Source organism: Elgaria multicarinata, chromosome 10, assembly GCF_023053635.1.
Source record: "Elgaria multicarinata webbii isolate HBS135686 ecotype San Diego chromosome 10, rElgMul1.1.pri, whole genome shotgun sequence".
Classification (NCBI taxonomy): Eukaryota; Metazoa; Chordata; class Lepidosauria; order Squamata; family Anguidae; genus Elgaria; species Elgaria multicarinata.
The window spans coordinates 34,584,449-34,706,344 of record NC_086180.1 but is presented as its reverse complement, the minus strand read 5'-3'; the positions used below and the strand labels follow the sequence as shown (position 1 = coordinate 34,706,344).

General features: G+C 40.1%; 1 protein-coding gene across 1 annotated transcript; it reads right to left on the bottom strand.

Annotated features, from left to right (window-relative positions):
- Positions 1-430: 430 nt before the first annotated feature.
- Positions 431-76,609, bottom strand: LOC134404740 (bifunctional heparan sulfate N-deacetylase/N-sulfotransferase 3). The gene is made up of 14 exons (XM_063135610.1): positions 76,546-76,609; positions 68,788-69,921; positions 45,542-45,629; positions 38,939-39,093; positions 35,293-35,478; positions 33,497-33,625; positions 13,780-13,962; positions 12,377-12,473; positions 11,653-11,776; positions 9,017-9,191; positions 7,363-7,533; positions 6,257-6,366; positions 1,584-1,686; positions 431-948 (listed from the first exon to the last, which is right to left on the bottom strand). The coding sequence occupies exons 2-14, from the start codon at positions 69,781-69,783 to the stop codon at positions 829-831; spliced, it is 2,637 nt and encodes an 878-aa protein (XP_062991680.1). The 5' UTR covers positions 69,784-69,921; positions 76,546-76,609; the 3' UTR covers positions 431-828.
- Between the last annotated feature and the right edge of the window lie 45,287 nt (positions 76,610-121,896).

Sequence of the window (121,896 nt, the reverse complement as noted above, 5' to 3'; positions counted from 1 at the left end):
TCTTTCCCCACAGTCATCTGTTCAGGAAGGGATAGATTATACCATGCAGTTCTGTGCATTGGAGTGAAAGGATTTAGGCAGCTACATCAAGTCCATAATACAGTTTCTTCTAGTAATTCCTTACCTGCTGATTTAGCTCATGTTTCTCACCAGTTGTGCAGTCCTAAACAACATATACTTTTACTCCAGACAGAATTCTTTAAAAATCTAGTTTCACGTTTATAAATCAGATTGTACTGTTGGATTTTGTGCTACATATTTTCTCATTTTTAAAAAATATAAGACACATCATTGTCATCAAACAATTCGAAAACTGAGCAGGCAGACAGTGGGTTACAAAAACAACATGAGACACAATATTGTTAAACTGATATGAATATAATATATAAAATTGTAAATATTTACTATGGTTTTGGATGGTTGCGTAAATTTGCTTTAGAAATCTAAACCGGGTGCTGTTTACTTTCACACGTGAGCGCAGAAGTTTACAGGCACATACCAAAGTTTTCCGGTGGCAGCCCCATTGAAATGAATGGGAGCTACATGAGCAGTCATGTGCAGTTGTGCAGCACTCCTTGTCATGCAGCTGGCACAGATGAATGTCCTGATATATTGTGCTCCATAAGCCCTCAAATTGTTGTGAAATGCCATGTGCCCCCAGGGCTATGTGCACCCATAGTCTGCTTGCCAGCATGTGGCACAACCTTTGTTCTTTATTCTCTTTTGAAGAGATGCATTTCCCAACAGCTTCTTGGTAGCTCCTGAAGACTTTAGGTCTGATGATGTTTGAAATGAAGACAAACTCTTGTAAGAAGCTTTCTTTCAGTGCTATCTCACTTTTTGAAGCTCCTGTCTCAGCCATGATGGCAGGGGTTGTCCCAATTTGTGTAGAAGCTTTGACAGTTCCACATTGTGATCTCTGTAGTAGCTTGACAGGAAAACCCTGCACTGGTGGATAAAAAAGCTGGCATTTTACTTGTTGAAATATTACAGTGACTTTCTATAGTATTTTTGTCTTTGCATTTGGATCAGAATGAATCAAATGGGTGATTATTTCTTCATGTCTGGCAGACCCCAATCTTGGTCCTACCTCATGCATGTGCATATTCCTAACTTTGTAAAATATTGGAAGAGCATGCGAGGGGAGAGAAGGAAGAGAGTGAGTTCCAAACCTGAGGCCCCTTCCTCTCTCATCCTTGATAGAGCAGATACCTAAAGAATCAAGCTTAGGACACTTTCATGTGGAAAATTCTCTGCCTTTTCAAGGAATTAAAAAGTTTGCATAATCTTCATATTGCCTATTATAAGATCTTCTTTGTGTTTTTGCAGAGTGGCTCAGTGCTAAATTAAAAAGCTATTCATTTTTACTACAATACATACAGATGCGGAATCATGAATTAAATGACACAGTGGGTACAATGCAATTAAAGTTAAACATTCTAAGTCCTATTAATTTCAAGGGGAAAGTTAAGTATGAGCTTCATTCTGCCCCCCACCCTCCAGAATTGAAATTAGTTGGACTTTGAAGTATTTTATCTTTGGCTGAATTTTATCCATCGTGTTTCTGGCAAATAATGCCTTACCTCAGAATCCATTGGAGGGTATTTTCTGCCTTTGCTCTTTCCAAGACATTTTGTTTTTCCTTCTTCTAGGAGTTGACACCAGAAGCCTTTGTGTGAATCAAACCTGAAACACATAATACCTTTAGACAGAACGAACATCATGTCATTTGGAGAATTTGTGCATTTACTAATTAAGTAAAGAATGTGAAATAGGCCTTAGCTAGACCAAAGGATTATCCCAGGCAAATGGAGGGGTCATCCCTGCCTGCTCCCGGGATCCTCTGTGTGTCATTTGGATGCACAGAGATGATCCTGGGACAATCCTGGGATATAGGCCTGGTCTAGCCATGGCCATAAAGTCTTATCCTGTTGCCTGTTAACTGCCTAAACTGAAAGCTGGTTCATGTGTTGACGTCCAAATGAAGCATCGTGAATGAAGGCCACAGACTCAACCAGGCACTGCTGCTGTGTTCTGCTGGAGCACCTCCTTCCAACTCTGTGTTATTGCATGCTCCCACATGCTGCTCCCCTCACCATAGCAGACAAGCTTTCACTTGGCAGAAGAAGGGAAAAAAGGCACTGCCTGGCTGTTTGCTTTCTTTGTTCTCTTGATATCAGCTGCTCTTGCTTGCAGCTGGGAAGAAAAAAGCAGCCCACAGCAGAGAAAACAACGGAGTAAAAAAAACAGGCAATAAATGTTCTCTTTACCAGCTAATAGCAAGGGTGACAACAGTGAGTGGACAACAACGGCTTTCTCCTTGTGAAGTACATGGGGCCAGGGAGGGCTCGAAGGAGGCAATCCAGCAACATGTGGCTGTCTGAGCCTTTGGATGAGTAACGATTTCATGCAAAACCATTGGGTAATTCCAGCTGTTCATAGATTATTTTGCAGGTAAATTGACCTTATTGAGTGAACTTCCTCCTAAGCGCATTAGATGTACAGGGTCATCATACAATAGCCTTTTCAAAATTCTGTATTATGAAGTTCAGCACATAGAAGAGTGACTATGGTGTCAATTCCTACATTTTTGAGATCAAGGAAATGAATGGCCAAACTATCATGACTGTCAAATAGATTGCAGTGAATCAGCAGACATAGATATGGGCTTCTACCTGTCTTTCATACACGATTTGAATCCAGATCCGGATATATTTAAAATATATGAAACACCCCTATCTCGCTCTGCTGATTAATTGCAATTTGTCTGACAGGCATGATAACATGATCACTAGTTTCCTTGATCTCAAAAACATGGGAAATGTGTGTGCCACATTTCATGAGAAGTGGAATTTCAAAGTGATGCTGTGTAATCCCCCTGCAATGTATTGTGGGAAATTCGGGGGAAGCCTATTCAAAGAGGACGACTTACCTGTCAGTAATTGTCCATCAACAGGAATTTTCACACAAAGTGACCTTATTGATTGTTTGCCTGGCCAGCTATGTGGTCTCTGCAGAGGCGTGGAGCCTTCTATAAGTACCTCATTAAGGCTAATGTAGAACCAGTTTTCACTAAAAAAAGTATCATTTGTTCCATTCCATTGTTCCTGTCCACCCTTTTATAGAAGAACGACCCTCTTCTTGTGTTACTTTTCTGTGTGAAAGCCACTTCTTTCATAAACCATGAGAATAACCCCAGGTCACGTATAAGGAACTTTTTTTGGTGGCGCCTCTCTATGATAACCCTGCTGCAGGTTTTGGGATAGCTAATGCTTAAGGTTCTCCTTGTGTTCTAAGGGTTCTCATTTTACCTTTATAGTGCAGAATGGTATAATCTGAAAATATTTATGTAGGATTATTGAATTCTGTGTCTTAACAGAAATAAGAACTGACCTATCTTTTAAGGTGTGTGAAAAGTTAATACAAATATAAATATTAGATTTAAGATGTTGTTTTGTGGGTTTAAAGCTTTCACACTTTAAGCAATGGGTAGCATGGAAGCCACAAGAACCAGGAGATTGAGGCACCTACCCCTGGCTTCTCCCTTGCTATAATTCTGGTTTCCAGACTCAGCAGATGAGAGGCAAACACTCCCCCCACCTGCCTATGGTACACAGATGGGGTGCTTGGGTGCTACAGTGGACACTAGAATGGCACTATCTCATAATTTGGACTTTGTTTCTCATACACTTGCCCCAATGGTTGGTTGCTACTGGTTTAAGCAAAAATGGATATTTACCAGATTATATATAACTGAAAAGAAGAAGGAAAATAGACATCAAGGGCTAAATTAAGTCAGAGTGTAATTTTGCTGGAGCTGTATCAGGGCATTTGAGAAAATGAGTTACTTTAAATGGAAATCTTTTAACAAATTGTTGTTCACAGTCAAGGGTAGACAGAACAGAAAAGCATGCACTAGAATTAAATGTAGATGGTAATAATTCACAGCATCCAGGTCAAGGGCTATGGTGTAGAAGAGACTGAAAGCTCAATAGAATTACTCTAGGGGTGAATTTACTCCATTATGTCTTTACAATGCACTTGACTTTATCTCACGGAAGATAAAGTCAGTTTTGCCACATAGTCTACAAAAAAGAACAGCACAATTGACTAAAAGGCATTAAATAGAAAACTGTCTGGGAATAGTCCCCATTCTCTCTCTCTCTTTTTTAGAGTTTCTTATGAACACAGACAATGGGATCTTACAAAAGAGCAGACTAAGGTTATCAATCTCATTTTAAGGGCAAGTGAATAAATGTTTAAATCCAAATGGTTTGTGTACATGACTATTTATTATATACACAGTGGATTCTCTGTCCCTGACACTAGTATTGTTGTCTTTCAAGCAAGTAAAAAGGAAATCGCCTTCTTTCCTTCCTGCATAGGGATGGTGAATCTTTTGCTGTTGAGCAAAGAAGTGGAAAGGCATTCTCCTCTTAGCCATTCAAATGGCAGAACCAATTTACTGAAGACAGTCCTAGCTTTGTCTGGTGTCTGTCCATTCCTGTGTAGCTCATCATATGCATGTTGAAAGTATAATTTATGGAAATAAATTTCTTCCCAGTGATTGCGTACAGCTAACATTGTGAATTAGTTGAGTTGTAGCTTGTTACCACCTCAACAAGAAAACCCTGATATTACCAGTTCATATGTAAGTTCAGATTTCCAATGGAAATTAAACAGAAAAAGCTTTAAACAAGCAAACATGTATTTTTCCCATTAGAAACAGTGAACAGGTTCAAACAACCATATCTTAGCTTAATGAGACAATGTGTGAATTAGCCCCATTGCTCCTTCCTTTGTGTGAACAGCAATTAAACAAGTAAGTCTTTGACTGCATTCAGACAACACGATAGTCAGTGGTGGGGTAATAATCAATTCAACAGTTGTTTATCTAGGGGGTACATCCCACACAGCATGATAATAATCAACTGTGATGTACATTAGGATCAGCCTTGATTTGACTATTAATCTACATTGAGTTGACTCACTCATCCCCCGCTCTCTTTCCCTTCTCAGTCTCCCGCTAGTATCCCATCAGCCATTGCTGCCAAAAATCTATCCTGCCAGCTGGACTAGAGTGGCAGCCACTTTGAATGGTTTTGTCTTGGGACTCTGTGGCTGACAAAATAACCAACAGTGGCCAAGGAAATAACCAACGGTACTTTCCACACAACACAATAACCAATAGTGGTTCAAATAGCCAACTTTGCACAGTGTTGGTTATTTGTGTTGGTTATTTCAGCCAAATAACCAACCATTGGTTAAATGGTTTTGTGAACCGCCCAGAGAGCTCCGGCTATTGGGCGGTATAGAAATGTAATAAATAAATAATAAATAATAAAAAACTCCTTCCATACGATACCATAACCCATGGTGGGTTAAATAACCAACCGTTGAGTATTTAAACCACCATTGGTTGTCATGTTGTCTGAACTGAGTCCCTGATTAACTGTAGTTTCCCATTTTTGGGAACCGGGAAACTATGGTTGTCAGTTTTAAAACAAGCCAGGACCTTAACTAGGGTTTGAATTTGGTTTAAGACCATGGGGTATTCCAAAGCGGATAACCATTGTTTCCCAGTTCAAACAAAATGGGAAAATATACCTCATCAGAGACTTTTTTTTGGAGTTTTTTTCTTAACTGACCCCAAAATAGTTTTTAAATGAATATTGTCTGTTTTTATGGTTTTAAATTTTGTATATTTGTTTTTATTGTTCACTATTTTTAACCTTTGTAAACCGCCCAGAGAGCTTCAGCTATGGGGCTGTATATAAATGTAATAATTAATTAATTAATTTCTGGTTTAATCAATTTATTTATTTATTTATTTATTTATTACATTTTTATACCGCCCAATAGCCGAAGCTCTCTGGGCAGTTCACAAAAATTAAAACCACAAAAAACATCCAACAGGTTAAAAACACAATTACGAAATACAGTATAAAAAGCGCAACCAGGATAAAACCACATGGTTCCTGCTAAGAAACTGGGTTAAGAACCTTGTGATAAAACCACAAGGTTTTGTGATAAAACCACAAGGTTGTTGCTAAGAACCTTGTGATAAAACCACAAGGTTCCTGCTAAGAAACTGGGTGCACAGACAAAATGCTCAGTCATATCTCATTTCAGAATTTTTCATATCAGATTTGTTAAGCCGAAAGTTGATAATTTGAACTGCCTCATTCTCACAATAATTTCTTTTATACTGCTTTATTATGCATACCGTATTAAATAAATCACTGAATTAACTCACGTTAGGGCTTCTGAGTAATTATAATGAGGAGTAACTCCCAGAAACTTCTGTACTTCATCCATCACGATAGCTGGGTCATTTCTTAGCTGCTGTCCATCAATAATTAGCAACTGCAGAAAAAAAGAAATCAGCTATGAATACTGCATTTAAAATTTATTATATGTCAAACTTCAAGCTCATTTTTCCCCCACATATGTGAAGCTTGGTCTTTAAAAGGGAGAGGGTTGCCCCAGGGATCAGTAATAAGTCCATTCATATTTATCACCACATTTAATGATGTGGGAGAGCGGTAAATGGCTCACTAATTAAATCTGAAATGATATTAAATTGGACGTTGCTTGGGACACCAGTTATGCCAGAGAAATAAAGCTGAAGGACCCAGAGAAATTAAATCTCTTCAGTACAAAATTGTGTGAGATTTGCCCTGAAAAATGCAATCAAATGCAGTTTTTTTGGGGGGGAAAGCAAACCATAAAACATACATGTGCATATCTTGCTTTTTCAGAATATCAATCAGTTTTGTGACAGTTAATGTCAGAAGGAAAGCAGGAAACTCAGTTCTTTGGGCATGTGCCATATTTTAATTGCTTGTTATCCTCTAGGACCACCATGGTTGAACAAGAATCTCTAGGATGTAAAACAGCTGATAGCTGAGAGACTGAGCCTCATTTTCAGACTGACAGCAAGTCATTTACCCTGTGTATTGGACATCATCTTAGCTGGAAACTGCAGAACCACAGTAACGAAGAGGCTGCTAGTGACCTATCCCATGAAACCTCATTGAGCAGGCCCTGCCTCTTCTTCCTAGGACCTCGGTGGTATTTATACAGGGCAGAAAGTGAAAGAATTTTAAAATGACAGAAGAAAAACTCCTACAGTGTGCCATGCCCCAAAAATGTATAGGTTGTGGTAGATTATTTCTCAATCTTTTGGCTATTTGCGATAGCCAAAAAGAGCCAGGCAATTGTTCAGATGATGGTTTTGGATAAACGGAATACAGTATATCCAAACACAAATTATAAGGACAATACATTCTGCAAAGAAGTAACTGAAACAAAGGGAATATTCAAAAGGATGTGGAGTGGTTTTCAAGGTATATTGTTTACCTGATAAGGTGGAAAGTAAGTTAACCATCTCTCTATATGGGTGGCATACCAACCAGGTACCAGACATTTCTTCTGCAGAGATTTCAGCTCTGATGAAGCGTGATGCCCAGCAGTGATCACTTGATAGAAGGTAAACTTTAGAGCAGCAGGGTCTTTGTGTGATCGCTGATGCTGGGGAAAAGATGTTGAAGAAAGATCACTATAAAACAGAGTGGTCAGCTTGTAGTCTTAAAAAGGATACTCTTTTGCCTTTAATAGATGGCTGGCAAGGAGAAGTTCAGTACATACAACTTGTCCTTCATTTCTAAACTACCTCCTTCCACACAGCTATTGCCCCGCTTTGGCTCAGAGTTTGGCAATCCTAGATTCCAAATTCATGGGAACTATATTAACTATATGATAAATAAACCTTCCCCATCTTGGCCAGGCTGGCTGGTACGGTGAGAATTGTAGTCCAACGTATCTGGAGAGCATCAGGTTGAGGAAGACTGAGTTAAATCAGTTTCTGTAAGGATACCTTGTTGCTTGGTTTGACTGAATTGCTGACATGTATAGAATAACCAGCATAAGATAAAATATGCAAAACTATACAATATTTAATGCTAAAACCTTTGATGGCTTTTAGTCTGTCCAATCTGATAAGTTACTTTGTCAAGACATTACTTCATTTGATTTGATATTAAAATCTAAGCAAGAGGGCACAATTAGCCCCCCAACCCACGGATTGGAACGTAACAAATGTTTTACACAGTTTATTTATTATTTACGGTATTTATATACTGCTCTATATCTAAAATATCTAAAATTCCAGAGCAGTAAACATAAGAAATGAAACAGTAAAAAATATAAACAATTAAAACAGCATATTAAAATAGTTCATTTTAAAACGGAATACCAATAAAAACGGTGGCTGATCAGCAATGAGAAACGGCTTGTAGCCCAACACATTTGGAGGGCATCAGGTGGCTACACCAATGACTACCCACAGCCCGTGCCAATGGAAATGACATCCTACAGAAGCTTTGGAGTTGTCAAACTTGTGCACTTGCGTTATGCAGTAGTAACAGGGGGATGGAGGTTTGATGGGAAAGCATGCCAGAGAGAGCCACTGACTGTTTTGCTTTCTAGGCACACGTTCCACCTTTAGGTGTAGCAGCCTAGGTGGCTGGTAATGCAGCAAATGCAGATCTATAGTCTCAGGCTGTCACTCTGCCAGATTTTTCCCCACTATGGACAAGGGCTGTAGGTAGCTCAGTAGTGGAGCACATGCTTTGCATACAGAAAGTTCCACGTTCAATCCCGGACATCTTCAGCTAGGGTTGGGAAAGACTCCTGACTGAAACCTGGAGTGCTGACGCCAGTCAGTATAGACATTACTGAGCTGGATGCACTAATGGTCTCATCATACTGGAGTACCTATTATAATCAATGTCTGGGTTAATGGAAAGGTTCACCAGGTCTTCACTGGCAGCTAGACCCTTCTAAACCTATAGATTAGTAAGGGACTTGCCAACGAAGGCTAAAATTCAAACAGTGAGTGCTCTATATTTCAGAACTTAATTGAGATGCATAATAGAGCTATGCTGAAGAAAGCAAAGCAAAACAATTTGTTATATATTCATCTAAGACCTGTATTAATTCTTAATCTTTCTACCTGATACCAGGAGTATGCACGATCTGATGGGTCAATGAGAATGGTGATGATTTTTGCCTTGGGAATCAGAGAAGCTGCTCTTTTAGGGGCTTCTTCAGAATGGAAATAGTTGGCACTCTTCTCAAAGAGAAAATCCGTGGTAACATTGGATGGTGCAGGAAAGAATTCCATATACCTATAAAAACAATATGCTTCTTAGAACATCCTTAGACATCTTAAGCGCTGTACAGAAATACATTTTTTCTAGTAAACTGAAGTACGTCTCGCTTATATTTTGTGTATGTGAAACTAATCATAGATGTCATTGTCAAATCAAACCTTTGCACTTGTCCAATATATTGCATTTGCTAAATAGATGATGAGAAGCTTACAAAACACCCTACAACACATTGGGAATCATATTTTAAGGAGATTTCAGAGCAGGACATTTTGTTGATATGATCTGGTTTGTGTTAGATTTAAACTTGCCAGATCCTGCAACCATTCTGACAAGTTTCTGTCAAAGAAATAACAGGGTTTTTTGGTTCAGGCTTCTGTGGCAGAACTCCCCCCACCCAAATCTGCTATGCACTCTGACATCTGTCTCACCAACCTAGTTAGAGTGAGCAACATATACAACTGCCTCTGAATCAATAGAACTACAGTTCATCTGCTTTCAGCACTGTGGACATATTGATTCACAGACAGTGTGATACGTTGTCCCTGTAACTATCCTTGTTAAATGTTAAGAGTCCATGGTAGACAGTTTTTTCTGAAGAGAAACACTTGAGAAATTTCAACATTTCTTTTCAAAAATGCATTTCATTTTTTCTTAATTACAGTGTAAAATATTATAAAATGGAGACTCCTTAGTTGTGCAGTTCATATAGAATTATTAGATTTTCAAAAATGGAAGAATCTGAACAATAATGGGCAGACACTGGCCTGGTTTGCACATTATTCTAACTGTACTTTATTTAACTCACAGTTTGTTGTCCTACCCAGGGCAACAAACAATTGAACAAACTATGGTTTGTTTTCTTAATCTATGGGTTGTTTGTTTTCCACCTCCTTCACCTGTTGCCTCCCTGTATCTCAAATGCCTTTGTGGCAGTGCAGCACCGGCATGTAGAGTAGTAGTCGTTTTTTACCACTCTTGCCGGCCGCCACTGTAGATGACAAAACAACCCATGAACAACCCACAGTTTTAGGTTCACACATAACAATAGCCCAGGATTTAAACAAGCCAGAGTTCCCAACACAACAACAAACCTTGGGTTCTCTTTCTGGGTTTTTCGTGCTTAACAAAGCATGCTTTGATATGTGTTAGTGTTATGTACAAACCAAGCCACTGAGTCAGCAGCATGTGACAGTAGTGAACGCTTTTGTTCACTATCCAAATGGTAATTTCAAATTTTATCATCATCATCATCTTCTACCAGATGGCAAATAAAATAAAGACAATCCATCACAAAAATTAAAACTATATGACCTCACTTATCCTAGGAATTTAGAATGCTCTTCCTTTTTCAGGTTCTATCTGGGAGGATGGAAATCCAAGTGAGTTCTTTCTTGCTAGATTGGATCGCTCCTGGGAATGACCCTTCAACTAGGAAATACTCCCTTTACTTGCTGGATATCTCTCAAAGGAGGTAAGAGGAACCTTCTGGAACAGGACATGGGCCCTCTCCCTCACAAGGATTCTTTTCTCATTATTCCCTACTTCAAATCCACATATTTTTCTTATCACTAATTACTAAGTTGATTACTAAGTAGGAGAAACTGGACACAATCCAGTGGGAAGTTCTCTTGATCCAGACGACAGGAGGACTTTAGCAGAGAACATATTGATTTCAGTGAGTTTGTTCAGGTAAACTTCCTAATGGATTGGATTGCATTGAGCAGGGGGTTTGACTCAATGGCCTTATAAGCCCCTTCCAACTCTACTATTCTATGATTCTTGCATTGGTGAGGAGTAAAACATAAATCCATAGAAAACACTATTAAACATGTTACTCCCCACTTGGTTTTGGCCTAGAGCTGAAGTGGGAGACAAAGAGACATAGGATGGTTACAAAGTGGAAGCAAAAGGAATCCAGGTAGATAGGCTAGACTCAATTATGCCACCTGAAAAGATGGTTATAGAGTTCCCATCCCACTTCAAGCATTTTTACACTGTATAATTCAACACATGTAGAAATTTCTAGAAACCTCAATACAGCAGTGATTTGTCATTAATTTCTACTTACTACTTTAGTAAACAAATAACGTGTTGCTTACTTATATTATCTTTTAGGTAGATTCATACTTTTAGCTGCCTAGACAATATCTCATTTCCACTTAAGGCATAACTCAATATCTTGGGACTGAAATGTTTACTTAAAATTCACTTTCTTTGTACAGTCAGGAGTATCTCATTGTTTGAGTTATACAGGTATTTTCCAATAGCAAAAGAAAAATAAGAGAAGAAATTACAGATTGGTATTCACTATACTTATAGTTGAGGACACATTATTTGCACACACATTATTTTTTTAGAAAAATAACAAAAGTCCATTTCAGTCTTCATATACACACTCACATTAGATACGGTAATGCCATTTTTGTATTGTGCACAGTATAGAAATTTTTAGATTTATACTAGTAACCCATCTTACCAATCAATCCCCCTGTGGTAGTTATTTCTATTAAAGAACTGTACCTCCTCAAAGGTTTTGGGGCTGGGGGAGTTACTAATGATGGAAGGATGCATAATCAGGAACAAATACAAAGCTGTGGTGCCTGCAAAGAGAATAAAAATCCAAGAGTTGAGACAAGACTTGCACATTCTGTTTAATCCTGATTTCATGTAAATGCCATTATTCATTTCCTTGCAGTTTTGTGTGTGAACATAATCCCTGTTTATACCAGCAAACCAGTTTTTAAAAACACAAATGTATGCAAGGTTTTATTCAATGAACAAAAAAGAAGTGCTTGTCTTGAATCAGTTTTCTTGGTTCAAGGCTGAGTTGAAATTTATTTCAGCAGTAGCTGACCTGCAGTTTCTATACCAAAAACATCTGATTTTTCAGGCATTTGCATTGTACAAGATGCATTGCTTTAAAGGAAGCCCAACATTCCTGCTAAAAATTTACAGAGTAAAATTGGTGGAGGAAGACATCTGGGTCAAGGAAAGGAAGAACACAGTACTGACAAAGCCTGGGAGAGCCTTTTTGATTTGGTATGTTCGCTTCGAACTTAACAACAATTTTGAAGTATACAGATGTAAGATCTATGAAACAAACTATACTGGCTTTTGTTTTATTGCTACGCTCTCAGCCATTGTTATTGCCCGCTTCATATAATTCATATAAAACTAATTCATATAAAATAAGCTCTCACCAGTTTTCTGGGGTCCAATAACCAGGAATTTTGGTAAACGATCGCAGGTTTTTTCTTTAGACCAGATATCTCTGTGCCGCTTGTCATCACATGGGTTCTAAGTTGAGGACAAAAACAACCCAACATAATTATTTTTTTGTTCACCATTGGTCTAAACTGGTTACATTGTCTAATTATATATGTATGTTGGAAGCAAGATAAAAACAAATAGTTACATTGGGGGGAAAAACACAAATCTCTACTTCATAATTTCTGGATGATAAATACAAAATAAGTATTGCTATTGGGAATAATGTTGCCTTATCTAAATAAATGGTTATCTGAATCCAATATAAAAATAGTATATTATTGTCCTATATTGAGTGATTAGAGTAATTTGCAACATAATCCTATGAATGTTTACTCAAAGGCAAATCCCACTGAGTTACATTGGGCTTATTCCCCAAGTGTTTATGAGACTGCTGCCTTATATGATGTTGTTTTAAAGAAAATACAATAAAATAAATTTACCCAGTCTATTTTGAATGTAGAAGGATCCATTCAGGAGAGCATGTATTTCAATGTGCAGTCTGTGCCTAAGCTGATAGTGTATACGTTGGTTTGGCACTCACAACTCATTTTATTTCTTTTAAAGAAATTTATTATCATTGTAACAGAAACACACTAGGCACAGAAAGCAGCTTACAGTGTAAAAGAAACCAGTTGAAGAAACTATTTTCTTCTACTCCATCTCTTGTCCTTAACACTTTGAATGATGTACAGTTTTTGTAGGCTAATTCCATTTGTGTCCTTCCATTTGCGGTATGGATGCTTCTGCTAACAGAAGTGGAGGGGAGGCAATTCTTGTTAATCCTTCTTTCTTCCTGCAACTTCATGAAATCTGCTCCAGAAGGTTTGGGGACCTTCCAGAATAGTGTTAAAAGGTGGTGTGGGAGGCTGCAGGGGAAATCAGTGAAAATTGCCCCCCATTCTTCTGTTAGTTGAGGCTTCCACTAATCTTGCAGCTTTTGATCGGGAGATAAACTGATTAATCATATTTCACAACATCCTTAAAAATCTTAGAAAAATAACAGAATGCACAAAAATAAACAAAAACATTTCTTAATCATTGCATTAAGGCTTAGCAAGGATAACTTTATTGTTACTCAGTTATTAAGAAGCAAAGTAAGTGATTGGTGTGGTAAAAATGCTATTTTATTTATAACATTCCACCAGTGATCAAAAGTTGTTTAGCTGCATTTTAATAATCGGCCATTAACCGTAGAAAACATGTTCATCTTTAACTAAGATTACTTCATATTATTTTATACAGCAGAATCGGACTGCACAGAAGATTAAGCAAATTGTTCACCAGCAGATAAGGTAGCAATCCTCTTCGCAGAGTGCTTCTTCTGCAATATTACCTGCCAAAGAGGTTCCTTTTGCTCAGGGAAGAGCTCAAAGTACTTGTGAGCCAGCTGAACCGGAGGTAGTGTCTGCAGCTTCAGGTTGGTCCAACTCTGAACAAAGTTGGCCAGATTGACAAAGGTGTACAAACCCAACCGGTCATTCCCATAGTTAGACAAGTGAGTCATGAAGATACTGATCTTAAAAACAAAAAGACATTTTTTCCTTATTGTATCACTAGAGGGCAGTGAAGTTACAGGGAAGATATTATTCTATGGTATTTGCCCTTAAAAATGACAAAGATATGGCGTAAAGTGTACACATTCTTAATTATTTTCAAATGTAGCTCCAGTATTACATGTTTGACCATGTTCATCACCTCTCTATGTACTGGCTGTAATTATCGAACATCTGTGCATGCTTCCTACTCTGGAGAAGTCTGACATTCTATGGCTGATCACACGGCTCAAATGTTATGCTGGTCCGATTGCATTATGTAATATACACATACACTGGCATCAAGGGGAACTGTCAAAGGGCACCAGGATGTGGTAGGGGATATATACAGATCAAGAAATTTCCTAATATGGAACAGTGATGGCCATTACAAACAGTAGGGTGACCATATGAAAAGGAGGACAGGGCTCCTGTATCTTTAACAGTTGCATAGAAAAGGGAATTTCAGCAGGTGTCAATTGAAGAGGGTGAAATTCCCTCTTCATCACTACAGTTAAAGCTACACTAGCTATAGTAGAATGACTAGACACAAAAGAGGGCAGGGCTTCTGCAGCTTTAACTGTTGTGATGAAGACGGAATTTCACCCTCTTCAATTGACACCTGCTGAAATTCCCTTTTCTACATTACTGTTAAAGATACAGGAGCCCTGTCCTCCTTTTCATATGGTCACCCTAAAACAGTGATGTCTGATGGAACTTTTCCCCCAGTGCTTTATTTTTCAACAGAAAATTTTCCATTTTGTACGTTTACTAATAAAAATGAATGCATGCCAATTGTAAATACAATATTAGGTAAGCTTGGCAGATTCAAAGTTATAAATAATGTTTTTCATTTGATTATCCCTAGCAAGTATGTGAGAGAATACATATATAAGTCATTGAAATACATATATGTTGCAGTATGAAATGGAACTAGAAAGTAGTGACAGTGAAATGGTCAGCGTATCATACATAGTTCTTTGGGTTGATAAAATTAATTAGTGTCAACAGTTTTCAGTTGCCTTTGGTTTGTTCTTGAATTGAAACAATGTAAGGCAAGTATGTGCTATTGTCTTTAAATTTTCCAATATGACTATTCCAATAAAAATAATTAAATCACTTTAAGTGTGCATTAACTTTTCCCTCAAATATTTCAGGCCAATTACTTGTGGTATATTGGGACAAAAAGAAATTGACATGGGGTACTTTTTAATATTTTTGTCTTACAAAGTAAAATAAACATGTTTAATTAGATCCCTCTACCATAGAGCACAAGAAGATTTTCCTGCACAAAATGAACCTGCACATTAACTGTAGAAGGGAAATGGAAGCATATTGTGTCTCTTCACTAGCTGTGTGATCGGAGCACCAGGCAAGCAAGAACTAAGATGACAATACTCCATCTCTGCAAGCCAGAAAGGGGAGGCAGAAACAAATCCCAGGCTTCTCCTGAGCTGTGTGTCTGGGAGAATGTGGGTGCAGTATTGAGCTAGCTGGGCCAGTGATCTTAGGGCACAAATCCTATGATTGTTTAGACAGAAATGTCCTACAACTACAATCATTGCTAGGATGTTGTAGGACCCTCCCCCCGCCCCCACTGTCTAAACATGCATAGTATTGTGTCCTTACCTAGTATAAAGCAGCTTCCTGTGTTTCTATGGCTGAGACAACCTCCACATGTCTAGGGTTTAAGTGAATGATTGGGCTCAGACACCCCCCCCTCGCCAAAGGTTGGCAGAGCTCTGATAATCAGCACAATCAGGGAAAGAAATTTAAGAGAATCCTGTATTTTTAACTGTTCTGAATTTACAGCACCAAAAAGGCAGTATTTTTTCTACAAAAACATCTTGACTTGCACACACAAAGCTGAATCGCCTATGGCTCTCTAGTTCAGCAGAAAATTAATTGTATAAATTATGTTGGGCTAGAAATTGAAACAAACTAATTTTTTATAAGAGGTCTTCTGTAAATAACTCTGAGACAATGTATTTCTTTGCATGTGAGAAAGGAGATCTTATAATCTGTAACTCTTGCCCCTCCCCTTAAAACAGGAACTAGGCTGAAAAAGTTGAATTTGATGCTCACAGGTTACAATGCATTTCAAAACGTTGTACCTTCTATGTACTATGTTTTCCCCACAAGGCTCTGCAATTCTATTTTTGTGCTGTTTCTTTAGCAGAATTTGCAACAAGCATAGTTTCACAGAGAATTTGTTTAATGAGTGTCACCTTGTGACACAGCTTGGCTTGTGACTAACGCCTGGGGCTTCATTTTTTGTTATTCTCAAAGGATGAAGAGATACAAGGAGATATAATTCATAGGACACAATCACCCCCCCCCCCCCCTTTAAAGCTAGAACTGTAAAAATGTATTCTCAAAAGATGGCTGTGTTCCCTTCAGGCAAGGAATAATGCACTTTTTTTTGCCACATTTATAACCTTTTCAAAATCCCTTTATTATTTTAAGTCCTGAAACCATAAGTAGACCAGAAACTGGACTGTTGTTTTCAACAGAGATATAATTGGAAAGTTTCCCCTCAAAATATAAGCTTGATTTCTCAGCAGCTTCTTTTTCCTCCTACACCTATGCTGACCTCTGACATTTATAATGTCAGTTCACCTCCCGGCAATTCTTTTACCTGCCAACAACTTTAGCACTGCACTGAAAGAAAAAAAGGGAGAGAATTTGAAAAGGTTAGTAGTTCAGGGAAAATATGTATTATTCTTTCCCTGAAGGGAATCTCACTATAATCCTAAAAATGTTATAGAGTGAAGGATTTTTTGTTTTTGTTTTTTTTAAAGTGGACTGAATAGATCATAATAAATCATCTTCAGTATAAGATGTCCTGTCAGGAAGGGAAAACACAAACCTCAGATTCAGTTTTACTACCATGCCTCTCTTTATACTAAGAATAGTTATTTGTAACAAAAGAGACATAATCAAATGTTTGTTTCAAACTGTAATGTTAGTCAGTTTTCTTTACTGTTTCATAATACATTTATTACAGGTTTACACAACAGAGAATACGGAATCAAGTGTTGGAGGGGATCCAAAATTCTTCTAGACTAATTTGTGGTGTCTTTTGTGTCACATAAAGGGTAGGTTATCACTGACAAGCTCCAAATGATTGCTACTCCTTCTCAATTGGGACAAATTAATCTTTTAGTCTTGCTAATATTGTGAGGTCTAGCCCCTGAGAAGGCAAAAACACTTTAGCCTAGTGATATAAAAATGGAAATTCTACCAACTGCCACTTCTCCTTTCATTGCAGTACTCAATAATGGGAGAAGCCATATCTAGAAAAAACTGTCCCTTCACATAACACTTAAAATGTATAGCAGCCAGTTAGGGTCTGCCAACATCAAGTCTCTGCAGAAAAGAATTTTTACGTACATGAAATGTTCAATGTATCCAAATCAAATTCCAGAAGAGTAGCTGTGTTAGTCTGTGTAAGAAAAAATAACACTGAGCCTTGTAACACTTTAAAGAATTACATGCACTGGGCGGTTGCACCCATCCAGAGACCATAAGATTTTCTGGATCTCCTTCCCTGTGGGCAGAGAGGAAAGTCTGGCCTTAGAGGGGGAAGTCTGCCTTCAGAAGCCTCCTCCCAGCAGGTACGGAAAGTTCCACTGCCGTTGCACCTCTACCAATGGTGCTCCGATGGTGGAACTGGAGCACATTCTATCAAGTGCATGCCAAAATGCAAAACCAAACTATGATATTTTTATATCATAGAGCTTTCGGCTTTTGGGCAGTATAAAAATGTAATAAATAAATATTTTTTATCACAGGTTTTTAAGAGCAAAATGCTCCGTCCATAATACATTTCATTAAAGCTGTAATGAAATTTCCCTACATATGAATAAGTGGACTTCCTCATCTGTTTCCTACTGAACAGGCACGGATCCATTCATCTCAGACAAATGAGTCTTTCAGCAATGAAGATGGCCTTCATTGCTCCTTTTCCCTTTTATAAAAGGCAAGGCAGGACGTAATGAATTCTCCTAACCTTGCCGCAGTTTAACTTGTGTGTTCCAGTGGAAATGGCATATATTACAAGATTACATCACACTATCTTTTAAAAGCCTTCTTATTAGAGCATTCTAATTGCTTCACTGCAAATATACCCATCCTCCTTCACTCCAAAATAAACCTGAATGTTAGCTGTGTATCATTGCGCTCTCTTTGAAAATTAACATGTTTTAAAGAGGTAAAGGGAATGCAGAAAATAGCTTAAATGGTGGTTTAGAACTACATCTGCCCCCTGGCTGGTAACTGATAATAGGTTTCCAACTGTCATCTTTTTCCAAGTAACAATGGCAAAGGTTCTTAATTCTTTTTCCTTTTGCACAGAACCCTCTGGGTAAGCTGTATAATCATCTCCTTTTGACTGCTTGCCTGCTTCCTTACACCACAAAATAAAAGTGGCAAAAAGGTCTCCCTTTGGGGCTGTGTTCATTCCAAACCCTTGAAGTACCCAGCTTTTAGTTGATGATGAAAATATGAGGTAAAATGGAAGAAGCATTCAGATCACACAACTAGTTTTACATTGTTGTTTTGACAACATGCTTTGCTCCATCAGTTTGTGCCCACTGATGCCAAGAGCATAGAAGCCAGTGCTTCCTGCAAACTACCAAGGACACAGCCTCCACTCATTTGAAAAGGGCTTGTGTGTATGCAAGCCTGATTGAAACAAATAGAATTTACAGTGGCAGTGCTTTGTGGATTGTATTTCTGTCGTGTAAGGTTCTCTTTCTGATTCAAAACACACCGTTCGTTGCTTGCCTGCTGCTGAGCTTCTTCAGATTGGGGGGGGGGGGCGAGGTAAGGAAATTGCATTTCCCTCCTGTCGCCTTGAATCGTGCTTCTGTCCTACAATAAAGATGAGCAGCTTCCTCTTTCTTCAGAAGCTGAAGAAAGAGGAAGTAAACAAAGACCACGTGGCCCATTCAGTGGGTGGTTTTTTTCGTGCTGCTTTCCTGCACAATTTTCTGGGTCTTCTTTTTTCACAGAAAAGGGACCAGAAAAAGGACCCCCCCCTCAATTGCTCTCCATATCTATTGATAGCATCAACCCCCCTAATAACCCAGAACAAATCTTCTGACTTATTTTTATTATTCTTTCATGTCTTTTGTTCCCATATTCAATCTGTTCCCATATTCAAATAGTGATGCTTCTGTCTATACAATAAAACACCTGTTTTCTCAGCTAAAACTCTGACTTATGTTCTGGTCAACTCCCATTCTGACTAACCAAAAAATAATAATGGTAACTCTATTTATAAAAGCATTTTATTCCACGTTTTATCCATAACATGGGCCCCCAAAGCAGTTTGTAGAACAAAACCAAAACTATCAAATAACAAAGATTAAAGATTAAGCCTTAAAATCAAAAGAATCAGAGTTAAAACCTTCAGTTGTATATGACAAGTTATTTAAAGCCAAGTAGAATAAGCATGTTTTCATTAACATCAGGGATGGGGCTACTCTCAGCTCCCTTGGGAAAGAATTCCAGAATTGGGGGTGCTATCACAGAAAAGGCCCTGATGTGTTCCTTTTTTGGTGGTGGGACATATAACAAAGCCTCCAAAGATGATCTCAATCTACAAGCAGTTTCATATCGGAGGAGGCAGTCTTTCAGATGCTTTGGCCATTTAAAGCTTTGTAGCAGGGCTAGGCACATTTTGGTCTACGCAGGGCCGGCGCTGCCATAGAGGCAGCGGCCTAGAGTGCCAAGCAAAGGGGGTGCCGAATGGCACGCCCGGAAGCCGCTCTCCCATGGCGGCTCTGAGAGGGCAGCTTCCGGGCGTGCCATTCCGAAGCCGCCTGCCTGCCCCCCAACCCCAATGTCTTGGCTTCGAAGCCAGGAGTGGCTCCCGGCTGGGTGCTGGCTTTGAAGCCAGGACTCTGGGGTTGTGGGTTGGGGGGCAGCTTCGGAATGGCGTGCCTGGAAGCCAGGAGAGCGGCTTCTGGGTGCGCCGTTCTGAAGCCGCCCCCCACCCCCAGTGTCCTGGCTTCAAAGCCAGGAGCAGCTTCCGGCTGGGCGCTAGCTTCGAAGCCAGGACGCTGGGGTTGGGGGGTGGCTTCGGAACGGTGCGCCCGGAAGCCGGGAGAGCGGCTTCCGGGTGTGCTGTTCCGAAGCCGCCCCCCCCCGCCTCCAGTGTCCTGGCTTCAAAGCCAGGAGTGGCTTCCGGCCGGGCGCTGGCTTCGAAGCCAGGACTCTGGGGCGGCTCCGGAACAGTGCGCCCAGCTGCCTAGGGCGCAAAATAGTCTGGCACCGGCCCTGGGTCTACAAATCTCTCAACATTGGTTATGCTAGCTATGGGTGGTAGGCAAAAACATCCAGAAAGCCACAAGTTGCCCACCTGCACTTTATAGGTAAGCACTGGCACCTGAAATGGGCCCCTGAAATGCATCAGAAGCCATGCAGTTGACATAATACCGGTGTAATTGGTTTAGAAAGAATGTACCAGAGAGCAATCTGGCTGTTGCATTTTGCATCAGCTGCAGTTTCCAAACACTTTTCAAGGGCAGCACCATTGCAGTTATCTAATCTGCGGACAAACAACACATTCTTGTTTCAGGCAATGCCATCCATATGCAGAAATGTGTTCTAACACGGGAATTTATGTAAACTATGAAAAATGCATGCCTTAATTTTGCAGCTCAGATTTGGAGTCTAGATTAGCAAGCAAGGGGAAGAACAGGTGGAAGGGATTTCTTCAACATAATATTCAAGGTTCTGAAGTACTGGTGATGGTAACTTCCTTTACAAAAGCTGTGCTAGTACTAATAAACTGAAGAGAGACTGCTTTAGCAGACTGCTGCTGTAGGAGCTAAGCCAGATTGGCTTCCGGCAATTCCACCTACATATTTTCCAGCTGTTAAATCCTTTCCTTGCGAATTTTCATTATGGGCCTCATTTTGGCAATAGATTCTCCTCACATGTTGCTTATTAATAAGAGCAGGAGTAATGGCATATAATCCAGTGCAATAAATTTAGTTCTCAGAAAATGAAATAATTGTTGATTAATGAATGTCTTTCACTGAGTTGCTAGAAGCAAATATCCTTTCAGTTTAATATAGTGCTGTTATTTTAGTTGCAGAACAAATGTTTACAGGCCACAAGAGTATGTTTAACTTTCAGACCATCTATTTTCCAATTAATTTTGCATTGTGTACACTGTGTATGCAGGTCCCTGATATTGTCTCCATATTACTCAGAAGAGTTCAATCTCAGGTATTCAGAGACCCAGCAGCAGCTGTTCTTGCTCCATTAGACTCACAAAGTGACAGAATAATGAATTAGGTTTTGGTCTGTGCTTGAATATATTTCCTTAAATTGGTAAAGTGAAATTATTATTTTTACGATGAATGGCGTTAACCTCCCCCCTTCCCTGTATCCAGTCTTTGAAATAAAAAGACTGGATACACTTGTAATGGCACACTTGTATTTTCACATAAGCTGTGTAGGAATGGCCTCACTGCTACTATACACATCCATTGTTAAATATATATATAGAATATATCCCCACCCCCCACTACATCAGAATACCTAATGGAGTACAGAAAGCTGTTGTCAGCGTTCCTTCCATATCCTGGATCCCTGAACAACTCCTTAAGGATCTCTTGCTGCCTTCCTTGTTTTCCTTCCCCTTCTCAGTAATGTGGGGTTTAGGCTGTAGATGTGGGGTGATTCACACAACAGACGCTTTAGGTTTAACACAAGAGTTTACTAGTATATTAAAACAACCACATTACAAATAAGGGTATTTAGTCAATGTAGTGATACAAAGGCATTAAAAGAAAATAAGAGTTGTGAAAACACAAGTTCCTTTACCCTAGCTGCATTTAGTTTTTTCCTCATGCTCTTGCCTTCTCCTTGTGGGAATCTACACTGGTGTTATTCTAACGCTTTGAATGGGTTACTGTGACGCATAGCGTCACGTGACCCTGGGTCTCCAACGTTGTAAATGAGTCATACTTACAGGTTCTGTTTCTTAGTTCCAGCGTGGCTGCAGATTCATGTGCCTTGTCCTACCGGTAATTCTCCTCTCGCAACCCAGAGCTGCTGAGTTTGCTCCGACCACTTCCTGTTCTCCTTCCTTCGCCCCGTTTGCTATCTTATCTGCTACAGCAGATAAATCACACCAGCCTTATACTGTGCAATCACTGACAATTGTATGCAAAGGACTCAGAGGTTTTCCACCTTAGAACCTGCTTTTATTGTGAATTACTCCCATGCATCCTGCCTTAAAATTTGAATCAAATTGGGTCATCGGTTGATTTTTTATGATTTTTTAAAAAACATTTCCCCCCTCTTTGCAAAGGAGCTGTAGCTCCCTGCAGGAAAATTAACAAGGGTCCAAAGCCCAAAACTCATGACCAGCGGGGCTTAAATGCGGCTGCTGCTAAAACTTTTCAATTTGGTCTCCCATCCAAATTCTGACCAGACTCAACCCTGCTTAGCTTCAGCAAAGTGGCTGGCTCCTGTACGTTCAGGCAATTCCCTGGGACTTGTGTTAAAATGTTTTGGGAGGGAGGGATTTGTGTGTGCTTATGACTATTGCCCTGCATCTTATCTGCTACAGCAGATAAATCACACCAGCCTTATATTGTGCAGTCACTGACAATTGTATGCAAAGGACTCAGAAGTTTTCCACCTTAGAATCTGCTTTTATTGTGAATTACTCCCATGCATCCTGCCTTAAAATTTGAATCAAATTGGGTCATCGGTTGATTTTTTATGATTTTTTAAAAAACATTTCCCCCCTCTTTGCAAAGGAGCTGTAGCTCCCTGCAGGAAAATTAACAAGGGTCCAAAGCCCAAAACTCATGACCAGCGGGGCTTAAATGCGGCTGCTGCTAAAACTTTTCAATTCCGTCTCCCATCCAAATTCTGACCAGACCCGACGCTGCTTAGCTTCAGCAAAGTGGCTGGCTCTTGTGCATTCAGGCAATTCCCTGGGACTTGTGTTAAGATGTTTTGGGAGGGAGGGATTTGTGTGTGCTTATGACTTGCCCTGCGCTGCTAGCTAGGAATGAGGCAGGCAGTGGGCGGAGCAAACCCAGCAACGAAAGGATGTGCCCTGCAGTAACGTTACAGCTACAGAGAACCGATACAGAGAACCACGTTAGAAAGGGCCACTAGCAATGTTATAAGACTAGTGTAGATCCGGCCCTTCTCTCTCCCTGTCTGTCTTTTTGTACTCTTTTCCCCAAAACAGAAAGTAGTCTTTTAACCTTGAAGAAATGAAACATATCCAGGGAAATGAATCTTAACCAGAGAAATGAAACTACACTCACAGAAGAACACCAGGCCTCTCAGCCTGACTTTATTATCTTGCCTTTATATAGGGTGACCATATTTGGGAAACCAAAAAAGAGGACACCTAGTGTGTGAGGGGGGGAAGCAGCTTTCTGAGTCCTGCAGAAAGTACGTTATTCCCCCGCCACCTTAAAGAACCTGATTGGAGTGGAGGAGGGGATAGGATTTCATTCTGCACCACCACCATCCACTCCAATTGGGGCCTTTTCTATAATGTCCACGAATGACCCACTTTCCCCTTTAAGACCTCAATTGGAGCTCGGGGTGGGGGAATGACGTGCCTCAAGAAAGCATGTCATTCCCTCCTGCCATGCTAATGGCAGCCTTAAAGGGGAAGGTGTGTCATTCCAGGACATCATTGAAAATTATAGAAAATCCCCCCTGACACCATGGAAAGAACAAAAACCAGGACAAATCCGGGGAAATCCTGACAGTCACCCTACCTTTATAGGACTCAAACCTTCACAGCTATTTTCACCATTCTTATAGAAAGGCAGGATATAAGTGTCAGAAATAGTGTATTCAAACAAATCTGACACTATGGCTTGGATTTAAACAAGAATGGGTTTATTTCCACTTCTGCAGAGCCCTTAGAGCTGCTCCATATGTAATGCGAGGGCTCTTGGTAGATGGCAAGGGGCTCCACATGCATGCACCTGAGTATTTCTGGATCCAAACCGCTGGGTGTTTCCAGGTGAGGTCTACATAGGGCTACCTTTGTGCCTAATCTGGAAACTTCAACTAGTTCAAAATATGGCAGCCAGGCTGGTCACTGGTACACCTAGGGATGACCACATTACACCAGTTTTAAAATCTCTTCACTGGCTGCCAATTAGTTTCCAAGCGAAGTTGGTTATTACCTATAAAGCCCTACATGGTTTGAGTCCAGGCTACCTGCGAGATCACCTTCTCCCGTACAATCCGCCCCACACACTCAGGTCCTCCGGGAAGAATTTACTCCAGCCAACAAAAACAAGGCTGACAACTATTACCCAAAGGACCTTTTCTTCTGCCGCTCCCAGTTTGTGGAATGGCCTGACGGGAGAAATTTGTCAACTTAACAGTCTTCTGGAATTTAAGAAAGCCATAAAGCTCTTCTGGCAGGCCTACCAAGTTGAATTTTAAATTTGCCCTTTAATAATGATCTGCTTTTAATAATGTATTAATTTTAAATGTTTTAATTAGTTACCCTATTTCTTTGATTCTAAGACACACTTTTTTCCCCATATAAACATCTCTAAAAATGGGGTGCGTCTTAGAATCGCAGGTGTGTCTTAGGTTTTTTTTTTCTATTGGTGGTACTGAAATTAGTGTGCGTCTTACAATCGATGGTGTCTTACAATCGAAGAAATACGGTATATGATGTGCGCATTCGTGTTGTACCCCGCCTCGATCCAGAGGGAAAGGCGGGTAACATAAAAAAAATATTATTGTTGTTGTTGTTATTTTGTCCTGCAGTGGGTGTCTTGTTGCCTGTATGGTGCTCTGTGTTTTATGAATGACTTGTTGTAGGGTGTGTTTTTATTACTAGTTGGGTTTTTATGGTAGAATATTTAGTACATGAGATATTTTGATGTACTTAAATCTGTCCATTGCCCTGATTTTAATTCCAAACAAAAATGGGACAGAGATTTTAAAATAAAGTTGATAGCAAGAAATTCACAGCTACCTTCGACATCAATAACGTTTATTTTTTTTACTGATGCATCCCAGTGGCTGAGTGGTTTTTCAGTGCTTTTGGGGGCTGGCTGGCACCACTGGCCTCTTACCAAAATAGCAGGCAGGCTAATTAAAAACATGGTTACCGGTTCATTTCCTCCAGCTGTGGCTATTTCTGAACAACAGACTGGCTCTGAAAAGCAGTTTACATGTCTTCACAGCATTACTGATTTATCAGAACACCATAGCCCATGACAAAATAGAAATAATAATAATAATAATAATAATAATAATAATGACAAAAATGTTGTAGAAAAGGAAGAAGAAAGGAGAGAAAAATACACAACTTCCATGGAAATTAAAGAACCATGGCAAAAGGAAAAGGTTACAATTATTCTGTTAGTCACATCAGTCACTGGCATCACATCATTATTATTATTTTTTTACAGAAAACCTTCAGAATACATCCATACCAGCAGCAGTCATACTTAAAACATGCTCAATTGTCAGGAAATTCCTGAATCGGTAAAAGAAAGCATGACCTGACAAAACCCGTCATGTCTGTCTAGAAAAACTGCCACAATCGAGAAAAGAGATAATAATAATACAATATTAAACTGTTGACTTGCCTCCAGAAGGTTAATACTGAATGATACTGCCAGTTTTCTCTTGGTAGTGTATGCATGCCAAAGGACTAGAACCATTATACAGATAGTTCTTCTCTTGTTTCTGCTTATGTTACCTATTTTGGTAGGATGGTCATATGAAAAGGACCAACCTTTCTGAAAAGCTCCTAAATAGAGTTCACAGAGCACTGGTGGCCCATAGACCACAGTTTGAGAACCTCTGATCTAGAAGGTTGTGAGGTTTCACATGGGGAAAGCCTCTACTTAGGAAACAGTGGACCGAAGGCATTTTAAAATTTATCTTCATTCACATAATGTAATGTAATAACATAAATGGGTACAGCACTTGATTGCAGAGTGGATGTGTATCTGTAGTAGCTAAGGTATAATGCCTGTGTACAAGACAGGAAACACAGACAAAAAGAGATACACAAGTATTTCCCTAGATTTATAGACAGGTGTATTTGTATGTTGAACTCAACTTAGCCCTTGGGCGTAATTGCTCCTCTACGGGCTCAGAGAGACTGATAATGTCTTCCTGTCATGTTTTATTAGCAAGTCTTACGAAACAAATATACTACTGAATGGCAGTATTCTGTATCTGCTTATATCTGGTTGAAAACCTAAATGTTTAGTTTCTTCATCATTTACAAAATGCCCTTAGGAGACTGGTAGCATCTCATCTTTTGAAACACAGGATGGAAATATAATTCTGCTAGCCCAGGATATTTATTTTAAAATGGCAAGAAAGGCAGATGGATGGATGCTGAGTGTCCTTCTTGTGCACTGAGTCCTTATTTTGTATAGAAGGATTCCTTCTATTCAGGAAGGGAGAGTGCAATTTTCATCAATTTGTTCATTCCCACTGCAACTCCCTGTGGCACCCCACCCTTTTCTGGGATCCAGATTTTTGTGGGCTGCTGGATGCTATAGGGGAAGGGTGACTCAATGACCTGGTTCACACATAATTCTAACCAATGTTTTATATAATCAATGGGTTGTTGAATTCTGAGTTGCTGTGATATGCAAACCAAGCTGTGCTAACAAACCATGGTTTGTTAACCACAAACAACTCAGAAAGAGTACTCATGCTTAGTTGTTGGGCTGTGAACTCTGGGTTATTTAAACCATGGGTTGTGATGTGAGAACTCAGAATCATGAGTAGTTTTGCCAGGTTATAAAGGCAGTGGGCAAGAGTGGTAAAAAAAGGCAGCTACTCTATATGCTAGTACTGCACTGCCAGAAAGACATTTGGGATACAGCAAGGGAGTGGGTGAAGTAAGAGGAAAACAAACAACCCAAGGATTGAAAAAATGAACAACCCAGGGATTAAACCAAACAAACCACGGTTTGTTTGATTGTTGGGCAACAAACCATGGGTTATCACTATATGCAAACCAGGTAAGTGAAAATTGCCACCTAAAAAAAGAGCAACACCTTCCATAAGCAGAACTCCATTTATGGATGTCTGGATCCACCCTAGATTTTGTTGAAGACCTTAATGTTTGTAATCAGGTTGAAATACTGGCTTGAAAAGCAATGTTCGCTGTAACTGACCTTCACACTGGGAAAACAGAACTAATTCTTGCATTTCCCTTTTAAGAAGTTATTTTTGGAGTAGTGTCATATATTCACACATATGGGAATTATCCTGTAAGCACTGTACATTACTTTGAGGAAATCCTGATAGGAATGTTAAACATTCTTCACCTGAAAAACCCTTAAGAAGTATGGATTTTCGTATGAGATTTCGTACTTTCACCTCAATTCTAAAAGCAGCCTGTGCTGAACAACTGTGTTTGAGACCACAAAAAGACTTGAAATGGTGTAGAGTGAGGAAGTGTCATGTGACTACTTTCCATAAACAGCAGTAATGGTAAATAACTCTTACCTTCACGTAGTCACACACCTTTACATATAGGTAGATTAGCAAGTTTATAACACAGAGGAGAGTCCTTTTATTTTGGAAATGATATGTGATAAGATAATATTTTCTCTGAAGTATGCAGAAACATAAGCACCTCTTGTTTAACCACTGAGCAAAGAATATCTCTGCTATACATTCTTCCCTGTGTAACCATGCACAAGCAGGCAAATTCTGCTGGCAGATATGGCCTCAGCTCAGAGAGAAAAAGGATGCCATATAAAAGGAAGGAGACATCAGTGGTAAAAGGCCTTCTACATAGATATGTGGACAATAAAGGTTGGGAAGAGTAACAGTAAAGCCAATATCTCATAGCTAGAACAAAAACAGTGGGTGTACTTAAATCTTCCAATGCACACAGGAAGGTTTTCAATAATTTCCATGGTACACCACACAATCAGGAAAATTCTGTAAATTGCTTTTGATTTGTTGGAAATATTGGTTCAATCTAGTGAGTATCTACCAACCCACAGAAATGTTACAATCTTGAAATGAACTTTTCTGATTTACACAAGTGATGTAATCATAGGGATGTATCATGGACTGTGATCTACAATACAACAACGTTTAAAAATCATGTATCTACTTCTACTTAAAAGTCTGGGATCCTAAGGGTCAGTGAAGTATCCCAAGAAAAGGGGGGAAAGACTGCTGCTAATTTGCTATTTGGAAAACGCTGGTTGCATTTTCCAGTATTTTTTTCCTTACTGTGTCCTGTATACTTTGCTCAAGCTAAGTGCACATCTAGAGGAAATCTCTCATTTTGTTTGCTCCTGGCAATTCCAAAGCCTTTCAGCCCACCAACACATTTGAACAGGCTGTGTTTAAGAAACATGTGGCAAGCCAAATAGACTCATTCAGTGAGTTGCATTCCATTCTAAGGAACTTCATTTATATAAACACTCTGCTGCTCTGTGTTTTGAATCTTTATTTTAATCTTTAATTTTTAACTGACTTTCATTGATTTTTTAAAACCTGCTCTTAGTTGACTGTTATATTGTCTGTACTCTTTTATTTCTTATTATGATTATTGTTATATTGATTATATTTTATTGGATATTTTACTATTGTTAGCTGCATTTGGCATAGTTCTTTGGATACTGCAACCACTGGAGTGGTTTGTTATGCCTTATTTATCTGCTGCTTTGGCATGACAATGGCCTTAGAAGGAGCAGTGAGAATGCAATCAGGATAGAGAAAATTCTTGGTTGCTGTTCAAAGAAGTGATGTATAGAAGAGCATAGAGATTCATAAGAGAATGATGGTCTCCATCCAATCAGAGGTTATAGTGTAGAGGCTTGCAACCACCAACAGAAAGATTCCGGACTTGTCCACATGATGTAACTTTCCACAAGCGAGGCGCTGCCCTCAATGCTTTCAGTACAACGACCACCTTGAGGTCTTTTTTTTCATGTCACTAGGAATCTGCACAATGGCCTCTATCACATGGCTCTAGCAGCCTCCTAGCATCTGCAGAGCAACAAAATATGCCATAGCCTATGCCATTTCTAATTCACAGAAGAGAGGCTACTACGGCAACAATCAGCTGCTTCACTGAGGATTTACATCCCTATCTTCTTTTTGTTTTAGTAGTGGAGTAGCCCAAGGAAGCAAGCAATAAAAATGGAGGAAAATATTGCCAAAGGCAAAAGAATTCTTACTATGGATCAGCAAGCAAACCTTGTCATAGAAAAACCACCACTGTACTGTCAAAATGGAACACCATCAATGGCAATAACAGTGTCACTGACTTGAAAAAAGATCAGCATGGCAGTCAGCCATGTCTGGAAGTAATGAAATGTGAAGTCAATTGTCACCTGAGGTGCCAAACCTTAGAGTCGTCTCAAAAAATGAAACGAAAGAATTGTATGCCTAGCAAAATAGGTAGCATTAATTACTCAGCCAGGCAAATTTAAGAATGTAAGATGTATATACATCAGATAATCTCTGCTTTAGGATAGACAAGAGAGACATTTGATGACAGGAAGAAATGCAAGGTACTCTGAAGAAAAGCTGTCACAATTGTGCCTCTCCTTCCTTCCTAAACACGAGTTCACATAACACTTCAACGTATTAAGGGCAAATGAAGCTAGGAAAGTTAAAAGGAATAAAAACAATATTGCACCTACTGTCTGGAGAAATGTGAAATGGAAGATTCTTCAACTGGCAAAGAGAGTGGTTGTAAAACAATTGAGAAGATGTCTGCTTAACCTGATACATTGGACAAAGGCTTTATGATAAATATGTGCAGCATCTGGGGACTGGGGCTGCATGGGCTGTCTACAACCCATGGGGCCCAGAACTTTTTGCAGCTGAAATTGCCCTTGCTGTTGAATCTGCTGCTGCTGCAGCAGCAAAAACCAAGTAATTTTAGAGGGAAACAAAGGTGTATGCAGAGTGTGCATCTTGGTTACAACTAGAGTTGCATTCCCGGGAGGGTTCTGGGAGCACAATTATGCTTCCAAACAAGATGTTGAAAACACCTTGTTTTCTTCCAAAATCACTGTTGGTGTTTTTTGCTGCCACCCTAGTGGCAAATTAGCGGTGGTGGCGGTGGGGGAAAATGGCCTGGGATGTGGGCCATGTGTTGGCCACATGAGCTGAAAGATAGTCTGTTCCCTTAACCTAACCAAAATGATTTTAAGAACCAATAACAGGAGGACGTAACCCATCTGGATGAATACACTGGTCATCTCTTTTAAGTTGCAAGGCAGCAATTCTGGTTTTCACCCCTAATTCAATTAAGGTGATCCCAGCCTTTCATCACACACCCCTGCCTTGCTATCTCCTAATATATAGTCTAACTAACTGGATATTAGGCTTCAATCCTATATATACTTCCCTAGGCAGAAGTTACATTGACTTCAATAGGACTTACTTCTAAGTAGGCAGGCATAGGATTGCACTATAAAACTGTTCACTGCTATGGGTCTGTCCTTCAGCAGCAATCTACAAATGTGCAATTGCTCTTAAAAGAGCAATATGTTATAAACTTCCAGTGTTGCTTATACAGTCTGATGGAATTTAGGCACTCTGCATGCTTAATGAATACAATGGGCTTTGCTGTACGGGTAATTTTAGAGCTGCTATCAGATTACAGTTCAGCCAGCAATATGGGAATGTAAACCAATTCCATACAAATGTATACATATTAGGAGATCACTAAATGAGCTACTTTAGCACACAAGTTCTTATATTTCAGATATAACTAGCAGAGAATTTTTTTTGTATACAGCTTAGGTTTCTTAATCTGAAAGATATGGAAGCTTAGAATGCCTGAGAAAAAGTGAGCTAATATAAATTCTCATATCATGTTAGGCATTCACCTATGGTACCATGCATTTTTCATTTTTGTGGCTGTTTTCCAGCATAGTAAGGATATAAAATAAACTTTATACACTTCTTTAAATTATATAATCAGAATCTGAAGGACATTTTTGTCCTGACTGGCATAGACTTTAACTTCGCTTTCAGCTGTTATATAATGTTGTGTGTCTGAAGCTAGGTGTGTGTGTTTAGAGATGACTCTAGCATGTTTATACCTAAAAGTGTAATATATGAATTTTACAAATTCTTGATTCATGTAGATACACAATCATCAAAGAGCTGTGATTATTTATAACTCCATTTTGAGAATGTCCTCAGAGGCAAACTGAGATTTTCCTCTTCAATAGAGATAGTTCAGACTGAAAAATAAGCTCTACAGAAGTCACTAGTCCTTCTCCTAATGTTTATCCTTCTTCCACATCCTTTTGTTAGTCATTTGTGAAATGTAGATAGCTATGCCCCCAACATTAATTCTGTGAACCCCCCAACATTAAATTTGTGAACTTCGGCTATTGGGCGGTATGGAAATGCAATAAATAAATAAACATCCATGTATTCAGCAGAATGTTTGCAAAGGGATGTTGCATGGATGTTGGGGGCATGGCCAGAGAGCATGTCAACATGAAAGGTGTAGTTAGACTGCACAGAGGGGCTTTCTGGCAATCAGGAACCTGTTCCCATAGGGCTCCCCACTGTGGTGAAGTCCCTACGGTTGGCAGAAGTGGTCCTTAATGCATTCTAGGGAATGGGCCGGTAGTGGGGGCACAGAGAAAGAGAGAGGCATGCTGATGATGAGGGTATGAGTAGCTGGCACAGCCCCACTCACTTGTTGACTGGATGCAATAGTAGTACAAGTGGGGAGAATTGAATTTGTTCTGCATTACTAGGCAAACCAGCATAATCCCAGACTAATATGTGAATCACAACAGTTATCTTTTGGACACACTTCTCTTAATTTTGCAGTGCAAAATAACTGTTGCTGACTCAAAACATCCATCTAAAGATGCAAATATTAGGAAAGTTTCATATAAAAAATCATGTAAGAGGAAAAACTGCCTACAAAAATAAATGCATATTTTCATGTTTTAATTTGCAGACTGATGTGGAAATTGGATGGAGGGAGTAAATATGTGAAACTGGCAGGGACTGGAAACAGTCTGACTTATCCAACCCTTGTGAGTAGTAAGTACTTCTGAAGAGAGCTATAGTCTATAAAGCATCAAGATAACACAACTAAGATTGTAATCCTTTCCATATTATATTAACGTTAAGACTCTTACTTTAAGAAAAAGAAACAACTGGAACAACATTTAACAGTTTCCCCAGCTTAAAGTTATGAAAAAAATTCTGATAAATATTAGGTACTGAAATTTCAAATTCTGTACAATAACATATTTTAATTCTTGACCACAGCAACAGAAGTTCAAAATAGAATATGAAATCAGACTATTTCTATGGTGGAGTCCAATCAAAATTTCTATTCAGCTGTATTTGAAATAAAAATTGCCCTGTTGATACAGACTTTTGGAACGTAGTTCCAGTCATCTTACAACTTCTAAGCTTTATTTTGCAATAAAACACCTCTCCATAATTTTCTTTTGTGGCTTGACTTCAGTAACGTGACCTCAATACAACTGAATAAAGGCATTTTGATTCAGCATCCAAATGGAAGGTTTTCTGAAAATAAGTCTCAAACTGGCATTAAGTAGCTTGTGGCCTATGTGAAATTATGTGCCTCTTGATAACCACAAAGTAAATGGAAGACCATGTTTTGGTGATAGCTCTTGATCAGAGTACTTGTCAATATCATATACTGCTCTGTCCTCTTTTGGTTTTTTTGTGATATATTTTTGTATACTTGAAGATCCCAAGTAATTTGTGTAGTATTTGTTAAAATATTGCTTACAGAGACCTTATTTGTTCTGCTTTATAAGATCTTTTTGTGTTTAGTTGTTGATACAAGTATGTGTACATATTTTTCCTGAAGTGATTCTCTGAGTATCTATTTGGAGTACCCACTTTTAAAGTCTTCTACTGTAATGCCTTAGAACTCTTATGTTGACGGTACTGTCAAAAACTGGGTATAAATCTAGAAATAAACAAATCCTGACTGGTGGTGACAGAATAACCACTCTTTATTTTAATTTGCATTTTTATCTGTTACTGATACTTCTAGGCTGCTTTACTTACATTTTTCCTAAAATCATTAATTCATAACCAGGAGTATCTCAGGAGTATGAGTGTTTTACAATAGAGCAAACTAATATTTTTTTAGGAATATTTTGTGTCATTTCGATGATGAGCATTTACTTTCAAAAAATAAAACATCTGCCACCACAATATTAAATAAAAAGCATGAAATATGGAGCCTACAACTAGATTTTTTCCAAATACACATAGTAAAATATACACAAATATAACATAGGGGCTAAAGGAAAATGCCATGACAATGTTGTAAATCAAACATTTCTTAGGGCACAATCCTATGCATGTTTAGACAGAACAAAGGTCCTACATGCTGGCTTAGTAGAATGCTTGGCGTTGTACGACTTTTGTTTGCCTACACATGCACAGGGTCATGCCTTTAAAGAGATGTCTCCCTGTAAAATAAGCTCATTGATTATTTCTGTTGAAATAATTTGAGTTACTTACTGGGTTGAGAACAACTGTGAAAAACAATTCTCCTCCCTGGATACTTTTGTTTAGTTCTTTTGGACCACCAGGATACTCCTTGTAGAAAATTGTATGAGTAAAAAGACCGCAGGTTTGTCGAGGAAGAACCTGTATAAATATAGAATAGTGATAAGGGGAGGGAAGTGGAAAATGATAGGGCACGGTCTACCCTTGCCAATGCTAAGCATGTCTAAGTCCCAATGATTTTAAGGTAGGAGATAACAGCACGTGCTGAACTCTCCCATTGTGTGAGTTAAATATGGTTAACATTGTTAGGTCATGTTTTAGTTTTCTTTGTGTACAGGAAAACTGCTCTGATTAAAGCTACACACTCGTGGGACTGAGTTGGCCACTTACACGTCACCAAAAAAGAGGAAAAGTACCACCAAAAAACAAGGGCACAGGTTTTGGATAAAACACGCATATGCTAATTATAAATGTAGTTGCAAATTGAGAAACAATACTTTAAATAGAAATAGAGTACATCTCACCATAGTGGTGAAAACTGACCAGGTGACCTGTGTGCCTTCTCAGCCAGTTTTCTCTGCTGACCTCTGCTGATAAGCAACTTCAAGGAGCTTGTGCTCCCTTCTTATGGTTCTTTATCTTTAAACTGGCTTCAAATAAAGGACACCTTCAAACAGAGGACTACCCTCTGTAAAGTCACCCTACCTGGCACAGCTTTCCACAGTAAGCAGGTTCAGTAGCAATGTCCCTGCTTTGTGCCAGTAAACCTATGTGCAAAGGAGCATCAGGTGAGTATAGCCTTGCTGGATTAAAATTTACCTTTATTTATCAGATTTCTTTACACCACTTTTCAAAGTAGCTTACAGTCATCATTCTGAGTGGCAATAAAATCATAATATCAGAGAGACATGCTACAACATAAAACTAACAAAAAAACATAGTAACATCTGAAATCAGATCAGCAGGGAGGACTAGGTAAAACAACTCAAAGTAGCAATTAATAAAGTTCAAATAGCTGTCTCTTATATTCACCCGCCATACATAAACCTTGCAGCAATGAGACATGGAGACTCCGAAGCTGATCACAGGGAATAAGGAGGTTCATCAGGCAGTTCTGAAGAAATCCACCTGTCCCATCCCTTAAGGCTTTAAAGATTAACATAGGGTGACCATATGGAATGGAGGACAGGGCTCCTGTACCTTTAACAGTTGTATAGAAAAGGGAATTTCAGCAGGTGTCATTTGTATGCATGCAGCACCGGGTGAAATTCCCTCTTCATCATAACAGTTAAAGCGGCAGGAGCCCTGTCCTTTTTTGTAACTGGTCAAGAGAGTGGGTCTCCTGCAGCTTTAACTGTTGTGATGAAGAAGGAATTTCACCAGGTGCTGCACACAAACAAATGACACCTGCTGAAATTCCCTTTTCTATACAACTGTTAAAGATACAGGAGCCCTGTACTCCTTTCCAGATGATCACGCTAGTTAACACCAACACCTTGAACTAACAGGTAGCCAAAAATGTGGTAGAGCATTAGAGTTGTATGTTCCAGCCAATGAGCCTCGTCAAAATCCCAGAAGCTGTATTTTAAGCTAGTTTAAGTTTCCAGACCATCTTCAAAGGCAGACCAATGTCGACAGCATTACAATGATGAATGCTGGAGGAAAGTAAGGCATGAACTACTGAGGCCAGACAATGTGAACTTTTGGTATGTAGAGCTTTTATAACATACTGTCTTGCCTTTTGAGATTAGTCACAAGTAACTGGGAAAGTAATCAGAACATTCAAGATCAGAAATAAAAGAGCTCACCATGATGTTTTTGTGAATGAAGCCCCTTCTGTACCGTGCTGGTTTCAGATGTGGGTACTCTTCTGTGCTAGTGATTCTGATATTCCAGACTTTCTTCCAGGCATCATAAAGTTGAACATGAACAGGATAGACACCAGAATGGTGTGGAGCCACAGCATATCCCATATCAGTTGGAATGCCATGTTCCTGAAAAAAAGCAAAATAAAATCAGGAAGTTAAGCAATCAGAGCTAATATGCGGGAACCTTTACCATGCATATATTTGAACAAGCGTGATAATGATACTGTATCTTTCAGCTACAGTGCCAGTGAAAAAAATGACAAAACTGTAGGCAGTCATGTCAGTCCATTAGAAAACAGTCCAAAAGCAACTGTAGCACATCTTTATGACCACCAATTAAAATTGATAAAGTACTGAGCGATCTCTCTCTCTCCCTCTCCCTCCCTACCCCAATCCCAGCTTTTCAGTGGCGATGCTATAGAGCCTAACACATTTTTTTCCTATTTGTGAACTGCGATAGATGTATTTCATTATGCATGGAGCCATGAAGGGTATGGAGAGGCCCATGCATATATGTATAAAGGACCTGAAATAAGGGTGTGGGTGTGGAGGGGAGAACTCTACTGAAAAATCCATGTAAAGTTGCTCAACATCAATAATTTTTAAAACTCTATTTGCTTTTCATGTATATCTATGGATGCAGATAGTTTGTGAACCCTATGCATTGAACCCTTAGAATAATATTCTTACAGTAGATGTTGATATATGCTTGTCCTTTCACATGTATGCAGAAAGGGACAAATAAGAGCTTCCAAACAGCAAAGATAGAGTCTTTCCTTTCTGATTCATTTTTCACAGGGGCTTCCTTGCTCACTGATTAGTTCAATGCAATTACTGTTTTAGCTAAGGTCCTCCTGATGCAAATTGTAGTACAGTATTCTATGGGTCTTTCTGTAGATTAAAGTTCTATACTTGACTCCAATTCTGCAACAGTGTCACCCAGGTTTTCCTGCAGCTGTGATGACCTTTTATTTCTAACCTAGAAATTTTGAGAGAAAATTGCTATCTGCCAACATGCAAATGACCCTCCCTGAGTAATTTATTAATTTAGAGAGACGTGCATGGCTTATTTTAAAATCCTGGATGAATGAACATCCATATGACTTGTTAATGGCATATCTTTTTTCCTCCAGATTTTAAATCCTTTCTCTCCCTAAGCTTTAGACGTTAAAGCTTAAAATGAAGGCTCCTCTGTGGTTTTAAGTCTCTACTTTTTTAAACACTAAATTCAGTTCGGGTCTACTTTGGTGATTCCTATCTGCAAATGTAATGCAATTTCTAAATTCTGTTTTAAGGGCAAATTCCTAAAGTGTTCCTTGTGAGCCTACTGATTTGCAATGAACACTTCTACTCAATACTCCTGTTGCTGAATGCAGTTTAAAGAAGCAGTATTGAATCTAATCAACACAACATGGATCTCCGTTGACCCATTATTATTATTTTAAAAAAAACCCCTTGGTTTAAAATGAGATTATAATCCAAGGTGTGCGTAGTTGATCACTGCATGTAAACGAAATAATTACAGTTCAATTTAAAGTGGGGTTAATAACATAAGAAGAGCCATGCTGGATCAGTCCAAGGGTCCATTTGTCCAGCACTCTGTTCACACAGTGGCCAACCAGCTGCCCATGGGAAATCCAAAAGCAGGACCTGAGTGCTATAGCATTTTCCTACCCATGTTCCCCAACAAAAGGGTATACGCAGTCTTACTGCCTCTGATACTGGAGCCATTGATAGCCTTCTCCAGAAATTTATCCAACCCCTTTTAAAGCCATCCAAATTGGTGGCTATCACCACATCTTGTGGTAGTGAATTCCAGAGTTTAACTATGTGCTGTGTGAAGAACTACTTACTTTTATCTGTCCTGAATCTGTCCTGAATCTCCCACCAATCAGCTTCATGGGATGACCCTGGGTTCTAATATTATGGGAAAGGGAGAAAAATGTCTCCCTAGCCACATTCTCCACACCATGCATACACCAATTTCATTAACTATAAAAGTTGACCACTCTATACTGTATACACTAGTTGTTGGTGAACATGGGTGGGAAGGTGCTATAGCACTCAGGTCCTGCTTGTGGATTTCCCATGGGCAGCTGGTTGGCCACTGTGTGCTGGACTAAATGGACCCTTGGTCTGACCCAGAATGGCTCTTCTTATGTTCTTATTTATAACATCTTCTGTATTTAAGAATATTCAGTGTCTCTTGTGCAGTTATTGTCATAGAGTAGCTGACTGGGAGAAAATGAAGAGATTATGGTAACAATACAAATTAAGGATTAAATCCTCAATTACCTGGGTATTATTATTATTATTATTATTATTATTATTATTATTATTATTATTATTATTGCATTTTTATACCACCCAATAGCCGAAGCTCCCTGGGCGGTTCACAAAAACTAAAACCATTCAAAATATAAAACAAACAGTATAAAAACATGATATAAAATACATATTAAAAACTGATTAAAAACATACCATACATGATTAAAACATCTTTAAAACATCCTTAAAACATCCTAAAAACATTCTAAAATTTCACTGGATAGGCCTGCCGGATTAGATCAGTCTTTATTGCTTTTTGAAATTCTAAAAGTCTGTTAAGTTATCAAATCTCCTCCACCAGGACATTCCACAGTTGGGGAGCAGCAAATGAGAACATTCTTCCCAGAGGACCTGAGTATGTGGGAACTCAATGGGACTTCCTCCTGACTAGACATGAAGGTTTGCATTTTAAGGAATTGTTGGCAAGAAAATGTTTTCTTGGAGATTTGAAACTTAACTCCAGAAGTAAGCTACTACTTTGTACTGTAGTCTTGCCATTTCTTCATAGGTGGCAGCAGAGTTAAGCTTTTCAGGCCACCATTATACTATATGTGATATCCCTAACTTATAATGTAATATATGAATTGTAAACAGAATATTAGCACAATAGTCAGATGTAAAGAAAGGGAAAAACATCATGTTTCATACATTATTTTTGATACAAACAATTATTTTAAAGCCTTGAATACAATACAAGGCAACACTTCCTTAGGTACCCTCAGGATGTACCAATATGGGCAGCATTTTCTCACCACGAGGTAGATAACAACTACAAAATTACTTTGAAATCTGCATTACTGAGGGCTGGTTCAGATATTTCTCATATTTACTCTTTCCAGTGATAATGGCTGTTCTTTAGCCATGGAAATCATGGTTTTACTCATGTAGCAATTTTCATGATCCTAGAGGCTGGAAAACAAACCTCTGAGACCACAAAAGTGGCCATGGTCAATATCCATTTGAACAGGCTGCAGGACTCTTGTTGGTAAAAACAATGTATTGGCAATTGGGCTGAATTTAAGGAATCGCTGTATTGGAACCTAAATGTTCCTGCTCTATGATTTTATTACACTTCTCCAAGCATGACTGAGTTCAAATGCATTTCTTAGAAAGGTAAGAATGACAGTCCATATAAATTGATCAAAGAGACATTTCAATATATTGTCATATATGTAAGAGAAAATACCACATTTAAAAATACATACTACAAAATAGGATATGACATGCTTCTGCCAACCCCACAATGTATTTAACTCACTAAGGCAAATTTTTTGTTTAGAATCATTTGCTCCACCAGTGATGATTCATTATGGAAGAGATGAGGTTGCATGTGGCTCCACATATGAGGAAACCACCAGAATTCATCCACGGACCCTAGTAATAGATCATCACCTTCATCTTCCTCTACAGTTCCTGCAGGAAGAAAGAAGTTATTAAAATAACTTGCCATAATATTTTTTAAAATCCCTGTACTAAGTACTGATAGAGAAAGCTGCAGCAACATGGCAATTCACCCACGTGTTTTTTAAAAACTGTCAATTTAATGAATAGGACGTGGATTCTTCCAGAGAGTTTAGGACTAATGCCCAGGAAACCAGCAGAAACTTGGCTGATGGGACTGCATTTCACCAGGCTGAGTTAGGCTAAAACAGGTGTGTTGAACATCTTGCAGCCTGAAGGCTGAATTCAGTTTTGGACCAAGCTCTTGGTGCTGCATTCCAGTGGTGGGTGGGGCCAACAGCAAAAGAGTGCAGGGGCAAAAACACAAAAATGGCAGCCTATTTTAGCTTAAAGCTCTTACTGTCAGTAACTAAGCCTTAGGAAAGGCATTTCAAACTTTAAGATTAGGGGGGAAACTACAACATCGTGGTTGGTGGGTGGGGGAAAGTTTGGGCCATGGGAACAAGATACAGCCATCTGGAGAACCCCAAAGGACTCCATTGGGACCCCAGGAAGCCCAGATTTGGCCCGTGAGGCTAAGGGTCCCAACATCTGGCTACAATGAGAATAGCAGTGGGTAAGCCCGAATGACTGGACTGTCATTCTGACTTGTAATGGACTGCTAGAGGGGTTGACTAGAGACTCAGTGGAGCCCAAGAAGCCAAATAGCATGTTTGGAGAGCAAGGGATCTAAATTATGTAGAAAACACATCCTTCCACATCCTTCACAGCTCTAGCCAGCATCCTCCCTGACTGAGCTGGCTGAGGTGGTCTCAAGTGTAGTGTTGGAGGATCAGAGGACGATGGTTCTAGGTTACTTTAACTTTCATGCTGAGGCTGTCTCTGGAGCGGCAGCTCGGGACTTCTTGGCCTCCATGATAATTATGGGGCTGAAACAGGGCACACCATTGATTTGGTTTTTGCTCCAAGCTCTGAGATGAGTAAGCTTAAAATTGGTGAGGTCCAAGTAACCCCATTGTCATATTCAGAACATTTCCTGGTGAAATTTGAACTCATGGCATTCCTTCCCTCCTGCAGGAGTGGGGGACCTATTTAGATAGTTTGCCCAATGAGACTGACAGAATCTGGTGGATTTCTGAATGCTCTTGGGCATTTTCCAGTGGAGAAAGCAGGTGATTCAGCTGAGACTTTAGCTTTCCTGTGGAAGAGTAAGATGTGGAGGGCCATCAACTTGATTGCACCTGCGTGTTGTGGAGCCTGCTCTGCTCCCTGAAACAGGCCATACATTGGCTAGAGTGCAAGTGGCAGAAGACTCCAAGAGAAGTTGATCAAGCACACTCTGGAGCACATAATTATGCCTATTGCATGATGGTGCGTGCAGCAAAGAAGGCTTATTTTGCTGCCTCCATTGCATCCTCAAGTAGTCGTCCAGTGGAGCTCTTTTGGGCCCTGGTGATTCATAGTGCCTTCTCCCACTCTGCTGGCTTGCCAACTATGGCCTCTCCTGGACAAGGATAACTTGGCCACAGTGGTACAGGCACTAGTAATGTCAAGACTAGATTACTGCAATGCACTCTATTTTGCACTCTGTTCAGATCCATTCCAATCAGGTTTCAGGCCTGGTTACGGAGCAGAAACAGCTTTGGTCCCCCTGGTTGATGACTTATGCTGGGGAATGAATGGGACGGGGGTGCAACCCTGTTGGTTCTCTTGGACCTATTAGTGGCTTTCAATACCATCCACTATGGTATCCTTCTGGATTGTTTATCTGGATTGGGCTTGGGAAGCATGGCTTTAAAGTGGTTCCGGTCCTTTCTGGAGGAGTGGTCTCAGAAGGTGGCGATGGAGGACTTCTATTCCACCCCATGGCCATTAGCCTGTGGGGTGCTGCAAGGTTCTATCTTGTCCCCCATGCTTTTTTACATCTACATGAAACCACTGGGGGAAGTCATCAGAAGGTTTGAGCTGAAGTGTCTTCAGTATGCAGATGATACTCAGCTCTATCTCTCGTTTCCAGCTGCACATCCCAGGGAGGCTGTGGAACTCTTGTACCAGTGTCTGGAGGCTGTTTTGGGATGGATTAGGGTGAACAAACTGAAACTTAATCCAGACAAGATGGAGGTACTGTAGATGGGGAAACCAACTACTTCGGATGGAGGTTTACAACTGGTCTTAGATGGGGTTGCACTCCCCCTAAAAGACCAAGTATGCAGTTTAGGAGTCCTCCTTGATTCTGAGCTAACTGGGGAAGCCCATGTGGCTGCGGTGCCCTGGTGTGCATTCTACTAGCTTAGGCTGGTATGCCAGCTGCAGTCCTATCTGGATAGGGCAGACTAGTCACATCCAGGCTGGACTACTGTAATGTGCTGTACATGTGGCTGCCTTTGAAGATGGTTAAGAAATTTCAGCTGGTACAAAATGTGGCTGCCCATGAACTGGTGGGGGTGAAGTGATCTGATCACATAACACCTATACTGTGCCAGCTGCGCTGGCTACCTGTGTGTTTCCGAGCCCAATTCAAAGTGCTGGTTTTGACCTTTGAAGCCCTAAACTAATATCTCACTTTGGACTAGGGATGTTCCAAAGTGAGATATTAGTTAAACTACCTAATAATATTTTTTTTAATATATATATATATATATATATATATATATATATATATATATATATTTATAATGGTGCCAGTTCTGAGCCTTACAAATAAACAATCTATTCTTTTTATTTGATTTAGTTACTGAGACTTGAGATCCTGATTTGACGCTTTGTATATCCAGCCTCATACATTCAACTCCTGTCTTTCCAATGATATAACTTTTTTTCCCTGTCAGTGTACCATCCGCAACTCTTTTGTTATCTATGCTTTTCCCCACTCTTTCAGTCTGGGAAAAGCAGGTCATTTTAGAAAGGAAACAGCAGCTGAAATGATGCAGTAGCCTGCCTGGGATCATTAGATTTTAGGAGTTCATTAAAACCAATGACTTTGTCATTGAACAATATGGTCATTTCAGGGGTGAGCCAACATAAAGAGATCCGTTCTTGGTAATTATGTAGATGTACTCCTTTTCCATGCCATCAGAGAAGCTCAGATCTTGTTCTCACTGCAGCCATGATGCAAATTAGCTACTCCTTTCCCTGCTTCTCAGCATAGTCACTGAATAGACTATTGCTGGTGGTGAGACTACGTTAAACCACGCTGCTGGTACTTCTTGCATAATCTGATATTGATAGTTGTGGTGGTAGCATAGCCATTTCTCCCGCTCTAAATCTTCAGCCCTCCATTTATTTCTCTCTCTCTGAGCTTGCACCCCATTTCACCTATTGTTCTGCCCTCCCCCCCCCCATTGTTGGCCCCTTTTGCACGTATTTTATGCTCGATTGGTGCTGCTACATCCATGCACCTAAGCATCTTGCCAATTTGATATGCAAATTAAAAAACAAATGAACAGGGGCAATTTTTCCCATCCCACCGTAAGCCTATGCGGCAGGGTCTTGCTATTTACTGTTTTACTCTGTACAGCACCATGTACCTTGATGGTGCTATATAAATAAATAATAATAAATAATAATAACATGCCCCTCTCTTTTCTCCCCCATTAGGAACTAGTGGAGCATCTTCACTCTGTTGGCTCCTGTGGGTGAGGATAGAAAGGGGCAATCAGAGAAATTTTGGGAGGCAGGAATGAGAATTCCTCAACACAGTCCGCTTTTTAACCTTCCCTATAGGACCTAATGATCCATTCATTCCTATGAGGGTGGAAAAAGTCTCCTGAGGCTTGGCTTGGCATCATTCCAATTCATTAGGAATGAATTCTTTCAATTTCCACACCTGATAACTCAGGTAATTTCCAAGTTTATCCAAGGTGAGGTTTAGGTAGCTTGACCATTTCTACCTATAATTAAAGATATTCAGGGTATGATGGGTAACTTTGTTATTATAAAATTTATTAATAATGCTGATTTTTTTTAAAAATTAATGCCTTAGTGTTGCCAAACAATGATCCATCACTCCAAAAAAGAAAGATAATTGTAGATTAGTGCAATATTTAAAGTCATTTTGGCTGCAATGCCCTTGGCTGGGAGTAAGTTGCTTCTTAGTAGACATGCATAGACTACATTGTTAGAAATTGAAAATCAGGCCCACCAGCAATAACACATTGACATTTATTCATCTTGTGTGTCGGACTAGGACTGCGGAGACCCGTGTTCGAATCCCTGCTCAGATATGAAAGTCACTGAGTGACCTTGGGTGAGTCACACACTGAGCACTTCATGCCCCTGCCGTGGCTTGAATATTCAAAATGACAGCCATGGGGTTTCTTTCCACTGCCACGGCTGCCATTTTAAATATTTGAGCCATAACAGGGGCAGGCTGTAGCTTGTCATTATGTGTCAGCCTGTTGAGGGAGGGTTGTTGGGGGTGCTTGATGAGCAAACCCAGACACATGGGCTGTTTTAGGGTTAGGGATGCTTGTCAACCACCCCAACAACTGACCCTCACTGGGTTTGCATGTAACAACAAGCTATGATACATTCCACCATGGCTTGAATATTCAAAATAGCGGCCACGACAGTGACAACAAGCCCCACTAGGAAATTTCCCCATGTGGCTTCTCGCTACATGCAAACCTGCTTACTCTCAGCCTAACTTATCCTACAGGGTTGTTGTGAGGATAGGATGGGGAGGGTGAAACCATGTATGCTGCCTTGAGCTCCTTGGAGAAAAAGCAGGATATAAGTGCAAATAATAATTACTGTAGAAAGAAAACATGCAAAGATTAGTACCAAAGAATGAATGACAAAGCAAAATGAAATGAGATCAGAATGCTGATATAACTTTATTCCGGTTAAAAACAGAATTACGTTCCACTTGCTCCTAGGGATGTTGGAGAAATCTGCAATGGAACCAAATGAGTTCAGAGTTTTATGAATCCAACCTGTGGATTCTGCAGAGGACAGACTTTCCCCATTGGGTGGATACTGAGGACCATTTTTGTAAACTTTAATAATTTTGCACAAATTTCATCATATGCATTTTTTTAAAAAAAGGGGCCAATTTACACCATGTACATTTTGGGGGGGGATTTGTGCATTTTAGGGGAATTTGCACATTTTTGCATGTGCAAATTTGCACAAATTCGTATTTGTGCAAATGTGGAAACTTAAAAATCAACGAATTACATTGGTGGCCAAATGACAGAAGGAAAGGTGCCTGAAAAGCTGTGAAACACAAGCAACAGGGTTTCCCTCCACAATTTACACATCCCTACTTCTTGCATAATGGTTACACAAAATGAACAAGCATTCCAGGTAAAGATAGCTCTGTGGGTTTTTTTTGTGTGTAACATCACATGACATATGATAAATCTTCAGGAATGTGTTATAATCTACTTCACAAAATACACCAAAGGTTAGCCAAAACAGAGGAAGAATAATGTCAAAAGTCAAGGAGAAACTTCTGTGAAGAGTACAGGAAGAATTTCTGCCAATTGTTTTGCACTGGAAGGGCTGTGAATCTACCCTAGGCTAGTTATGAATCTTAAGCTGATTTTTTTTCTCTCATAAAATGTTACTGTATTTTGAAAGAAGGTTAACAAAAATAAAGGCAACAAAAAAAGAACATAAATAATAATCAAAATTACTCAAGAAACCAAAAGGAATTCTCTAATTATCAATCTTAGTCTATAACTGATATGGGTATGGAACACCTACAATAAAATGGTCCAAGTAAGAGCTCAATACCTTGTGATAAAGGGTTCTCACTAATAAAAGTAGTTCACAAATTAAAATATGGTACACATTGTACTGGATTTAAGATGGAAAAACTTGGACCATATCTACACTGTTGTAGCAATCTGTACAACTCTGTGATTCTACAGAGCAAAGATATCAAAGCTTCTACAATTCCCTTTGAACTCAAAGGGTCAAACTTTACAATTTAGGAGTTTGAACCTCAGGTGTGAAATATGTGTTAATGACATTTCAGACCAAAATTTTAAGAGAAATACCTTTTCAATAACATCTGTCTAGAATTTGCTGCTTTGGTTGGCAATTCCCAAAATGATACTTGGGACTCATCAACAAATTGCAAGAATCTTGTAGATGGATCATGAGACAGTGGAACTGCTGTACTACCAGAATGTCAGAATTATGACATTACAGTGTATAATACAACAGCCCTACAGGCAGATACAGCATGTTCAGGGTTTGAGTGCCAGTCTGCCTCATATTGTAAAATTCACAACATAAGGAAGAGTTGATTGATTTTCTAGTTTTATCCTCCCGAAGGAGGATTCCTTCTTCCCTCAGGCTCTAAGAGTTCTTCATTCTCATTTCATTTTGTTTTATAGCACAAAGCTGCAGTACCAACATCATTTTCACTTCCTGTGCACTGCAAGGACACTAACAGATTGAGAGTGATTTTACTGTGAGTTTTTCCCCGCCCCTCTTTCTTCAGTCTTACCTGTGTGGTAAAATTTCCCTGAAAATCCCAGGTTAAAAGTGAAATTTGTGATTTGAGCTCTCAAAAGGTTCTGAGTATCAAGCAGAGCCTGAAATAAACATAAATTAAAAATGCATCAGTGTATATGTAATATTTCCTTTTCTTTCTTTTAAACAGAATGTCCAGTCATTTTTCTCAGAGCAACTCATTTCCCATCATTCCAGCCCCAATACCCTGATAATTATACAAAAAAACAGTGGAGGAGAAAAGGGTCTCCTTTTTAAAGGAGGATACCTTTTGGATCACAGCCTTTTGTGTAAGAAGAGCATCTGAAGCTAACTATACAAAAGCTTATTCTGCACAAACTAGGATCTAATCTACAGAACTTGACATGATTATTTTGGGAACAGAATACTTTGGCTGTCAGCATAAACAGTATTACATAAATTTGGCATAATCATGCTGAAATATATGGATTGTTGCATTTGATCAGGAATGTAAAGGAGAGGGAGAGAGAAAACTTTGGCCAAAGAGAAGTTCAACAAGAATGAAGACATTCAGGCTTTTTGTATTTATTTATTTTATTGCATTATATCCTTCCTATTTTCCTTGAAAGAACCCAAGGCAGTTCATTTTATCCTCACAACAACAATCCTGTGAGGTAGGTTGGACTGAAAGTCTGTGACTGGCCCAAAGTCACTCAGTGAGCTTCCATGGCCGATTGGGACTAGAATCCGACTCCCAGTCCAACACTTTAGCCACTACACCACACTGACTCATGACCTAAAATATAGTTGTTGAATCCTTTATGTGAATCTTTCATGCGCCAAATGCCTAGAAGGCATTTGAAAAATAGCCAAACACTGCAATATTATTCATATTTACTTAGAAGTCCCGCTGAGTTCAATGAGACTTACGCCTAGATAGGTGTACAGACGAGTGCCGCCTAAATCAGTGTACCCCACAATGAAATAGTCCTTGAAGTGAAGTGATAATACAGCATGACAATGATTAGGCATCTTTCCTTCAGAAAAAGGACAGCTTAATCAGGTACAGCTGATTAAACGCACTCTGATCTACAGGGACTACCTGAGCTTTCTGGTCCAACAAGATAACTAAGCTCCATACCTGATCAACAATAGAAAGGATCCACCAGCTACTGGCACTTCTACTTTGCCTTGATTCAGTCTGACTTTTCATCCAGTCCACCATTATGTCCAGACAATGGTTTATAATTGAAATTGAAAAAAATGAGCTGGATGTCTCATGGCACCTCACTCTGAAGTACTTTCCCAAGGGTTTTATATAGAAGGCAAGCAGCAATGGAGATAAGAAAGAGCCTTGTGGAACAAGAGAGCTACTAAGATAAAGAGAAACAATGCCCCCCCTCCCACTACCTCCTAGACATGCTTGGCTAGGAAAGAACAGAGCAATTCCAAGACACTATCTGCCAATCCATACTAGATTTTCCAAGTGCCCCAGTAATATCAAGTGAACAATAATATGAAAACCCACTAACATTATTTCATTTCTATTTGTCCTGTCAATCTCCAGCTGAAGACATGGAGGTAAAAAGAAAAGTATCAGTAGAAGCCAGAACTGAATGGATTGAAAAAGACTGCATCATCTTTGATGCAGTGAGAAAATGTTCTTTGAGGAATTATCTCCATAAAACAATGGTTTCTTTAAAAGTTGTATAATAAATTTTGTATAGAGATCATTTCCTCCTTCTGCAAGGAGGCACTGGCAATTCCTACAACAATTGATTGGTTATTAAAAAGCAAGGGCAGTGTAATGGTGATCGAATGGCACTTTCTCATCTTTGTCATTTGGCTGTAGCTCCCGGAATCTATCTGAAAACTGCTATGGGCCAGGGGATCAAGGGGAACTGCAGCTAGCTAGAGTAAGGAAATCACAAACCCAGACCCTCTTGAACAAGTGAAAGTGTCTTTCTGCTCATGCTAGCCGTCAATGGATCAAAACCCCTAGTCCCAGTCAGGATGGACACGAGTCCAATAATCACATGGCTTCATCACTGATAATCTATTGTCCACAGCTAGGGGAGAACCAGGCTGAAACAGTTATATAAAATTCTACTGTACTTATTGGATTAAACATGAGATGGAACTGAAACATTATTTCCACTTCAACAACACGGACAAATGAGGCTGAGACAATTACCCTTAGTCACCAGAGCCTATGATTGAACTAGAATTTGAACCCAGATTCCCAACTTTGAGGTCCAATACTTTAGATCAGACAGCTATCAATTAAGTTTCACAATGGACACTATTAAAGATATGGTGTCCAATAGCCTCAGCTATTGGACAGTATAAAAATTAAATACATAAATAAAGGTTTGTTGCTGTGCCATGGGGCTCATCTACACCAAGCAGATATTCCACTATGAAAGTGGTATGAAAGCAGTATATAAAATGCAGGAGCCACATTGCTGCTTTATAGTGGTATTTTTTATGTTTGCCTGTCCTGTCTTTCACTGTACAACCACATCTTCATAAGTCTGTAGGCTCCTTAGCTTCCTGCAGTTCAATTAAAGCTCAGGGAAAGACATGAAGTAATTCCTCTGATAGGGCTTTTTTTTTTTAGCTCAGGAAGCACAGGCAGCTGGGGAGCCTGCAGAGCAATGGAGAGATGGGTTATAGAAATAAAACACACACTGCACCCTTAGCTGCGTTGCAGTGATTAGGAACACTCAAAAACCCTACAAAATTACATTATAAAATACCCTGAAAATGAGGCAGAACAATGGAAGCCTCTTTCATGGAAGGAAGAAAACTTTCAGGAAACTGGAGGATAGATTTTGGTATAGCACTAGTGGCGCCTCTTCCCTGGAGCTGAACCCAACGCTACTGACCACATACCTGCATTGTGGTGGATGCAAAATGGAGCCTAGCCTGCCAAAATAGTTCAGAGTGGGAGCACACCAAAAGGAAGGGAAAAAAGAAAGAAGCTGTGCTACAGCCCCTGCCAATGGTGAGTCCTACCTGTGAGAAACTTGAGAATTTCTCCTCCCCAGGAGAAATTTGGTGAAATTGTCTCTGCCCACAAATAGGGTAGAGAATTTTGAAAGGTGATATGTGCTCAACTGTACTTAAAACTCACAGAACTTTCAAAGTTTCCTGCAAGTACACTGACAACTGTTGGTGCCCATGACATATACCATATACTGCTTTCATACCACTTTCATAGTGCAATATCCTGCTTGGTGTAGTTGTGTCATGGGCCCCAACAGTTGTCAGTGCACTTCGGTACCACTATAAAGCAGTAGTGTAGAACCTGCTTTTTATATACCGCTTTCATAGTGGGATATGCTTCTTGGGCCATAGCTAGACTTAAGGTTTATCCCTGGATCGTCCAGGGGTCAAACCTGTTCATCTAGGTGACACACAGGGGATCCAGTGCTCAGGCAGGGGCGAACCCTGGATGTTCCCAGGATAAACCTTAGGTCTAGCTGTGGCCTTGGTGTAGATGAGCTTGTCCTAGCAATAAACATTGATCTAGATTTTGTTGAGTTGCAGGAAACTTTGAAAGTTCTGTGAATTTTAAGTACACTTGAGCACAGCCCTAGTTTTAAGCTATGTAATTCTCCTTAAAATCAGTAACAGTCATGCTGCCAGTGTCCTGCACAGCTCTTTGAACATTTACCAGGATAAAAAAAAGCAGACAGTAGCATCTCCACAGTAGGAGGATAATGCTCTCCTGCGAACTATTTTCTAGACAGACAAGCTGAGATAACATTTTGGTTGTCATGCCTATGATTATTTTCTGGGTTACTTGACATTTTACTCGTCATTTAGGTTCTAAAACCAAAATGTTAAAACTCATGAAAGATATACAGCAGCAGATGGTGGGGACAATTATGTGGTGTGTGTGTGTGTGTGTGTCTTAGAGAGCGTGGGCATGCTTTCATGTAGGAGCAGAAACTAGAACTTCATTTCTAAATCCTGTTTTGTATACTCAAGGTAAGCTGTTGAGAGTCTCTCTCTACTTTTTTGATGTTTGCCTTTATGTATAGCTCTTCTGAGTATTTCTTTGTATGAATAGAGCTATGTAAACATATTGGTTCAGAGAACTATACTTTATCCCTTGCTCAATGATAGCTGACTAGGTCTAAATAAACTTCTGTTATGCCAGCAATTCCATCTTGTGTTAGAGAATGAATCCACAGCCATTATATCAGCGAAGGAAAGAGATATGGGCACATGCAAAAGAAGAAAACTGTCAAAACGCCCTTCAAAGTTTTTCAGCAATTTAGCACAGACCATAAATAGTTTACAAAATACATAGGTAGAGTCAGGCTTTTACTTTTTTTGACAGTATTCAGCCATATCATGATATATTAGATCAAAAAGGAAATAAGTTGAAACAAAACCTGAAGACTTTGTCTACTGACACTACATAAATGCTTTGGATTTCCAAAATGATAAATGTCCTTTAAAGCTGACAGAATGAAAAGCATTAACGCTACTTTGTGTAACAAAGTAAAAACAGCAAAAAGGCATTTGCTTATTGTACAGTGGCCTCAGGAAACCATTAGTTCTGAGTCCTGCTTTCGATTAAAACAAGAATAGGGATTATCATCAGTTTTGAAAGCCTTTCCTGAGTTTCAATGGTTTAAGAAGTGCTGTACATTATGTGTATGCTGATTTACAAAGAACCCCATAATAAAGAGGTTATATTAAAGCAACAAAGAAATGTGCAAATTTCTGGAGAAAAGGAACCAACTAAGCCACTTTCAATAGATCCTCAGGCACTGTTGTTGTTTTGAAAGCCTTGAACAGTCCTAGTTATAGGTCCAGTTCTGCCTACAGACAATGATTTTATAATGGTTTTGATAATGTCTTTGATAATGTTGATACTTGATTATATGCAAGTTGGGATGCTGTCAGTTTTTAAACTTTGTTTAAAGGAATTTTATTGGGAGCTGCCTTAAGAGGGCACTTAGATCTAAAATCACAGGATATAAAATCAAATAAAATACATACATATAAGATGCCATATTCTGTACAATCCCACTAACCCAGAAACTGCATTGACTTTCTCTGAAAATCTCTGCAAAGAAACCAAGTAAAATTGAGTATATTGATAGTCCTAAGGAACAGTTCTAATGAAGCTCAACGTCTTATGGGCCCCCTCAATGACCTTTCTGACCACATCCTTTGCCGAACAGATCTCAAGGCAGCAAAAGACTCACTGGGAGTTGACATAAAAGTATTTATTTAGCTTCCAAAAGGCTTCGTTGCCAGGAGTCTCATTGGGATATAGGGCTTATGTGGGAAGAGTGAAAGTCAGAGAAAGTCATTGCAAGTATAAGATGATGCACATTGGGGCCAAAAACCCCAACTTCAAGCATAAACTGATGGGATCTGAGCTAGTGGTGACTGACTAAGAAAGAGATCTTGGGGTTGTGGTGGACCATGGGACATACTGACCATGGGACAAGATGGGAGTTGTAGTCCAATACCTTTGGAGGGCACCAGGTTGGGGAAGGGCTGCTCTAAACAAAAAAAGAGAAGTAGGTGGCCCTAAGTTGTTCATCATCAGTTTTCCACAGCCCCACAGTCACCTCTGCATATCATATTCACCTCTGCATATCATATTCACCTTACGGTTTATCTGCTTTAGAATGAAAATTTCACTTGCACTTTCTGCCTCCTTAGGAAGGATGTGATGTTAAGGCTTGTGAACTCCCGATTTCCCTGCTTTTTGGTGCTTGGTTGAAAACTGTAGAGCCTTAATGTTGCTTTGTAAACCGTAGGTTTTTTGTGTGAGATATAGATAGATGAGTTGGGAAAAGTGAAGAAAAGGGCAACCAAAATGATCAAGGGCCTGGAGCATCTACCCTGTAAGAGATGGTTACAACAACTGTGATTAGAAGGTGATTAGACAAATTCCTAGAGGAGAAAGCTATCAATAGGAGGGAATGGTATTAAAGGCAAAACTGAAGTACTTTGGCCACATAATGAGAAGACAGGATACCCTGGAGAAGAGGCTGATGCTAGGGAAAGTGGAAGGCAAAAGGAAGAGGGGCCGACCAAGGGCAAGATGGATGGATGATATTCTGACAGACTTGACCTTGGGGGAGCTGGGGGTGGCAACAGCTGACAGAAAGCTCTGGCGTGGGCTGGTCCATGAAGTCTCGAAGAGTCGGAAGCGACTGAACGAATAAACAACAAACTTCTAGTATCAGAGGCAGTATTCCTATATACACAAGTGGTGGAGGAACACAGGTAGGAGGGTGTTGCTCTACTCATATCCTGCTTATGGGTTTTCTGTGGGAGGGGACTGGCCACTGTATGAATAGAATGCTGGACTAGATGGACCCTTGGTCTGATCCAACATGACTCTTCTTATGTTTGGGTGTAAAAAATGACCCAGCAGTTCACCAGGAAGTGGAGGAACTGGCAGTGCGGATATAAGCTTCTCAGATCTTCTGGATGCTTGCTAGGATAATATCTCCAACTCTGGCTCCCATCCTAGGTGCTGGTCCTGGACATCAAATTGCACAAAACTAGCATGCACTCATTTATGTATTGGGATTTAGGCTTAATTTGAGCCATATGATTCCAATGACTAACAAAAAATTTTCTACTGCAAGATACCCAGAGGAGAGGGGCTAATTATGGTAAGGTAGGCCAAAGCTTTTAATTTATCTCTTACCAATTTTATTGAATAAAGCAATGCAATTAACAATGCTATCTTCAGGATTTTATCTGCTTTCCTGTTATTAGTTCTTTGGTACAGCTTCACCACCTTAGATGATTTCATTATCCTGCTGCTAACAGAGCAACAAACCATCAATTTCTTTTAATTAAAGGTTAAAAAAATTCTCAGGCCAATTAAAAGAAGAGAACTAGTAATCGCCCTGCTGCATCATATCTTTCCCCACCCCACATATATTCTGATGTATGATTTAAGATGGAAAGGGGGTGCCATTCATTTCCAATCATTTCTGCATAAGTCAGGATTCCACAGCTTGATAAACTTCCTGGTTGTGCAGGCTTGATCTCAACTGCTTACTACTGTCTTTTCATAAATGAGTTCATTTCAAAATTAAACTCTAAGGCTTCATGTATCTTTAAAGGCAGTTTTATTAGCTGTCGTATGCAGTACATGGAAGTAAGCTTGCTGAAACCTGTGCCTTTCAGACTCAGCCTCCAGCTGTGTGGGAGCTGCTTTTGTATGATATGTTACCATGAGACTGCATCATATGATGTAAGAATGTGGGCAGTGCTGATCACATGGGCCTTTCCCATGGAATCGGCACATCCACACAACTGGCACTGCTATGTGGCTGCTTCAGTTACACACAGCCCCAAGCCATGAGAGTGCATCACTGAAAACCAACTTGTCTGAAGAGTTCCTTATTTTCTAGTAATAGCTTGAAATATGATTATCTCAGAAAGAAGAAGAGCTAAGTAGGAACGACTGCAATGGAGCAGCCTACAATAAGGATTATGATGATTTTTATACCAGCACAATAAGCTAAGTTGTGTTTGACTTATTCCAAAAGGAAGAACACACCATCCTTTCCCAAGAACTAGTTCCGCACCTTTGTTGCATCACAGAATTAAGTGTGAATGAGCTACTGATAGAACTTTAATACCATCTAATTGACCTCAAGTACAATACTCTGGGACTCAGTCCACACATTTATGCTTGCACTACATGTTATATTTGCCATGAGGGTTGACATTTCTTTGGCCTGTTTCCAACCCACCAGCTGCACCGTTTTAACAGCAGTCACTTTGAGAATCTACACTGCGGATTTCCCTGGTCCCATTGCACCTCACTGGCAGCTGCGAATGCCCTTTAAGTAAGGAAGTCACAGCACAATCCTATACACATCTACTCAGAAGTAAGTAACAATGAAGTTTAGGAAGCCTTGTGCCCAGATATGCATGCATATGATTGTAGCCCCAGTTCCATAATTCTAGTCCTATCCTTTAGCCCTAATATTTTAGTCTTAATCTGATGTTGGATCCTTTTCAGACCTTCAAGTAACTAATATGTCTGCCCTAGAAATGTAAAATTTCCAGAAGCATTGAATCTCCCCCTTCCCCAAATTTCTGACTTTAGCATGTATTTGTTATTCTTCATCTGCAATATCTACCTTGATATCTATCCCCAGCCATTCACAATAGTGCTGCTGAGGCTCATACACATTGTCTGCTGCAAAATAATCAAAGAAAAGCAGGGTTTGTTTCCTTTCCCTCTGGTAGCAATTCACTTTTCCCTCCTAGATTCTGATTACAACAATATTTTACAACTGTTTCTTCTCTCACCTACAACAATTTAGCAATAATGTTTCTGTGGCATTTACAGTTGCTGTTTTTCTAAAAAAAAAAATACTTATATGGTTTTTTGTATTGTTTTCAGCTATCTTTAACAGCAAAACAGCACTTGGATGCCTGTGAGCACTTATAAAATGCTGACAACAGTTTGCGGCATAATTGGAATTTCAGGGTAAACATGGTAGAAACTATAGTTCAACTTAAAAAATGAACATTCCAAAGTGTTAAAGAACTTACACAGACATAATACTTAATTCGATTCACACATAATCCAAACACATTATTAGGGAAGTCTAAAAACTGGGTCTTTTTTTACATTACTCCCTCAAAACATTGGGCATGAATTCTACCTCATAACGTCAGCCAACTCTTCAGAGCCAGCCAAGGTACAGATGGGACAGAATGTTGGAACGGTGGGAGTTCCCTCTTAATATACCGAAACAGAAAAACTGAAGGCCAACATGACAGGTGTATCATAAGCAAAAATGGACTACCTACGAGTTTAAAAAAAAATTCACCCACCCACACTGTTCAGAAGTTACTCTGCTTGACTCCTGCATCTATTTCAATTTTTTCTTAGGCATTTTGGATTTTTTTTAAGAATGAGGGGAAAGAATTGCAATAGGAAAATGGGTCACAAATAATGATAGAATGGGAATTACTGAGTGGAAAAATATCTACTAACATTGACCCTTGGCTTTAATCTCCTATTTTATCTGAAATCCATGATGAAACATTTCAGAATAAGCCAGGAAATGAAATCATGGTTTGAAGTTAGTTGAATATTCTGGCTTGTTCTGGAAGACGTCCTGGCTTGTTTGCTCATTTGCTGAGATATTATTTAAGGTGCAATCCTACGCGTGTTTGTAAAGAAAAGAGCTCTAAAATTTCCAGCATTCTCTAGCCAGTCTTGCATGTCTGAGAGTTGTTGGACTTTTTTTCTGTCTAAACACAAATAGGATTAGGCCTTTAATATCGCTTAATTAGCCTAATATGTTGATGTCTAAATTGTAAATCAGTTAATACAGGAAAGACACAATTCCACAATAGAACTTGAGTGCTTCCAGTCAAAGGGCTCTAGTGTAATAATAATAATAATAATAATAATAATAATAATAATAATAATAATCCATTCTGCAGCTATTATGGCTTTCTGTCTTTAACTTACTTTTTGTGGGATTTTTTTTAAAAAAGGTAGAAAAGGCATTGGGAAAACACAGCTGGGTTACAAATGGAAGATGTCATCATCTGAGCCCTCATAAAATTCCATGAATAAGGCAGACCAATTGCAAATAAAAGCCTCCTCTGGGAGCACTTGATGTACTGAACCACCATCCTACTTTGAAAAAAAAAGTAATTATTTCACATTTCTTAACAACATGGAACTGCACATTCCACTGATAACATCCATGGTCAAAGACAGACATTTGAAGTGCTAAACAATTACCCCACCCCCAAATCTAAACCAAACAGCAGAATCCCTATTATCCTATCCTGGCTTGTATAGATTTCTATCTTCCGAATTTTCCAAACAGCTCCTAATTAAATATTTACCCACTTTAAAACTTCCTTTATGGTTTTCCAGAGAGTAATGAAACAGGTTATGGCCTTTTCTTTCAGGCAAAATGGTATAAACAGCAATTACACTTTTCTATATTATTTCTGTAGATCTGTATTTAATTAAGATCACTTATTGGAGCCTGTCAGTTTTAAAGCCATCTCTTACAACTCAACCGTAGTTGTGCTTACTTAAAAGCAAATCCCATTGATTTCAGTTGACCTTATATGTAAGTAGGTTAAGTTTAGGATTACAGCATGCATGCTCATTTTTAAGTGCTTGTCTGAAGCACTAAAAAATTCATCTGAAGCATCACACACATGTTGCACTTTAGAACTGTTTTAGATGCCTTTTAACTGCTTTTGAAATTATTCTTTTATTTTCCAACAAAAGAATAGCTGCTTGTATATAAACTGTTTACTGTTTTAACATCAATGTGCATAAGTGGCCTAAGATAGGCTTATTTGCACCAACTACTTTAAACAGTGCTACCAACATCCAATTCCTACATGGCACAATTTCCTGAGAAGAGCTCTTCATGCTAAGCCATTTGTGTTTAGCAAATTTTCCCAAGATTTTAACTGCTCTAAGCTCAGCATTGTTGGCCAGATTAAAATGATTTAACTGCACACACTGATAGGTATTCATCTGAAGCATCACACACATGTTGCACTCTGGCCTCGATCTAACAATTTTAATGTCTCTGTTAACTCTGTTTGGGAGATCATGGCTGAGTAGGGACTAGAACCCTGCACTGGGAGACTCTGGACCTATCACTGACTCTCAGCTTAACCTACCTCACAGAATAGTTGTGAGGATAAAATAGAGAGGAGGAAGGCCATGTGAGCTGCATTGGGCTCCTTACAAGAGGAAAAAAGGTGGAATATAAATATAATAATAGTGGTAGTAGTAGTAGTAGTAATAGTAATAATAATAGAGGTGGATGCTGGCATGGGAGATGTACCCCTGTGAGCTGGATGAGTAATATGATGCTGCAAATAATGGCTTTCAACTCAAGCCTGGTCCATGCATAGAACCATCTTAAGAGACTTCAAATAGGGCTGTGTTAGGCTCCTTGTCTGGGTCCCTGAAGAGCAATACAGGCTCTACAATTTCTGTCTTTCTAAACTAGCAGACTATGTAAGGAACTCTGGCCTGCTGGTCTAATTGTAAAATGCCTAATACAGAAACTACATCAGAAGGGATCACTACAAGCAGAGACCCAGAATTAACCTGCCTTAAATCTTGCATATATATCTGTCTTTCATCTGGATTTCCTTCCATTTTCCTTTATTCATGTCTGGTTTTCTAGGAATGTTCCTGCAAGATATTCAATTCATAATGGTTTCAACAGAATCTGAAGACCTTGGCCAGTTAGCAGATTTTCTAGGGTTGGCATTAAGCTTTGTATTGGGATCAAATAATCTGGGATACAACTTTGTTCTACAAACAGGAAGAGTTTCCAATCGCACAGAGTTTAAAAGATGGTGTATCATACCTACTTGCACATAATTTAATATGGTATAGCCATAGGTTGTTTTATTATGGTTTTAATTTTTGTGAACCGCCCAGAGAGCTTTGGCTATTGGGCGGTATAAAAATGTAATAGATAAATAAATAAATAAATAAATAAATATAGGTTGCAGATTTTTGTTTCCATTATTTCCAAAGCATATTGTAGAGAAAACCAGAGGGTTCTTTTTCATCCACCTTTTGTCCAGGGCATAAAACATTTCAAGCATTTGAAAATTCCAATTCTTTTTGTAGTTCAAACATCATTAGAAAATAAACCCCCAAACTACCACTACCACAGCAGGAAAAGCCCTATACTTGCTACTTGAGAAATTCAGGTCTATTTTATAAGGTGTAACAAGATATCATTTAGAAAGCTTAAAAAAATTATCAGCATATCTGGCTGTGATCTAGTGAAACAGTTTTTGCCTTAGTTTCCCTACATCAACAATAAAGGCAGCAGCAAAACTTATCTCATTTCCTTACATTACAAATATTATGCTTTTATACACACAAACCAAATTAAGTGCACAGGATTACACAGCATGTTTCTCATCTGGATTAAGTCTGGAAATTTCCACTGGTCAAAAAGGGATAGTGAAATTGTTTAATAGGGACTGATCAATATGGACGTTTTATGCCATCGCTTTGGGATCTGTGCACTGGTTGCTAGTCCATTCCTGGCCCCAATTCAAAGTGCTGGTATTAACTTCCAAAGCCCTAAACAGCTTGGGACCAGGTTACTGGAAGGATCATCTCCTTCTCTATATACCAGACCCTCAGAAACTCTTCTCTGGGTGGCCTTGCCAAATGAAGTGAGACATATAGCCACTGAGGTGGCCTTTTCTGTTGCGGAAGGCCCTCCTCAGAGAGGGTCGCCTCGTGGTCTTTTCGGCACCACCAGGTGAAGTCCATATTTTCCCAGAACTTTTGTCTTTCAGTTTTTATTGTTCTTAAACACGTTATTGTATTTTTAAATCTTTAAACTGCTGCCAGTTTTTATTTTGGTTTCATACTGCAGCTTTAAACTTTTAAAAGTTTTATATTATGTTTTATTGTGCTGTATTTTACAGAGTGACCATATGGATAGGAGGACAGGGCTCCTGTATCTTTAATGGTTGTATAGAAAAGGGAATTTCAGCAAGTGTCGTTTGTATGCCTGTATCACCTGGTGAAATCCCCTCTTCATCACAACAGTTAAAGCTGCAGGAGCCCTTTCCTCTTTTGTATCTGCTCTAATGGAGCCAAAACAGGCATTATATTAAATCCATATCTACTGTCATGTATAGCTTTACTGCTCCTGTATTGGGAGCAGGTGATGCAGGTAATAAATCAGAAACAGATTCAGACTCAGAAGACGTGGAGCTAGACACCAGGTAGTTAGAGCTAGTGGGGGAGGAGATTCACACGGGAGAGGTGTTAAAGATGTTTTAATCATGTATGGTATGTTTTTAATCAGTTTTTAATATGTATTTTATATTATGGTTTTATACTGTTGTTTTATACTTTGAATGGTTTTAATTTTTGTGAACCGCCCAGAGAGCTCCGGCTATTGGGCGGTGTAGAAATGTAATAAATAAATAAATAATAAATAAATAAATAAAATAAAACATGGTGGGAGAAGACAATAGAAGGAATGAAGAAGACTTTGATGGCTAAGAGACTGAGCATCTGTGTTCAGTTCTGGGCACCACATCTTAATAAGGATATTGACAAACTGGATTGTGTTCATTTAAAATGGGGAGTCTGGAAACAAAGTCCTATAACAAACAGTTGAAAGGGTTTAGCCTGGAGAACAGAAGATTGAGGAGAGAAATGATAGCTCTCTTCAAATACTAAAGGGTTGTCACAAAGAAGATGGAGCAGCTTGTTCTCTGTTGCCTCAGAGGGCTGGACTACAACCCATGGGTGGAAACTGCAAGGAAGTATATTTCAGCTAAACATTAGGAGAAATCTAACATGAAGACCTGTACAACACTAAAATAGACTGTAATTTCCCCTCCATCCTCCTCCCCCATCTGTGATGTAAGTTAGATTGGTTTTATCACCTCACAGGATTGTCCTAAGGATTACTGAGATAAATTCATCAGAAGTGCTGATAAACATTTATTATAATTATTATTATTGGCATCCTTCTGCTAAAAAGGAAGCCATCTTGAGTGCCTGGAACTGATGCAGAATGTATCAACTAGTTTATCAGTAAACCAGTTGAATCACTTGTCATAAAACATGTAATACATTCTGTCCAAGTTCACTTTCTAGACAGCAGCCAAAACAAACAGCATTATAGAGAACAGTGTTCTGTCATGGTTCTCTGCAAGTATAAGGAGCAAAGAGTGGACAAAGAGTTTTCTTGAAATAATTTGGTATCTCTTACTGTACCTATGGATTACAGAACTTAAATAATACATTTCCACCTGGCTAAACTTTAAAAAATGCCTAGTAGGGAAAAAGTTCATGATTACAAAATAACACTGGAAAGCAGAGATGTTTTTTTTCTTCAAAAAAATAAAAATAAAATAAATAAAAATGGAACCTGCTCCTGTAATTTGATGGAAATCTAATAAATATACATGAACCTACAAGTAAGTTTCCAATGACCATGTGTACTGTACTGAACATGATTTAAATTGGCATTAGAACTGCAGAGACAGTAATTTTCTGCTGGGGTCTCTTACAGCCAGATATTTACTCCTAGTAACAGAGGACCCAGAAAGACAGCATCAGGGAATTGCATCATATTAGAATAAGGGTATGCACTAAAATGATATATTGTATTATACAAATGTATACCAACAATACAAAGCCCCACTGCAAGCAGTTTCTTGCTTGTAGGTGAAGGAGCTTGTTAAATGGTGGCATTGTGTTTTAGGGGCTATGTTGAGAAAGAGCATTTTTTCCATTATTGCAGACATCTCTGATTAAATTCCTTTGTTATACCAAATAGCATATAAAGCAACTAGCTGATCTGAAATTCGAGGAGTTGTTTTCACATGATTATATGTATACACTTAGTGGTAATAAAACAGACACAGAATGAAAAGTCTGATGAATGGCATTCATACTTAATTTCAAGCTATATTTTAAAAATAAAATTGCTGCATCTTAGGTCTTCTTCATTATGATGTATTCCATCCCATCCCATTCAGCTCCTAATAAAGAAGGAACATCTTGCTTACTGCTAACAAGTTAAGGTGCTATTTATCACCAGCAGAATGTCATCGTCTCAAATAACCTCGCTTCACAACTGACAAGGATGCCTACTCTACCTCCTTATTTTCTCTGGCAATACAATTGCTGGGTCTCTGCTCGGCTCATTTGCCTGCATGTCATATATACCATTGCAGGCAGCAAGTGACCTTCAGCAGTTGATGTTGCCAAACAGGAAAGTCACTATGTAAGACACCTCAGACATTAAAGGCAGATAATTTTTTTAAAAAAAACACCCAGTGGGGTAGCATTTCAATTTCCTTGGACACTCCATCTCTGACCTTATAATTGCTTTATGTAGACAATTTTCAGAGCGCAATTAAAGCATGAGGCTGTAAAATGTGTACTCATTAACAAATCTGATTATGCCTCTCAGGGCTCAAATAAGAATTATGCGCAATTCTTGCAGCACGTGAGAAATGTATTTCCCCCAACATTAGGATGATTATTATATTCACGCGGGTAAACAGAATCCCAACAAGTAGCAGCCATCTTAGCCTCAGCTGAACAAAGCCAGGCTTACTTCCCCACCCCAACTTCCTGTTCAGTTCAGCTATCTTGTCTTAGAGGTTTCTAAGAAGGGATCTACACTAGTCAAGTTAAAACGTGCCTTACCATTTTTAAGTGTGCATTTGGTAGTATTTCGCCAAATGACGTTCAGCTTGAGATGTTTTATTGTTGTCTGTTCTCCGTTTTTTTATTTTGAACTTCTCTGAAATAAGTCGTTCTATTTGGAATGATGTGGCTGATTTCATCGTATTAAATGGGTTTCTTGTAATTCTTAATTAGCCAATCGCATTCCTGGGGCCATGTTTATGTAATTTCTGTGCCCAAAGTTGGAGTCGTTTTTTCCTTTCAAGCCTCTTTTTTGCAGACATTTTTTTGTTTCAGTTTTGAGAGGCTGCTTCCTGGTTTGTTTGCCAGTGGAGAGAAGAGGAAGTGGGAGGGGAAATTGGCAGACGGGGAAAAAGAACAAAAGGATTTGTTTTCTTAGTGTGGCCAAAAGGAATGCATTCCCATGGAAAGAGAAAAGTAAGTAAACGTTTTAAAAACGGCTACATTTTAAATCGTTCAAAAACAAAACGTTCAATGACTGTAAAAACAACGTTTCATGTACTAGTGTAGATCCCCTCTAAGTGTTGTATTGGATCATATTATATAAGTTTATTTTAAACTGCTTGTTGTATATTATTATTATTTATTTATATAGCACCATCAAATGAATGTTGTAAACCACCCAGAGAGCTTCGGCTATGGGGCGGTATATAAATTTAATAAATAAATAAATGAAAAAAATGATTAAATGAATAAAGCAAGCAAGCTAAAGGCTAAGGGTTTGTTATCTCAATCCCTGGATTGTTTGTTTCCTGCTTGCTCCCTTTGCTTTATCCGAAATGTCTATGCAGCATTGGAATATTTAGCAGCTGTGGGGTTTTTCTTTATCATTCTTGCCCACCACCTCTGCGGACTGGAGAACCAACCACATGACATGGTTCCATTCATACATAACGGCATCCCAGAATTCAACAATCCAAACCATGGCTTAGCATTATGTGTGAACCAGGCCACCCACTCCCCCCCCACCACACACGCTGAATTTTTTTTTTTTAACTTTCAAGGCCATGCACCTTTAAATGTGTCATTCAAGTTTGGATAATTCTTCAGCCAGTCAGGATGTTTCACTTCCTCTCCCAGCATATTATCTTTAAGGCACATTAACATATGTTTCCATTTTGCTCTTGAAAAAAGTTAAACACACCCTATTGGTAGTATGCAATACATGAGGTCAAAGTAAATAAAGAACTGTGCTTTGCTTATTTAGCTGCAGTTGTGGCAACAGGAAATACCAAAATATAGCAAAAGGACACTATGTGAGGTAATCAGCTCTGCTATGTAAAAAGTCACTTTTGTATACAGCAAAGTTATTGGACGCCATCCATGGTACAAACAAAATGTTGCATACATTTATTTCCTTCACCGGTTTTGCTTAATGAAGACTTCACTTAAGATTCCAGGCAGGTAGCTAAAAGCTCCAAGATTTATATTGATGCACTGTAACCCAAGAGTAAACTAGTCTAAAGCAGCGATTATTGCTTGTCAATTCAACACATACAACCTTCGAACAAGATCCAACTATGGTGAGTTTGGGAGGCCCCACCCTATAAAAAGATCAGAAACTTTGTGAGTTTGGTCTTCATCATATTGTTGTGTGTAAGGACATCATGCTGCAATCAAAAGACATCTCTGAGGCTCCCAGAAAAGCAGTTATTGATGCTCATCAGTCTAGAAAAGGTTACAAAACCATTTCTAAGGATTTTGGGCTCCGCCAATCCACTGTCAGACAGTCTACAAATGGAGAAGGTGCAAGACCACATTCACTCTACCCAGGAGCAGTTATCCAACCAAGATCTACCCAAGAACAAACTAGAGCATCATCCAGAAAGAAAAATAGAACCCCAGGGAAACATCCAAGGATCTGCAGGCCACTCATGCTTTGGCTAATGTGAGTGTTCATGACTGAATGATCAGAAAAGACTGGACAAGAATAATAATCATGGGAAGATAGCCAGGAGGAAACCACTGCTCTCTAAAAAGACCATTGCTGCCCATCTGAAGTTCGCTAAAGATCACATTGTTTCAAGACTTCTGGAACAATGTTCTCTGGACAGACAAGTTAAAGGAAGAACTTTTTGGCCTCAATGAGAAACATGTTTGGTGAAAAACAAACACTGAGTTCAGACAAAAGAACCTCATCCCAACCATCAAGCATGGTAGTAGGAATGTGAAGGTTTGGGCCTGCTTTGCTGCCTCAAGACCTGGACAGCTTGCCATCATTGAAACAACCATGAATTCTGTAGTGTATCAGAAGATTCTAGAGAAGAATGTCAGACCATCCATACTCTAATTTTAAATAGAAATTAAATGTATGATAAAATAATTATAGTTTAACTATAAAATAGTGCAATTGGAAGTCCACAACAATTCACTGGTACGTTTCTTAACGGAATGCAATATTGCCTGGAAATGAGGAGCCAGTAACCAAGAGAAAGATACACTGTTTGGTCTCTAGCTCTCTATTTCTTTTTCTTTTTTTCTTGCCCAAGTACTCCAGAATTCAATGCGCTGGAAAATCAGAGACTACAGAGTGACTCTGGCCCATTCAGTCTCAAGTGTTCTTTGATCCATTAGTACATTTGAAGGCCATAGTTTTGGCCTCTGGCTCTCCATTGCTCAGAGCACTGATCCCTTGACTCCCAGAGATGGCAACTACTGAACTGTGGCCACTTTGTTTTAGCATTCATTTTATGAAGATAAACAGCCTGGTTTGCACAGATTTCTGGCCTGCGGGGGATGAGCAAGCAGGCTCATGCATTCTGTCCAATTGCTCCTGCTTGGCTCCTCTTAACAGCAGGAGTGGCTAAACAAAATTAGACAAGCTCTTTCTTTAGTATTTTTTTTTATTGTTACTTCTGAACCTGAATAACTGGCTAGTTGCTCTCTTAATATGCTGACATTATAAGTCAAAAACAATACATGGCTTATTGTTTTTTGCTTACGATTTTGGGTTAGCAGAAAAACAAGCCAAGGATTCCAGTTCAGACACAACACAAAACAGACTACGGACAACGTTTTCTGGTTTGCTTGTTCCCAATAAACCTGAGTTCTGAGCAATTCTGGCTTCTCTTTACTTGGGAACCAGGCCATTGAAAAGGTTTCCTTGTGTGTACATCCATTTGATACACAAGACTGCTAAAGACACACCCACACAATTCTTTAAGTTACCTATTAGTATACTGATATGCTGTACTAAAATAAGCAAGGCAAAGGTGCTAAATATATGCAGCCTTACTATTAAGCAGCTCATTTTAATTTGAGACATCTATTCAGTAGGACAATCACTCTGTCTAATATGATGGTAGTCACACACAAATATGGCTTTCAGCACCAGATTTTCAGCTGATTTACATTATCGTTACCCCATTCACTCCATGTGTCACTGTGCTGCTGAGGACAACTCCTTCCATATTAATAGTAATGAAGATGCGTTGCATTTGACACTGCTAACATCTTTAATGGAATGCATTAACTTTGAATAGATTACGGTTTGAAGAGGTTTTCTTTTCTAAATTCTACTGTGTAACATAACAGTTATTTAAATGACTGCTTCTATTGTATTGTTTCAGAATTTATCTCCAAGCTGGAATTTAGTAGTTAAAGTCTTTTAAAAAAGAAGATAATAAATCTTCTTTAAAACAAGAATGTGCCTCCTCACAGAGTTGTTTTCCCCATTAATTGGATAGAGACATTGCTTTTCCAGTGCCCAATATTACCTGTTTAAATTCATCAGTTTTGGTCATTGACTTCATAATCATACTGTGTTACAAAATGGAACAGTGCAAAGCACACTGTAACTACTGGCCAGCTCACCTTCTAACCATAGCTTAGGTAAAGCCCTGGCAAGACCCAAGCCAGCACACTTGCACACAAAAGGAGGAGAATGAATGTTTCTGCTTTGAGTTTATAAGAAACCACAATTCTGTGTTGCATACAATCTTGAGCAAGTATAATTTGTTCTAAGTAAAGTTAGTTAAATCATTATTTGTTCTAACTAAAGTTAGTTAAACCATTATTTGATCCCAGTTTAACTAATTTTGGTTAGTGTTGACCATATTTAACCATGTTTGTACCAACAAAAAATTTCTTGTACCAACAAGAAATTGGAATTTGTTATAAATTCAAAGCAGAAGTTCTTGGCACATAAAATAAGGAGAAAAATGGAGGGGGAGCTTGTTCACAATTATGCACAGCTTGTTCACAATTATGTGAAATAATCTATGGTTAGGGGATTATCTATGGTTAGGGGATTATCTGAACTGGACCATGGTGACCCTGTTCAGACAACACACTAAGCCACACAAGAATTAAGAATTTTGAGCTAAACATTATGGCTTAGTATGTCATGTGAACCATTCCTAACCATGGTGGCTACATAACCACAATTAAAACACACTCACTAACCTTTTCTGCAAAAGGGTTAGCAGCCTTAGCTATGGCTTAGTGTCTTGTCTGAACAGGCCCAATCTCTCTTCAATGTGCTGCTTCCATCAGAGCTACAGTTGGCGGCAACACATGAGAGGGCTTTCTTAGTGGCAGAACCCTATTTGTGGAACTTCCTATCCCAAGAGTCAGGTTATCTTCCCTATCTGTGTTCCACTAGTAGGTGAAGAGATTCCTCTTGAAACAAATGTTTAACTCTACTGTTGCTCAATGTTATTTATAGGCCATTAGCTTTGGATTTTAATGCTTTTCTGCTGCTTCTTTTAGGCTTTTAATCAGTGATTCCTTTTTTGGAGGGGAAAATCAGAATATATTATTTAAGTAAGAAAATAGTGTATATAAGCATAATAGAAGGTTTGGGAGTAGGGGGTCCTTCACAGTGTGGTGTAGCAGTTAGTGTTGGGCTGAGATCTGGCTTCTAGTCCCTACGTTGCCATGAAGGTCAATGTGTGATTTTGGGCCAATCACTAACTTTCAGCCTAAACTACCTCACACAGATGTTGTGAGGATAAAATGGGCAGAACAAGGACCATGTGAGTTGCTTTGGGTTCCTTGCAAAAGGAAAAAGGGTAGGATATAAACATATTTTTCAAATTGGAAGCCAAAGTAAAACCACTTTTTGAGTTTCATTGATTTCAATGTGAGTTATTGAAGCTCATGCTCAAGTTTTGCCCATGAAAATAATAGACTTCTAAATGCCTCATCAAACTGGATTGCACTGTGTATTTAAGAAATGAAAGTCACACCTTCATACAATATGCAGGTTTAGCTATTTGTTCTTTTTCTTATGTGACTGCATTAAACTGCTTAACAAATGAAGGAGAAAATAGTGTGAAGATGTATATGTGCAGGAAGCACTCAAATCTATTGTGTTTGTGAATAATAAAAAAACCTACTATAATTTTGAAGAATATTATTAACAGTTGACTATTAATCCAAACTACTACTTCCGTAAAGTATTGCATACTGTAGTTATTGTTGTATAGCACCATTAGTGTCAATACAATCAAGTTTTCTTAATGTATTAATTGCAGTTTTAGAAACTGCAAATACTAAGCAAAGGAGTATCCAGGATTATAGTTAAACCTCTCTCCTGTCCCCACCATACAGTCTCAACTATTTAAAGACATTTTCTGGCATTCTGGGCACAAATGGATAAAGTAATACAGTTCTGATAGATTCTTAGACTATATTCAGGTTTTATAAGGTATTCTCCAGCCATCTGTTTTACCTCCAGATTTCATTAAAAGAAAAAAAAATAGCTTTCTTCAAAGGTCACACCTAAATACACACATCCATGATTCACTTCAACAGGAGTACAAGACTCACAAAATTTGAACTCCAAAAACTTGCGACATCTCTATATAACAGTCAGTTCCAAAAATGTATCTGTTGTGTGTTTACACAAATAGTGTACATGTGGATTAATTACTGCTCATATGTACCCACTAAAGAAGTAATCAATCCACATCAACACTTTGTATTGCTATATGAATTACGTTAATTTACTGAGGGTGTTTACAAACAGACTCAGGGGGTGAATAATCCAGAACTCTTCCTTGTTAGCTAGGGACCCTTTGGAGGTCTTCAAAGGATGATTCAAATACAGTTCATTAGTAGTTAGATCAGCCTTTTCCAACCTGGAGCCCTCCAGATGTTTTAGAGTCCACTCCCATCAGTGTGGTCAATGGTCCATTGCCAGCATGGAAAATGATCAGGGATGAAGTAAGTAGCAGTCCATAACACTCAGGGCCATCAGGTTGGGTAAAGCTGGTCTAGGTAATCTTATATCAAACACTGCACTTGCATCATCACTAATAATTTACTAATTCAGTTGCACCCAGAGGCTAGTTATTTGAATAATTGTAAGTAGCACCCCGAGGATATGCTTAAATCAGACTGGGGCCAGAACTACACCAAGCAGGATATAGCACTATGAAAGCAGTATGAAAGCGATATATGGTAGGTGTCATGGGCCCAACAGTTGTCAGTGCACTTCAATACTGCTATAAAGCAGCAGTGTGGGTCCTGCCTCTTATATACTGCTTTCATACCACTTTCATAGTGCTATATCTCAGAATCCAATTAGATATGATGGCAAATGTTTTTGTAGGATGGCTGAAAATGCCCACTTGGCAATGAAAAGGGTTCTTTGGGTTTTTTTGGCATTAATCTGGGGCACAGATGCTACTGCGGCTGGTAACTCATTAAAAGAAAAATACATAGTTTGTTATTCTGCCTATTTGTTTTGCTAGACCAGAGCATGTTTTGTTCACAAATTCATTTAGCGTCAAACTGCCCTTTGCAGGATTTTAGCTAACCTCAGAACATTAAAGAAAAGACATAGGCCGTAGCTAGACCTAAGGTTTATCCCAGGATCATCCTGGGTTCGTCCCTGCCTGAGCGCTGGATGCCCTGTGTGGCATTTAGATGAACAGGTTTGACCCTGGGACAATCCTGGGATAATCCTTAGGTCTAGCTATGGCCATAATCTCTCTTCCTCTGAACACATCTCACTTTAGTGTGATTAAGAAACAGAACTTCAGCTGGGAACACGTAGACACAAGAAGGATGTAGTGAAGGCCATCAGTTTGGAGGATAAAGTTATCAATGGTTATTAGTTATGATGGCTATGTTACCTCCCATATCAGAAACAACATACCCCTGACTACTAGTGCTGGGGAACACAACTAGCAGGATGTGACTGCTTTAGGGCTTTCTATGGGCATCTGGTTGGTCACTGTGGAAACCGAATGCTAGACCACACAGACATTCAAATAGTGCTCTTCTGACCTGTTTTGTCTGTCCAACTTAGAGAGTTGTAAATGTGGTTATTGTGCATAGGCTGTGCTATTGTTGCACATTCTGTAAAATTTGCTGGTTTCATTACAGATGACAAAATATGATCACTGCACTGTTACTTACGTAACTGTTAGAATTATGGTGTGTGTGTGTGTGTGTGTGTGTGTGTGTGTGTGTGTGGTGTTTTCAACTGTGTGCTCACATCCTGTTCTTGTAGGTGTTGTGTACTTTACACTATGGGTTTTATTGACCCTAATTAACTTTTAACAAGGTTTCACTAACAATCTCATTATTTTTACTTGCACATGGTATTGCAACACCAAATGTTTATTTTTACTTTCTTGGGGTACATTTGACCCCCAAACTGGAATAATATCATAAATCTTGCTATTGAAAAATTTCAAACCTGTATACAATGAGAAAAAGTTTAAATTGCATACTACTAATTAAGGCCAATATAAAAAGAAATGCTTTTTGTTGTAAATTGCAATAGATTCCAGCAATAGTCAGATCTATCACAAAGAATCCAAAGTGTTTGGTTTAAACCTTTTAGTTCAATGGGACTAAACTCTTTTAAACTGCGCAGAGAGATTCAGCTATTGGGTGGTATAAAATTATAATAAATAAATAAATAACTTTTACTGGTTTCTGGATTGGACTGGCTGAGATAGTTACCCTGTTTCAAATGCATATACTTGGTACACCAGTTAATTCCAAAATGTAACATTATTTCAAGTTAAAAGTTGGAGTTTGCACTTGCAAGTTTGCGTAACATCTCCTTAGCATAGGAGGTGTTGTTTTGCCTGCTTTACCTGTACATCATTGGCCTTCATCCTTGTTCCTTCCTTTCCAACAAAGATGTCATCTATGTCAACTAGAACGTATCTATCCAAGGACAACGTAAGCCTCTTTCCAGTCAAGAATGAAACAGCATCTATAAATATGAGCTTGTGCAGCCAAAAGTTCAAATTGTTGCCAAAAAGAACGCGCTGGATCCCATCGTGAAGACCCAAGTCATGAACAATGGTTGCATGGAGAGCAGTTTTAATTACAGGTGGAGGAAGGTTTTCAGGTGCTTTTACTTTTGCAAATATAACAGGTTGGTAGGCTGAATGATTTATGTGGAAAACTGTCCAGTCATTTCCAGGCAAAGGACCTTTATCAAACTTAGATGATTTGGTCAAACGGAGCAGAGAAGAATGAGGATTGATGCAACAGTCTTTGACACCCACATTGCCATGGATATGGAAAGGAAAACCTTTTAACTGAGAAGTCTGCAAAGTATTCTCACTGCTTTTATGGAACCCAATCATTCCTACACCATATTCTCCACAGTATTTATCTAGAAGGCCTCGGTTCCAGGAATCCATATTCACATACTTAAAAATATTTTCATATATTATGAGAACATATTTGCCTCTGTTTTTATCTATAAGCACAGGAAGGTCACCCTTCCCAGAAGCAATCTCTATATGATATTGGAATCTGCTGGATTCTAAAATCATTATTATGTCTTGACCAAGTGCAGAGTACTGGCTTTCCACAAACACCAACACCACAGGATCAGTCCTTAGAGGATCAATGGACTTAACTGCTTTCCATGGTGTTAACTTGTAGGGCAGCAGGACTGGAAGATCTCCACATTCCACCTCTGAAGAAATCTCAGAAAGTTCATTTTCCTGTTTGTAGCCATTGTACAAATAATAGGCTGAAATAACAATGCTCACCATACAAAAAGTGGCCAGCAGTATAACTGTTCGTTGAAAATGTCTATGAAGTTTCACAATAAAAGTCATGTTGTAAGTCATGCCTTAGATGGTTTCCAATAGCAGCAGCATTTAGATTAAAGAGAGCTGTTTCAAAATTTATTCCAGTCCAGTTTAGCAGTTTATGTCACCATTGCAGCACGTATATTTATCCTCAGCACGATTCACAGAAAATATATGCTGGAAGAAGAAGAAGAAGAAGAAGAAAAAATTGTTAGGAGATTTGCACTCAAGTTAAAATATGATAGTACTCCATCCAGCTATTGGCAAACTTTTTGTAAGTGAACTAAACCCCTAAGGGTGAAACACAGACACAACAGTTGAATAAAGTATTGACATGAGAAACAAAATTATAAAAAGAGAATATAAAAGAATGGTTTGTTATATAGAAGGTGGGTGCAAGGCGGGTGAGCATCCAAGATGTACAGAAAAAGGGAGAGAAGTCTCAGGATGCTATAGAAAAGTTTATTATACAAAAGCTTTTGTAAAGTAAACTTTTCTATAGCATCCTGAGATTTATAATAGCAATAATAATAATAATAATAATAAGAAGAAGAAGAAGAAGAAGAAGAAGTAGAAGAAAAAGCATTTCTAGATCACGCTTCAACCCTAACAAAGACCCCCAAGTTGGTTTACAATACAGTCAGAACCAATAAAATCACAGACTAGTGTAAAGCCCATGTCACCATGGGTGCGAGTAGTCCTGCTCCTTTCCCGCTTTTTTGTTCCTCAGCCCCCTCATGACAGAGGAACTCATGAATAATGCAAATGTGGCTCATGCATAGTGAATCCCACCTCTGAAATTTGCATGCAGTGTGGCCCTGCCCTCTCCCTCACACGCTCTGATGGGTACCTCCATCCCCTTCTCCACTGGTGGCAACAGCCAAGCTGAGCAGCTATGCCCAGGGCCCACCTTCACACCACGCTGATTAGCTGAGTAGGGCTGTCCATCATCCTACTAGCAGAGGGGCTGCCCTGCCTGTCTGATGCTGAAGAAATTAATTGCTACTAAAGCTCGAGCTTTGAACATTTTCGAAATTCCATTTTTTTCTGCACATCAACATTGTTCAAGTTTCAGTTTATAACAAAAATGAGCAACATTGGTGTGATAGATCTTGAATAATAAGCCTTACACTATTGCATTCTTATATAAGATTAGGGAGCCAGAGAGTTAAAACTTCAGTATCATAATTAAGAGTCATTGAAAGTTAGATGAATAACTATGTTTTTACTGCCTACCTGAAAACCAACCAGGATGGATCTGGTCTAACCTCTTTCAGGAAGGAATTCCATATCCATTTGAGGACCAACTAAATGATTGCTAATGTGAAGCTAGAGCACTGAACTTGTTTCTGCAAAATCTTCATCAGGAACCAAATTATAAATGAACTTCAGCAATATATGCAAGTACAATAATTATTGCAACCACCACCATGCAGTTCCTCTGTGCTGGTGATGGTATCAACTACTTCAGGTAATCAATATATTTATAGAAATTTTGATCAGTAATTCAAGGACAATTACATTTTTGTTGGAATATTCATACAAAATACTTAGCTCCTACCCTCCAGAGCAGTTTTAGGGGAGGACAGTGGGCTACAGAATAAGAAGGGGAAATCCATGCCACTGAAGAAAGATGTATTTTCATTGGCCCGAGTCACTAATTGGATACAACACATAGCCTCTACCAGTGTGTGGACAGACTGAATTACAAACAGCCTGCTCATCTAGAGATAGTTGTGCCATCACTGAGGCCAGTTTGGAATAGTGATTAGAGTGTTGGACTGGGATTTAGGAGATCCAGATTCTAGTCCCCCTTCAGCCATAACGCTCAGTGAATGGCTTTGGGCCAATCAATGACTCTAAGTCTAACCTACCACACAGGGTTGCTGTGAGGATAAAATGAAGAGGAGGAGGACCATATAAGTTCCCTTGAGTTCCTTGCAAGAGGATAATAAATAAAACCACTGCCACAGAGAAAGATCTATCCACACATAGCCACCATAAAGAGGGTACTCACAGCTCTCATTCTTCCTTCAGATCTTACAAAACAGGTTGTACATAATTTCCAGAGTTCATGGAACCCATTCATTGCAGTTGCGGTGGGGTAATCAATTACATTGCAGTACCAAACATTTTGGGGGCAGCACAAAGCAACAAAGTCAAGTAGAAGGGCATGATTGGTTAAGTAACAACAGTTATATTTTGAGGGATAAAAAATTTAGTGCAGCCTTGCCTTTCTATCCATCAAGCCAAGCCTTCCTCATTATTCAAATTCTTCTTTAAAACCAACCTTCCCTGCATCAGGATCATTAAAATTAGTGAAATATTTGCTCTTACTTTTTGAGTCTGTCATATACAACTAAAATCCAAACATTTGCTACTCTTGTATATTACTATTTAAAACACACACACACACCAACCTATCAGCTTATAAACATTAAGTAGACCCCAATTCTAAAACATTTACTTGAAAACAAAACTAGTGAAACATTTCCTGGGCTGGTGGACATACAATCTAATCTCTTACCCAGGATCAAGAGTTCAAGAACAGTTTGTGGAATGTTCCTTCCTCCCAGAAACTTTAACATGGTTCAGGCTTGCATCGGAAACAAACTTAATCATGGCTAATACATTTAAGTATTTACAATACAGTATTTATTCAGCAGTGTTCTGAAATGCCCTGCAATGAACAATGAACCTGGGTTAGCATTAACCATGGTTGAGTGATGCATATTCTCAGTTAAAGCCTTCACACTGAGAAAGGGGAATTTTGGTGACACAGAGCATGCCATACAACAGTCTGATCTTGCTCTCTTATGGGAACAGGAGTTTTGTGCACCCCATCCCTAAAAGACAAAACTTTTATTACTTTTAATAATCAAACTTTTAGACCAGCTAGGAGATGCTTAATCTCCACTACACAGAATGTTAAGAACTTTACTGTAAGGATAGTGACTAAAAGTTAGGGAAAATGCATTCAGATAAAATTTTTTTAGTCAATTAAAAATATATTGAAATGAATATTAAAAAAAATTAAATAAGAAAGCTACTATAGAACATTCGTGACAAGTAAGAAATACTTCCAAGTTGGTCCTGTGTGCCTACCTTTAGGCTAGTGATGGGGAACGTGTAGCCCTCCAGATGTTGTTGTACTTTAACTCCAATCAGTGCCATCCAACACAGCCAATGAAGGGTCCCACATTCCCTGTCCCTGCTATAGGCTCTGAGACTCCTGGTCTAAGTTTCTAGCACTCATCATTGTAAGATGCAAGTTTGAAAACACAATGGTAATATTTTCTGCTATGTTCTGTCTCCACAACAAACTTTTTAGCCCTAAATTAATACTCATCATAGCTACATACTTTAACTTGTAATTTTGGAAAATAAATGATAAAAGACAGACCACTTGCATATTACTATTATTATTATTATTATTATTATTATTATTTATCATCCTTTTACGCATTATAAACTTAACTATTTATTGTGGGTAGATCACATGATGATGAAGCATTTCATTATAACAGAAGACTTTATGGTTCTCTATCAAACATTTATATCTATTAGTTGTAAGAAACTAAATAGATTTTATCCCCTAACCAAATGCCATTATTTAAAACACTGGCATATAATCTGCCTTTTGACACAATAGACATGTATTATTCAGTTGCAAAATGAAGCACTGGTTTTAAATAAAGCCTAGAATACTACAAAATATCTTCCAAGTAATGGCACGCAGATATTTAAAAACACATTTAACTACATTGTTCATAAAGGCCATGTATAGGCAGACATCACAAAATCTATGAGTAAAAATGCATCTTGACCAATTTAAGGAGAAATTCGGAAATTGATATCTACATTTTTGTAATTAAAGAAACAAGCAAACCAAATAGCAATTTATATTGCATTAATATTTTAATATCAGATATTACTTCTGATATTTTGAAGTATCACTGCCAGGATTCTTGATCATGGCTATGCTGGCTAGGGTTGATGGGAGTTGAAGTCCAACACATCTGAAGGGTACCAGGTTGGGGAAGGCTGATGTGATAGGGAAGACTAGGCAAGATCAGTTAAGACATGACACAACCAAAGCTAAGCACTTTTACATCCTATTGATTTCAGATTATATGCTTAACTTTTCCAGCAAAGATAATGGGACTCAATAGTGCTTAACCTTAGATAGAGTTTCTCCTTGTTTTTATATGACTATACATATGTGTGTGTCTGTGTGTATAAACTTTAATATGTAAAAGTACATGTCGTTAAGTTTCAGACACAGAACAACTAATACTGAGCAAGTATAGATTAATTAGATTTTTTCTGATTATGATAAATCAGAAGGGCAAAGGTATAGAAACATTAATAGATACACATCTGAGGGCATAATATTTCTGTAGTACTTTTCCAGCATAAAAATATTATACAACTATTCATTGTCACCCAGTACATGGAAACCCTTCTAGATCTAGTGTTCAAAAGGGTGCTATGCAAAGACACCCTCCCCCATATCTAGCCCCCAGGCATGAACAGACTGCATTTCTCTCAAGGCTGACACCTCTGAATATTTGTTTGGTAAGAGAGACAGTTGCAGCAGTACTTAAGGGTCTACAACAGAGCCAAACAATTTATCCAAACAAGCACTACACTGTCGACAGCTTTGGCTAAACAAGAAAAAAACTGCCCAATGCAGAGTACACAAGCCAATGGGTAAAATCCAACATAAGTCCTCCTTAAAGTAGGACTCAATTTTAGAATTTAGAATTTTAGAATTTCTGTAAACCGCCCAGAGAGCTCTAGCTATGGGGGCGGTATATAAATGTAATAAATAAAAGTAGACATTGAAATAAATGGGATTTGTCGACTAATTTACTTTCCATTCATTTCTATGGGTCTACTCTAAGTAGGACTTATGTTGGATTTTACCCAGTATCTAAACCCAACAATCTGTCCATTGTGCCACACTTTATAGCTGCTAACTATTTAGCACAATTTGGGCAAGCAGAAATCACCCTTTATTAAATTTCAGGCATGTGCAGCTTGTTGAAGTCTTGGCTTATTCGTAGTCTGAGCTAGGACTTGGTAAAGGCACAGTGATTGATGCAAACCCTAAAGGTTTGCACTGATATATCTTCCTGCAATACAAGGCTAACATTCCTGAAATAGTAGTAACTTAAGATGAGACATTTTATAGTTTGTGATGCTGCACTGGCATAGTAGGATGCTGTGTATACCTCAATGCTATATATTTATATGTTGACTCAGCAAGAATGGCTTTACTCTCACTTAAGTCAATGGAAATAGGAGCCCGATTCTATGCATGCCACTGAACTCATGTCTAGCACTGCAGCCTAGATCAGCCTATACTCACATATTTAATTGAGCTGTGGAAGGAGTGATTAGGGAAGCATCTTTAGACTGCTTTGTTTCTTCTCTATACCTATACCGCCCCATAATCTATTAAGGGGGATTTTTTAAAAAAAGTATGCTGAAAACAGATTTGGAAGTGCCCCCCTCCATTGCTTGACTCAACAACAACAATGTTATTTTCTTTTAAAATTACTGCTCTGCCTTCAATATAAAGTTTTGTTTCCAATGATCCCCAACTAGCATCCAGGAGTTCAATGGGGTTTACTCCCAGGTAGTGGGTACAGGATTTCAATTTAAGAGACTGTACTGTTCTATCCAGTGCTATCATTTCTCCCATAAATTTCTAGCAAATATTTATTTGCTGGAAGATTCATTATGGCTGTTATAAAAAGTTTGAGCTAAAAATATTGGATGAAAAGAAAGAGGACATGCTTTCTTTGCCATCAACTCAGTATAGTTTACATACCCAGTATACATTCCACAGGCTTGAATAGGAATACCAAATCATTTCTCATCTCTGTATTTTACTTCTCAGGTCTTTACCAAAAACAGCAAACAACTTCTCACACATACTTACCTTTTACAAATTGAGAAAACTACCAATACATGAAGTTTTAAGAACTGGCACATGAACGCCTGTGTGTTTTGACAGGTTTAGAGTTTGGTTTTGTTTTAAATTTCATAGCTCAAATACCTGCTACAACATTAGCTTTACAATTACATTTTCCATTTGACTCACACCACCGTGAAGCAGCTTTCCATGTTCCAAAACACTAGAGGGCAACCATGTTTCACAGAAAATCTCCTAAGAATAAGGCTTGCTTGGGTACCACACTACGAAGACAGATGTTAATTGAGCTAATAACATTTTAAAAAATGAAATTACAAGCCCCAAAAAAGAATAAAAATAGAGGAGTGGGTGTTTGTTTGTTTTTGTCTTTGGAAGCCACGTTAAGTCATGCCAAAAACAGAGAAGAGTTAAAAAAGAGACTTGATCCTTAGACAAAGTCATCACCATCAATTCAGGCATAACTCTCCAACCCCACTCCAAAAGTAGCTATTTTACATCCAAGGGCATAACACCCGAGCTTGCTGCAGACTAGGCAAGCACAGAAAAGGTTTCTTAGGGCGCAATCCAGTGCATGTTGAGACAGAAGAAAGTCCTACAACTCCCATCATACCACACAGGCTGGGGAATGCTGGGAGTTGTAGGACTTTCTTCTGTCTCCGCATGTACAGGATTGAGCGCTGAGTATCTCAAGTCGCGCATACGACTAAATCGGCAGGAGCCGGAGAACTTTTATTTTGGGAGGCCGGAGGGGAAATCCGGTCTCAGAAGTTAAGCCTCCCCCCGCTTCGTTTCAAGGGCCAAGGTGCAACCCCGTCCCCTGACCACCACCCGCCCTGCTACCCCGAGGTCGTCATTACCTGCCTCTGCACTCCGGGACCATGGCGCCTTCTCAACTGGGCTGTGACCTTCTGCAGCTTCTCCAGAGGCAGAGACGCGCGCGCGCGCCCGCGTCCGCGCCCACAAAACTTGGGTGCTTCTGGCAAGCCGCCTCGCGCCGGCTCTGTCGCCCTCCTCGCTCTCTCCCCTCGCAACGGGCCAGTCAGGGTCGCTCTGCAAAAGCTTCTCAGTCAGGAGGAGGCAGACGACGACGCTGCTTCTGCTGCGAATAGGCTCCGTCCCCACCCACCAGCAGCACCTTCCCCAGGGAAGACTGGAGACAGGCAAGCTGAGGGCGACTCAAGGAAGAAACCCTGAAGAAGCACCAGCGGCTGCTTTGCCCTCCCTCAAGGGAAAGGAAGAGAAGGGGAGCGGGGGGGGGGGAGAGAGAGAGAGAGAGAGAGAGTCCCAAAGCGGCCCAAGCTAACACACCAGCGCGGAGGAGACGCGCCCGCGACGACGCCCTGCTCTCGGAGCCCGGACGGGATGCTACTGCTGTAGCGGCTCCCGCTTGAGAAGCGGGGAGGAACACCGCCAGCCATCCTGCTTCTCCATTGGTCGGAGGCTTCTCTTCCTTTGGCCAATCAGCGCTTTCAGGGGAGGAGGAGGCGAACGAAACGGGTCGGATCTCTCCCTCGGTTGCTTGTCCCGGGTAACCCTTACCTAGGCAGCAGCGGAGGCTGTTGGCTCTGATGTCAGTGGGGCTGAGAATCCATTCTAACTTTCAATCAGACGGAGCTAGAGCTCTAACGGAGCTGGGCGAGGTGCTGGACGCGAGCTCCAAAAATAGCTCCAGCACCTTGGATAGCTCCTTCAGCAGCCTGACTGGTTCTGACTGAATGGATTCGCAGTCCCACCGAAATCGGAGCCACCAGCCTCCACTGATCTGAAGGTGCCGTATACTGAGTTAGATTCGTCCATCTAGCCCCATATTGTCGACGCTGACTGGCAGCAGCTCTTCAGGGTTTCGGGCAGGAGATTTTCCTGCCCTGCCTGCAGACGTAGGGAATAGAATCTGGGACCTTCCGCAGACCTAGCTGGTGTTGCTGCGCCTGGGAAGTTGTAAGGCCAGTAGTCAATGCAAAGTGGTGGAAACCCCCTCCCCAGCCCCCACATTTTTCAAGCCAGTAGCCAGGAAAGTGCGGGGGGGGGGAAGCCCTTTGGTGAGGTGCAAGAATCCCCTACCCCACTCCAGAACTATTTCCTCGGAAGGAAGTCCCGTTGAGTTCAATGGGGCTTACTGCCAGATATGTGTGAGCTTTTACAGAGAAATCCTATACGCATCTAAGTCCCATTGAATTTCACCGGGCATGCTCTCAGGGCATAGAACTGATGCAGCCTCCTTGGTCTGAGCGAAAGAGCAGCTCTCCGTTGCCTTTAATATTGTGGGTGCTGCATCACTTCCATGGATCTCAGAGGAAATCGCCTCGGTTTTGAAATATTAGCAGCGGGGAGAGAAGAGAAGGAATGGCAACAACCATGACACAAACAAGGGTGCTCCTGAAACGCGGGAAGTGGTACTTAACAGTACTACTAAGGAGAACCTTTTCAGAAATAAGTTCGAGAGATGGGGACAGGCAGTGGAGGCTGATGGATCCGAATATGATGGGGCTGAGAATTCATTCTGGATTTCAGTCAAAAGTCTAAAGGAGCTGTCCAAGGTGCTGGACCCGATCGCCAAACTAGGTTCAGCACCTTGGATAGCTCCTCTAGTTCTTGCTGGTTTTGACTGAAGCCCAGAATGGATTCACACACACACTGAAATCAGAGCCACCAGCCTCCGCAGGGAACAAGAAATTTCTGTACCTACCCAAGGGTTTGATTTATGACAAGCCTCAATGTGTTTTCTGCCCAGTCGCTTTTTTTACTTCTTCCGTAGGAAAGGCAATTTGCCATATGTGTGTTTAACTGGACAAGAATGTTTTGTCAGGCTGCATTAAATCTTGATAATACATTCTGGCATAAAAATGCTGACCCATTCTGAACCCTGGCCAAACCTGGAATTCTTCTGTGTCTAATATAAGTGGTGTTCCAACAAGCATTCTCACACATTTACTGTATGTTTGTGCGGGGAGTGGGATTCTACGTCCTGGGCATGTCTCCAAACACTGATGCACCCACCAACCACCAACCACCCCCAGTGGTTGCACATTCAGGGTGTATGCCCAGGGTGCATTAACACTGCCCATGTCATAGTTGGGGAGCATGGCCAGCAGGAATGGTGGTGTTGGGGATGTGGCCAGTAGATATGATCCTATTTTCTCTGTGAACATGTGAGCAAATTCATTTGAACACACTATAGTTATACATTTATACACTACAGATATACATTTATACAGTACCTTCAGTGTATCTGGTGCTTTACAGACTAACAGCAGCAAAAAGAAAAAGAAAAGCCAGATCTTCTCTCAAAGAGCTTACAATCTAATTTATAATTTAATAATGTAAGAGTGCAGAACCTTAAAACTGGGGGTCAAATCCTGCCCCCAGGGGTTTCCCAGGTAGCCACCCTCCCTTTCCCCCCCGAGTATCAATAATTTGGTGGCTTCCTGGCTTTTGTGCAGTTTTTGCCCCATTCTAAATAGGGCTGTGCAAGATTTGGCCTCAGCTTCGGAAGTCCTTGGCTTTAGTGGCCATTTCACAGAGTAGCCACCATGTCCTGTACAGCCCTTGCATCCAGGGTAGGATCTACACTGCTGCTTTAAAACAGTTTATAACAGTAGTGACAACTGCTGGGTTCCAGGACACACTCCATATACAATTTTCAAACCATTTTCAAAGTGTTATATCCTGCTTAGTGTAGACTGGTAGCACAAAAGAAAAGCCTACAACTCCCAGCATGCCTTGGCAGGGAGGGACAGACTTATCTGGGTCAGGAAGCGATGGGTACTTGTGGCTTCGATGCTGCTGAGCCTGGTGAATCTTCCACCCAGCCACACAAGACCCTTAAAGGCCCAGCATCGGCAAGGAGCAGAGGAAAGCTGGCAGCTCTCAGGGGATGTGGGTGGCCACAGGGCATTTGCAGACCCTCTGGTGTCTTCAAACAGGCTTTATAGAATCATAGAGTTAGAAGGGGCCTACAAGGCCATCGAGTCCAACCCCCTGCTCAATGCAGGAATCAATGTACATGGGGTTCCCTGGTAGTCGCCCTTCCAGAAACTGACCAGGCCTAGACCCACTTAGCTTCATCAAGGTTGCAGCATCCCATGCCATCACACCAGATAGACTCTTTTATTCTGGCAGGCCTTCCCTTTTTAGAATCTCATTGCTGACCATTATACGTTATTTTCATGCTGCATGGTTTTATTGAGTGCTTTATTTTGTTTAAATTGTCTTTAACATTTTTATGCTGCCTATGGTATTGTTTTATTGATTGTTTTATCTCGTTAAAATTGTCTTAACTTTGTATGCCTCCTAGGGTATTCTGTCTGTACACAGGATATATGCTGAATAAATAAATAAATAAGCAAGCAAGGAAGCCCTGGGAATATAACCCTGCATTTTCTTTCTGGTCTTTTCTGAAAATGACACTGGTTCTTCTTAGTTCAAGCTTCTGACCTTAACTCATGTTGACCTCTGTATTATCAACCTTGGACTTCTGCTTGACACTGCTTTATATTTGCCTGCTATCTTGTATGCTTGACCTTGGCTCCATCTCTGACCTCTCTGGAAAATCCTTGTATGCTGGTAAAATCTCTGCTTCACTCTTGGCCTGTTTAATTGACTCCTTCGTTGCAAATATCTGTGAATGTTTGCATAGCAAGGAGCTGAACAGGACAGCAGCACTAGCATTGCTCCAATTTAACTTTCCAGGGACACCCTTGAGTGCCCTCAATGTAGCTCTGAAGCATTGTTGGAAAGTTAAATGGCAGGTGCTAGAAATGGAGGGCTTTGAGTAGGCATTGGTCATGAGTCTTGCTGGAGCACTGGCAAAGTTGCTGGTTGTTGACAACAATCCTGCAGACATGCAACCATAAATAAAAGATGTGTGTGTCATGCACATGAGAAGGACAAGAGCACTTCCACACTATAAAAAAATATTATTATCTTTTTGTCCTAAAGCAGCCTTCCCCAACCTAGTGCCTTCCAGATGCATTGGACTATAACTCCTATCACACCTAGCTATGCTATTATTCCCAGATAGCATGGCTGGGAACAATGAGAGTTGCAGTTCAATACATCCAGGGGGCACCAGGTTGGGGAAAGCTGGTTTAAAAACTTAACATTACACCTGAAATATTAGGCTGGTTTACAAGAGTGCATATTCATTACTCCTAACAAATGGGTTCTAAGGCCAACAAATACACCATAAAAGACTACGTGCAAATCTCTTTTTTGTTTACAGTGATAACACTTGATTTAGATTTAGAAGCATACATGTCATTGAGAGAATGCTTTGTGAAGTATTCATTCTCAATGGGTTGTTAAGAAGCCACCAGGAGAAGAGTATAGGTCAAGATAAATAATCCTGTTATATTAAACATTGTCCTCCCCCCTCCATTTTATTATGCTACACTTCATTTCATATCTGTATTATCTAAAGATTTGTTTTTGTTATGTTTTCTGCAAGCTGTTCCTGAGACCATCTATCCTCCTACACATTTTCCTTATCTTTGAGCCTTTAGATGGAAAATGCATTGGCCGTTTCTCTTCGCTTGCTTTTGTTTCATTTTCAGCACTTCATTTTCAAAAATATTTGTTGTGTTTCTCCCAAGCTGCTTGCAGGCTTCTCGGGCTTTGGGTGATGAATCCTTGGTACCAAAGATGAGTGCCTGCCTTAAGGGCCCAATCCATATTGAGCATCTTACTCACGTCCCACTGAAACACAAGAGACAAATGTGCTTAGTGCAAGTACTTGCTGTAACTCTGTTTCGTCTTGTTAGGATCAGAGGCTCAAACTATTTATATCTTTTTAAGAAGAAGTTATTGAGCTAGCTTTAGACATCAGAGCCTTCAAAATTCCAGTAAGAACTGCTGCTGCTGCTGCTGCTCTCTCTTTCTCTGTGTGTGTGCTTTAAAGATACGCAGGTCTAATTCTGCACAGGCATACACTACACACTAAAAGAACTTCCATACAAACCTGCCCAATCAGTTGAAATTACCTGGGAATAACGAAGAGCATCATCAGATGAACATTTTATCACATGGTCATTACTAGCCACTCACCATTTTTTGCAGTTCCTTTTGACAACGTCATCTGCCTCCCGTGCATCTCCCACCCCTTCTGCCTGTTTTCCCATCACAAAAAAAGTCTGGGTAAATCTGACTTTTTTGGCTGTAGTGAAATGTGCCATTATTTCCTGCTGTGTGCAGCAGTAGCAGTGGGATAAAAACACCCACTGGATGGGCCATGTGGTCATTGTTTACTTCCTCTTTCTTCCCCATGTAAAGAAAGAGGAAGTACTGTGGGACAGAAACTGGGGGGAGGGTAGCGACAGTGGGGAAACATGGTTTTCCCCCATCTGATGATGCCCTAAGCCTAAGTAACTTCAGTCATTGCACATTCCTCCCCTACATTTACCTGTTCTTCTGCAGTGTCCCCTGTGAAATTATTGATTGTAAGCTCCTCAAGGCAATAATCTGTTTTCTTGTAATCTGTACAATAGTCTTCCAAGGCCCTTCTGTCTGTGCCCCATCTTCAGACGCAAGCCTGGTACCTGCAATTGTAGAACTCTCTTCACAGGCATATTCTCTTGGGGCTCCTTCATATAGAGTGTGTGTAGTGCAATCAAGATTGGTTACTCATGGAAGTTTCCAGGTCCTTTTCATGATATTGTCATCCTCCAGTGCCCTTCCCATTGTTTCTGAGGTTTATTCTGCTGAAACGTGTTTATTATGCCCAGTAAACTAGCGGGTTTTTTATTATTCATTTAGAGAAGCTCTTGGAGACATCACTATTAGGTCCTTTTAGGTACTTGGTGAAGTTCAGAGTTTGCACCTGAGCTTTTAAGGATGCCTAAAACCTTTTAAAATGCAATCCTATGCAGTGCAATCCTGTACCTGCTGTGAATTCAGTTGGGCTTCTTCCCAAGTATGCGGATATAGACTTGCAGCCTTAATCTGACTTTTAGCTGCTGTTTATGTTTTTAGGTACTTCAATATTGCTTTCTTACTGTTACATTGGCTTGCATATTTTCAAGCACATTTCTTCAGTAAATATCTGATGGAGTGCACATGATATTTTGTAATTTGATACACCTACACAGGCATGTAAAGTGAAGTTTCAGTATACTCTGAGTTTCAAGAATTATGTACTACTCACACAATTCATTTTATTTATTTGCAACATGTACACACCACTTTATATTTACCCATGAAAGAAAGAGAAACATATCAATATGCTGGAATAAGGATTTTATCTGTAAATAAGCCCAACGTGTTTCGACCTTTTTTATTATTATTATTTTAATTCTCTTTTTCAAGGGGTTATAAAGACATCTGCAGAAATTTCTGTCATGGCCAGCCCAAGACATTTTGCTTCCTGAGGTAGAATAGCAAATGACGCCTCCTTACTCTGGCTCAAGTCACGGTGCATAAGGCCAGTTAACGAAAACTTATTATGTTATAATAAATTTGTGAGTCTTCAAGGTGTCACAAGACACTTTGTGGTTTTTGAACACAAAAGAAGAAGAGGTCCCTATGTTTCTTCACATCTGTTCACCTTTCCCTAGCAAGTGAAAACCCTTCCTGTCAAGAAGGACTTTGCACCCACCAAAGCCGGGCCTCAAGGATCATACAACCAGCAGCTGCTGTTCATAAAGATGTTTCCAGCGCCAAGGACACATTCTAGCAAGTCAAGCCAGGCCACATTACACTCAGATATTTTCTTGCACCTTGTAGTCCAAACATTGCTTTTCACATCACTTTATGTTGCACCAGCTTGGAAGAAGCAACAGGTAAGGAATGCCTCTGGAGTAACAGCAGCCAGTGCACCTACTCTCTCCCTTGCCTGGAGCCTCACTCCCTATAATGGCAAAGTGTAGAAATTGGCTGGGCACCTCTCTCTGCATAATCAAGCACTGGCTGACAATGGTGTTAAGAAATTTTGGATGCTGGCTAATAGTTTTATAGCCCTCTTTATATTTTAAAATGCATCACTTCGCTTCAAATGGCAGGTACACCTTCCACACTGCGCAGCTGCTACATTTGTGATGTACATTTGTGATCTTTTAAAAAGATTCCACATATGTGCAGAGTTTCACATTTTAAGCTCACTTAAGGTGCAAACCTATGCATGTTTAGAAAGAAAAGAATCTTACAACTTTCAGCATGACCCAGCCAGTCACGTAGGCTAGGGGATTCTACTAGCTATAGGAGGTTTTTTTCTGTCTAAACATGCATAGGATTGTGCCTTAAACTCATATCCCTACACTTGCATGACTACAGGATCAAAATAGGTTTTTCTTCTGCAGCCATGATGTCAAACACACTTAGGATAAAGCACCATTTGGTTGTAGGAAAAGATAATATATATTTCAATTATTTAAATATAAATATTTGTCACCATGTAGAGAGTTTTCCCATGGAAAACCTGGCTGGCTCACTGTTGTGATTATATTTGATTGGGACTGAAATGCAGTTACGCATGACGGAATGCAAGACATTCTATATACGTATGTTTAGGGGCGCTAATCATGACTGTACTTATTATAGTCTTTAAATACAGTTAAACAGCCCAGTTATCTTGCTATTCTATTTCTGCAATGCCTTCATCTGTATCCATTTCTCCTGCCTTTCCTCCACTCTTCTTTTTCAGTCTGAAATCCTATTCACATTTACCTCAGAATAAGTCCTATTGATCTAAGAGGGACTTAGACACCCCAAATAAGCAGGGCAGATAGGCATTGTATTAGCAAGCACTCCTGAAGCTGGATGCAGAAAGGCACTGTTGAATCCTTTATAGTCAGGAAGGGCTTCGGGGCATTGCATTTTTCTCCCCTTCCCATCCTGCTGGAGTCCCGATTTGGCAGTGGGAAGAGCTGGACGAGAGGACACACAACATCTTTCTCTCCCCTCTCTCCCTCCCCCCTCCAACCTCACAGTAGCAGCAGGGGCTGCAGGGCTGGCTGGGATGGGAAAGAAGCATCTCAGAAGGGGAGATGGCCCTATTCCATAGCTTCTGACAACCCCTTGGGAGGAAACCTGTTGATAAGAGGCAGCAGGAGAAACAGTGTATGTTCTGCAAGTTGACTTATTTTTCTCAAGCAAGCCATCCTGAGAACCTGTGGTTTGTTGTTGGGTTGTGAACTGCAGGTCATTTGTGGTTAACAAGCCCTGGTGTGTTAGGGTGGCTGGGTTCAGACAACACGGGAAGCCATGGTTCAAGGACAATCTACATTTCAAAAATAACTGAGTGTGGGTTATTGCATAGTGTGACAATCATGGAATTGGAAAAAGATCCTCAAGCCTCTTCTAGTCCAACTTCCTGTTGATGCAGGAAATCTGCTGCACCCTTGAGAAGCAGCCATCCAGCCTCTGCTTACAAATTTCTAATGAAAGAGAGTCCACCAATTTCCAAGACAGCTCATACCATCAGCAAGTTCTAATACTCTGACAAAATCTCCTTTATTGTAATTTGGACCCGTTGGTTTGAGCCCAGAGTGAACAACAGAGAACAGAGTGATTCAGAAATATCTTTCCTCAGAAGTAACTCCTACAATGTTCAGTGGACCTTCCTCATAGGTGAGTGCAGGCTAAAATAATGATAGTTTTGGGTGCTTCTGAAGAGACAGATACTTACAGAAAGAGCAAAAAGTTCTCCACACCTACCCATTATAATCAGGTCTCTAGGTTTCAAGGGGTTTTGTGAGTTAATACATATTCAACATGTGGCAGTGGAAATTCAGAATGTATTAATTTTAGTGAGCTGTTTTGAATATATGTCAATGTGATTGAAAGGTCCTTGGTAATACTGAAATTGGTTGGAGGAAAGCGTCGTGTGACAGGAAGAGAGGATTAAAGGGAAATGGAGATGCCATGCTTCCAGTCAACAGACGAAAACAGCTTTGTTATGCTTAAGGAGAGAGCATTTAATTAGAAGTTCTATCATTTTTTTTAACTATAAAGGGAAATATTTGCAATGCATAAAAATGAAAAAGAAAAACTACATATATGCCTTAAAACTTATGAAAAGCTTCTCAATAGCTTTAACAAACAATATGTTTCTTCTTTGTTGCCCCACATCCTGTGTATTCGGCAAAGTCCTGGTTGAACTCCCAGGCTGCCTCCTCAAGGAAGAATTGGCATGTAGGCTATTTCTAAAATTGCAAATACAGTTCATACAGCATGCAATATCATTTGATTTTGATACTGCCCAATAGTCAAGGCTTTCTGGGTGGTCCACAAAAAATACAACCCAAAATATAGAAAGCAGCCATTTTAAAAATTCCCCACAATAGCCCCTAGAACAGTAACTACTAAGGAGAGGCCGTAGCTCAATGTGATAGAGCACAGGCTTTATTTATTTATTTATTTACAATATTTATATACCACTGCCCATTCAGAATTTCAGAGCAGTGGACAAATAAAAATAGATTAAAAGTACATTTGTAAAAGAAAGTGCAATATAAACCATGTCTGGTCATTGAGGAAAGGCTTCCTGGAACAATGATGTTTTCAGGAGGCACCAGAAGGAAAACAAAGTTGGTGCCTGCCTGACTCCAAAGGCAAGGAATTCCATAAGATGCATGCAGAAGGTCTCAGGTTTGATCCCCGGGTAGGGCAAGGAATAGGAATCCTGCCTGAAACCCTGGAAAGCTGCTGCCAGTCAGTGTCGACAATCTGGGCTAAATGGACCCATGGTCTGACTCAGTTTAAGACAGTTTCCTGTGTTCCTAAATTCATTCTGCCCACCCCTGCTTTAAGTACTGTTTCTCTGCTACTCCTGCTAGGTGAAGGCTGAGAAATTCCAAAAGGCTTGGGAAGGATTTCCAGCTATTAATTAATATCACACCCTTCTCTAAGCCCCTGATCACCCATCAGTTGTCCCATTCATAATAAACAAAACAGCCAAACTTCTTAACAGAACATTATAGTTGTTATCCAAAGTGGCCCTTTTTGGTCACCCAAAGGCTTGGAAGCTCCACTATGTAAATTTTTTTTACTCTCTCGTCCCTTTCAACAGCTAATCTTCTTTTATGATATATCTGTACCACAAACCACCTTTTCAATTCTTCTTACTTTTTAAAGAAATGTACATAATTTTCAAGCATGATGTTCCTTTAAGTGTTACTATCCAGTCTTGAATTAATTCAGAAAGATGCTACGTTCAAGAGAGCCTGCAAAAGCTGTAATGTACCAAATTTGTATGCATATGGTGAAAGCTAACAACGAATAACGTACAGATCCATCTTCTTGAATTAACTATACAGTATATAGACTGGGGAAAGCAGGGTTTCCCACTGGCCAGGCATTCAGTCAGTGGGTGAAAAGGGTCTACTAAGTGCATACTGACATATGTCCATATAGATCCAACATGCGAGGTGAGATCCTGGGCCAATCAAATGCTCTTTCTTTACATGGGTACACAGATAGAGCCTCTTCTCATGTGTTCTGAATATGTGACAAATAAGAAAGAGATCTTGGGATTGTGGTGGACAGCTTGATGAAAATGTCCACTCAGTGTGCGACCACTGTAAAGAAGGCAAACTCCATGTTACACATTAAAAGAAAAGGAATTGAGACTAAAATGGCCAGTATCATACTTCCCTTATACAAATCTATGGTGCGACCACACTTAGAATACCGTGTACAGTTTTGGTCAACACACCTAAAAAAGCATATTATAGAGCTGGAAAAAGTGCAGAAAAGGGCAACTAAAATGACTCAGGGGCTGGAACATCTCCCCTATGAGGGAATGTTACATCAACTGGGATTGTTTAGCTTGGAAAAAAGGAGGCTAAGGGGAGACATAATAGAGGTGTACAAAATTATGTATGGTATGGAGAATATGGATGGGGAGACATTTTTCTCCCTCTCTCAAAATACTAGAACCTGGGGTCATCCCATAAAGCTGATTGGTGGGAGATCCAGGACAAATAAAAGGAAGTACTCCTTCACACAGTGCATAGTTAAATGATAAAACTCGCTACCACCAGATGTAGTGATGGCCACCAATTTGGATGGCTTTAAAGGGAGTTCAATAAATTCCTGGAGGCGAAAGCTATCAATGGCTACTAGCCCTGATGGTTGTGTGCTATCTCCAGTATTCAAGGCAGTAAGCCTGTGTGCACCAGTTGCTGGGGAACATGTGTGGGAGGATGCTGTTGCACCATGTCCTGTTTGTTCATCCCTGGCTGATGGCTGGTTGGCCAATGTGTGAACAGAGTGCTGGACTAGATGGACCCTTGGACTGATCCAGCATGGCACTTCTGATGTTCTTATGTGGATGGTGGTGGACAGCACTAACCCAAATGACTTTGCATCCCTGTCTCCCCTGATGTAATTTCTGAACCCTTGGAAGGAACATCTGTACCTCCTTCTAGCATCTGGCAATTAGCTTGGGAAGACTGGACTTCAGAAATTAGATCAACCTTTACCAAACTCATGCCCTCCAGCTTTGGGACTACAACTGCCATAGTGTCTGGGGTTGACGGGAGTTGTAGTCTAATCTAACCCATCTGGAGGACACCATGTTGGCAAAATCAGGATTAGACATTTCCGAGTTTAGGAAGGATCTCTTTGTTAATGTCTGTTCAAATTGAGAGTCTGTAGTGCTCTGTTCTTTCATTGACATAACATATTTTAAAACTACACACCCTTTATGGAGCATAAGGAATACCCAAAGAAGGTGTTTCTTCTAAAGGGCAGCCCATGAGAGTCTTTGTATGTCTATGTTTATATTTAGTTTTTTATCTTCCATATTCCAGTCCACATTTCCTTGTCAAAGATTTGATGTGTGGGTGTTAAACGGGAGATGGCTTTTCTTCCTTGAATATGCAAAGAAGACAATTCTTCTTGCATTCCCGAGTGCTTACATAGAAGTCTCCCATAACATAACTGTTGTCTCGGAAAGTCTTGCCAAGTTGTTTGATATAGATCAGTATTTGTGATGTTCAGCTCTTATTATTCATGTCTTATAACCATCAGATAGTTCTTTGTTAGAATCACTTATAACCCTTATATTCCAATTTATAAAAACATAAATCCAGCCTCTGCTACACTCTATTAAAGAATCTGGGCTATCTCAGTAGAAAATGCACCTTGTTGGGATGTTACCTGTAAGATTGCATTTTGATGAATCTGAATGAATTAGGTTTCTATTTTTTTCCTTAAAATATCTCAGCAATTTATAGCTGTCATAAATCAGATGCTTGCAATCTCTTTAAACGGCACAGATATGTTAATATCTCTCCAACCACCAGTTCTACAGAAACATACATATGTAATAATTAATCGAAAACAAACAGCTTCTCCAATCCTAAACAATCCACAAGGGAAATAAAACATGTATAAGGATAACACTTCATTACCATCAGAATATTTTACATGGGTCAAAATAGGCTGGTGATGTTTGATACCAGTTCCCCTCCCATCCACAAAAAGATGGTCTTAAATCCTCTTTTGTTTTGAAGCAGATTTGTCTTCATGAGCTGTGTAGTACCAAAGAAATTAAGTTTTGCAGCTCTAGTTTATAAAGAAATACCTTTTAGTTGTTTTTACACATATTTTAGGTGACATTTTCATTTCCTCATTTATATAACTCTGCCAGATATTTTAGGTGACATTTTCATTTTGTCATTTATATAATTCAGCCAATTTAAAGGTGCCTCTGAATAGGCCAAATTTCTTTCTCTTCCTGCTTCTTGAGCTTTTTAATACTACATTTCCCAGAAAGCTGTGCTTCAACTTCTATACAGGCACCACTATACCAAAGGACACAATACCTAGCTTGGCTTTGGTCCATCTTAAGTCTCACCCACTTTTGTAGAGCATCTTGCTGGTCCATTGTTTTAGCCCCAGGCAATTTTTGAAGGATTGGTATGTGAGCAGGGGATTTGCAATGGAAACATGCTGAGAAATGGTAGGGTAGTTTTTGTGTGTGTCATGAATCAGACAACAAATGTTCATGTGCTTAAGGGCTTTTTATTTTTACATTAAAGGGAAGGGAATAAATATTACATGTGTGAACAACCAGTTATATCAAAGCCATTTCTTGAGTTACAGCGGAATTACAAAAGGAACCAAAAGTTATTTAAAAGACTTGGTACTCTCACTTTGTTTTCATCAAATAAATAAAATAAATTTGTTTTCAGTGAAGGTTTGTTGCATCAGATTACGAGCCACAATATGAAACTGTAAAGGCAAGAGTAATATAATGGTAGTGATGGAACTGCTGACACAATCTAACTGCAGCTGTGCAAAGAAGAAACCTATAATAATCCCAAATCCTTCCAGCCACTTTTTATTATGAGAAGGGCATGATTCTAAAGCCAGAGATGTGGATCCAAAGAATGGTGCGTGAAAAGAAAATAGTTGCTAGTTGTGCTTTGCAAACGCTTGTGCAAATGTTGGCAGAATAAATGCTAAAGTAATTAGGTAATAGAGTAGTTCTCATATTTCTGCTTATAAACCCATTTGGCGTTGGCTTTACAGCCTGACCTTATGCATGCTACTCAGAAGTAAACCCCACTGTATTCAATGAGGCTTGCTCCCAAGAACTTGTGCATAGGATTGCAGCCTTAGGTTATAATCCATAGCAGTTAGCAGGGAGTATGTTCCACTTAATGCACCAGACTGCAGTGTGGAAGAGCACCTTTGGATCTCAGTCAAAGGACTATTTTGGGGGGGAAATGACTGAGTTGTATTCCTAAGAAATCAATAGAGCAAAGGGGCTGATAAAATGGAATGATAAGATAAACCTTTTACTAATGCTGTTGGATCTCCAAACTCAAACATGTGTTGAACATACAGAGTAGGGATGTGCTCCGCTTCTAATCGGACCGGAGAAGCAGGAGCGGAGTGGGGGGCTTCGCCTGCCCTTAAGGCGAAGGCGAAGAGGATTGGGGGGCCGGCGGAGCGTGGCAGAGAGGATCAAGGTGAAGGCGGATCCTTTGCTTCAATCCGGAGCTCCGCCGGAAAGGTAAGTGGGGTTTATTGGGCCCTGCCGCTGTCGCTGTCGCCCATGCGGCGACAGCGGCAGGGCCCGGTAACCCCCCTTGCCCTCCTCTCCCTTGCCTGCCTCCGTCTGCGGTCCGTCAGCGTCTTCAATTGAGCCCGTGGTTCCAGCAGGAAGTCTGGGCCGCTTGCGGCCCAGACTTCATGGTGGAACCGCGGGCTCAATTGAAGACGGTGACGGACCACGGACGGAGGCAGGTAAGGTCCCCCTCTCCCTTGGTCCCTTACCGGGCTCTGCCGCCGTCGCCGCATGGGCGGCGATGGCGGCAGGGCCCGGTAACCCCCCCCATGGGGGGGGGAACGGAGCTCTGATCCGGATCCGGAGCTCCGAGCGGAGCGGAGCGGAGTGGGCACAGGCGGAGTGGGGGTGGGGTGGAGCGGCCCGATCCGAAAATGGCGGATCTGAAAGTGAAGCGGAGTGGGGGGTCCGTGCACACCCCTAATACAGAGTATCTTTCATACTGAACATAGTGCAAAATGTTGTGACAAGGTCTCTTTCATATGGCAAAATAATTGCACTCTCTGGTGGTATTTGGTAGTACATACATAGTGACAAGCATTCAGCAATTCAAACCTCTTTTGAACCTGGGTGTGGCAAGTTATTTTGGGGTGGGGGTTGGGAACACACAGGGAGGGGAAATCAGCAAAACTCAAAGTGGTTGCGGTTTTCTGAGTGCCACCTGCTTGGACTGACTCATGCCCATATCAGGTTGTAAGCATTTTCCCTTTCTTTCTGTATGAAAATCACAAAGGACTTGGATGCACATTTAAAAATTTGCAACCTTCTCCTATTGGGCCCATTGATCGCAATCTGAGGAATGTGCAAGCTTTGACCACAGACTGCATTCAGGTTCAGGAGTTGCGAATGATGTAAATTCTGATTGTAAATGAACTGAAATCATTTTCTTTTTAAAATACATTTTTGTTAGTTTTTCAAATTTAACAATACATACAAGGAGCACTCCGATGTCTCCTAGATAGTGTTTGGGAGAAGATAGGATTGTTCAGTTCCCTGGCTCCGAGCTCATAGACAGGGCTCTGAGCTTGGAGCCAGAAAACCACACTCTCCACCCCTTCCCCTTGTAGCCAGCATGGAGAGAACTGCCCAGGATACCTCTCCGCACTCGCAAAATGGAGCATGGTGATAGGGAAAAGGAGGCATTCTTGGGGGTGGGGAAGGAAGGAGACTGGGATGTGGGGCTACGAGCTCTCCCCAGCATCCCCAGCTCCCTTCCCCCCTCCTTAAATTCTCCACTAGACAAGAGAAATTGCGTATCTAGCTAAAATCCAGAGCGAGAGGTACCACGTGCTTCCTGCTCTCCACTGGATACTCGTATGTCTCCTAGTTCAAAGGCTAATAAGTAGCAAAGGCACATCCCATAGGATTGCGCCCTGAATGACTTAACGTGAGATATCAATAAGAACATCCATATGCCTTTATCTTGATCCTGGTTACATGCATTTGTGATGCTGGCCTGATCTCTTATCTTTATCAGTTCTTACTTTGTTAACCCAATTAATGTTTCCGTAAAAGACTGTGTGGCTGTGGTGGTTGATTTATCTCTTTGTGCTATGTCATAAAGTTTATAAAATCCCCCCAAGTCGTGTTGAAGTTATCCCCTTCTTGCAAATTTCTCTATGCCCTTTGTGTGTTAGCTGACTTTTCTTTTAGAGCTATTGACCATAACCTGAGGCCTCATCTACACCAAGCAGGATATAGCACTATGAAAGTAGTATGAAAGCGGTATATAAAAGGCAGGAGCCACACTACTGCTTTATAGTGGTACGGAAGTGCACTGACAACTGCTGGAGCCCATTGACACATACCATAGACCGCTTTCATACTGTTATATCCTGCTTGGTGTGGCACCTGCCTTTTATATACCGCTTTCATACCACTTTCATAGTGCAATATCCTGCTTGGTGTAGATGAGGCCTAAGTCTTCATTGTTGAATAGTTGGACCGTGAGTGCTTTTCCAACTCCTTGTTATTTCCATCCTTGCTGCTACCCAAAAGAATAGCAGAAGAGCCTTGTTTTTAGTTGTGTGTTTTCATTGTCATATAATGAGAGTAAAGGCACCAGTTGGAGGATATGAATAATTTGACCTGTGATTAAAGCAGCCTTGGGTGGTGCAGAATGGTAAGCGGCAGTTACTGCAGCAGAAACTCTCCCCACAGCCTGAGTTTGATCCCAGCGGAAGCTGGTTCTCAGGCAGCCGGCTCAGGTCGACAGCCTTTCATCCTTCCAAGGTTGGTAAAATGAGTACCCAGCTAGCTGGGGGAAAGGTAACTGCGACTGGGGAAGGCAATGGCAAACCACCCCGCTACAAAGTCTGCCAAGAAAACATCAGTGAAAGCAGGCATCCCTCTAGGAGTCAGCAATGACTCAAGTGCTTGCACGAGAGGTTCCTTTCCTTTCCTAAAGAAGCCTCCTTAAACACCGTTTGCCAAAACTAATTGTCGCACATGACCCTCACATGTGAAAAAACATGCCTATTTCATTACACTTCCTCGAGCACTTTGGTGAAGTACTTTTGTTTCCTAGAAGTTTCCTAGTAGTGAGATACCACCTAGGAAGTACCTTAATCGTATTTGCCTTAATTTTTGCAGAGGCTGATTTCAATTTCTCATACATCGCTAGTAACACATAGATGAAACCGATACATATTTTCAATGTTTCTTGTATTGGCAATTTTCCTCTCTTATTTTTCTCACTTTAAAAAACAAGAAATGAATCAACCTTTTATTGAACCAATTTCATTGTTTCTCCTTCCTCTGCACACCCCCAAGCTTCACAGAGCTATATTTATTGCTTTGGTATTAAAAAAAAAAAAAAAAGAACACCACAGGGAACTGAAATATCAAGGACATCCTTGGGCGGAGTTCTCATGCTCTCAGTGTCATTCCGGCTTTTCCTCCAAAAACGACTCCACTTTTCCAGCTTCTGTTCAGTACAATTGTTTGAATGGTATGGTCTTGCCATGGAGTCCTTTAATTTATTTATTTATAATTTATTTATTTTCAAGTTTCCAGACTGCCTCTTAACTTTGCTATTAAACGTAGTGTAAAGATTAAAAGCAGTTCAATGAAAAATAAATCCCACACTGCAAACAATGTCACTAAAAATAGCGACAGACAAAAATACCAGGTCTGCTGGTTGAGGACCTAGATTGAAAAAGCTTGAGCAAAGAAAACCGTTTTTCATCTGATGCGTAATGTTATACAGAATGAGTGCCTGGACAGTCTCTCTGGGGAGGTACTCCATAACTGTGGCATTGCTGTAAGGCTTCATTTGAAGTAGTGGTGTTGGGGAGAATGGAGTCTCGTTCATGGATTCACTAACTGATCTTGCCATGAATCTTGATGGACAATGACTTGATACCTTGGCCAGATGTACACCAAGCAGGATATGACACTTTGGGCTCCATCACACCAGTGTTTTATCACACTCTTGTCATGCCTGGTTGCCGTTTTGCAGCGCAGTACTCACATGACATTGTGCCTGTCCTGCAGTCACCCCGGCCTCTTCCCCTCCATTTTCTGCATTTTCCTAGAGTGGGGAAAGTCCAGTTTATTTCCTCCATGTGGGATTAAAGTGCCCTTCTGCACTCATGTATTGCTGTTCTCGCACTATGTCCTTTGTTGGGGATATGTGCTTTGAAGGGAGGTCTTGTTGATGAAAGAGGAGGATGGGGCGATTCTCCTCCTCCAGCACTCTGTGTCAAAGAAAGGGCTTGTGCTGACTCAGCTGAACAGACGTTTTCTGCTCCAGCCCCACTCTCATTGCCTGCAGAAATGACACCCAACCGATGAAATGTTAAATCAGTAAAACGCTAGACAACAAAGCCAGAGCGAGGGGGGGAAAGGCGCCCGTCCATCACAGTGTCCATCAACGACAAGAATCAATGAACTGGAGGGGGAAGGAGAAGAGGCAGGGTGACTCGGGAGAGAAAAGAAGCAAAAGGAGATTTCACTGGTACAATGGCAATACCACAAACACGTGAAAGGGACCATTAGCTTGATGCACTAATGAAATGGAGGTGGAAATCACAGAGGCAAACCAGGTGTGATGGAGCCGTTCAAAAACATTTTGAAAACTGTATGGAGTGTGTCCTGGCCCCCAACAATTGTCACTACTGTCATAAAATGTTTTAAAGCAGTAGTGTAAATCCTGCCCTTGATGTCACATGCCATGCACACAACTTGTGATGTGTTCATAGAATGGCATGAATACAAAGTTCAAATAGCCTAACACACCCTACATTTAAACCTTTTCCCAGAGTATAACCTTTGAGCCATTTCTCTTCTCCATGCAACAGACATTAACCAGTCATGTTTGGAATAAAAGATCTATCACCTCATTGGATAAGTTTGCAACTGGAAAGGGCCTGGAAGTTTCCAGAAATTCCTGGGGGCGGGAAACAAAGTTAGCCATCATTGTTATCCTGGCCTTGGTGTTTATCATTTAATTAGAGCCATTCTGTTGCAACTAACTCTTCATAGACAGAATCTCATTATTTTTGGCAGTTAGTTGAAACATCTGGCAATAGCTGTCCCATCTCTGAGAAAAATGATTTTCTTTCACAAAATGGCTCTTTTTATTTTCTTTACTGAAAACGGCTGAAGCAGGTCTTTCTGGCAAGTAAAAAACGGGCAACACCTGGCCAGAGTTGTGTGTCTTTGTCATGCTAATTTAATTTTTCATTTAGAATGAGATGATATAGTATACCCATCTATATAATATGATATGACATGACACAATACTTGTGGAAGGATTAGCTGTCTTGTTAGATTATTGCAATCCTATGTTAATTTACCCCGAAATCAACCCCATTGTGTTTAATGGGTTTACTGTCTTATTCATAGCCTCAAGCTGCAACCTAATAATAATTGTCCTGGAAGTAAGTTCCATTGGACGCATTTGAGATTTCCTCTGAGAAGAAATTTATTTATTTATTTCATTTCTATACTGCCCAAGAGCTGAAGTTCTCTAGGCGATTCACAAAAATGAAAAACACAAAGTACAGCAAATAGATAAATAATTTATGGAAGCTTAAAAACACAATATAAAAGTACAAGCAGAAATGTCTATAGGATCGTGCTCTAAGGAATTGTTGTACAGGAAAACATTTTTCTTTTCTCAGAATAAAATAATAGTCCTCCCCACCTCATTTTAAGAGACCATGGGCATAATTATTGCTTTCCCAACAGAATATTGAATGGAAAAAGATGATTTGGATTATTCTGTCATCTTATGGAACTTCTTTTGTTTCAATAAAAATGGATATGTTTTCAATACAAATCACACACTTTTATAATATTTTTTCAAGATTAACAAATTTGGAAGATTAATTGACTCTGTAATGTCAATCTTGGAAGTAGATTAATGATCTTTGAATTAAAATATACTGAGAGAATAGGAAAACAATTTTCCTATTTTGCTATAGGATTATCTCCCATTTATAGATATCTTAGTTTGATTGATATGTTTTTATGGATTAATCAATAAATGAAATTATCATAAACGTGAATAAAAGTAAAGGCAAAACTGCATCCCATGTGCCATAGGATATGAGAGTCTCTTCCTTTGATGGCAGAGAGAGAGAGAGAGAGAGAGAGAGAGAGAGAGAGTCTATACCAGTGATATGACCTGTTCGTGATTGGTCCTCATGGAAGTTTGCGGTCCTTTAGATGGTGTTGTCAACCTCCTATATGTCCATGCCTTCCTCTGGTTATCCTATTCTAAAACAACACCAACACCCTGGATACATATAGGATTGCACTGTAAGTTATGCCTTGTTGCAAGCTCGGCTTTATCCTGGATCAGAATCAAAGAACATACACTCTGTAGCTTTAGGTTCCAGATAAAACTTGCTCTTCTCCTCACAGGAAATATTAGGATACTTTGTGAGTGCAAAAATATGCGCCCAGTATGTTTAAAGCAGCAGGGATAGAAAGTAATTTTTATTCCATGGTGCTGTGCTAATTCCAGCCCTGACATTTTCTTTGAGGGCTCATCTACACCAAGCAGGCTATTGCACTATGAAAGTGGTATAAAAGCGGTATATAAAAGGCAGGAGCCACACTATTGCTTTATAGTGGTATTGAAGTGCACTGCAGGATCTTCACTACTGCTTTATAGTGGTGATAAAGTGCATTGACAACTGGTGGGGCCCATGACACAACTACACCAAGCAGGATATAACACTATGAAAGTGGTATGAAAGCAGTATATGGTATGTGTCAATGGGCTCCAACAGTTGTCAGTGCACTATAAAGCAGTAGTGTGGCTCCTGCATTTTATATACTGCTTTCATACCACTTTCGTAGTGGAATATATGCTTGCTGTAGATGAGCCCTTTATTGATCAATTTGACATGGGATCTTTGATTTCATAAGCTTTCACTGTTTTCACACTTAGGCCATCGCTAGACCTAAGGTTTATCCCTGGATCGTCCAGGGGTCAAACCTGTTCACCTAGGTTCCACACAGGGGATCCAGTGCTCAGGCAGGGGCGAACCCTGGATGATGCCAGGATAAACCTTAGGTCTAGCTGTGGCCATGGTGTTTATTATATTGGCTTTTTTTTTTTAAAAAAAAATCCACATAGGTAAATCAGGAGAAAAAAGCTACCTTGACTAGAATATGGATTTGATTTTAAAATTGTTATCTTCACCTTTCAGTCTCACATCAATCTAAAATTTGCAGGTTCTAGACAAAAAGCATTCATAACATCACTTATGAGAATACTCTTTTGTTAGCCATTTAAGTTTGTTTCAAATCATAGCAGGGCCAAAGTATATGTGATCGCAGCAGCTATGTATTCCCTTTCTTCTTTCTTAAAGCTGCAATACTTCCCCCCCTTTGACATGAAGTGAATCTGAAGTACTTTAATCCTAAGTATCTTAACTAAAAAAATAGCAAATCATAATAATAATGAATTATTATTATAGCTTCGGCTATTGGGCGGTATAGAAATGCAATAAATAAATAAATAAATAAATAAAGTACATTTGACATTATGTACAATAAATCATGTACATTCCTATATTGTATTAGATGAAGAAGAACTACTGTGTACTGGATAGGAATGCGTTATCTTGAAAAATCTGTCTTTGTAGATGTCAAGAGCTCAGTTTCCTGTCTTTTGCAAATGTGTCTTAACATACTGCTCCTGGTTTCCCCCCAATCTAATTATTACACTGCCCCTACCCAAAGAAGTTTACAAATAAAAATAGTTCTCAAATTAAGGCAGAATGAGGTGGCAGAGGGAGATGGCAGATGGATCAGTTTAGATTACAAATGGGCAGGGCTGGTGCCAGACTATTTTGCGCTCTAGGCAAGGTGAGCTACTTTCACACACACACACACACACACCCAAAAAATGCCAAATTTGATTTTTAAGAACATATGTTTCCTGGAAAAAATGAGAAGCACAAAACTTGAAACTGCTAAATTTATTTTAAAGTGCAAGAAATACGTCACGCCAATTATAGCAAACAAATTGGAAAGGAATATCTATGGGTCTAAAATGCATTATTTAATAGGAATATCACCTCGAAATCATCCCCCCCAACACACACACACACACACACACACACACGCACACACACGCTCAGCATCACTCACTCCAAACACACACATGAACACATGTATTCACTCAAAGACCCCATGCACCTCATTCACCCATACATTCCTCTCTCTCTCTCTCTCTCTCTCTCTCTCTCTCTCTCTCTCTCTCTCTGTGTGTGTGTGTCTCTGTTTCTCTTCTGGGTGTGTTCCGGAAGTCCAAACGTGGAGCCGCCCCACCCCCACCCCAGCGTCCCTGGCTTTGCTTCTGCTGGGCGGGCGCCGGGCACCATCTCACCTGCCCAGGCCCAGCTGAATCCTCAGGCCGGGCTGGCTCACAGCCAATGCACTTGAGTGCTGCGCTGTACCCGGTGCCGCTCTTAGCTTGGTGCTCTAGGCGGCCGCCTGAGTGGCCTCTATGGTAGCACCGGCCCTGAAAATGGGGTTTCCATTTTTTAAAGCTCTCCCATATTAAAACAAAACAAAAACATTCCTGCATCTAGAAAACCAGGCCTTCAGGGTGAAAAGTGTAACATCTCCTGCAATCCCATGCCCACTCCCCTCTTTTTTTCTGACACACTCATCTTTCACAGCTATATGGCAGGCAGGAATAAGAAGTCCATTTCCATTCTGGGTAATTTGGTCAGTATAGATGGGTGACAGTTGTGTTTCACTGTGTGTGTGTGTGTGTGTATGTGTGTGTTATAAGAAATAACTACCAGTTGCAAATTTCTTGATAAACGTGATGAGAAAAAATTGAGATGTTTTGTTTTTGTATTTAAATAGATGTAAGACAAAGAAAAATGGACAGTGAAGTCTCTAGTAATAGCATAGCCCCAAATTACATGTCTTTCTTTTACATAATTCATAATAAAGACTAAGGCCAGATGTACACCTCATGTCATATCGATACGATCCCATCATGGTAATGCAATATCCCTCTTACATATTCATACCTCATAGCACACACAGTGACATCTGTTGCAGTATTTTGGATATTATGGAATAAAAAGTGGGAAATAACACTAGAAAATCGGTATAGGGAGTGTGTATTGTGTGTAATGTGCCCCAACAGTTATCAGTGCACATCAATATGAATAAAAAGCACTACTGCTGATCTAGCTCAAGGTGTTGTTGTTTTTTGCCATTATTATATTCTTCATCCTATAAATATATATTATAGCTTTAGTGCTATTTGTCAAGTGATCAGAACTTCAGTGATGTGTGAGTCAGCTCCTATTATTTTTAAATGGCTTTCATCATCTTTATTAGTGTTAATCTGAAGAGTGTTCCTCAGCAGCGACATTCATAAAAACTTAACTGCTGAAGAGGTTTCAGCACCCATTCTCAAAGCTCTTTAGGATTTGAAGGCTATTTGGAAATTATTAAACCACCTTTGAGCCACTAGGTGGGTCTGTAATGGCATAAGAATGGTCTGGTTACCAGTCATCAGGTAGGAACTTATGTGAATGTGGATCTGTGGCCAGATGCATATAAATGCATGAGCACTAACCAAGCATATTTATTTATTTATTTATTACATTTTTATACCGCCCAATAGCTGAGGCTCTCTGGGGAGTTCATGATTAAAAACATGAAATACAACTTAACAAGACATATATAAAGCTTTAAAAGTTCTTGGATTTCTGCATTGAGCAGGGGGTTGGACTTGATGGCCTTATAGGCCGCTTCCAACTCCACTATTCTATGACTCTATGAAATTTAAAAATACCATGTAAAATGAAAACAAACCCTGCAATGGTTATAGCTCAGGGAAAGCCTGTGTTAAAAGATGTGTTTTCAGGAGGCGTTTAAAAAATGTTACAATTTTCTGCCTCCCAAAAGGCATGAGGGAGGGTTTTCCAGTGGGTGGGTGCTACTACAGAGAAGGCCCAGACTTTTGTGTCCTGCTGGAACACAAAAGAGCTTGATGTGGAAAAGGAAGAATGAAAGAATACACTTATTCCATCCATAGCAAAACCACACCAGACTCAGAGCACAGATACAGCACATCCAAAGGATGCATTTCCAAGAAGACAGAAACTGCCAGCTCCTTATCAAAATTGTGAAAACTGTGTCTCACTCACAATAGCATACAGAGGATGTTGTTGTTGTTGTTGTATTATTTAATCTATTTATGTACCACTTTACCATATGATCCAATAGTGAAGAAATATTATGTCGTGAATGCCTTGTCCTCCCGTTTCCCAAGCTCGTAAGAAAACACTAATTGACAATATGGTCCTATCCTATAAGTCCACCATAAATTTTAAAAGACCAGTAATCTCTCCACCTCTTCCGAGGTCACAAGACACATATATCTTCCTTGCAGAGCCTCCATCTGGCAAGACATCATCTACTTTCACTTGCATTATAGACTCACAATCCAAAATGTCAGTGTCAACCTCCATTCAACCCATTTTATCCTAATGGGAAATGATCTTCAAAAGGATTCGATATGTCCTGGAATTACATGCAAATGCAGCTTCAACTAGCCTTAAACAAACCTCACAGGACTGACACTCTCCTTCAGTCCTTTGCTATTGGACAGTCAAGACTAACTAAAAATAGAATTTTGATTCTTTAACTGTTGCCAAGTAAGTCAGAAATGCCCATGAATGGGGGAAAACAAAGTGTTAATGTGAATCAATTTAGCACATCCAAACCCCGCTTAATAATAAAAAAAATCCTCTAGATGGTTTAAAGTAATAAAAAAGAACCATTCACTTTCCATAAAAACAGCCATTTTAGAACAACAAATATATATCACAGCCATCAATATTAAAATTCAAGCAACAGTCAATTACTGCGATTAAATTATCTTTAGAGCAGGGGATAATTGGGTGTTACTAAAATACAATGCTTTCTCATAAAAGATAACTGAAGCTGACACAAATTTTAAAAAGCTGTTTATCACTGTGCAGTTGGAGCGTGGGCAGGCCTCCCTCAGAAATGAATCCAGAAACTAACATCCTCAACTTGGGAGCGTTTTCTATAGGGGAGTTGTTCCAGCTCCGGGATAATTTAGGTTGGCATTTTCTGAACTTTTGCCAGCTCTACAGTATCCTTTTTGAGGTGAAGTCACCAGAACTGTACCCAGTATTCTAAATATGTTCACACCATAGGTTTGCGTAAAAGCATATGATATTCACAGTTTTAATTTTGATTCCTATCCCAATGACCCCCAACATGAATTTTGCTTTTTTCACAACAGCCACATATAGTCTCTACTCAGTTCAGGGGTTGCTTTTGGAAGTGCTAATTCCTGTTGCATCAGCAGTGGGTCCCATGAGTCCAATGGAACCAGCAGAGGCAGAGCAGCTATATTGAATCCTCCCTTAGTAATTTGATCTTTAATAATGCTTTAACATAAATTTACCATCTGGATATTACATTGATGTGGTGATTTGTTTGTTTCAATTTGTCAATAAGGTGTAGAACTTTATGTCTTGCCATCACTATTTGCCTCAGTGTCAGACTCCCTTCCTGCAAATGCCTTTTCATACACAGGCATCTTCCCTACATCTTCTACAGTGAAGACAGACACAGAGATCTTCTCCACACAAGCAATTTGTTGCACACTTGTGATTGTGGGTCCTTTACATGATATTGCCAACCTCCAGGATGTCTCCCATGCTCCCCCTTTATCCCATGTGAATGGATGTGTGTGAATGAGATGGCCCCAGCTACTTTTGGATGTGGCTCTGCCCAACACCAGGCCCTGCCCTATCCACCACCAGTATGGAATTCCCAACCACTCTCCCCCAAAGGGAATCAATCTCTGAAATTAAAAAGGTTTTAATTTTTAAATCTGTGACCATTCCTAGAGATGTCTGATTTGGCCATCCATGCATGCCTTAGTTATACTGGGCCTGTTCAGACAACATGCTAAGCTATAGTTAGGCCACTTTGCAGCAAATGGGTGTGTTTATACCATGGTTACATAGACACCATGGTTAGAAATGGTTCACACGACACAATAAACCATGGTTCATGTGACACAGTAAGCCATAATATTTTGCTCCAAATGCTTAACCGCCGTGGCTTTGCGTGTCATCTGAACAGGGTCATCCTGTTTGGATTACTGTAATATGCTCTACAATCATGGAATAGTAGAGTTGGAAGGGGCCAACCCCCTTATCAATGCTCTACATGGGGCTGCCTTCAAAAACTATTCAGGAACTTCTGTTGGTCCTGAAAGCTGTGGCCAGACTGTTAACCTGGTTACAGGGAGCACAGTACTCCCTTGTTACAACAGCTTCACTTATACAAAGTTATCAGCCATTCCCCTGATGATGTAAAATGTTCTGGAGAAAATATTCTTCAACACTTCATTTAAAAAGTGGTTATTGTTTCATCATTTTTAAAAAATACTTCAATGGGCTCTCAGAGGGGTAGACAAACACAATGCACCAAAAAGCCAACAACAACCTACCAACCCAAAACAATGATGATTGTAAATGCTTGTTCAGTATTCCAGGTAACAAAGAAATTAGGGGAGCAACAAGCCATGCTGCAACTCTGTCCATAGAGACTAAGATTCAAGCCAAAATTGATTTTCAGCTGACTTCAATTATGCTGTTGTTCTGCTCCTGGGTACAGCTTATAAGTTAGTAAGGGGCAGTGTTACAAGGTTTTAATGCAGTACATTTTCCTGATGGAATTGAACTGGGGGGTATTGGTCTTTAAAGATTTTAATGCAGTACATTTTCCTGCTGAATACTTCACCGTCTCCATGTGGAGAACAAAGGCATAAAACTGGGGGTTGCAGAGTAGGAGAAGGTCTTTATGGATGGTAGACACCCCATTCTCTTTCAGAAAGATGGTGGGTACCACCATGGGCAAGGGTTGTGTATATGTACTCCCATAAGGCAACAGAGGCAGTGCAAGAAGCTATCATACAGCCCATTCAGAGAGCTGTATCCACTAGCCCAGTTAGCCCAGTATGCCTATTTTGCTACTAAAGTGCTTAAGGGAGGGAGAGTTTTTGACTCAACAGAAACATCCCATTACCTAAATCCTCTCCTTTAGCAATTAGCACAGGTGTAACACCTTTGCTAACACTAAGACAATTGGGAGATGGATGAAGGGCAAATGACCCTTTCCTTGACCGTTCACCAATTTCATGGGGGGAGGCTGTATATATTATCTTAAAAATATAATGTAATGTACAAAACCCCTAGCATCTATATTTCTAATTCTCTGGTTTTGTACATGAGTTATTTATTGTACTCTTATTGTTGCCTATTCATGGTTGTTTGTAGATTCTTTAGATGACGTTGTTTTGCTTCTGTTTGTAAACAGTACATTCAGTGAGGTTTTTTTAGATTAGGGGAAATGGAGTATTATTTCTAATTGCAGAAAGAAAACACTTTCTATTTGTGTATTTGTGCTATTCTGCTATACTACAGTGCCACTTAGAGGTTATATAGCAGGAAAACAGGAAAGGAAATGCACCACGTGTAGTGCTTTGATCTCAATTATCAATCAACTAAAGTGAGATGCAGCAGATGAACAGCTTCATATAGAAATGCCCCAAGTGACTATAGATTTTGTTTCCTACTGACTCTGCTGTATCTCAGTTGCATCTGTTAGAAGCCCCAACTTTCCCCTAGTAGAAGAAAAATCTAGGTGGGCGGGCAGCATGACAGGTTTTAGTTTCCTTCGGCTGGGAGGCCATACTGGAGATATATAGTGTCTTTGTAATTTGTTTACTTACCAATATATAAGGAGACCTATTGGATTCAAGCAGACATCTAGAAGAAGGGAGCACAACCACTAATCCTGAACCAGGTTTCTCAATAGCATCTGCACCCTACAGTGCTTCACATTCAGGCAATGAAAAGCTCTGTCAGCTTTGTCAGTCTCTTCAAATCATCTTTGCCTCTCCTACCAACTGAGGAGTATCACCTTCCCAAAACAAGGGGTGGGGGTGGGGAGATTTCCAGGCATCAAGGAATCATAATGTTATTTTATTAAAACCATAAGCACTCATTATTACTCAGCGACAAGTCCAGTAATCTAGAAAGACAGGTTTAAAAGTTATATCTTTCATAAAGATATATCTTTAAAATAAAGAAAAGATATATTTTGTTATTGTGTATTCAATCTATCGATTCTTGCTTCTCTTGGTTCCCACAGATGCAACTTTAACAAACAGAGATACTATACAATTTACTTTGACAGATATCTAGGCTATAAAAATAAATTGGCTTAATCCATTAGTTGTGGGTAGGGGGAGGACAATAAGCTAATGAAATCCATTACTAAAAAGTTGCATGATGTATGAAATGTGGTTTTTACTAGCCTCTTATTCAATATGGAGATTTTGTGGACATGCCATTGACAAATTGGCACCATTTCTTGGAGGAAGGAGAGAGAAAGGATGTGAAATAAGGTTCAGATAATAAAAGCTTTGGAACGTATCGCGTACAACTAGGAGTCCCCCCTCTCCGCCTGAAGCTGTAAATAACAAATGGCATTAATCATGCTAATGTAGTACAATATTTGTTCCTACCCTGACATAGTCCATTTAAATGTTCAGGAAGATGTTACATATTCCTGCACTCAAGATACATCGAGCTGCATTAGTTCTATTCAATTAAACAGTGGGTTGTCAGATGCACTCAGAAGTAAAGAGGCTACTTCATCAATGAGGGACCTCTCTTGATCATGACAAAATTAATACTGGTGTTTGCAAACCCTTTTTTTCTTCCCCAAAACTGTCTATAGTCTTGATGTGATCCCGTGTGTCATACACAGACGGTGTATTTTGAAGCTCCCAGGCAAATGGTCCCAGTTCTAAGTTACAATTATATGCATAAAGATCAGGTACGAGCATCTGTCTTTTCACTGGGGTGCTTGGAATGCTCGTTTTACTCTGCAACCAACAACCTCGCAGCAGTGATGTCACTTCTGTTTCTCTGCCAAACATCGAATCAATAAACTTCTGGGAAAGGTAGAAGCCAAACAGCACTGCACTTTCTACAGAAGATTAGCTGAGCTGAAACATCTGACAGCTCTGTGTCAGCTTTTCACGTTACAAAATGAAACATTATTCCACTCCCTTCGCAGACAGACTCTGAAGGAGATGAAAGAGATGTTATGCTGCCAGACACTTAAGTCATAGCTATTCATTAGGCAAGAACAGAGAGAGAGAGAGAGAGAGAGAGAGAGAGAGAGAGAGAGAGAGAGAGAGAGAGAGAGAGAGAGAGAGAGAGAGAGAGAGCAATTTCAGTCTGGCTTAAGGCCTGGACATGGCACTGAAACAGCAGTGGTCACTCTGCATGAGGACTTCCTGCAGGAGAGAGACAGGGGGAGTGTTATCCTGTGGATTCTCCTCGACCATCCCAGGATTTAAGATCAGTTGTGGGGGGAGGGTTTGCTTGCAGTGTCTTTGAGGAATGACTCCAATGTGACTACCACATGTGACAAGGTCTTTTTGGTGGTTGAGCCCCACCTTTTGGAAATTCCACTGTCCTCCATGCCATTGTCATTTGAGCACCAGCTAAAGGTCTATTTATTTGTGCAGTCTTTGGCCTTAGCTAGACCTAAGGTTTATCCCGGGATCATCCTGGAGTCATCCCTGCCTGCTCCCAGGATCCCTTGTGTGTCATTATCCCGGACAATCCCGGGATAAACCTTAGGTCTAGCTAAGGCCTGAGGGAGGGGTACAGCCAAGTGCTCTACTTGTTTTTGGATTGATTTTAGGGGTGTGCACTGCCTCAGTCCTGAACCCCGAAACTGTGTCAGCACCAGATTGGGCTGATTCTCACCAATGACCAGCTGCTGCCCCCCACCCACCCATGGGAACTACCTGAAGCCTTCACTCATGCTGGCGAGCCACCTGTCCTCCAGGAGAGGTGGCTCTGCCCTGCCATAGATCTCTTGTTGCAAACCCCGCCTCGATCCAGAGGGAGAGGCAGGTAACAAATAAAATTGTTGTTATTGTTGTTGTTGTGGCTGGAAAAGACCATTACTGGCCACCATAGTTTGCAACAGAAGAACAGAAGAACTACAGCAAGCCAGAGTAGCTTTGCTTTCCTGGGACCTGCCAACCTGCAATGTTAGCTATTACCTAAATTCATGCCATCTATACACTTTTTCACTAGAAAGTCGAGCTCAGTCATTAGAGTTTACAGATTACACCATTCTTTGTCACTTTTGCAATCTTACTGTCTCTGGCCATTTCTCCACCTGCCTTTCCCCCCGGGATCATCCCGGATCATTCCTGTGCATCGAAATGACACACAGGGGATCCCGGGAGCAGGCAGGGACGATCCCTCCATTTTCCTGGGATAACTGTTAGGTGTAGAAATGGCCTCTGTCTCCGGATGAACATTTTAGCTTCCAAAGGGAAGCCAGTGCTAACAATAATAATGCATTGTGTATCAGTTTCATTTATAGTATCACACTATAATACAATGCCAATAACTCACCTTAACATTTGTTATCAGCCTATCTCCAATCCTTTAAAAAGTGGGATAAAGTTCAAAAAGCATGGGAGACGATCTGGAGGTTGCCAATGTCATGTAAAACACCTGCAAACTTCTGTGAGTGACCAATCACAATTGTGCAATAAAAGCCTCAGGAAGAAATGCTCAGAGAGATGTAGGGCAGAACCCTATGCTTGTTTAGAGAGCATGCTGGGAGTTGTAGGACTTCTTTCAGTGTAAACATGCATAGGATTGTGCCCTGAAATGTTCTCCAGCTTTGAATATGGCAACCCTAGTTGGGAATGCTCATTTTTATCATTTTGTAAAGTGTGTTGTTTGATTTTCAAACCACTCTCCTTGGTCTCTAGATGCTGACTTTCTGATTTGGGCAGGGAGATGCATGTCAATTCATGTACATGGGCACAAAATGTCAATTCCCTTCAAGTGTCCCCATAACACGTGTCGCGGAATGTTTGCAGCTATTTCTATAAGTACAATCACATTTATTGTGAGATTAAACAATAACTTTTTAAAAAGGAACACTTGTCTCATAAATTGAAACGTTGCTCACAAAGATGCATTAAAAACAAAGCTTTATTTTTTTGTCAAACCCTGTTAAAGGATTTTTTTAAAATAAAAAACAAAAACAAAATACAAATTTAATGTTGGCTGCTAGACTTCTTTTTTTTAGGCTTCTCTGTAAAAAGATATGCAGAATAATGGAAAGGATGTGCTTTATTTTCAGATCTCTGCCATTATTCAGAATTTATCATTTATTGTTTTTCCAATCTCTTTGGAGATTTGTTTTGTGGAGAGGAGCAATCAAGATGTCAATCAAATAAAAACATTTTGCCTAATGCAATACCGAATGTTAACTCTTTTAACAGTGAACTGAAAACCAATGGAAAATTTCCATAGAAAAGCTGCTGCAAAACTCAACCGTATAGCCCTACCTGTGAGATAAGGAGCTGCTCTATATGGAGTCAGACCAACATTCGCCTTGCACCCAGATTATTAGCCTTGGCTGAGAGCAACTCCAGAAGATGTTATCCTTGGGTTGTTGGAATGTGTCTATAATAGTTCTGAAAGAAACCTGTAACTAAAGATTTGGCTGGTTAGTTGGAATCACTCTGTGAAATTCAGACCCACCCAGCCAACATGGTTTCTTGCCTCTCATTGCTGGATTACATAAGAAGAGCCATGCTGGTTCAACCAGCACTCTGTTCACACAGTGGCCAACCAGCTGTTGATGAGAGAACCACAAGCACGACACAGTATCACAAAGCTGCATGATTTGACTATCTTGCCCCCCAGTCATCCATATCACTGTCTCTGAACTATCTTCTTTGTTTCTGTAACTCTTGACCCAACACTCAGTGTGAAGTTTTGGACCTAGTCCTGCTTTCCCTTTCACTGCTCCTTCCTTTATATCTCCATTGCCCAGTCTTTCTTCAGGTCCCTGCTTTTCAGTCAACTATCTACTTTGCTGCCACCACCACATCTTTTAGCCACCACATCTGCTGACTAGTGATGAGAAGGACAGAGTGTTCTGTTCCATTCTGGTACATAGTTTAGTTCTGGCTGGACATTCAAGGCCTGTTCAGATGCATACAGGGAAGGGTGGGTAGGGGAACTATGGAGTGAGGAAGGGTGGGAAAACCACTACAAGGTGGGGCATAAAATGACTGGCAAGCACATGGTGTCCCATGGTTGACTTTTCCCTCCCTATTCCATGGATAAATCTATGTCTCCCGCTGTCACCACCAGTTATCCCAGCAGCTAGAGTAGTGGGGAAAGGGGTATAGCAGTTGCTCCAGCCGTCGCTATGTAACAGCAACCATAGAGAAAGTCCATGCCAGCTAGATGCTCTAGCCAGCCGTCTCTATGATTGTGGGAATTTCCCTGTGGAGCAGCCACAATGAACTACAGGGAGCCTGCCACAAGACATGAGAATCACCCTCAGGGCACATTACCCCCCACTTCAGAAAGTAGGTACGGTGGTGGGAATTTGAGCCATCATGGGGTGGGGGTGGGGAAACACATGACACACTAACCCAATGTGGATCACAATCCACGGTGGGTTAGCAGGACATCTGAACAGGCCCTCAGAATCATCATTACAACATTGCTTAATTTTGAAAATTAAAAGAACTGCCCCTCCATAGTTTTAACAGTTCAATTTCCCCTCAGAAACATTCTGAAACAGATTCCAGCCAACCAACTTTTGTTCCAGAAACCATTTGAACTGCAAAATCTGGGACAGAATTCAGTTAAGGCAAATTCCATCTCTACTCTCAACCAATTTCCTTAACATTTGTCTCTCTTCCTCCCAATATCATACCTCTGCTGATCTTTTATTATTTATTTATTTTCTGTTTGGACCCTTCTTAACTTAATTCCCAGTCTTCTCTACTCTTTTCCTCAAGCCTAATTCTCTACCTATCCTTCAATTTCCTATTTGTTGTAAGAATGAAAGCAGGGAATTCATAAATTCCGCTGAGCCCCTTGAATGGGAAATTAATATGCAAAAAATGACATGTTATAGTTCTGGAAAGTTCAACTCAGAACAACAAGCTTTCCATAAAAGCCCAGTCCTCCTTTCCGTACTGTTACCCTAATTATAATCCATTTCCATACTTGGGCAAACAGTCCCTAAACAGGTGATACCTGGGGCATTTCCATCATGAAATTTCACTGAAAACTAGATACTGGGAGAAGGGTTCCAGCCTAGAAAAAGAAGGGGGAAAGATACACAGCAAGAATTGTCTGAACTATGCATTCTGGTAGAAATTACTTTAGAGAAGAAGCTGAAACATACAATACATTGTGAAGAGTCTTTGGGCAGGGAAGGGTGGAATTTGTACCCAAGTCTTCCTGGATTAAAATACAACTTAGAGGGAAATGATGCTTCTTATTTTGAAAAAATATTTTGGAAAAGCAATTCACCAGCAGTTATAATAATCAAAATGAAATGGTGCAATCATTTGTATTATTTTTCTCTTTCCATAAACGGGGAAAATGCTTACTTTTAAGTTGACTTTAACGAAATCCATTTTAATGAAATCCATGGTGAAATCCATTATATATGAAGAAGTTGAGAATAATCAGATTTCTATGCAGAAATGTGGAGAAATATTGATATAGTTTGGTGATTTCTACCGTTCCATTTGCACCAACATAAGAACACAAGAAAAGCAATGCTGTATCAGACTTAAGGTCTGTCTAGTCCAACATTCTGTTCCTACAATGGCCAACCAGATGCATATGGAAAAGCCATAATGGGACATGAATGCAATTGGACACGCCTGCTTGTGTTCACCAGCAACTGGTATAAAGATGCATATTGCTTCTGATACTGGGAGTAAAATAATAATAATAATAATAATAATAATAATAATAATAATAATAATAATAATAGTTACCTGCCTCTCCCTCATGATATAGAGCCATCATGAGCAGTAGCCATGGATAGATTATCCTTCATGAATTTCTTTAATCCTGCTTTAAAACCATCTGAGTTGGTGAACATCACAACAGCTTGTAGTAGCAAACTCCATAGTTTAACTATACACTGTGAGAAGAAGTACTTCCTTTTGTATCCAGTTTCATTGACTCAGGCCATGGCTAGACCAGGCCTATATCCCGGGATTGTCCCTGGATCATCCCTGTGCATCCAAATGACACACAGGGGATCCCGGGAGCAGGCAGGGACGACCCCTCCATTTGCCTGGAATAATCCTTAGGTCTAGCCAAGGCCTCAGTTCCTCAGACACCCTTCCTTAAAAGATAATTTTAGGCATGGCTATCTTCTCTACATCTTCTGCAGTAAGGCGAGATGCAGTGAAGATATATTGACCTGGGGCTGTCTATATGCAGCTGTGAATCTACACTGTTTCAGTTATATAACACAGCTGCAGATTCGCAACCACTATGGGGCTTTCCCGTGAAGCTGCGCAGAGAAAAAGTCAGGGACTTACCCTGAATTTTTTGGTGGGAGCAAGGTCAGTATGGTTCTTCCGCCATCTGACCTCACTCCAAGGCCGATTCAGGCAGTGGTCCTGGTGGAAAGTGACTGGCGATTGGTTGCTGGAAACCAGGAAGAAGATAGGGGTTGCTCTGGTACCCGGATGACTGCCGAACCCCCCAGGTAAGTAAAACTGCAGGGGTTTTTTTTGGGGGGGGGGAAGATGGCACCAACTTGGCACTGTGATGACAGCCTCCTGATTCATACATCATGAAAAGCCACCATGGGATAATTAATGGCCATTTTAAATATGCTGCCTCCATCTGGCCATTGCTGTGGTTTTATTTATTTATTTAATAACATTTCTATACCACCCAATAACTGAAGTTCCCTGAGTGGTTTAGAGAAATTAAAACCACAAGTACTGCATAAAACAATATAAAATATAAAAGCTTAAAACTGCAGTATAAAAAGTACAACCAGAATAAAACCGAGCAGCAAGCAGAGATTTAAAATACAGTAACAAATTTAAAACAGCACAGTGAAAAGACTTGAACGCTAAAGTGTTAAAAATCATGGGAAAATAATAAGGTCTTTACCTGGCACTGGAAAGAGCACAACGTAGGTGCCAGGCGAACCTCTCTTGGGAGCTCATTTCACAATTGGGGTGCCGCAGCAGAAAAGGTCCTCTTGCTGGGAACCACTTGCTGGGAACCACCCAAAGATGATCTTTGGGTCAATGCAGGTACATATGAAAGGAGACGATTCTTCAGATAACCTGTCCCTTAGCAAATTTGGGCTTTAAATGTTAATACTAGCACTTTAAATCAGGCCTGGGCATGGACTGGCATCCAGTGCAGCTGGAAAAGTACTGGCATAATATGATCCCATTAGCCAGTCCCCATTAACAATCATGTCATGCAAACCCAGGTGACAGGGGTTGTGCAAGAGTTAAACATCACTCACATAATGCACAGTTTGTTCTAGGGTTATGCAAGGATTCTTTAACCATCACACAGCCCCCATCACTTGGGTTCACATGACACAACAAGCCACAACCACCAGCAGCCAGGGCTTGCATATTCAAAATAGCAGGCAACACATTCCACGGTACCCCGAGGGCTAACTAACACACAGTGGCTTGTCATGACGTGTGAACTGCCCCATTTACCAGGTTCAGATGACATGCTGTGGCTCATCCTTGGTGTCAGGTTATCGCGGGCATCAGGTTCCATATCCAACCTTAGCTCAAGGATTGTTATGTCGTGCGAATATGGAAAGTGTGGGTTATGCGAGGATTAAAAAACACTCACATAACCATAAAACAGACCCTCGTTTAACCCTTATATAACCCATTTTCGCCAGGTTCACATAGTATGACAACCCGTGAGCCAGGATTGCATATTCAAAATGGCAGCCAGATGCACCGCCACCTCTCTGTTGGTGAATCTAGCAAGCATGATCCAGTCAAAGCTTTACTTTGAGTTTAATGAAAGGGCATGTGTTTAAATCTCCACAGCTAAAATCCATAGGACTTAAAAGTGCTTAACTCTAGCCATTGTTTCATTTGACTATTCCCTGCTGCACTAAACACTTTAGGGGATTAATTCCCCCTTCTCTCTCCCTCTCTCTCTCTCACACACACATATGAAGCATTGTTTACACCCAGATGTGAATCACAAATATGTTGTACCATACAAAGTGAATTTCTATTTATACATTCCTCTTGCTGAGAGGTATGTAAAGAAGTGGATATAAATTAAGTAGAGCAGCTCAATCACTCGTTCTGGTGTTTATCTAACTAAGGAATAACAGAACACAGCAAAAGTTGAAAATCAGCTCGTTTTATCAACTGGTTACTTGTAAGAATTGTTTTTTAGACTTTGAGTCCCCCCCTTTTTTACTTTTCTTTTTTGCTAGTCTGCTTGATCCTAGAAAGAAAAAGGAACAACAGCTTTCTTTAGGTTATGATTATTGTAGCATTTGTGTTGCCAATTATGATGCAACAAACCACACCACTGGCCTCATAAGGCCCTCAGGGATTCTGACCTCTCTGCCACAGAGAGAAATGCTCTTACTTCTGAGCATCATCAGCTGATCAAAGATAAGTGCTTTGCCCTGGTTAGCACTGAGAAAGACATGCAGACACTTGTCCTGCTGATCAGGGAGTTGTTGAATGATTTGGTCCTGTTTCCTCCTGAGTAGCCATGTAGAGCTTGTCCTGCTTACTTGTGAGTAGACATGCTGCTCATGCTCACTTCTGAATTGACATGTTTCCTAATACCTATTGGTAACAATGGAATTGGGGGGGGGGGTTTCAGCCCTGCCTACATTTGCCTGTAAATCCGCCCACTTTGCTATTGGCCCTGCCCACACTGAAACATGTCCCCCAAGAGCTTGTACAAGATGGAATCTATCTGTAAGATCAAAAAATGTTCCCCTTCCCTGCGGTAGAGTGTGATGGACAATGGTAGGCCATATGAGGGCTGTGCCTTTTTATAAATGAAAAAAAAAATGCAACCAACGTTTTCAGAACACTAATACTTGAGTTTACATATAGACAGTGCTGTGCTAGATGGACCAGTGATCTAGCTCACATAAGACAGCTTCCTACGTTCCATAATTCAGCAGCCATTATTTCAAACTAGCTAAAGGCCCATCAAAATCGACGGCTAGCGAAGGGAGAGGGGCCCACCATGCCGTTCTTCTCCAGTATCTTCCACCTTCTCCCGGTCCCCAGCTTCCAATCCATCATTCTGTTTGTATGTCTAATACGTCTGAAAAAGTGGCAGTGAAATAGCAAGTTGGTCTTTTTCAGAGGCATGCACCAAAAGTAAGAAAATGGAGTTATGTAATGAAGAAATAGGGCATTCTTTCCATTGACCGCCACAGAAAAAAAAAGTGTATTTTATAATGGGTAACAGATGACTCTGGCAAGAAACAAATTTGGAAATATCAGCAAGGACATTTCCGAAAACAATAAAATTTACGTTGTATCAGAAGTAGTGAATGTGTGTGTACTGGTTTGCTATTGTTTCTCTTTAAATCTATATATTTCTGTTTAACTTGCCATGTGGCTTTGGCCCTGTCGTAGGTGAGGAAAAAGCTTAAAGCATTCAGACTTGGAACATTATTCTCTTCCTTTTGTTTTAAGGGCGGGGGAAAAAACCATAAAGAGTGAACATCCACTGAGCTTATAAATCAGTTCTGAAACATAAAAATCAGTGAAGCTCTATGGGGAATGTTTACCAAAGTGTTCTATAAAGAAGTAACACTGAGGTGTAACAAATAGATGAAGATTAAGTAGTTGCTATCAACAACTACACACTCAGGAAAATTACAAAGCAACGGTGTCTTTCTTTTCTGATGACAGGAGCAAGAACACAGACCTCTTTGCTTTCCACGTTAATTTGGGTAGAAAAGCAGATATGTACAGGTTTAAGGTGCTTCTGGGCGCATGTAGAGGTGGCAGCTTTGGTTGCCTACATAGTTGCCTGCTGTAGCATTTGACATAGTCAAGGCTGGTGTTATATTCCTCAGGAGATTCTCCACATGCATTGTGGGAATCCAACTGTGGACCAAAAGAGGACAAGTACGGGCTGAATGAAGCATCCTCCATTTCTGAACTGCAAGGATCAAAATTACTATACATGCACTTCTGACAGAATCATCCTCATCTTGTGCTGTGATTGTGGCTCATTCTCTAATAAATATGCTTGCAAGAACAATAGAGGACAGTAGGACGTTAGGCTGGTCATTGTGCAGAAATGTTTCTCTCAGTGAGTTCATTTGGGATCTGAACTGCCTTATGGGGTCTGTATTACCCGTTGTGATGTGACATCATCACAGCGTGAGATCCCTTCAGCACATAGTGGTAATAATCAATGCATACCGAAGAGTAATCTGTCATGTTTCATTTGAAGATGGCATCTTCTCCCATTTTATCTGGGACTTGTAGGGGTTGCTGTAGTTCTTCCTGTGGTTGGACTTAGTTTTGCTTGTTGTTGTTTTGAAACACCCACCACATATATAACTTGCTTAGGTTTAAGACCCTTTTTCAATTATTCTTTGCATCATAGCTCCATTTGTTTTCCATTTATAGTGCAGAATCCGCTTGAGGAGAGAAAGCCAATATCATCCGCCTAAAGGGGAAGGAGAGTTGTACCACATGAGTCTGCACTCTGCACATGGAGAGCATAGCAGGTTCTTCTTTGAGATTTTAATACACACAAAACCTCAGTGCGCATGTAGAAGAGAAGTAGAGGGTGCCAATCTGACGAGTCTTTTTCATGAGTAATATATATATATATATATATATATATATATATATATATATATAAAATCCATAATGGCTGGTTGCCATCTTCCATATATTTGAGCCCTTCCTGGCAACAAAATATATACAGGACTTCAGTCAATAACTTCCCTTCTTCTACCCAGCAATTTCTAAATCCCTTTGGATGGGATTACCAGGTTCCTGGCTTGGGAGAAAAATAGGTCAAGGAAACATGGCTTCCAGGACTGGGGGAAGACCTCAATCAATTATTATTATTATTTATTTATATAGCACCATCAATGTACATGGTGCTGTACAGAGTAAAACAGTAAATAGCAAGACCCTGCTGCATAGGCTTACAATCTAATAAAATCATAGTAAAACAATAAGGAGGGGAAGAGAATGCAAACAGGTACAGGGTAGGGTAAGCAGGCACAGGGTAGGGAAAAACTAACAGTAGAAAGTAACAGTAGAAGTCTGCACAACATCAAGTTTTAAAAGCTTTAGGAAAAAGAAAAGTTTTTAGTTGAGCTTTAAAAGCTGTGGTTGAACTTGTAGTTCTCAAATGTTCTGGAAGAGCGTTCCAGGCGTAAGGGGCAGCAGACGAAAATGGACGAAGCCGAACAAGGGAAGTAGAGGCCCTTGGGCAGGCGAGAAACATGGCATCAGAGGAGCGAAGAGCACGAGCGGGGCAATAGTGTGAGATGAGAGAGGAGAGATAGGAAGGAGCTAGACCGTGAAAAGCTTTGAAGGTTAACAGGAGAAGTTTATATTGGATTCTGAAGTGAATTGGAAGCCAATGAAGAGATTTCAGAAGCGGAGTAACATGGTCGGAGCGGCGAGCCAAGAAGATGATCTTTGCGGCAGAGTGGTGAACAGAAACCAACGGACTGATGTGAGAAGAAGGAAGGCCAGAGAGAAGAAGGCCAGAGAGAAGAAGATAGAATTCACTTTTGGGAAACCTTTAGGGAAATGATTGGGGAACTGCCATACTGGGGTGTTAAAACTCATTTTATAAACAACTGCAACAGTCACTCAAATTGCCGCTATTCGCCTTTGTATATGGATTTTCCATGTCTAAAGAAAGCAAAGTGGAACTCCCTGCTGAGAGAGGTTAGGGTTGCTCCCTCTCTACTGCCTTTCTGCAGGCTGGCAAAAACCACTTTATTAAAGTGAGCCTTTGGTGTGTAAGCAGGCCTGTTGAGATGGATGCTATTTTTACTCTGTTGTCATTGTGTTTACATTGCTTTTCACTGTGTTTTAACATATTTGCTTACTATTCTTTTTAACAGAGATTGTAAGCCGCCTTAAGTGCCATTTTTGGTAGAAAGACAGGGTAGAAATCAAATCATTAAATAAATAATAACATTTAAATTCTAAAATTAGCCATTCCCAACCTTAACCTTTAATTAATAAAATATTATTATAATTTCCCCCCATTTTTAATGAATAACCATATATCTCTCAAAATGTGTATTTTAAATCTGGAAATTTTTTGCATGCAACATTTCCTTTTAACTCCATTGCCCTAAACCAGTGGTTTTCAAACTTTATTCTGGGAGACATTTAGAAGCTTGTCAGAGGTTTCTTAAGGAGAATAGCACAGAGAGCGTTTTCAGAGAGGGGGGAAATCACATTTCCTTACTGTTGCTTTGCTTCCTTCTTCTCTTCCATAATAGGACAGGCAGAATCACATGGGGAAGAAAGAGTAAGCAAGCAGCGACCATGGCCATTTCTACACCAGCCCGAAAATGCAGGCTGGTCACGGCCAAGTTCCTGTGTGCCCAAATGATGCACAGGGACTCCCAGAGGCAGTGGGTGGATGAGCACACATTTTCCCGGGGATAAATAATCCCTGGGAAAACCCGATTCCTCCTGCAGCCTCGGGAGCATCGTGAGACCGCGGGAGGTGTGTGGCCGCCTGTCCTGGCTTCTTCCCTTCTCCCTGTGAGTATCAGGGATCAGTAGAGGGAAGGAGCTGGGCCGGGAGGAATCAAGGGTGGGTGGGGGAGCGGGAGCAGGATTTTTTGTTTTCCACTTACCTTTCACTGGAGCGCAAGTGTGCTCCAGCTCCTGTAACTTAAAAAAAATGGCCGCCTCCACTTGCGCGATGTTCCTCCTCCCATCCCTGATGTCACGCTGGCTGTTTGCACATGGGGGACAATCCCAAAAGGAGATACGTTTGGGATGGCCCTCCCACCCACCCACCCACTACATCTGTATGGTATAGAAAGGGCTAATGTGACCCATTCAGTGGGAATTTTATAGCGCAACCTCTCCTTCACACAGCAGGAAATAGCACCAATTATCATTATAGCTGAGAAGAATTGGATTTTCCACAGGTTGACCATATAAAAAGGAGGACAGGGCTCCTGTATCTTTAAAGGTTGTATAGAAAATCGAATTTTAGCAGAAGTCATTTGTTTGCATTCAGCACCTGGTGAAATACCCTTTTCATCACAACAGTTAAAGCTGCGGGAGCTGTACTAGAGTGACCAGATACAAAAGAGGGTAGGGCTCCTGCAGTTTTAAGTGTTGTGATGAAAAGGGAATTTCACCAGGTGCTGCATGCATATAAATGAGACCTGCTGAAATTCCCTTTTCTTCACAACTGTTAAAGATACAGGAGCCTTGTCCTCCTTTTCAAATGGTGAGCCTAATTTTCCATGTCTCACTTTGTAGTGGGAAAAAGCAACAGAAGGAGCAGGAGACGTTGTCAAAATGAAGATCTGTGAGTGGCCAGTCATGAATGTGCTGGCAGGCATTAAAGATTATTTTAGATAAAATGGGATTTGGAAATAAATTTAAAACTATAATAGAACAGTTATATTCCCAAAATACAGCTGTAGTGGTGGTAAACGATGGACTGACTGAAAAGATACGACTAGCCAGAGGTACAAGACAAGGATGTCCGCTCTCGCCGGTCATGTTTGTAATGGTTATGGAAGTATTGGCGAACGCAATAAGAGATGATGGAGAGATAGAAGGAATTGGAGATGTAAGGAAAATAAAATTGAACATGTTTGCGGATGATACCCTATTGACTATTAAGAATCCAATAAGAAAAATAGATAGAATTAAACAACAATTGAGAGAATTTGAAGAAGCTACAGGATTAAGAATAAATTGGTCCAAATCAGAGATGATTTTGTTTAATCATACTAAGAAGGAAGAAAAGGAATGGGAACGTAAGGGAATAGAAATGAGAGTTAAGGAACAGATTAGATTACAAAAAACTTAGATAATTTAGAAAAGGAGAATTTAACGAGGTTAAAAAAAGAGGTATTAGAAAAATTGGAAAAATATAAAAGACTAAATCTATCTTGGTTTGGAAGAATAGCATTAATAAAAATGAAGATTTTAGCTAAGATTAATTTTGTGTTTAGGATGTTACCAATAAAAATTTCAGAAGTTGAGATAAAAAGTTGGCAAAATATTATTAACAAATATTGTAACGGAGATAAGAAAGTGAGGGTAAATAAGAATAAATGGTATTTAAGCCAAAAAAAGGGAGGATTGGATCTCCCAAATATAAAATTATACTATGTAGCAAACAGGTTAAGACATATTGTAGAAGCAATTATAGGAGTAGGAGATTTAGATTGGATGGAGGATAAAACTACATGTAATGTAGAGATGAATTTGGAAAATGTTTTTTTTAAGGAAGGAGGGAGAAAGTGGGTTGAAAGTATAGATAATCCACTCCTGAGGTCTCAATGGGAAATTTGGAGTAAATTTAAAGGGAAGCTGCTTCCGAGCAACTCTCCCTTGTCACCGGTAATAATGTTAAAAATTTCCCAGAGGAACTGAAGGGTAGATTAAGTAAAATATTAAAAGAGAAAAACAAAATGAAATTAAAGGATTGGTTAAGAGATATAAATACAAGAGAAGATATGGAAGAGCTGTTAAAGGGAAAAAATTATCTTGGTTAGAGTATAGGCAATTAGAACAGTGGAATAAAAAGTGGATTAAAGAAAATAGAGTTTTTAGAGAAATGACGAAGTTTGAGGAGTTAATAGTAAATAAGGAAAAAGGTAAAGGAGGAAGTATAGTCTTAAAAGGGTTAATGAGCGAAATATATAAAATATTGTTAGAAAAAGGGCTAATGGATAGCTCAGGAAAAATGGTATGGGAGACAGATTTGAAGGTACAAATAGGGCAACAGAGCTGGGAGGGACTGTGGAAACAAAGAGTGTTGAGAAGTATGTCAGTGAGAATAAAAGAGAATTACTTTAAAATTTTGTGGAGGTGGTACCTAACCCCGATTAGATTGAATAAGATAAATAATCAGCATTCAGCAAATTGTTGGAGAGGTTGTGGGGAAAAAGGAACGTATATACATATGTGGTGGGAATGCAAATATGTACAAAGATTATGGAAGATGGTGTTTTTTGAAATTGAAGAAATAGTGGGAATAAAAATAGAACAAACACCAAAAATTGCATTACTGTCACTATTTGAAGATTTAAATTGTGGAAAAGAAATTAAAGAATTGATATCGAGTTTGCTGACTGCAGCACGATTGATGGTAGCTAGGAACTGGAAGATTCAGGGGGAATATTCTATTGAAGAATGGTATAGAGAAGTTTGGGATATAGCTATTAATGATAAATTGACTTGTAATATTAAGTGGAGGAAAGGTATAACTAAAATAAATGAGTTTGAAGGAATTTGGAAACAGTTCCTAATATTTGTGTTTTCTAAGGGAAGTGGGAAACCGCCAGCGGAAGAAAGCATGAGATTTTGGAAGCAGGAATAGATCCCGAGGTGGGGGGTGCACTTATATGTTATGAATGCTTATATTGTATGATAGGATAGGTTATAGATAATATTTACTCATATATATGTACTCAACATTTACTCAAAATGTATGTAGTATGTTGTGTTGTTTCTTTTTTGTAAGATGTTTATTTTGTGTTTTAAAATATATATTTTTTAAAAAAAGTCATGAATGTGCTATAAAATGCTCATCTAAAGACGCTCTAAGAGCACCTGAAAGAGAGTCAGCCTGTCACAATTTCCTTTCCCTTTCAATGGGGAAAACTGCTCACACAATGGCGACTTAGAACTTCTGGGGCAGCTTGAAATGAGCGGAAATGCTCATTATTGAATGGAGGCAGGTCAGCAGAGCTTGCATAACAGAGCTCCACTGACTTGCCTCCTTCCAGATCTCCCTTGCATAAGTGGTGGGTTCCACTTGCACAATGCAATTGGCAGGGCCCACCACTTGCGGAAGGGCATCAACAGGGCAGAAAATAATTGGCCAGAACAAAACCACCCCGTTCTTCCCTTGGGCATGATCTAGGATACACGCAAAGGATGCCAGTAAGGCCCAACAGTTCTGGCCAATGACCCTAACATTCCCTCAGGATAATCTACGATACACCCTGGTTTTCATTGCTGGAAGAGTTGGTGTGGAAAAGGGTTCCAGGGGGGATTCTACACGTCGTACTGAGGGCGCTTCCATGCGCCCCCAGTGCGCCCCCAAAGCGATCGTGTAGCTTGCCTTTCGAAGAGACGAGGAAGAGGCATCCTTGCTGCCGCCGCCGCCACCCACCTACCTCCTCGCTGGCTGGGTCGGAGAGCTCGGCAGAAGAAGGCCGCCTTCTTTCGCTGAGCTCTCTGACCCGGCCGGTGAGGAGGTAGGTGGGTGGCGGCGGCGGTGGCGGCGGTGGCAAAGACACCTCTTCCTCGTCTCTTTCCAGGCAAGCTACACGATCGCTTTGGGGGCGCACTGGGGGCGCATGGAAGCGCCCTCAGTACAACGTATAGAATCCCCCCAGGTACAAACCTTTAAAATCACAGCCCTAGACCATCAGGGATAATTGGGAGGAGAACTAGTGTAGATCTCACATGTCAAGTTACCGTGAGGGTAAGTCAAACCAGAATAGAGAAAGGAGCATGTCTGAGAGAGTGTGTGTTTTAAAAAAACACAGCAACCGCAGAATCTTGTTTTTTGAGCAGCACAGCAGGCTTGGCTTGTAATTAAGCAAAAGGAAAATGAAGTTTAACAGCGAATTTCATTTCAACCCAGGCATCAGTCAAGAACCTTCCACTAGGAAATCTAACAAATATCTGCAGCCTGCCTCGAAAGTATTGGAGAAGGCTGTTCGGAGCGCCACACACCGTGAAAGCTGGAGTTCACGCCTGCTTGCTTCCTCTGAGTTATTCAGGGGGTCACTGAGTTGGCAATTGTAGGAGATTAGTCAGCTGTGGCACTCTGCTGATTTGAGACTGGATAGAAATGATAAAATTCCTGGGTGGCTGCCGGGTATCCAATGAGACTACTCACTGCACCTTGACTAGCCTTCTTTTTCTTTTCTTTTTTTAATAGGCAGGAGAAGGAGCCAGACTCATGCACACCTCCCGGGTGAAGCAAGGCTTTGGATGCTGCCGTACACCGCATTTCGTTGCCTCAGAGATTACATTTTTTTTAACCCTTCCCTTCACATTCTGCTGTTTGGTTTTATCTTTTGGGATCCCTCTTTGCACAGATGTGTTTAGTTTTTCAAGGGCTTTGTCTCTCTGTCAATCACGTTCCGTGGCCAGGTCCAACAGGAGAAGTCAAAGGCCATTTCTCTCCTTTGTGTGGATTGTTTGAGTATTTGCAGCCTGAAAATGCACCATGTCTACCGACTACAAATCAGGTGTTTAAGACTTATTACGAGGCATCCTTTTTTCCTTTTTCTCTTTTTTTCTTTTCTCTCTCTCTCTTTTTTTTTTGCAAGACACTCATTTACAGCTAGAGGTACTAGGTTGGATTCATACTCCCATGATTGGTGTTCATCTCCCAGGGTGCTCCCAGTACCAGGTAACAGCAGAAAGGGGCAAGCCGTTTTTGTTGATTTCCACCTTCATGTGATTGGGTATGTGGGTGGCTGCAGGGGAGAGGGGCATTCAGTGAAAATCACCTCCCCCTTTTTGTGAGTGAAGCTCTCTTCTTGATCAAAGGCATTGCCAGGAGGATTTCTG

Coding starts and splice junctions, on each gene's coding strand:
- LOC134404740 (XM_063135610.1), bottom strand. CDS start 69,783: ATGACTTACAACATGACTTTTATTGTGAAACTTCATAGACATTTTCAA. Junction 45,630..68,787: donor TGAAGGCCAATGATGTACAG/GTAAAGCAGGCA, acceptor TGTTTATTTCAG/GCTCTGCTTGATACTCAGAA. Junction 13,963..33,496: donor TCACAGTTGTTCTCAACCCA/GTAAGTAACTCA, acceptor TTTGTTTTTAAG/ATCAGTATCTTCATGACTCA.